At 39.5% G+C, this 144,179-nt stretch overlaps 1 protein-coding gene and 1 pseudogene across 1 annotated transcript; both read right to left on the bottom strand.

Annotated features, from left to right (window-relative positions):
- Positions 1-5,388: 5,388 nt before the first annotated feature.
- On the bottom strand, positions 5,389-58,051 carry HAO1 (hydroxyacid oxidase 1). Its single transcript, XM_081560346.1, has 8 exons — positions 57,915-58,051; positions 51,157-51,308; positions 33,367-33,622; positions 24,664-24,839; positions 15,628-15,719; positions 7,727-7,885; positions 7,542-7,611; positions 5,389-5,623 (listed from the first exon to the last, which is right to left on the bottom strand). Exons 1-8 carry the CDS (start codon positions 58,049-58,051, stop codon positions 5,553-5,555), a joined length of 1,113 nt encoding a protein of 370 aa, XP_081416472.1. The 3' UTR covers positions 5,389-5,552.
- Positions 58,052-87,888: 29,837 nt separating this feature from the next.
- LOC145532237 (thioredoxin-related transmembrane protein 4-like) lies at positions 87,889-108,348 on the bottom strand (annotated as a pseudogene).
- Positions 108,349-144,179: the final 35,831 nt, after the last annotated feature.

Consider the following 144,179-nt stretch of genomic DNA (forward strand, 5'->3'; position numbering starts at 1 on the left):
TCCCGGCCGTCTTTCTGTGGTTCAGCAACAACCTTTCAGTTTCACATGACTAGTTACTCAGATCTTCAGGATTCTAGTCCAGTACATTGGGATGGGTTGGTTTTGACCTTCAACTAGTGAGGTTAGTAATAAAACTCTAATACATAATGTGAAGCATATTACTATAAACTACTCTATCAATAAGATCCCCACACTGTTAGATTTTGACTATAATGAAAAATGAATCAACTTGAAAGGTAGATGATCTAACCAGAGAACATAAGCAGGAAACTGAGCCAGAACCTTTTCCCCAATGAGGCTGAATCAAATGAACAAATAAATATATTGAGCACTTGAATTTCACCCATTGTATTGGCATCATTCAAGGTAACACAGTTCTTGGTTTTCAGAAGATCCTGGAAAATTTTCAGATGAACCTATGTGCATTAACTGAAGTGATATTCAGAAAAATATCAATAGAAATAGAAACAGATAACTGGGTAAAAATAAGCATTTCTTATTTCTCCCAAACAATTCTTAGGAAACAAGATACTGACTACTTAAGTAAGCATTGGATAAGGACAGGAAACTGTATCTTTTTAAATAGATTTCCCATCACATAAACATAAAATAATACCCTCTATCATTTGTGTTAACATTTGTATCACCTAAAATAAACTCTCATCCTGATGTTCTTCTATAACTGGTATGTGACAAAGCACACATTGAAGCAAATAAGAGTTCAGAAAGCATTCTTTATCTTTATGTTAAAAGAAGCCTTCAGATTTTCCTAAACAGACAAACTTTATTTTGTTGCTATGCAACAGATGTGCAATACAGTCCTTTGGACAATAAATAAATTATGAATTTTACAATGAAATGTCTTTTCTCCCTGTTTGAGAACAAGCCACCACTTCCTTTCATGCTATACTAATCCACCACAGCTCTCTAAAGCTGTTTCACAAACGCTAATGTTTTGGCAAGATAAACAAATGAATGAATAGCACAGCAATGACACAGACGCAGCTTGCAGACAGCACGCTAAGAAGCATCAATACTACTTGATTCATTCTTACAGGTCTGGGATCCTGCGCTCCCTAAGCCTGGTAGAGAGAAGGAAGTTTATTTCACACCCACGTTCTTCTAAATAGCAGAATATAAGTGAGTTTAACAAAAAAAGATTTTGATGAGTTCTGTTAGCAGACACCCATCACTGCTACATGTATCAAGCATGTTCTGTGTGGGGAAATGAGAGTGATTTTACCCATGAGGGAAACATCTGTGAGGCCAAGATGTCACAGGTGTTGAGAACCCATGACTCATGCACCAGACTGGTCACATCATGTTTAACATGACCTGCTCCATGTTTAAACTGTTAAATATTTGCCAACTCTTAAAACTCTTTACATAATAATGTGGATGTCTAGCTTTCCTTGAAAAATAAGAAAATAACACTGAACTTGCATTTTCACTAAAACTGGTGGGAATCAGCTTCCAGCAGAAAAAAACTGCAAACAACCCAGTGAATCAATAAACTGTGGTACATTCATGCATTGGGTTACTATAGAGCAATAAACAGAAAGGATTATTGATATACTCAACAACATGAATGGACTTCACGTACAAAACCAAAAACGGTAGTACATACTATTTGGTCCCAGTTATATGAAGTTCAAGAACAGCTAGAATTAACCAATGGTGATGGAAGCAGCGTAAGTTTACTTCTGGTAGAGGGAGTGGTTTGGGGACAATGGACAACTTCCAAATCTTGATCTGGGTGGTGGTGGTCACATGGGTGTGTGTGTAAAATGTATCCACCTGTGACAAATTTGGGCACTTAACACACATCACTACAAGTACTTTGTGCCTCCATATGAAATAAATTTTAACAAGAAGAATCAATTGGCTGAAGAAAAGGTGGCCTTTTTAGATAGGTTGTCATCCACCCATACCCAACAGTTGAGTCATTACATGATCTGCTTGGCAAATTGGACTTGATGCTTCTTACTCAAGACAACACCAGTGATGCCTTGAAGAGCAGTATCTGCCTCACCTAGGAGTGTGTTAGAAATACAGAACCTACCCCAGACCTCCTGAATCAAAATCTATAGACATGATCCCAGCAATCTGTTTTAACAAGCCCTCCTGGCATGCTATAGTTCATGGGGTTGCAAAGAGTCAGACATGACTGAGTGACTAAGACATACACACACACACACATACACACACATACATACACACACACACATACACACACACGCACGCACACCAGGTGATTATAATACACTCTCCAGCTTGAGAAGCACTTCTCTAGGGTACCATATACATTAAACACACAAGAAAAGCAGATTGGCCTATATTAAACTATTCATTCCCTATTATCCCTTCTCTGGAATATTACTCAGCCATTAAAAAGAATACATTTGAATCAGTTCTAATGAGGTGGATGAAACTGGAGCCTATTATACAAAGTGAAGTAAGCCAGAAAGAAAAACACCAATACAGTATACTAACACATATATATGGTATTTAGTCAATTAGTAAAGATAACCCTGTATGCGAGACATCAAAAGAGACACAGATAAATAGAACAGTATTATGGACTCTATGGGAGAGGGTGAGGGCGGGATGATATGGGAGAATGGCATGGAAGCATGTAAATTATCATATGTGAAACGAATCGCCAGTCCAGGTTCAATGCATGATACAGGGTGCTCGGGGCTGGTGCATTGGGATGACCCAGAGGGATGGGATGGGGAGGGGTGTGGGAGGGGGGTTCTGGAAGGGGAACACATGTATACCCAAGGTGGATTCATGTCAATGTATGGCAAAACAAATAAATAATAATAATAATAATAAAGAAACTCAGGAACAGAAAGATCAGTTGTCTTCCTTAAACAACTTCTTTCAAGCTCAAGTGAGAAAATCCCCAGAAGTGGATATGCAACAAACACCCCCTTTTCCTGTGTCAGACATCACACACCTTTGGTTTTAGCACTGTTAAAACAGGATTGGAGACACTCAAGACAACGCAAAAACAACTTTGTATCTTTCTGATTATGGAAACAACACACATCATAAAACATTCAGTCCTATCACAACTCTGAAGAAAAAATGGGGATCTATGTTCAAGGAGGTAGCGTGCTCTGGGGGTCATAAAAGTGTCTAGAAATTCACAAATTAAGACCATTCATCCCCATTTTCATAAGACTCACTTGAAACACCATGTGTGGATCTTCATTTGCTGAGATAGTTATCAAGTTTTTAGCAACCTACTATGATGTAGGTTTCCCAAGGTGGGTCAGTAGCAAAGAGTCCACCTGCAATGCAGGAGATGCAATTTCAATCCCTGGGTCAGGAAGATGGCAACCCACTCCAGTATTCTTGCCTGGAAATCTCATGGACAGAGGAATTTTGTGGGCTACAGTCCGCGTGGTCACAAAAAGTCGGACATGACTTGACAACTAAATAACAACAGCAACAAACCATGACGAGGCCAAAGTGGGCATTCTTTGCCTACAGCAAAGACACTTTCAAATCAGTTGGTGGGATCAAAGAGGTGCTTATTATAGATCTATCAGTTTATTAACACTAACTGGAAACACAAAACAGTTATGTGATATGACAGTCAAATTTTTTCTTGGTATCTGGAGAATAACTTAAGGCATAATTTTTATCACATTAAATGACTCATTTTTTACCTTGTATTATTTATTTATTTGGCTGCATCATATGATATTGGGGAATCTTAGTTCCCTGACCAGGGTCTAACCTGGGCCCCCTGCAGTGGAAGCACAGAGTCGTAACCACTGGGCCACCAGGGAAGTCCCTAAATGATTCTTTTTTATCAGGCCCAGATGTAATTTCAAAAAGAAAAATCTATGTTTGTGTACATCAGAGTATTTATGAATACTCTAGCATTTAAAGGGAAAGAGAGAAGGAAGGAAGAAGAGAGAAGGACAGAATGACAGAGAGAGAGGGAGAAAGAAAGAGACAAAAAGAGATCTGAGAATAAAACATTATAATAAAACAACAAAATATAGCATCACTATCATATATTAAGGTAGTGATTCTCTCAATTGTTCCATTCAATACTTCACAGTAAATGAATAACCAGGGAGATGGTGAAAAGAAATTTCAAACTCTCTTTGGTTACCAACTTCACCTACAATCTGTCAAAAATCTGGCTAGGGAATAAATGTGAAGTTCATATGACCAGGGCTTCAAGGACAGGCAACCAGTGCAGTCACACAGGACTCCATGCTCCAAAGGGGAACTTGTGTTTGAGTTTAATGTTCTTACTGACTTAAAATTCGTAATAATCTTATCTTTGAGTGTGTGTAAAGGATCAGGAGATCATGGAACACGTGCTGCAGCCTGGGAGCCTAGAATGATGCACTGTCCTTCCTCCAACCCATCTACCCCCTCCTACCTTCCCAAGTCCCTTGAGTGAGTCCTTGACTGCTGGCTCATCCACCCCCAAAGACAGCATCACCGTCAACCCCCTTCAGGTCCTGGGCACAGAGGAGTCAGGACAGATCACAGGGCAGTGTTCAGGCACCCATGAGGATTCCCCTGCCCAAGGAAACATGACATTAAATAAAAAGAAAAGATTCCATGACAGGTTCAGAGAAAAACCTTGGAAGAAAGCCTTTTTCCTGCTTTTTTGAACAGGGGGCTCACATCTTCACTTGGCATGGCCTTCATAAATCATGAAGCTGGCCTTACATGTGACTGTGAGTGGGGAAGAAGCAAACTAATGAAGGAGAATGAGGTGTAAGAGAATGAACGAGTATGCACAGGAGGAACAGAGAGGTATTTGGGTTCTGAGATTAAAACAGTTGAATTCCATATTTGTTACACATGGGCCAGATAGCTTCTTTTCAGAAAATGCTTTATTTCTCTCTGATTAAGAAGCAGTCTGAAAAGAAAAGAAGCAGTCTATATCATAAAATACTCAGATACATTCAGATACTGAAGATGTGAAAGAAAATCTACATTCAAAGAAGTCACATAGCCCAGAGTGTTAAAAAGTATCTAGAAAATCACTTTTCTCCCAGTTCTATCAAGCTATCTCCTCAGTGTTATGAATCCAAATCTCCTGTTTCTCCAGGCACATCCAGCCTTCTAAAGTTGCCCTTAGACTTTAAGAACACAGTTTTAGGGGTATCCAAATATAGTGAAGGTTTATAAACAGAGAAATCATTATCTTTTGACCTCTGCACTAGCTACCTCCAATTTTACCCAGGAATATCTTTTGTCTGTAGCACGTGAGGCTGCCAGGGGATGACGTTGTCTAAAACCATTTTCAATGTTTACTTTTTAACAGTTAATATATTTCCAGGATGCAAGTCCATTTCTTTCTAAAAGGTTCCTAGGACACTCATTGAAAAGTCAAAAGCAATGAGCTTAAAATAGCAAGGGATTGCTATTTTGCTGGAGAAGAATGACACCCTTTGTATCGAAGTGGGGAATTACAGGCTGTGGTCACTCTCTGCACAGTGTCTCTTTGTCAAGTAACACATGCCAAAAAAAAAAAAAAAAAAATACAGATGGGAAAATATTGTGCACTGTCAGATCTTGGAAACAGCCAAAGGATTTTTCCTCACCAATGTCTTGTCGATGACTTTCACATTCTGGCACCCTGAAAAAATAACGCATACATTTAATATGAAATGAATGCAATAATAATCAGGCAGGTAATCGTTTTCCCAAGGAATGTAAAACTTGACAAATGTAAGGTTTATGATTCAAGGTAAGCTTGCCAAATCTTATGTGGCATGAGACCATTTTTATTACCTAAACAGTCCTTAACACAAAATGACTGGCACATATTTTTATTAACACAAAGAGTATATTCTTTTCTGCCGCATTTAATACAGAGTCAGTGGCTAAAAGTTCTCTTTTAGGATATGTCTGTAGCAAATTAAAAGGCAGAGTGAGGATTCAAAGAATGGCATTCTTCTCAGGGATGCTGTGTCTCCCCAGCCTCAGCTCAGAAGTGCATAGACCACTGAGCTCTGGAATTCTATCTTTGGGGATGGTCTGAGTGATACAGATCACAGAAAAGGAAGCCCTTGCTACCTTCAAAAGTGGGGAAGGGGATGATTGACTCAAGATGATTCTTTGCATCTACAGGTCCATTCTGAGTCAAATTCAAAACAGTCACTAGGAATAATGATTATTTATTTGTTCATTCATTCAGCAAATATTTATTATTTACATGCTGTGCTCTAATCTAGACACTAAAGATACTGCAGTGAAGACAACAAAGATCCCTGCCTCGTGGTTCTTAACATTCCAGAGAGGAAACAGACAATGCATAATGTGTGTCATTTAAGAAAAATAATGTGATAGATAATCTACAGAAGGTGTTAGGTGCCATGGAAAATAATGAAATTAGAAGGTGTTAGCTGCTATGGAAAAAAATGAAACAGTAACAAAGAAAAAAAAGGGAAGTTGGGTGAGCGGAAGACAAATTGCCATTTTAAACATGGTGGTCAACATAGGATCCTATGAGACAGTAAGATGTAAAAGCGTGACTTGAAGGACACGGGGGAGTTTGCCACATAGATTTTTGGGGAAAGAGCATCCAGCCAGGAGGAAGAGCAAGGCTAAAGCCTTTAGACTGAAACATGCCTGTTGTCATCAGGGATCGGCAAGAAGGCAAATAAGGCCTGGGTGGACATATTTGTCACTCAAATATGGCCTGAGTAACAGTGGGAGGAGCTGAAGTCAGAGAGGTGACAGAGGTCAAACCACATAGAACCTCATAGACCATCATGAAGACTTTGGTATTTATTCTGAATAAACTGGGAGCAATTGAAATGTGCTGATATGCTCCAAGTTAATGTCTAAAAGGATAGTTCTGATGCTGTGATCAGAATAAACTGGAACAGAGAAGGAAGACAGGATAGACAGGCTGACTCAAAATACCCAACGAAAGAGACAACAACAGAAAGGATACACAAGGAAACCATATCCAAGAAGAAGGGAGATGATGTAGGTTCCAATCAGGTTTTTTTTACAGAAAGCACTTCTGTGGATGGATGTGAGGCTATGAGAGAGAAAAGGAGTCAAGAGTGACTTAAGACTTAAGATCTGAGCAAGTGAGACAAAGGTATTAACATGAACTGAGACTGAAAAATCTGCAGGTAGAGCAGAGTTATTGTAGAAATTTAGCAGCTTAGTCTTGGACAGGTAGATTTTGAGATGCCACATAGACATCTAGGTGGAACTGGTGGCTAGCCCATTAGATTCATTGTTCATGTGTTAAGAGAGGAGAAAGAATATGATGTAGCATTACCCTTAAGGCAGTAATAAGACTTGCCAAAGCATCTCAGAAAAGACTGTCCAAGCAGAGGCTAAGTGACCACTACAGACAGACATGCTGTGGAGTTCTCCCTTCAGAGAGCTGTCTGCACTATTAGCCAACTTTATATTTAATTACACTCCAAATGGTTCCATCCCCTTCTCCCCCAAATTCACTTTTTTCCACCAAGGAGCCTGGCCTAAAGAAACCCAGAAGAAATGAAATAGTAAATGATAACATCAAGTCTTACCACTCAGAGCCATGGCCAACCAGAATTCCTCCTTCAGTATTTCAAGGACACCCTGAACACCTTTCTCTCCCTAAGCAAGAAGAAGACACAGATCTTTTGAGTAAGTCTGTATGACAGGTTTCATGAATTTATTTCACAGTTGAGTCACTCTGTTTTATATATTTATTGCTTTGTCCTCCAATTACCTGGGAAGCCAAGCCCCAAATGATCGGTCTCCCCACAAACACAGCCTTGGCTCCCAGGGCCAGAGCTTTCAGAACGTCAGTTCCCTTCCGCACACCGCCATCCAGGAAGACCTCCACCTTCCCTTCCACAGCCTCCACTATTTCTGGCAGAGCATCAATCTGTGGAGAGAAGAGGTCAGTGAAGTGATACTGTGCATGTTGAATTGTTCCCCAGCTCAACTTCCACAGGCCACCAACCATCCAACTAGCACTGAGAGTAGGAAAGGCTAGGCTTAGAATCAACAGCAAAATCCTTCTCTCCTAAAATAGAAGAAATACAAATGCTAGCAACCAAAAACCAGCTAAATTTGGAACTGAGTGGCTTATTTTTCTGTCGAAGTTCAAGATTATTTTTTTATTCCTGATGTGTGTACATGCATGCTAAGTCGCTTCAGTCCTGTCCGACTCTGTGCGATCCTATGGACTATAGTCTGCCAGGCTCCTCTGTCCCTAGGATTCTCCAGGCAAGAATAGGGGAGTGGGTTGCCATGCCCTTCTCTTGGGGATCTTCCCAACTCAGGGATTGAACCCGTGTCTCTTGTCTCCTGCAATGGTAGGCAGGAGACATAATGGTAGGTAGATGGCACTAATACCACCTGGGAAGCCCTTAATCCTGATATTCAGATTCAAATATCATGATCCATATATATATATATATACATATACATATACATATACATATATATATATACACACACACAATTAAAAAAACAAAATCAGCTTAAAAGACACAGGGCTACTCTTTATTAAATACATAAATATAAATGAAATATCTTCTTCATATAAGTTATTCTGAACATTAATGTACTCATTGAAAATCAATTGTTAAAATTCATACTCAGACTGTGGTAGAAGCAATGGTATATAAAAATGTAAACACTATCAGTCACAAAAAAAACTTAGTCTCTGATTTTCCCTCCCAAAATATGAGAATATATATAATATAGCAAATATATATAATAATATAGCAAACATCCAGTTATACATTAGAGAATTCTCCCTGAAAATACTTTTTCTTGCTTTTAAGGAAAATGACCACATGCACTTTGAAGATCCTCATCTTGATTAGCAGTTGATGATAGCTTATTATATCAGCTCTAGAGAATATAAGATCCTCATTGAGGTCCATCTGCTAGACTGTATGATTGTCCGTAATTCTTCACACCACTCTGAACCCACTATTTTTCCAAGGTCACTTGGCAGTGTTTCCTAGTTTTAAAAAAACAAAACACAGTGCACTTATCACTCCTTGACAGTAGGCCTTGGCCTTGCAACCTACTTTGCCCAATGACATGTGGACAGAGGTGGTAGAGTGCCATTTCTAGGCATGGGCCTTGAAAGACCTCATACATTTCAGCTGTCTCTTGCAGCTGTGCCATTTGCAATGCGAGGAAACTAGCCCCTCCAACCCCGCCACAGAGCTGAGACCCCGGAAAAGGAGAGTTGTTCCATCCAAGCCCAGCTGGACCTGAAACAGCCACCCAGCCAGAACCAAATCTAGGTCAGCAGACCCCCAGTTGACAAAAAGTTTCATGGGAATAATGATGTAAATCACTGAGTTTGGAATCTTTCGTTTTTTAGCATCATGTGGTAATAGCTCATAAAGTTGGTTAATAGCCAATATATAGATAGTAACTGACACAATTGGCTACTTTGGTGTAAATCTTTGCATCTGAGGGTGGAAACAGTTCTCATAGTGACCTACTATAGTGACCATAGTGACCATAGTAGGTCAAAATTTGCAGAAATTATCCATACATATCCCCAAGCACTTAAATATAAAATGAAATCCATACATTCAAGTGCAGTTTTTCTAGAAATAATTGTGTTGAAATCACTCAAAAACTTTCCTACTTCTCCCCCAAAATTTGAGAGGCTCAATGTAAAAAGTGTTTTATGTAAAAAACTGAAGACCAAACCCAACTACAGATTTGGAGGAAGTGAAGGCAACAGTTGGAGCACAGCCCCCTAAATGTTTGGCAAGTAATGTGATTTTCCTCTTTTCCTTTTGGCTTTTCTGCCTGGCCAAACACGCTTTGGATCCATTTACATATGTCCCTTTACCTATACATAGTCCTCCTTTTAGAGTCAGGCAAGTTACATCAACATATAAATGCTACAATTTCCAAGTGATGATGCAAGCTATAATTAAGTATATTTCCCCATTTGAAACCAAAACCAAAGAAAAATATTAGCTAGTTTCAGTTCAATACACGTTTTCAAAGTCACGCAAATCAAGTCTTTTAGGATATTTCCAATGCCCAACCTGGCCTAAAAAATAAACTAATAAGGATACTTAAAGTGTGAATCCTGGGTTATAAAATGAAGCCTAGATTTGTGTTTTCCTGTTCATGGACAAGGAAGTTCTATCCATCACAGAGCATTTCTATCCTCCCTTTCTTCTTCTTGGAGCTGCAGTTTTACTGTATATATTATGCAGAATAATTCTGACCAGAGCAGATAGAATAAGTAAATATAGTGAACAAGTCCACTATTTTACGACTTTTCTGTTTCTTTCTTTTCAGCTTGCTACACATCTAAAAGACCATTCATGTCAGCTTTTCTTTTCTTAGTGGTTCCTTAGACAACTAATTGCGGGCTTAGCTCCAGCAGAGTTAATCTACAGGAAAATACAGTAAGATTCCAATGTACTACTGTTCACTCATCCATCCATTCACTGATTTATCAAACATTTTATTGATGACTTGGCAGATTCCAGGCACCATGCCAGGCAGTTTATGGAATCCAAAAAGGATCCCACAGGGACCTGACTCTGGAAGAGCCCCCCTCTTTCCTGTTCCTGCTCAAGGTCCTCCCTGTCCACAAAACTTCCACTCACAAGGTGCTTCCATCTTTCTACCTTCTTAAAGCACCCAGTCCTACACTCATGATTTCTGACATTTTAGGCATAAAATGCTTTCAAGGTTCCAAACCAGAACAGTTGAGCACAAACAAGCAGATAAAGCCAGAGGTGCTTTAGTTAACAATGAAGAAGACAGATTCCAGGCCACTGCCCACAAGTCCTCCTCCAACTCTCTAGCCACCATGCTTCAGGCAGCCCTGGCTGGAGGTGGTGGTGTGAGTTCTAATAAGTAGTATGAGTTCTACTAAGCATATTTAGAAAACCCCCTGGTCCACACAGGTCTGGCTGACTGTTTGCAATCGCAGAAATGGCTGCAGCCATCTCCCACCCTATCTTCATTTCCTTGCAGTGCAACATTTCTGCTCCTCCCATCACGAGGGAGAAATGAAGTCAGAAAAGTATTTCCTCACCCCTTGAATCTGAAGTGGCCATGTGATTAGCTTCCACAGAAAAAGAAAGAAGTGACAGTGTGCCTGTTCTAAGCATAGAGCTCAAGAGGCTTAGGTATTTCCACTTGCTCCCTGGGAAACCCAGTGCCTTGTGAGACCCAGCCCACCCATGGTCTAGATGTGAGAGACAATGCAGAGCCATCCCTGCTGAGGTCATCCTACGCCAGCCTGCCCTAGTAGACCCAGCAGCTGACCACAGACATGTATGAGTGAGCCCAGCCAGGAACACAAAACCTCTCTGTGGATCTCAGATCAAATGGACAACTCACAAAGTTATGACATGAATCAATGGCTATTGAATTTTAACCAGTAGATTTCAGAGTGGTTTGTTACACAGCAAAAGCTAACTGATAAATCAAATGGTTCTCAAATGTAGAATATAATGAATCCTTTTCAGGAGAAAAAATGAAATTTCTGATGTCATAGAATATACCCAAGGACTCAATTTGAGAAACACTGATTTAACAACCCAAAGTTTTTTTTATGAAAATGTTTTACAGTTGAAAATTTTCACTAGAAAAGAATGTCATATTTTTAAGTTTAAGGGCTTCCCTGGTGGTCAGTTGGTAAAGAATCCACCTGCATGTGGGAGACCTGGGCTCGATCCCTGGATTGGGAAGATTCCCTGGAGGAGGGCATGGCAACCCACTCCAGTATACTTGCCTGGAGAATCCCCATGGACAGAGGAGCCTTTGTGGGCTACAGTACATGGGGTCGCAAAGAGTCAAACACGAATGAGTGACTAAGCATAAGATTGGATCCAGTTAGCATCAGAAAAAATTTTTTTCATAAAAAAGTGAAAAAAAAGCTCCTAGGGTTCAAAGACTCCACAAAATCTGTCTTTAGACCCCAGTTTGAGATGATCTAGTATTGTGGATTTTGGAAATATAGTGATTCTGCCGTATCATTCTCTAATTACTTCAGAACTAGTCTTTGCCACATTATTACCTTCAGAGTAAGGATCTTAATGTGAACTTATTTTTTTAAGGCAGATGTTAAATTATTTATAAAAGCATACCCTGCTGAATTATCAAAGTTCTTAGAAGGAAATATGTTATTCTTTTCTTTTATTGGAGTATAGCTGTTTTACAATGTTGTGTTAGTTTCTGCTATACAGCAAAGTGAATCAGCTATGTGTTTACATATATCCCTTCTTTTTTGGATTTCCTTCCCATTTAGGTGACCACAGAGCATTGAGTAGAGTCCCCTGTGCTATACAGTCAGTTCTAATTAGTTATCTATTTTTTATATAATAGTGTATATATGTCAATCCCAAACTCCCAGTACATCCCACCCTCCCTCCCACCTTGGTAGCAGTATGTTTGTTCTCTATGTCTGTGTCTCTACTTCTGCTTTGCAAAAAATGTGAACTTATTTTTAAACTCTTTGCGGCAGCAGGCCATGGTTCTCAATCGCACTGTATTACTGTGGACTGCAGTCAAACTCCTGATCTGGGACTCTTAGTGGTAAGTATTTCTCCACACAAGAAAACTCTGTGATTTATAGAAATGCAGAAATCATACAATCCAGACATTTAATTTTTGCAACCAACACAACATTAAGCAGAGACTCAGGCTGAAAAGTGTGAGCAACATGCTCACCCAGCGCTCACCCCTCTAGAGGCAAGGAAAGGACTTGAACCCAAGACTCTGGGTTCATTTCAATGCTCTTGCAGTAAAATCACACTGCCTCTTTGGCTCTGAGTTATGATGTCACAGAATGTGCAGGAAAGTAAGTCCTTCTGTGTATCTACTGAGAAGTTGTATATCACAGCCTCCTCCAAGTCTTTTGCCAAACGCCTGAAAAACCAGCACACTGAGAGAAAAACACCTTCACTATAAACTTAATCCTGCTTCACATTTCTCTCATCATCATGCACCTTGAATTTGCTCTAAAGTAGGAGGCAAACTCAAGCAAGTATCTCCTCTCAGGCACACATCATGCAAAGGGAAGGGTCATTGTTTATCTTAAAACAGTCTCTGAGACCACAACTCAAAAAGCCCTTTTAGATAAGTTTCCATATCCCCTCAGCCAGAAGGAAATAAACCACACCATTCAGATATTTTTCCCTTAGAATCTAGTTAGATTTGATTTCAGTAGATTTAGATTTTATTTTTAGAAAACAAACTTAATTTGGCCCGCCCACTAAGTCCACGTCTTGATACACAAGAGAGGCATATATCAGCGGAAAAGCCTTGAACTGTGACCAACTTCTCCTGCCTGCCCAGAGGAGCTCTTCACTCTCCACTACAGGCAATGTTTAATATCACCTAAAAAGATGGGGCTTTATAAGTAATGCTAAATTGGAAAGAGCTGACAACTTCCAGTTTTATGATTTTAATTACTGATTCTGTGCAAAGACTTGATTTGTTCCTACCATTAGCCCATTAGTGCTTCAAGAAAAACTCCTGAGTGCAAATGCACGTGCCCAGTAGCCCCCGGCCTCATTCAATCTGCCCTAAGACCTGCACAACATCCATGGATTTAGCTAAATCAACCTGTTAGCTTAATGAAACAGTAATCCACTATGACTTGACAAAATTATTTGAATAAATTCAAATGTTTGCCCCAACTAAAACCGTCCCATAATAACTATGACTAAATGGTTCTGACAAAAGGGGGAAATGGATATGATGATCCAGCTCAGAAATGATGAACTAAAGAGTCTATCCACATTACTTCATAGATACATATTTATTTAAGTTTTATTACATGATGTTAGCTTACTTTGCCTATGATAAATGAGATTATGGAATACTAAAATTTAAAGGCACCAAAGAAACAATCTAATTAAATTTTTTTAACTTTAAAAGATGAAAAAGCTGAGATTTGGAGGGGCTATCCCTCTGCCCCATAGCAGGTCAGACCCTTCTCTCTTTCCTTGGCTCTCATAATTATCCAGGCCACCTCATGGTCTTTGTGCTCCCCATCATGCCACAGCTCAATTTGTGGTACTTGTTGCTGCTAAATCAAGGTTTTTCTATTGCATATCTAATAACTCATAATATTTAACATTCAAAGACCCCCCTTCCTGACTTGTCCAAGGAGGCATATTTCTCAGGCTCCCAACACCCACCAGATACTGCAAACAAAATGGATTCCTTGGTATTTCCCAAGCATATCTCAGTCTTTCCCATTCCACTTTTACTCTCACACTAGTGAAAGCAGGGGTCCATATGGGAACAAAGCAGAGGTGAAAGGCAGCTGCAATCCCACTACCTCATCTAAAGAAATCCTGGACATATTATCACAGTGAAGAGCATATAAGGGACCCCCACGCCACCCCACCTACAGCGTTTGGCCTTCATTCTAGATCAGGGATCCATGAAGTACACCCCTGGATATATGTCTGTCTCCATGACTTTCGACCCATTTCTAGGCTCCCCAATCGTTTATCGTAAAGTCAACCCTTGGCTGGGCCCTTCGCTCTTGGCCTTAGGAGTCAATTGCTCACTTTTACTGTTTTAACTCTATCCCACACCATTCCAGCCATTTAGTTTACTTTTATATCTGGATTCTGACTCTGATTTGTCTGGCACAGGATATATAGTGCATATAAATTCACACTGGATCTCCTCAGTAGCTGTCAAAAATATCAGTGCTTCAGTTTCCCTGGTCCCACAAGATTCTAATGGATGGATTCAGGGTGCAGACCGGGAATTAGGATTCTTTAAAGTTCCCAAGAGATTCCAATGTGCAGCCAAGGTAGTTCAAGCTCCAACAGAGAGGCTTGTTTGCAGGAAACCTCTCCCGGGCCACAGGATTTCTGCCTCCTTTCCCCACCTGCCTTCACTCTGCAGTTCTTCAACCCCCACCGCCAAGAAACTCATGGGATAATCTCTTCTTTCCTACTCCAATTTACAATATTCCTCTTAGTATATCTATAAATATAGGAATAATCCCTGCTTACAAATGGCTACTTACTTAACACAGACAACTTTTATAAGTTTACAAACAAAGAGAATAATAATCTAATTTAGGTAGATGCCCATGTGCTCATGCACACGCTGAGTCACTAAGTCATGTCCGACTCTTTGCGACCCCCTGGACTGAAGCCCACCAGCCTCCTCTGTCCATGGGATTTTCCAGGCAAGAATACTGGAGTGGGTTGCCATTTCCTTCTCCAGGGGATCTTCCTAACCCAAGGATTGAACCCACATCTCCTGCATTGGCAGACAGATTCTTTACCACTGAGCCACCAGGGAAGCCCAATTTATGTAGTTGTGTGTGTGTGTGTGTGTGTGTGCGCGCGTGCACGCTGAGTTGTGTCTGACATTTTGCAACCCCACGGGCTTTAGCTTGCCAGGCTCTTCTGTCCACGGGATTTTCCAGGCAAGAATACTGAGTGGGTTGCCATTTCCTACTTCAAGGGATCTTCCAGACTCAGGGATCAAAGCACTAAACTTAAAATCTGAGATCTTACATATATTCCTACATATTCTATCTTGATTATTCATACAAAAATATATACACAAAGAGGGGTAGTCACAGAGATGGTCAAAACTGAGATAGAAATGGGAATTCCAATTGAGGCATTTGCCAAAACTCACAGTGGCTGGCACCCCATCAAGCTGTCGAGCCCCATGATTTGACACCAAGATCCCATCCAAACCATGTTTAACTGCCGTCTTGGCATCATCACCTAGAAAGAGTAATACAACCACGTATGGAAAAGGCAACTTAATAAAAGGCTTGAATTTTGAGGTCAAAGCATTCCCATCAAAGGGGGCCCAATCTGATACATATGGATCTTGCTCAGAAACTTCAGCACAGACATAGATCCAAGGGTTAAATCTAGAATTATATTGATGATTTCTTTGGCCAAAAAAGATTAACATTTGAAACAGCTTAACGATGAAATAAAACTATCAATAGATGGTAAATTGACATGCAGTTAAAATATATTTATCCTCATAAGGAAATACCTTTGCCAAGTTTTTCTTATTAGTAACAAGATTAAATTATTTAACATTCAACATAATTACTCCTCCACAGTTTGGATAACATAAAAGAACATATAAGTAGCAAGCAGTTTATGTGTAACAGGTGATGAACAAGTCTATTTCAAAAATATTCTTTAATACAAAGCTTTAACTTTAGTGATCATTTTAAGTAATAGTGTTCTATAATTAAATGTATTTTGTCCATTGAAGTATATAAAATATAATATTCAAATGATTTGCTACATCTTAACCATTCTTTAAAATATATTGATTTTTGAAAATGTGGTTTTAAATTAGACAAACATACTCTGAAGTCAATTTCAAATCTTTTAAAAATATTTTACATCTTTAAACTATTATTTTCAGCATTCTCCCAATAAAAACTATTTGCTAACAGAATCATGAAAAGAACACTGCTTCTCAAGTTTAACACTCAAAAATAGCCCAAGGTTGTAGTAAAATCAGATTGTGAAAACTTAGCAGATAGATACAGAACATTGCTTATATTTATAAATTCAGCAATGGAGATCAAGGGCAGATCTAACTAAGGATAATTTAAAAAAGAGATTCATAGGAGAATTTTTAATTTGGATTATTTGAAAATTTTATTCTATATCACCATTTTCCAAACGGTGTTTCATGGAATACTAATTTTTAAATATTCCCACTTTTCAAAATAAAGCTAAAAATATTTTTCTTCTAAAATTGTAGGCATATGAAAATGTTAAACCCATGTGGCATAGACAATGTTTACATCCTTTAAAATTCATAGGTTGAAGTTTTAACCCTCAATGTGATGCAATTTGGAGATGAATACTTAGAGAAGTAATAAGGGTTAGATGAGGTCCCAGGTAGTGCTAGTGATAAAGGTCATGAGGGTAAGGCCCTCATCATGGTGTTAGTGCCCTTACAAGATTACACCAGAGAGCTTGCTCCTCTCCCTCTTCATGCACACAAGGGAGAGGCCTTGTGGGCACACAGCGTCAAGGTGACCTCTGCAACTCAAGGGAAGAGCCTTCACAAAAACTAGCCATGCTGGCAACATTATCTCAGACTTCCAGCCTTCAGAAGAATGAGAAAATAAATTTCTGCTTTAAAACACTCACTCTCTCAGGCTATTACATTTTCTTATGGCAACTTGAGCCAACTAAGACATTGTGTCTTCATGATATTATTATTACTAGCAGAGAATGGAGAAGGCAATGGCAACCCACTCCAGTACTCTTGCCTGGAAAATCCCATGGACAGAGGAGCCTGGTGGGCTGCCATCTATGGGGTCGCACAGAGTCGGACACGACTGAAGCGACTTAGCAGCAGTAGCAGCAGCAGCAGCAGCAGCAGCAGCAGAGAATAGTATATATAAGGAATATATACTATATAGTGTGCATGCTAAGTCGCTTCAGTTGTGTCTGACTCTTTGCGACCCTATGAACTGTGGCCTGTCGGGTTCCTCTGTCCATTGGATTCTCCAGGCAAGATACTGGAGTGGGTTTCCATGCCCTTCTCCAGGGGATAATTCCGACCCAGGGATAGAACCCACGTCTGTCTCATCTAACATGCATTGGCAGGCTGGTTATTTACCACTAGTACCACATGAGAAGTCCATATACTATATTATATATATATATATATATATATATATATATGTTAGGCTTCACAGATGATGCTAGTGGTAAAGAACCCTCCTACCAATGCTGGAGACATAAAGAGACGTGAGTGCTATAGAAGAAATATCTAGTGTGTGAGTGATGTCCTTCAGTTCAGTTCAATTCAGTTGCTCAGGCATGTCCGATTCTTTATGAACCCATGGACTGCAGCATGCCAAGCCTCCCTGTCCATCACCAACTCCTAGAGCTTGCTCAAACTCATGTCCATCAAGTGGTGATGCCATACAGCCATCTCACCCCCTGTTATCCCCTTCTCTTCCTGCCTTCATTTTTCCCAGTATCAGGGTCTTTTCCAACGAGTCAGTTCTTCACATCAGGTGGCCAAAGTATTAGAGCTTCAGCTTCAGCATCAGTTCTTCCAATGAATATTCAGGGTTGATTTCCTTGAGGATTGACTGGTTTGATCTCCTTGCAGTCCAAGGGACTCTCAAGAGTCTTCTCCAACACCACAGCTCTAAAGCATCAATTCTTCAGTGCTCAGCTTTCTTTATGGTCCAACTCTCACCTCCATACATGAATACCAGAAAAACCATGGCTTTGACTAGATGGACTTTGTCAGCAAAGTAATGTCTCTGTGTATTAAGTAATGTCTATGATTTTTAATACACTGTCTAGGTTCGTCATAGCTTTTCTTCCAAGGAGCAAGCATCTTAATTTCACAGCCACAGTCACCATCTGTGGTGATTTTGGAGTCCAAGAAAGTAAAGTCTCTCACTGTTTCCATTGCTTCCCCATCTATTTGCCATAAAGTGATGGGACCAGAAGCCATGGTCTTAGTTATCTCAGTGTTGAGTTTTAAGCCAGCCTTTTCACTTTCTTCTTTCATTTCATCAAGAGGTTCTTCAGTTCCTCTTCACTTTCTGCAGTAAGGGTGGTGTCATCTGCATATCTGAGGTTATTGATATTTCTCCCAGCTTGTGCTTCATCCATCCTGGCATTTTGCATGATATAGTGTGCATAGAAGTTAAATAAGCAGGGTGACAATATACAACCTTGATGTATTCTTTTCCCAATTTGGAACCAGTCTGTTGTGCCAAGTCTGATTCTAACTGTTGCTTCTTGACCTGCATACAGATTTCTCAGGAGGCAGGTAAGGTGGTCTGGTATTTCCATCTCTTTAAGAATTTTCCACAGTTTGTTGTGATCCACACAGTCAAAGGCTTTGGGGTAGTCAATAAAGTAGAAGTAGATGTTTTTCTGGAACTCTCTTGCTTTTTCGATGATCCAATGGATGTTGGCAATTTGATCTCTGGTCCCTCTGTCTTTTCTAAATCCAGCTTGAACATCTGGAAGTTCTCAGTTCAAATACTGTTGAAGACTGGCTTGGAGAATTTTGAGCATTACTTTGCTAGCGTGTGAGATGAGTGCAATTGTGCGGTAGTTTGAACATTCTTCAGCATTGCCTTTCTTTGGGATTGGAATGAAAACTGACATTTTCCAGTCCTGTGGCCACTGTTGAGTTTTCCAAATTTGCTGGCATATTGAGTGCAGCACTTTCACAGCATCATCTTCTAGGATTTGAAATAACTCAACTAGAATTCCATCACTTCCACTAGCTTTGTTCGTAGTGATGCTTCCTAAGGCCCACTTGACTTTGGACTCCAGGATATCTGGCTCTAGGTACATGATCACACCATCATGGTTATCTGGGTCGTGAAGATCTTTTTTGTACAGTTCTTCTGGGTATTCCTGCCACCTTTTCTTAGTATCTTCTGCTTCTGTTAGGTCCATACCATTTCTGTCCTGTATTGCACCCATCTTCACGTGAAATGTTCCCTTGGTATCTCTAATTTTCCTGAAGCTCTTATCATTTGGATATTGGACATTTTAAACAGTCTTCAAGCCTCTCCCTCATTTAATCATATTTAATGATTAAAAATAATTTACTCATTTCTATTTGTCACTTTGTTTTACATTTTGGGAAATATCCTTGACCCTCTTCTTCAGTTAACCAGTAATTTTATTTTTAATTCCAGAAATCATGTTTTTAATATTTGGGAGCTCTTTTTAATGTTCCCATTTTCTTTTCACAGCATACTCTTCTTATTTAGGCATATTTTCAATCCCTCTGATTCTATCCTTTGGAATCTTTAAAGTTCTTTTCTTACTTTATCTCTTTCCTCTGCCATCAGCTTTTCTGTAGATGTACCATGGTCTTTATGTTTTGGAATTTCTGAAATGCCTTGTGATGCTAAAGGTGGAGTCTACCCTGGGCTGAAACACAGACCCCTGGGAGACCCCGAGGCCCCCAGCTCCTCACCACCCTGCACCCCTCCAAGGCACCAGCAAGAGGCAGAGACCAGTCCCCTGGACACTCTAGGACCCCAGCAGAACTTACCCATCTTCAGCGGAGTCTCCCCTGGGCTAGTGGGTGAGTGTCACAAAAAGAACTCCAGTGATTCCTCTGGCTTTCAGCTTCCACTTCTCATCCCTCATCTCTGTCACACTTGCACTCTAGACACTAGAACCCTTCAGGTACCCTATGATATGACTTGCTCCTGCCTTCAGGGTTCTCACAAAGTCTATCTACAGGGGCAGTTTTCTTTTCATTCTCCTGCTGTCAGTATGCTCCCTTTACATTTTGTTTCTTTCATAAATGTCTTGAAGTTTCTTTGCTGTTTGTGCCTTCCTTTCCTTTGCTGTCATAAGTGTTATGCATTCTTGGATTTCTGTACTTTAATTTCTGTAGGGTCTTAAATTTGATAAAAGGGTACATATGTGCTCAATCTATCATTTTGAACTAGAAGCCCAATATGCTATCACACTATCATTTAAAACATGTTTAGGAAATGGTTCTCTAAAGACACAGACTTGTATGCTATCCAGGAGAACTTTCTATGATGATGGAAATGTTCTACATCTGTGTGGTTCCATACAGTAACACAAATAGCCATAGTGTAATAGATTCTTGAGAGTCCCTTGGACTGCAAGGAGATCCAACCAGTCCATCCTAAAGGAGATCAGTCCTGGGTGTTCATCGGAAGGACTGATGTTGAAGCTGAAACTCCAATACTCTGGCCACCTCATGCGAAGAGTTGACTCACTGGAAAAGACCCTGATGCTGGGAAGGATTGGGGGCAGGAGGAGAAGGGGACGACAGAGGATGAGATGGTTGGATGGCATCACCGACTCGATGGACATGGGTTTGGGCAAACTCCGGGAGTTGATGATGGACAGGGAGGCCTGGCATGCTGCAATTCATGGGGTTGCAAAGAGTCGGACACAACTGAGCGACTGAACTGAACTGAACTGAACTGAAGTGTGGCAGTGTAAGTGAGAAACTGAATTTTACTTTTGTTTAATTTTAATTTACTTGAATAGCCACACTTGGCTAGTGACTGCCATACTGGCTAACTGAGTTTTAATGTTTGCATGAGTTTACCCACTCTAATAAAGAGATGTACCATGGTATTTTTTTTATGTCTAGATGTATCAATATCTATAAGTAACCTTAACAAACAATGTAAAATGTAATTGGAATTGCTCTGGTTATCTAATTGCATGTGTGAGACCAAACATAAAAATCAAAAGTTAAAAAATTAAAATATTTGAAATATATTTCATGAACCTCATGATTGAAGATATATGTAATCCTCTGATTTATAATGCAAATACTTGCCACCAGGCAGTTATAACCTGTGTTTTAAGATATTGAATACTGTCAATAAACTGATCCTACACAGTATGCAAAAGAGCTTAACCCCTTAGGCTTGGTAGAAAGACCACCTAGATTTGAATCCCATATATGCTACATGCTTGCCATGTAAGTGGCAAATTACTTAACTTGTTTGGTACATCAGTGTACTAAACCACAGAATGGAGATAAAGATTCAAATATGATTGGTTTGTGGATTAAACGAGTTGAATGAGCTCTTAGAAAGCACCTTACACGTGTTGAGCACTCAGATAAATATGATTATTATTATTTTCAGCTGATGGTGCAGGGAATATTGACTAAGAATATGAGTAGGTAGAGGAAGATTTATTTGCTGGATACTTTTGGCAAGTCTGTTTAAGTTTTGTTTTATAAGAATAAATTTTCATCCTAGTGAGGATTATGATTATTATGAGCTTTTCATTTTGAAGGAAGTGCTATTTAAGTCTTAGTTTGTTGTCTTCTATCATCTCAAATGGTTTTCTGTGTTCTGCCAGGCAGGGAGAAATCACTGAATGGCTTGCTCAGAAGACGGGATCATGAGTATGTAGGGAAAAAATGAAAGTAATCATTTATGACCATATATGAATCCCTTTCCTTAGTTGTTTATGTAAGCTTGTTCACATTTTATTTTAACCCAGAGAGAAAAACAATGTTTTCTTAACAAGAGAGTCAAAGTGATCACAGCAAATGTTAATGAATCTTGGATATTTTCATTAACCTCTAGAGTTTACTGGTATGACATTCCACATTTGCTGATTTGCCAGTTAAAACACAACAGTCAATAGTGAGTAGCACTGTTTGCTATCTTATTAATATATTATTTCCATATTTAATCTTAAGTACCAAGGTAACTACTCAAGATTTAGGGTAGTATTATCTTCTATCTATTGTCAAGTCCTTGGACTATAGACATATAGCAGGACTCTATGCTATTTCAGCAGGAGCTTAGTAACTAAATCCTAGCTTCATGGCAGCAGTTTTGAACACAATTCAGGAACACTGAGTGAATATTCTTTGAGAATGTCTTTAGAAACTATAGATAGGGTAATAATGAGTTAAAGAAGTTTCTGAGAAGCCAAAAACCACTAGAGAAGTGAGATAGCCTAGTTTTAAATTTTTTAATTAGAAAAAAAGTTCGAAAAAGCACATGCCTTTGTTTATAATGCCATTTGTTAGCGTGAGTTCTGAGGAAAACCTAACCCTGTCTCGAGTACATGTTTGGAGTTTGTGTTGAGGTTTCCAAAGACAGAGTTTAACCACAGCAAGAGATTGCATCTTGCTGTCTTATTTGCATTCATTAGAATGCAATCCTTAAAACGGTGGTAAGGGGGGATGTTTCATTGAGATCTTCTCAGTTGCCTGTGATTTCATGTTCCTACAAACATAATCTGTACCTTTCTGATAAAAGGAAAATGAAAAAAGATAGATGACTCTTAGTCAATCCATGTAACTTCTGGATCTGTGAAATAATGAGACCTGGATTTCCCAGAATTGGCCTTACCACTCCCGCCTCCCCTCCACCCAGACTGAACCTATGCACCACTTAATGTAGCTGTTGTCATAGTGATGATCCTTGTTTGTTAAATAAATGAAGTAAATAGTTACAGAGAAGCTAGACAATGTAAACTGCACATGCACAAATAAGTTATTTCCTTTCAAATGCCAAATGCCCAGTCTCTCCTTCTCTTGTTTTTGAGCTCTCTCTAATTATAGACATTCATGCAGTTTTCCCTAAGTATTTTACTCAGTAAACATTCAGGCTGTCTACTGAGTGAAAAATACATAACATATGGATAAGAAAGAAAAAAGAGAAGTAATGGTGGTGGTAGTGGTCCTTGGTGTAACGGCCACAGAATGATGTTCTTGAAGTCAAAACATTTTTCAACATAACATGTGATAGTAAAGTCTCATTCAATAGATTCACATCATATCCTAGAGGACAAAGTTGTAGAAAATTAGGTATATTGGGAATCCAAAATTGAAAAGTTGGTTAAAAATTAAATTGGTGATTTTACGCCAACCGCTGTGGGCCTTCTGTGATGAGAGTGATTAAATACTTTAAACAGCATTTTTAAAATAATTTTTAATTATTTTTAAATGTTTTAAATACTTTTTAAATAATATTCTAAATCAATTACACCCTTTCAGTTTCCTTACTGACACTACTGTGAAGTGAAAGTGAAAGGAGCTCAATCATGTCCAACCCTTTGTGACCCCAAGGACAATACAGTATTCCAAGGACAATACAGTCCATGGAATTCTCCAGGCCGGAATACTGGAGTGGGTAGCCGTTCCCTTCTGCAGAGGATCTTCTCAACCCAGGAACTGAACCTAGGACTCCCACGTTGCAGGTGGATTTTCACCATCTGAGCTACCAGGAAAGCCCAAGAATACTGAAGTGGGTAGCCCAGCTTCACTAGGCCCATTCTGTTACTCACATTAGCTTATTTTTGTGTCCGTACTATTAAATAATGTCAGGGGCATTCCCAGAGCTTTATAAATAAGGGCCATGGTACTCATACATATTCAAGTAAAACCAATGAACAAGTTTTGATTCTAAGTCATAGTTAACCCTGAGATAAGTTAGTAGAATCTCTCATCACAGAGCCCCTTACTTAAACATTTCCATTTGAAATAATAATAATGTTTGGGGCAGTTATCTACATAACAATATTAAATGTTTTCAAAGGCAAGAAAATGTTTTTGTGGGTGACCACATTCACATTCCAAATTATTACATTCATTAGTACCTTCCTGTGGGATTTGCATACATGTGGATACTGGGGAATTTGTCAAGTTTGTTAACAACCATGGCTTGATATTTGAAGATTTTAACGTTCTAGTCCACCATTCTTTAAAGAGAGGTGATATGGGATTCCACCCTCAAAAAATCAGTTCTAGTCATTGGTACTGGGAGGGAACAGGAGAAAAATACAAAGGGCTCTTAAACATATCTGGCTGTCATATCTTCCTTGGGACTTCTTATTGATCTGAGAGCAGTTGTTGGCAGCTTTCAGCCAAAGCAACAAACTCAAGACCTTCTACCTAGGTTTAGCCAAGCTCTATGATTCAATGGCATCCAAAATAAGGCAATCCCACTACTTTAGAAAAAGTAACTTTTTACTTCATAAGAGCCCTATTCTCCTTCAGAAGGAAGAAATATTTAGTCATTAATGTCAAATGGGAGAACTGAGAGATGAATTTATATTTCCATATTAATTATTTGGAAATAATTGATTATTTTCCCTTAAAATATCATGGTCACATCCAGAAAGAATCATAAAATCGGAATGAACTCAAGTAGAGAAATAAACAAACCTCTCAAAATGCCTTTTGCAACAATGGGCAGAGATGTCAGTCTTCTCAGCCATTTAATATCCTCCCAGCTGATAGATGGATCTATTGCTTTAGCCACATATGCAGCAAGTCCACTTTTGTCTCCAAAATTTTCCTTAGGAGAAAATGCTAAATCACTGGTTTCAAAATTTTTCATTCTGAAATAAAGAGATACATAAAATGAGAAACTTCCCAAATTAGAAGTATCTTTACAATGACTCATTCAATGAAAAAAAAAGAAGGGTACCCTTTTCAAATCAATTGACTATTCGCTCTCCAGGTTGATCACATTTACGTTTTCATGTTTTGATGAAGGAGTCCAGGCTAAATATGACAACTTAGTAGACTAAATTGGTCACTTAAAGTTTATTTTACATATTATAATGTAAGATTTTTATATAAATTTATATAACTTTTTATATAAATAAGTCAGATTAAAGGATAAAACTTTGGCCAAGTTCAAATATCTCTACCTTTTTAAGCCAGTCTGTGAATATAAACAATCAATTTGATGCTATTTTCAAATGCAATGCATACTAATCATAAGATCAACATTTGCATGGTGCATCACAATTTACAATGGGCATTCATATACCCACAATATTTTTAAAACTTTTGGAAAATAAAATTCACACTCTATAATTCCTATTTTATACAGAAAATAAAACCAGAATTGTAGAACAAGATGCCCCCATGTATTAACTAAGGCAGCATTTGGGTTTCAAACTGGTCTCGACTCATTTTTTTTTTTAAGAATTTTTTTTCTGTGTGGATCATTTTCAAGTCTTTCTATTTCAAGCTTTGGTTTCTTGGCTGTGAGGCATGTGGGATCTCAGCTCCCCAAAGAAGGATCGAACCTGTACCCCCTGCATTGGAAGTGAAGTCTTAACCACTGGACCAACAGGAAACTCTCAGTGTCTCTTGACTCCTAATTACATTCTCTTCACTCAGATCTCAACTGCACTCTGCCAATTACATTAGACTTCAGAAATCTTTCAAAGTCCTTGTGGAAAATTCTAGAGGAGATTGAAAATGCAGTATTACCACCTTCTGTCTGTGGTCACTGTAAACTCTTTTCCTTGTCTTGCTGCTACCATGGTGGTGGTGGTGGTGGTGCTGGTGGGCATAGGGAGAAGGGGAAAGTGGTTCCCAGCAGATGAGCTGCCCGCTCTTGCTTTTTTCCTCCTCTATTTACTTGCTTTTTCTGTCTTCTGACTCAGAACCCCCAATCTTCTAGACAATCCTGACCAGGATATGAGTTTTCCAATTATCAAGACCTTCCTTACTTTGCCTGAGGTGTGATGGTTAGTTTTGTCAGTTTGACTGGGCTAAGGGATGCTTAGGTAGCTGGTAAAACATTACTTCTGGGTATGTCCATAAGGATGTTTCTAGATGAGATTAGCATTTATATCAGTAAATTGAGAAGAGACTGGGCAGGCATCTTCTAATCTGTGGAGGTCCCAAATAGGACAAAAATGTGGAAGAAGAATAAGTTCATTGTCTCTGCTTGAGCAGGGACATCCATTGTCTCCTACCCTTCACATTGGAGCTATTGGTTGTCAAACCTTCAGGTTTTGACCAAGACTTACACTATGGGCTCCCAGTTTGGGGGCCTTTCAGACTCAGCCTGGGACTTATACCATCAGCTCCCCCCATTCTTAGGCCTTCAGGTTTGGGTTGAAACTACTCAGTCTTTCCTGGACCTACTCCTACAACCTGGGCCTCCAGCTTGTAGATAATAGATTGTGGGATTTGTCAGCCTCCTTAATTGTGTGAGCACATCCCTTATAGTAAATATCTCTATAGATATAGCTATAGATACAGATATTTAGATATGGACATCCTATTTGTTCTGTTTCTCTGGAGAACCGGACTAATACATATGACTTTTTCTTGCTCCTGGGGCCTGAGTCACCCTCAACATAGCAGACTCAACTTGTCAAGGATGTTGGTGTACACGTACCCCAGCTCCTTCAACCCTGGGCAGATTAACTCTGAGATAGATTCTACAAGATCTCCCAGAGTTTCCCAGCAGGATTAAGATTCAGTTGCCCATAGCTGTGACTGTCTTTGTAACATGCCAATTGATGACCACCTCCCCTCCCTTATACCTCTTCCCCACTCCTCTACCAATATTCCTACCATCTTCTAGAGGAACTACTTTTACTTAAATCAGTGGTTCACACTCTTCTCCTAAAGAAACAGAAACAGACACAACCCCACTGAGTTGCTCCCTTCACTTATGTCTAATTTTGTTAACTCAGCTTAGAACAGTATTTCTCTAACTCATCTAGAAGACACTGGTGCTGGCTTATTCTACACCTGAAGTCTTTTCTCTTAGTCTAATATCCCGATATCTTGACCAGATTTTGGAAGTTCTCCAAGCTAGGGACAAAGTCTTTTCTGCCTGCGCCTCTGACCACTGATTGGATGGATGGCCTTCTGAATACACACTGGCACCACCCATGTGACTTAGCTGCCTGAAATCAGCTTAGCAGACCCAAATCCAACTGCCAACTTCATTTCTCTAAAAGGCTGACTTTGAATGACTCTAACCCAGACTCACCTTGCTCTTCTGCACATTATGAATTACTCTGCTAGCCAGTCTCTTCTTTGTGTAAAAGTGAAAGCTATATATGGATCTCTGGCTTAGTCATCAGTCTTTATTCCTTTCCACTGGCTCTGACATTGAAAATAGAAAGTATCTTGGAGCCAAGGCTATAACAATTTTTATATAAACTTAGAAGTACAGAGGTACACAATTTTTACAAAACTAGGGCTTCCCTGGTAGCTGAGTGGTAAAGAATCTGCCTGCCAGTGTAGGAAACACAGGAGACTTGGGTTCAATCCCTGAGTCAGGAAGATTGCCTGGAGGAGGAAATGGCAACCTACTCTAGTATTCTTGCCTGGAAAATTCCATGGACAGAGGAGCCTGGTGAGCTATAGTTCATGGGATTGCAGAGTCGGACATGACTGACCAACTGAGCAATGAGGTTTAATGCCTTTAGCATGCTTATAAATAGCTGGTTGTGTAGCGTAGGCAGCATCTATTATCATAAGGCCATGGACAATCACATCCCATGTAACTGTCTTCAACCACTGGCAAAGTTTTCTCAATAAGGATTGACTATGACTCAGGTGGCCACTAAAGACCACAGAAAATCCCAAATCCATGAAAGTCATATTTGTATCCATTATTTGCTGAGGTTTGGTTTAGATTATAGCTGAAATACTCTGAGCTTCTTTTTTTAATCAAACCACTTAAGGTTTTATATTTTACCACAGATTTTGGCCTTCTGCGGTCATCCTAACTTGAATTAAGCTAACCTAGTCAATAAACATACCCTTATTATTGGAGGCCTATCCATTACTTAGAAATGATATTAAGTGATATTAAATTTCAAACTTTTAAGTAATATTGTTAATAAGAAAAAGGTCCTGTCTGTCCATGCCATAGCAAAACCAGAGGGGAAAAAAGAATAATATCTGTACGTGTATATTCTCTGCATAGCACCCCACCCCCATCCCAAACAAGCTACAGTGTTTCAGCAGGGGTGGGGTGAAAGGGTGAAAGGGATAGGAAAAAACAGAAACATGGATAAAATTATATAAATAACTGTTGTTATTCTTGGATGGCTAAACGCAGATCAACACTTGAATGAATGTTGCCTTACAGAAATTTCAGGGCACAATGAAGCCTTGTTGTTACTCTTAAACGTTGTTCAAAGCCAGAAGCCAAGAAAAAGTTTTCAGATATCTTGACAGAGACCCACGATGGAGTGTTTTAACCATGGCTCCAAAGGAAACCTCCATGAATGCTATTTTTATTAGAATTATGACATATACACAAAAAACACTTAAGGCAGCTTCTGATAACCAAAGTATTTCATTTCATAAGGAAGGAAAAGGGCAACATCAAAATAATAACAAGATTACTTGGGACTTAATTCTCTGAATCCCAATCTGTTTAATGACCCACAGGCAAGGGATAGGATTTCTTTTTTGTAAAGGATTCATTGTGCCTTGAAAGGCCCCCTAAATATACTTTTTAATCTAATATAAAAATGATTTTAGTTTTTAGTAAGTTAGCATCATAAAAATGTAACAACTACTAAGGAAAGTTAACATTATTAAATAACCAATAGTTATGTCAGTAATGATGACTATTATTGAGATATCACATGACATTAAAGATAATGTCATATGTCTCCACTGTGGGAAACACATTACAAAATAATAACCAGTAGAACACATAATATCAGTATAACATGAGAGACATTCAAAATACATAATAGATATTGGTACATGGAACAGCAACATTTAATACTGTGATTAGGAAAACATTTCTATTTATTGCATAGCCCTGCTAACTTTTTCTTCCATGTGGCTGGGTATTTGAAAGAAACGTTCAGGACAAGGATTTAAAGTATGAGCTCAAACCCTTATTCAAATTCTTATTAGTATTGTTTTATTGGGTAAATCTGTTATGATCTAGTACATTTTTATTCAACATTACTTACTGAGCACCTACTATGTGCCAGTGTTTTAGTAAAATGATCAAAAATACTGGCTACCTAGGTTGACATTCTAGCTAGGGGAGTCAGAAAATAAACAAGAAACATAATCAATAGGTAATTTATGGAGCCTGTTAGAACATAAGTACTATACAAAATAAAGAAAAAAGGAGAGCAGAATAAGAGGGATGTGAGCTGGTAGAGGCTTTACTTGAAAGTTTAAATATGGTAATTGGATGTGGCCCCACTGAGAAGCTATCTTGTAGAGGAAATTGGCAGAGCTGTGTCATTGTATCTGTTTCCTGTTGCTGCTATAACAAGCACAACCCTAGAGGCTTTAAAGTGACACAAATTTATTATATTACAGTTCTAGAGGTCAGAAGTTCAAACTGTCTCATTGGACTAAACTCAAGGGGTCAATAGGGCTATTTCCCTTCCAGAGGTTCTAGGGGAGAATCTCTTTCCTTGGCTTTTCCAGCTTCTAGAAACTATTTATATTTCCCTGTTTCCAGATGCTATCACTCCAACTTCTGTTTCTCTCATCGCATCTCTTTCTCTGACTGACCATCCTGCATGCCTCTTATAAGGAGCCTTTTCATTACATTAAGCCTCCTATCATAATCCAGGATAATCATCTCATCTCAAGGTCCTTCACTTAATCACACCTACAAAGTTCATTTTTCCATGTAAAAAGTAACATATTCACAGGTTCCAAAGTTCAGAACATAGCATCTTTGGAAGGTTATTATCCTGCTTAATATTATGTGACTTAACATTGTAACTGTTTTCCTAACCAAATAATTTAGAGGCTATCTGCCACGTACAAAGTCCTCCTTCACAAATCGTTTTCTCTCCTCTAGACTCCCAACCCAAGGTCCCCACACTTATTGTATCTCTATTCTGGTCTCTACCATTCATCTTTATTTTGGTTTCCCAATATAAAGACATGTAGCTTCATCCCTGATGTCAAAATGTAATGGAAGTGAAGTTAGTTTGCATTGATTTGGGGGAAGAATGTTACAGGTAGAGGGAAGAGTCAGTTCTGAGGCTCTAAGGTGCAGGTGTGGCTGGCACCCTGAAAGAACAGGAGGAGGCAGGAGATGCTGGGAAGAGGGAATGAAGATGAGAATGCTGGCAATGAGGTCAGAGAAGGGGATGCCTCACCCGCCACTTTTATCCCCAGAAACCTGGGAAGACAGCTGTTTGTGTGCTGTTCTCTGGCTGTTGTGATGACTACTTCATTTCGGGGCCTAAGGAAGCACGTCCCAGGGCAAATCATCAAAAGGGTAGGTGTCATGATTTACCTTGACCTTAGTCAATGATTGGAAATTTCTTTTAACTGCCTTAGTGCTGCCCCAAAGAGCCAAATTTTAACCCAGGGTAAACAAGCCACCCCCGTGTGGTGTGGAGATGGACTCGGGTCCCTGACTCAGCGCCTCAGGAGCCCATCTGGTGAACCGGCTTCAATCCTCGCCTCTTCCGGGAGCGGATGAGAATTCGCCCTACTCCCCCTCAGCCTCAGGGACCTCCGCGCTGCTCATCATGCGCACATCCGTGTGTTTTGCATATGGACCAGGCAGAAATTACCAAACTCCTGAACTCTGGCTGGTCCCAGAAGCCAAGAGTCAGAACCCGCCCCCTTCTCTCCAGGCAGAGGAAGCCACGAGGGCTGGAAGGAGCCGCTGCTTTACAGACTCATTCTCCTCTGGATTTCCTGCCTCTCTCGCCTGCCAAACCTCATTCTGAACAGCCCGGCTTCACCTTCTATGAGTCAGGTCAATTGCGGAAAGAAACCTGATTTCATATCAGGCTGTAACAGATGAGCTTTTGGGCAGCACGTGCCCTCCAGCGGAAGCCAGGGCCTCCCGCCGTTCCCTCTGCCTTCACTGCTGAATGTGGGCCCCAGGGCGCTGCACCCACCCCCACCCACCGAAGCACACAGGGACAAACAGCGTCAGTGTGCGCTCTGAGGGCCAGGGCACCGGCAAGGGGTGTTTCCTGTGTTCCCCGTAGCCTAGATGTGTGTCTCATTATTTGATCATCTTCAGAAGGAAGATGTGACAAGCTGGGGAGCCGTGGCCACTCCTCTGCACGCTGACAGCTGAAAAGGGCCTTTGTCTGCTGGTCCCTCACGTCATCTGGGCAGGAGCCCGGGAGGAAAGATGGGTGGGGGGCGGTGAAGAACAGCAGCCTTCCCGCTCCTGGCTGAGTGGCCCTGGCACCCAAAGGAGTAAGAGATACGGGCCAGAATTAACACGGGTGTCATCCCCCATCTAAGTAGATACCACGTGAAACCTGTTTTGTTATCCAGAGCCAGAAACTGCTTCCTAAGCTTAAAGAACAAACCCACTGTATTATTTATTGTTGTTGTCGCTAGTAGTAGTAGTAGTAGAAGAGAAGGAAAAGAAATAGCAAATTCCTATTCAAATGGTCAAAGGGAAACAATGAGGAACATTTCCTGTCAGAAGCGTAAATACTGGGAAATGACATTTTAGAACGTCTAAAAACTAAGGTAATCAAAAGAGAGAAATAATGTGAATTCATATCAAGAATTAATATAGATTAATAAGATTTCATATTAAGGACATTTGAAACCATCTACTTTCTGATGAATTTGGCAAGAAGTAGAAATACGTCAAGGATTTTTGTTTTTGTTCTCTTAGAAAGACAGAGTGCTTGGGTAACTCCATGTCTGGGATGTGTGGAGCAGGGTGATTGATGGCTGTTGGGGGAACACTTCCTCATTCTGCCATTGGGCCATTGAGGATATTATATACAGAAATAAATCCTAAACCTACCTGGAATTATCACAGAGATAACATCACACAGCTCATTTATATATGGTTAAACAGCAAGATTTTATGCACAGTAGCTTATACTTGAATAGGTATACACACAGAAGAGCTATATGACAGTTACGTGACACACAAGACTATGAACTTACATGATGGTTGGAAGACATTCCATTCTCTAATACACTTGGAATTCCTGGCTCTCAACAGTCTTCTTGTCCTTATGTGGAATGCTGATTTGATTTTGAATCTTTTAGATTTTGGATCTTTTAGAAGGATTAACTTTATATGTAGACAGAATAAGCAATAGTCCAGTGAAGTGAGGTCTAGGATTCCAAAAAGTCATCCCTCATTTCTTGTACTCTGGTGGACGCTTTGAAATCCCATCATCAAAATGTCCTCCATTAAAACTAAGATTTTGGTTTGGTCAAATAGTTTTAGCCTTAAATCTATCGGTCAAATACTGGTATGAAAAACATAAGGGCAGATTTTGGTAGGAACTAGAGAAGGTAAAAACAAAGGGGAGGAGAGATTTGTAGCTCTATCTTTTTCAGTAAACTCCACTGAGTGTCTAGTTTTGCCTCAAGATGATTCTAATCTTTTACAGGGAAAAGGACTATAATTCCCTGTTGATGGATGGGCTGAATGGCCTGATAAAACCATCACAGTTCAGTCTTAGATTCCCAGATATGTACATTGTTTTTGCTGAGATGAATGAGTGAGTGAATGGATGAAAGAATGGATGAACCAGTAAATAAACTGGTGAATCTTGAACCATGGGTGAACCACAACAAAAGAGATATATTACTGAAAGAAGTAGGAGATGAGGCAGCAAATATGTGACTTCTTTTGTCACCATTCTTTTAGCTTTCTTCAATCTTCCCTGCCAGAGTTGTTCCAAATACAATTAAAAATAAAATTAAAAGGGTGCTTTTTATTTCAACAGGCAAAGAAATATGGTATTAGGATCACAATAGCCAGCTGTTGCTTAAGCTAAATTAAGTATCTTCTATCTATATGGCAATTCATCCTACTCAAAGCCCTTAATACACTCTGAGACATAGATTTTTTTACTTTTACAAGTATATGGCAAATCCTGTCTCTGTTCTTATAGCTCAAGTATGCAACACTCACATAAGGTGTGTGATTTGCTGAGGATTATATGGATATTTGACAATGACACCATCTCTAGAACCCAGACCTCATCATTCCTAGACACAATCTCATACAGCCATACTTTGGGACCAACATTTTGTGAAGATCTAATTCCCCGGAGCACCCAAGTGGAAACGAGAAAGCCTTTGGAACTGGATCATGACAAGAGCAAAGAGAAATAGAAAATAAGTTCAGGGGCCCAGTGATCAAAGAGCCAAGGTTACCTGAGTTGGGGTGGCATCTTGAACCTATTACGCACGTCATCAAAGCGGTTGCCCAGGTAAGGTGTGTCCACCGTCACAAATATGGCCTTGTAGCCCGTTCGCTCAGCCCTCTGCACAAGCTGCTTGGTGACCTCACGGTCCTTGTAGATGTACAGCTGCAGCCAGCGAATCGCCTCGGGACCAGCTTCTGCCACTTCTTCAATTGAGGAGGTGGCCCAGGAACTCAGCATCATGCCAGTTCCCAGTGACCTGCAGGCTGAGGAAAGAAAGAGAAGATCAAGACCAGCTTGGCATTTTCCCTACTCCAGTCTTCAAGTTGTGGTTCATGGGATAAAGACATCTACAAAGGCAATTTAGAAATAAAAAGTTGCATCTTTAAAAACTTAGAAACATGCTTTCCTTTCCACACTCTGTGAACAGATATGAAGACAAAATTGACCCAAATGGCCAAAGATGTGCTATATGTAAGGATGAAAAAATTAGAAGCAACTTGAATCTCCAACCCTAAGGAAATAGAAAAATGGTAGTTCATAAATAAAATGAAAGATACACATTCATGAAAAGTAATTTTTGTAGTAGTTAATTTTATGTGTCAGCTTGGCTAGGCAATGGTTCCCAGATATTTGCTCAAATGTGTCCCGATGTTGCTGTGAAGATTTTGTGTTGTTGTTAAGAGATTAGCATTTAAATCAGTAGACTTTACATAAAGCAGATTACTCTCCATAGTGTGAATGGGCCTCATCCATTCAATTGAAGGCCTTGAGAAAAAGACTGACCTTTCTGGAGGAAGAGGGAATTCTGTCAGCAGACTGCCTTCATGTTCAAATACCAACTCAGCTTTCCTGGGGTCTCCAGTGTGCCAGCTCTAGATTTTGGACTTACCAGTTTATACATTTGTGTGAGCCGATTCCTTGAATCTCTCTCTCTCTCTCTCCATTTCTTTATTTCTCTGTTTCTCTCTTGTCTCTCTCTCACAGTCCCTCTCTCACTCCTCCCCCCTTCTCTTTCAGTTACAAGGAATGACATTTGCAGACTCAGAAAGTTTATCAAGGTATATTAAGAAACCAGAGAATTCCCTGGTGGTTCAGGACTCTACCCTCTCACTGCAGAAGCCTGGTTTCAAGTCCTGATCAGGGACCCAAGTTCCATGCAGCATGACCCACCCTCCTCTCCCCCACCCAAAAAAAAATAGGAGAAGAAAGAAAAAATCTCCAAAATAACATGTATACCATGATTTATACAAAGTGATTAGTGGTGTATGAACCTAAACAAACTAATTGTTAATAATAGGTGAGGGTGGGAGAGTTTATTTTTTCTTCCTTTATAATCTTTTAAATTTTAGCTTTAAAAATCTGTTAAAAATGCATTTGCCATTTGCATTGTCTTTTAAAATTTTATACAGTTCATATGTTAGACACCTCAAACAGACATCAGTCACCTCACAAGCTTTTAAACAAGATATCAAACAATGAGCAAATAAGTGAAAAATTAGAATCATCTAACCTATTGTCTTAGAGAACTTGAAAGAACATGAGTGACAGGCTTTTTCCAAAAATAGGTAGTAAATTGGGGTCAGCTTTAGTGGAGGACAAACTGATACAATGTCTGTATGCCAAATGCCAAAAGATAAATAGTAAATATATAAAACTGACTACTTGACCCTGGTTCATTTGACTTACCTTGGAGCTGCCATCCATCAAATGTGAGTGAAAGTCATCCAAGTGACACAGGGAAATGATAAGAATCAAGTGACATGCTGTTTACAAAGCTGCTCTGAGAGGTTAAAAAGCTTTCATGCCTTTCAAACTTCAGCAGGCAGACAAATCCCCTAGAGTATTTGTGAAAACACAAATTGTGAAAAACACCCCAGAGTTTCTGATTCAGTCAGGCAGAGATGGGGCCCAGGAACTTGCCTTTCTAACCAGCTCCCAGGTGGTACCAATGCTGCCAGTCCCTGGACCACTCTTTGACATTCAAACAGCATCATCATGTAAGCTGGAAGGGTGCATCTTTACTCTCAGACTAAGGTGATGTTTGAAATAGTTAGTGACCAGTAGAACAAAGATTGTGACCAATTACAAGAGATGCACGTGCAGTAAGTGCCAGGCATTAACCACTGGTTTCCAAATTTCCATGCCTTCCCAAGTGTATAGAAAACCTGTTCACTTGGTTGTCATGGCCTTAAGGATTGGGGGAGTACATTTGTTCATACTGATAACAAGGGAGTCTTCTGGGCATCTGGGAATTCTAGAAAAATCATTGCCTTGGGGGGTGGTCAGACACTGGGTTCTCTGTGTGACCTTACTTAGGCCACCTCCTCTTTACTCTAAGTTAACCTGGTAGTAAAATGGATTTTGTTTTTGATAAGTGTTACCTTTTCCAATGCCTTCGAAGATGTTTTTCATCCCTGTTCTTCAGGTCACAGGTCAGATAAAGAAGACTTAAACTGAAGATTATATTATCTATGGATCATTAATTTGTTTCCTCCAAGTGTTCTTTTGAGAATTTCTCTCTCAAGGACTCATAATTAGAAAAATATTGTCCAACAAACCACATTTTAAGTAAACAATTATAAGTAATGATATGTATAAATATCTTATTTTCATTAAGAGTTGTAAATATGGAAAATAGATCCAGGTCATCCACTATTGTTTGGAGCAAACACCAGAGGACAACGATTGCTCGGATTAGAATCCCCTAACCGTCAATTTCCCATAAAGAAATATGTCCTGAAGAGGATGTGGCCTAAGTAAGGTCACACAGAGAACCCAGTGTCTGACCATTCCCCCAAGGCAATGATTTTTCTAGAATTCCCAGATGCCCAGAAGACTCCCTTGTTATCAGTATGAACAAATGTACTCCCCCAATCCTTAGGGCCATGACAACCAAGTGAACAGGTTTTCTATACACTTGGGAAGGCATGGAAATTTGGAAACCAGTGGTTAATGCCTGGCACTTACTGGACGTGCATCTGTTGAAATTGGTCACAATCTTTGCTCTACTGGTCGCTAACTATTTCAAATATCACCTTAGTCTGAGAGTAAAGATGCACCCTTCCAGCTTACATTGTTCTGAGGGGGACAAAAAGTACAAGGTTTTTAATTTTATAAATGACTGAGCATAGATTTTGTTGAAAAATTCTGATTTGAGTTATCCTAGTCTAGTGCCAAGAACAGAAAAGTTTTTGAAGCCCATTTCCCCCCTATTTATTTTCCACAATGAAACTCTCACCTGCTCTCACAGGAGCAAGTGTCAGATTTCATTTTACAAAGGGCAGGGGTCAACTTTCATGGGCCCCCATTCCTAACGTGTCGTGGAGAATGAAGACTCCAAAGCATGTTGCCTTTTCCCAATTCCTGGCAAAATGGTGATGTTACAAAAAGGCAAGACCTGTCTCTTGCCCATGAGAAGGTCCCCAGCATTGATCCAAGTCCGAACATCTTGGCTTTCATGATAGTCAACGTGTCCTAGAGAAAGCATACCCAGGAAGCTACAGCATTAAGTAAACACTGATCCCATATGACTCTATTTCCTTATTTCCACCCACTCTTGTTTTATCATCCCTGAGATAGAACTTCAAGGATAGACATATAAACTCTTAATGTTCTAGGTATATTCAGACTTTGTTTATATTTGATATCTCTTTCTCTTCTTTATTTAGAGGAAAGAGTCATCAAGTCACTGCTATTAAAAAATACATAACCCCCCCAACACACACACTACTAAAGAGACACTAGTAAGGTTTTAGATATTGAAACATCAAAGATAAAACCCTATAAATGACCTAAATGATAATGCCGATCTCTCCTATCTCTCAAGCAGTGGTAATGAATCCGCCTGCCAATGCAGGAGATGCAAGTGATGTGGGTTTGATCCCTGGCTCAGGAAGATCCCCTGGAGTAGGAAATGGCAACCCATTTCAGTATTCTTGCCTGGAAAATTCCATAGATAGAGGAGTCTGGCAGGCTACAGTCTAAAGTGTCTCAAAGATTCGGACACGACTGAGCAACTGAGCGCGCGCAGACACACACACACACACACACACACACACACGAGTCAGAGGCCTGGGCTGCACTCTCAGACTTGCCATCTATGAGGCAACTGTAAAGATTTCAACTGTAAAGATTCTTCAACCACAGCTGCTCCCCCACCCACTTCACCACATCGTAGTATTGCTAGATGGTCCATTGAGATGATATTTATGAATGTTTTCTGATAAACTCTAAAGCTAAGCAATTGTAAAGGGTTAAGTGAGAGAATGCATAACATTATTTGGGAAAGAAGTTCTAGATAACTTTTTAAATTTTTAGAATTTTGTCAAGCACCTGGAGTTCTCATTATTCATAATCCTCTCAACATACAGCTTTCCTCTGCAATGGTTTTTTTTATTTTTTCATTTGTTTTTTGGCAGCACCTTCCAGCATGTGGGATCTTAGTTCCCCACAAGGGATCAAACCAGTGCCCTCTACACTGGGAGTGCAAAGTCTTAACCACTGGACCACCAGAGAAGGCCCTCTCTACAATGGTACTGATTGTTGATCAAGACATTCCTTCTTCCTTACAAATATAGTATCAGATTCTCACTTCCTGAAGCAAGGGAGCACTTAAGGAAGAGAGGAACCTTCTCCAGGCCAAGAAACTCCAGGCTATGGCTGATACAGGGATATCAAAGGAGGAAATTCCTACATTTCCAGGGTGTGATCTTTTGGTAAATTCAGTGGCAAGACAAAAGCAAATAATCTAGGAGGTACAACAAAAATATGCCATTCTCCACTCCCCATGGCTGCCCTTCATCTGTCTACAGATTTCCATGAAGAGAACCATGAAGAAGATATTAGTGGCTATAGCATTCACTAAGCCCAGCCATCAAGCAGTAATTTCTGAAAGCAAACGTTTCAGATTTTCCCTACACTCTTTAGTTTCTCTCCTCTTTTACAACTTTAACCGTGATAATATGGAAATCATGAGATCAATTCTATCAGCTCTAACCCCTCCCCCAACATCAAAGTGGGCTATGGGCTAGTGGAAAATATTGGTGCATTGTGTTTAATAGAACAAAAATTATCCTTAGACCTATCCAAATAGTTCTTCATTAGAATTAAATCACATGCCCTACTGTGGGGAAATGCTACATGGGTTACAATAATCTGGCAAGTTAATTCTGCCTACCCAAATTCAATATAATTAACTCAGTGTCCTACACTATGAAATCTGTAAACAACTACTGAGATTTATATCAGTTCATATTATATATGAATGCAGCCACCTCTGGGCTTGAAACAAAGGCTAAAACCGATGTTCAATGATTTGGCTTGGGCTAGAACAGGTAAATAGCTTTGCAAAACACACAAGTTGGCAAAATCCTCCCTATGGCTGAGAAATGCAATTGTAGTTCTAGGTTTGGCCAGGGTTTCACTTTACATCAAGCCTTAAAGAAAACATTTATTTCTAATCCAAGTAATCTGAATGTGGAGGCAAGAGGATAGGAGGGCTATTGTGACCTTAAATCTCAGGGGATGCTAAATCTGCCTGTTTCAGTTCTTTAAATAAAGACTACTTTGTACACATCTCCCATGCATCTAGAGTCTGCTTCTCAGTTCCTGCTCCTTGCAGGCAATCATCACGGAAACAGAGGCTCTCAGAAGGTCTTGGAGGGCCTTCAGATGGAAACAATATTTGAGCTACACCCAACACTACTTCATCTTTGGGGATTTAAGCTATGCCTTTGGCTGGAAACCACCAGGAACTTTCATTCCAGCCTCTGTCCAGTGCTTTTCAAGCTTCAACATGCACAGGAATTACATGTGAATGTTGATAAAATTCAGATTTTGACCCAAGTGGTCTGGGATATGACCTAAGATTCTGTGTTTCCAACAAGCTTTCTAGTAATGCTGACATTTGTTTTGCAGACTATACTTTAAGAATAATGAAATGGATATCTTGTTTCACTACGACTCATGCAAGTTGATTGGATATATCTAATGGCCTGAATAAAGCTAGGACCTTATGGGAAACAAGAGGGAGAAACTGACCAGGAGTTGCAGAGTGGGTAGGGGCTGGCTTGTGTCTTGTCAATTGCCAGCCACGTCCTGATGAATGTGTTTCTCTTCTCCATTGTTAGTCCTCTGTAGAGGGGCACAGGTAACTTTGCACCATTTTCTTATTCATTCATCTCTTAGTAAGATTTAAAGTCAAGGAACTAAACTGCACTACAGCAACAACCTCTTGGGCTTCCCTGGTGGCTCAGTGGTAAAGAATCTACCTGCCAATGCAGGAGACACGGGTTCGATCCCTGGGTTGGGAAGATCCCCTGGAGAAAGAAATGGCAACTTGCTCCTGTATGCTTGCCTGGGAAATCCCATGGACAGAGGAGCCTGGCAGACTACAGACCATGGGGTCACAAAAAAGTTGGACATGATTTAGTGACTAAACAACAACCCCTCAGCACACTTAGCCATTATCAGAGGTATTTTATAACCTTGCTTATAGAGAATTTGCCAGCTTCCTAGATTTCAGATTCAAAGAAAAAGCAAGCAACAAAATAAAAATAAAGTGACAGAAGATGAGAAGGAAAAGAGGTTTCTCAAAGATAAGAAGGCACAATTTGCCAATTATGGAATAGTTCTCGATGTTTAATGTCAGGGCAGACAATTGTTCGGTCACTAAGTCCTGTCCGACCCTGAGACCCCACGGACTGCAGCACGCTAAACTTCCCTGTCCTTCACGATCTCCCAGAGTTTGCTCAAACTCATTATATGTGAATTACATATATAAATAAGATGTCAAACCATCAAATGAAACTAAAGTTTATCATTCTAGGCTTGACAAGGATACATTTGAGAATGATGTTTATTCACTACCACCAAAACAACAATGTAAGCTATTAGTTTTCAATGGGAATTGATGTCTGTTATGTGGGACATTAACTCATGTGGAATAAACCAGAGCAGAACAATTAAGTAATGTGCTACTTTGGGTACAAATTATTTCTTTGAAAATAACCCTCCTTTATGGGAAAGGTGAGTTAAGCTTCCAAAATTATGTGTTTAAAGGAAAAGGGGTAATATTACGAAAGGGCAAAAAGGGGCTTTTTTAGGTGCATTTGATTAAAATGCTACTGCAAAACTTAGTCACCAAGACAGCTGTGCTGAAAATTTTGTTGAGAAAACCCATTTTGTCCTCTGCACAGGAAGTCATTACGCAATGGGGAAAATATGTGATGATCATGTACCAAGCAGTTGTGTGGTTCTAAACTCAGGGTCTGACACACTGAAATGTTTGCATAAACATGCACCATACTAGCCATTGAGGGGGTCAGAGTTTCTTTGCCTAGGAAGCTATTATTACACAGATTTGTTAAAGACACAATTAAAATTATTGTCTCAATGTCGAAAGCTATCATTTGGATTATTCAGGAAAAGAATGTTCTAAAGTCAGTCATCTAAGGGAAGAAAAAAACTTCTGCTATAATTATGTGTGAAATACTTAGAAGTGGTCAAAAACATTCATTTGCAATTTAGAAAATTTAACCAATTTAAAGCCTGCCCCAAAAGGCCAAGAATCCAGTGTTTTCATGATGGTCCATGGTCTGAATTTGGAACAATATAACACTGAGTGGTCATAATGTCGCTATACACCAAGAACTCTTCTTCATTGTACGGAAATATTTTCGGAACAATTCTTCCCAATGACATCTTAGCCCACCCTTCTTTGTTCCTACTTCATCTCTGGGGCAGCACTCTGCAATAGACAAAAACATTAGTTTTACTGTAATGATTCCTAGGTTATAATTCTTTCATTTTTATTGAGTCTCCAGGCCTTGTCATAGCTGGCAGCTGGCATGAAGACCACACCACAGTGAGATGCCTTTTAATGATGGGTTCAAGGAGTATCAGATTTACACATGGTGACTTCAATCAACCTCCCTCAATTTAACACCCTGAGTGTTGGAATCTATAGGTGAGCCTTTGACTTCTAGCTGTCACACTTTGATATCATCCAGAGCACTAATAGTTTGAGAAGTAGCAATCTCATGCTCTCAAGAAAGCTGCTCAGTTCTGGTGCAAAATACTAAAAATTGTTTCATTTGATGTTGGTCTTTAATACAGCTGAAGTCTAATCTTTTAACAGCTGTTTTAGATGAATGAAGTTTCTCTCATCGAAAAGTAATTTCAACACTGAACCTATCACTTTTTGAATAATTTTATATATGAATTATACATTTATATATGTGCAGATATATAAGATGCCCATAATCATTACTATATATGTATGTAAAGCTTCCCAGGTGATACTAGTGGTAAAGAACCCACCTGCCAATGCAGGAGACTATAAGAGACATAAGAGACACATGTTCGATCCCTGAGTTGGGACAATCCCCTGGAGTAGGAAATGGTATCCCACTCCAGTATCTTTGCCTGGAGAATCCCATGGACAAAAGAGACTAGCAGGCTACAGTCCATGGGGTCGTACAGAATTGGACATGACAGAAGTGACTTAGCAATACAACATGTATATATGTGTATGTATATGTCATGTGTATGAGTGTATGTACAGAAAGAGCATGTTTACTGACTTTTGATCATTTTAAATAATCAGAATATCCAAAATATACAGTAGTCATTAAATAGGTTGAAAATAAAGGCAAGAAAAGGTATGAATTGATGTTTTATACTACAACGATGCAAAGAGGTATCCCCTTCCAAATTTTTAACTGATGTAATTTGGACGAAGTTTTAGTGAATTATCCATTCTCCTTTATTCCTCCTTACTTTTGTTTCTTCTTAGTAAAAGTAGATACAGTAATGGCTGAAGACAAATCATTGGATCAGACGCTAGAGTGAAACAGATCTAGGTTCAATCCCCATCTTAACCACCGACCAATACTGGTCAAGGGTGTCCTTCACTAGTGTAAAATGAGGAGAATGATAAATGATAATGATCACACAGGTCTATTGTGAGGATTAATGATAGGCATGTGAAGTTCAAGTACCTGGTATATAAAAGGTACTCACTTCAGAAATAGTGAAAGTTTCATTTAAAGTAAATCTGGTGCTTTTCCTGGATTTAGTTAAAATTAAAACTTATGGTGGTATTTTCCTCATATATATACATGGTCACCTAGTACAACACATAAATATATAAATCAATAAAGCTTTCAAAAATACATCGTTTGGACCTGGAGCAAAGGAAATGACAATTTTTCTTGCTGAATGGTCTTTCACTCAGTGTTAAGGTTGATCACTTAATCTCGGAAAATCCAGAAAATTCAACAGCTAAATCTCTCACCTATACCCTAATTCAGCTCTTTGGGGCCTTTGTGTCACTCTGCAATCTGTTCCACCTGCACCTTAATAGGTGGTCAAGTCACAACTGAGTCCCAAAACTTCACTTTGGAATGTTCTGCCCTTTTAGGCTCAAAAAGAAAGTGTTTAGATTTAATGGTTTTATGGCCCATCAAATCCTGTGTGGTAGCCTCTAATTGCATCCAGGGGTAAGAATTTCTTTTTAAAATCTTTTTTTTTTTTTGGACAGTTTAATAAGAATTTACTAATATGCTGAGCATTCCTGGAACGCATTAGGTAGGTTTTAATTTTTCTCTATTTGAGGTCCCAGCACTCCCTCATGTGGTATTTGTTCACATAACAAGTCAGATGCAAAAGCACAAGTAAATATTTAATCTCTTTTTTTCTTTCATTATTATTTCCCATGATTAAACAGAGCAAAAGAGCTAATGTACCTCCATGGGGAATGAAATAAAATTTTACTACATCCACTGTGCATAAAACCAGAGAGATTTTCACAGTGTTATAGTAAACATTTTATTAATTGGTTCTCTGAGAAATCAGATATACTCTACTTATTTTCCAAGATGGATATTTAACCTAATGAGACCACTTCCTTTATGTGCTACTACCATTTGTATTTATTATTTCTATTTGTTTCAATATATTAATAGTTTGGAGGAATGATTTTGTATTCATCCCTGAGGCTTATATGAAGAATAAAACTTAAAAATTAAAACCCAATCTAATAAAGTTTCAAACAGATATGCCATTATAAGTAGGGGCATTTATATGACTACTTAAATATTATTGCTTGCTTGCTTAGTTGTTCAGTCATGTCTGACTTTTTGCAACCCTTCAGGCTGTAGGCCATCAGGCTTTTTCAGGCAAGAATATTGGAGTGGGTTGCTATTTCCTCCTCCAGGGGATCTTCTCCACCCAGGGATCGAACCCACATCTCCTGTTTCTCCTGCCTTGCAGGCAGATTCTTTACCCACTGAGCCACTGGGGAAGCTCCTTAAATGTTATAATAATTATCAATTGTTAAAATGTTGACATCCACTGCAATAACATCTTATTCATAACACTGTGCATGGCAAACTGCTTTCAACTGAATGTTCCCTGGTTATTCCTTCCATCTTGCGTGTGTGTGTGCTAAGTCACTTCAGTTGTGTCTGACTCTGCAACCCTATGGACTGTAGCCAGCCAGGGACTATAGCCTGCCAGCCTCCTCTGTCCATGGGATTCTCTAGGCGAGAATACTGAAGTGGGTTGCCATTCTCTTCTCCAGCCAGGGGATCTTCCCAACCCAGGGATCGAACCCTCGTCTCTTATGTCTCCTGCCTTGGCAGGCTGGTTCTTTACCACTAGCACCACCTGGGAAGCCCCCCTTCCATCTTAAAAGAATTTTAATTTTTGTTTGTTTAAAATTTAAGCACCTTTATTCATGCTCCTGAATTTTGCACAAGGTTCCTATTTCCTAATAAGTTTCATATCCTGCGGCTTATTCCATACTCTCAAAACTAAAGGGATAAAACTGTAAAAACATAGAACATTTGCAGTTAATATTCTGAGACTATATAACATACAGTTTGCTGTAGAGTCTTACTGCAATTAGACTGATATGACATTTGGTAATATCAGTAACTGGCCAGAGTATTATAGACACCATTGTGTATTGTGATTAATAATCTTGAACCAGGCATTTAATCTCTTCAAGCCTCAGTTTCCACATCCACGGGTGTTGTATAAAGGGCTTTGGGCTACACATTTTAAGACAGCATTAGGGGGTAGATGAGTTAAAAATTCAAATTACCTGGCACATATTAATTGCTAAATAAATGTTGGCTATCATAATTTTCCACAAGACTTCGAAATATCACTTTTTAAATTTATATAAGTGTTTTTTAAACACCTATTTGTTTTCAGCAAGATCCAGAGATAAATACGTATCTGATCAGTCTTCTCCAAACCAAGAAGACAGCTTTGAGAAATAAAAATCCAGTGTAGACAGATATTCACTCCACAGTCTCTATCCTCCAGAGCTGGCATAGAGTTGAAAGTAAGCGGGCTGGGAAGAGGTTTCAGAAATGTAAGGAAGGGCAGGTCTCTACTTTGGTCTCTCTTTTTGTATTTGATGACATTTTAAAAATCGAACAAAACAATTTATTTATATGCTGAAAAAATTGTAAAGATCATCTATTTCTGTTGGGAGTTTTCTACTTTTGAATACTTTTTCTTTGTTTCTGTCTTAGCAACAGAACCCTTTCTTTGAAGGGCTACTCTTTTGAATCCCACTAAGTAACAAAAGTAGCTGTGTGCTCAGTGACACACTTAACTTCCCTGAGATACTTGGAAACAACTCCAGCTCCTTGGGACACCGGAAATAAACCACTGCTCTTGCATAAGCAGCTCACTTTATCAGTGCAGAAGCGTAATCATAGAGAGTGAAAATGACCCGCCTCAAGGAGCGAAACTAGTTAGTGGTGAATTTCCACATAAATCAGATGCCCCAGCCTGGCAGCCCAGGGGACAGTTGTAGCCCACAAAAGTATTTGCTTTGGCCCACACATTGTTGCCCCAAACAGTGTTTTAAAGAATTTTGATTTATTTGCCAACATTTAAAAACCAGGAGATTGCACATAAAAATCAAGGTTTCTGGCTTCTCTTAAAAAAATTTTTTTGAAGATTTGGCAACCCCACATCCCCATTCCCATAGGGCATCAGTTAGCTGGAGGCAAGATGGGGCTACCCTCCTTCCATGGAATATGCAGTCTAGGCATGGTACCCTCTCTACCACTGAGCTTGCATTGTTGTTTTCTCAACTTCATCTCTCCTTGCACATGTACATTACCAACCTGGCCCTAAAAGCCATTTTTTGAGGTTTCTGCATAAAACTTAAAATAAAAAATTAAGCAAAGTAAAAAGAGCATTCTTTACTTCCACTAAGATATAAATGGAGTGTAATTTTCTGATGTGTGGAATGTATGGAAGAGAAATATTTTAGGGACTTGGAATCTCAGGGGCAAATAAAAATTGAGCCTCACTTCAGGAAGCTTTTCCCAACATTTATCTCATGTGATTCTCACAAGAATCTCTAGAGGTAAGATCTCTTATTTAAGCAGGGTTGCCAGCTATAGCAAATAAACATAGGATACCCTATTACAAATGAATTTTTATCTGAAATGCAACTATAACTAGCTCTCTGTATTTTATTTGGCAACCCTCTACTCATTGCCATTTTGAAAAGAAAGAAAGTGTAGCTCCATTGGTCACTCTACAATCACAGAGTCATGTAAAAACAGAGAGCTCTGTTCTTGGGTTTAGCTGATACTGGGGACATGTCCCACAGTGGTAAGGAGAAAGACCAAAGGATCCCTGAAGCAGGGCTCCATGAAGAAGCCTGCAGAACCAAGTAGGACAGTGAGACCCTGGCACCATGACAACTTTCAGAACTTTCTAGCTGCTCATTCTAATTATTCAGGCCAGACCATTCCCTGGGGATTTGAATATCCTTCGAAGGAAATGGCAACCCACTCCAGTACTCTTGCCTAGAGAATCCTGTGGATAGAGGAGCCTGGTAGGCTGCTGTCCATAGGGTCGCACAGAGTTGGGCACAACTGAAGCGACTTAGCATGCATGCATGCATTGGAGAACGAAATGGCAACCCACTCCAGTGTTCTTGCCTGGAAAATCCCAGAGACAGAGGAGCCTGGTGGGCTGCCGTCTATGGAGTCGCACAGAGTCAGACACGACTGAAGCAACTTAGCAGCAGCAGCGGCACTTACTCTTACTGACCAAGCTAGAGGGACCCCTTTCTTCAGAAAGGGCTGCTAACCTATTCTCCAAACTAGGCTTCAATTTCTCCTGCTAGCTAGGGACCAAGACCCTGGAAACAAAAAAAGCTACATTAAGGGTCAGATAATCAGGAGGGTGAGAAAAAAAGTCCTTCACAACAACATCCATAGATTTCATAATCTCCCCAAGGATCACGCTAGCTTGAGAGTATTTCCATATTTGGAAACAATAGAGTAAATCAAATATTAGCTGCATAATTCCATGTTGATTTTCTCAGTTTTGAGAGAAGGAAAAAAATCTCTACCAAATACAAGCATCCCTCCACTTTTCAAGTGCCTGTGGTTGTATTAATATTCAGTTAGCCACTGTCTTGGTTTGCACTCTTCCAGAAGCTGACGATGAGACAGTACTATGAGCCTAAGACTTTTATTTGGGAATGATCACAAGCTGAGCTGAAGGAATGGGAAAGTGAAAGAGGAAAGGGAGGCAGCCAAAGAGGGGTGTGATATTGGGCAGGTGACTTCTGAAGGCAACTGGGGCCCAGTCTTACTGGGGAAACCCTGGGTGGTAGGATGAGAAAATGCTTTGGTGACCCTGATCAAAGAGAGCTGGAGTATTTTTCCACCAGCCTGAAGGATGCCCTTCCACTCACCAACTTCCAAACACCACCCCCATCAGCTCCTGTTGCCAGAGAAAACATTAGGCAAAAAGTTGCATGTTCTGATAGAAATGGGAAGTGACAAGGGAATATATGATGAGCACCAATAGCATCTGTTCCAGACACACATTCTTTCCTTCTGAATAATCTGTCCATCCCACAACCAACACGTACCAACTAAGGTGCCCTTTTTTTTTAAGAGCTGATCACCACCAGTTTGGAGGATTAATAGCCATATTAAATAGACCATCAATCCATAGACTGTGAAAGGGACATAGAAGAAAACCTTAAGAATGTTGAAATCCTTGAGGGATGATTCTACTACAAATCTGGAATATAAACTGTCATGTCACTAGCCTGACAAGAACCTGTTCAGGATGTTAGCTTCTTGAAGCCAGTGTGTATAACCTTTCATCGCGAATTCCTCTGTGTTCTCAGTGTCACTACATCATCTTTGCTCTGCCTGTTCTGCCTTATCCTAATGTCTATCAAATGTTTCACTCTCCTGCATTCTCCTGGGGTAGGCATAGGCTGCTTTGCCTGCACCTAAAGTGGCACATTAATTCCCTTTTACCTTTAGGGCTTCCCTGGTAGCTCAGCTGGTAAAGAATCTACCTGCAATGTAGGAGACCTGGGTTTCAATCCCTGGGTTGGGAAGATCCCCTGGAGAAGGGAGCAGCTACCCACTCCAGTATTCTGGCCAGGAGAACTCCATAGACTATATAGTCTATGGGGTCACAAAGAACTAGACACGACTGAGCGACTTTCACTTTCACTTCACTTTCAGGGAATTGTGATTTACAGATAAATGGGCTTCCCCTCATAACACTTAATGGGATTTTCTGGAAATTAAAAGCAACACAAGGTGGCTAAGAGCCCAAACTGTGGAGCCAGACTGCCTAGGTCTGAATCCTATCTGTATCGTTTATAACTTCACACAATTGTGTGACCCTCGGCTTCTGCTGTGAGCTTCATTTTCTCATGTATACAATGGGCCTAATAATAGTACCTACCTCTTTGGGCTGTTTGGAGGATGTGATGCTTTAATACTTGTAATGCGTTTAGAAAAGTGCCTGGAGCATGGTAATAAGTGCTTGATAAATAAATCTAAAGGGGTATGACTCCAATAGGCCTTTAATAATGCCTCAGAGTTAGTGCTGGCAGGAAATAGTGTTAGATAAAACACTCGTGCCTAGGCTGTCAAAGTAGTTTCTAAGTAAGCTTTCTTCTCATTTTTCTTCCCACCTTACTCCCAGCAAAAAGAAGGAGTAGTGACCTTGGAATCATCAGAAGTGAGTTGGAGAGTAAGTCCTATTAATCACTAACTATGAAAACCTGCTCTGTATGGAACCAGCTCTTCACCTATCGGGGACAGTGACACCTGTCAAATAGCAAATATAGTGATTTATGTAAAAATAATTTGCAGCTTCAGGGTGTTTTATCAATTCAATAAGCTTTGCTTATTGCCTTCTTCACTTCCCTCCATTCTCATCCGTTCTCTCCATGGTTCCTTCTCCAGTTTTCTCTCTTGTTTTAAATTTAGCTTTTATTGCACTCTTCTAATTCAAAGAAAATTCTATACATGTGGACCAAAAATAAGGTTATAGAGTCACATCTGATTCTATAGTCAAAATATCCATACTCTACAAGTAAAAATTTGTAAAATGTGGTCTACATTCTTGGTCCTCAAAAATAAATATATTCTAGGACCTTACTATTGTTTATAACTGCTTTTTAAAAATTCTTATACTGTAACATATTTCTATGCCAGTCAACTCTTCCTTTCATATAATTTTAAAATGTTTACCCCATTCTTTATGCATCCTATTTTTTTTTTTGCAACCAATCTCTAATTCTGGGACATTTGAGTGATTTTCCTAACTTTTTTCTTATTAAAAAATAACAGGAATGGGACTTCCCCTGTGGTCCAGTGGCCAAGATTCCACACTTCCAATGTAGGGGGCCTGGTCTTCATCCTTGGTAAGGGAATTAGATCCCACATTGCAATTGCATTGCAAATCTGCATTGCATCAAAAGATCCCTCATGCCTCAACTAAGGCCTGACACGGCCAAATAGGCAAATACTTAAAAAATAATAATAACAGGCATAAAAATTCCTGAAAAAATGTCATTCCTCAAAACCATAAGTATTTCTTTGGAATTCCTAGAGGAAATTTATAGCATCACATGGAATTGGTATTTTTAAAGCTTTGATACACAGTGCCAAATTATTTTCTAGAAAGATTATTCCACTTTATACTCCTCCTACCAGTATTTAACAATGCACATTTTCAACATGCATATAACCTCATCCCACTATCTAATCTTAAAATAATATAATTTGATATTCAGAAAACAAAATTTTATAATTTACATTTATTTGATAATTATGGGTATGATAAAAAATTGTATATTTAATATGTTTATTGGCCATTTTTATGTCTCCATTTGTGAATGTCCTACTTGAATTTTTTCATTTACATCTTTTCCTCCATTTGGGGGTTAGATGTTATTTTATTATTCAAACATAAAGCTTTTTACTAGGAAAGACATTAACCTTTTGCAGTCTCATATTTTTTCAATTCTTTTTGGTTAACCATTTGTTTTAGTCTTTTATAAAAATTTGAGAGTGTGGAAATTTCCATTTTTGTGTGTGTGTTGACTTGTTTGCTTTTGTTTTACTGTTAGTGGTCTATGACATGCTTGGGAAGTTCTCTCTTATCCAAACTTTGAGTAGACCAATACCATTTCTCCTTTTTTTCCCTTCTCTCTCTCCATATTTCAGGATTACTGTAGACAAATGGTTGGGGCTCCAAGGGTCACTTGTCTGTGTGGTCCTAAAATTAAAGACCTAAATCTTCCCAGCACAATCTCACTGTGTCAGGCTGATATTCAAAGCAGTAGTTTGTGGAAGACATTTCAAGGAGGAAAGTGAATTCACAAGATCCTTATTTCTTAGAATTAAAATGCTTTAAAAATAGTATTTAGTTCCTGCTCTTTGGTCCTGAATTTTCTGCCTTCCTTGGTTTAGTCACTAAGTCGTGTCTGATCCTTGCGACCCCATGGACTGTAGCCCACCAGGCTCCTCTGCCCATGGGATTCTCTAGGCAAGAATATTGGAGTGGGTTGCCATTTCCTTCTCCTGCCTGCCTTCCTTAGCACAAAACAAAAAATCAGATAAAATTTGTTACCAACTTTTATACCTGCTTCTGAAGCAGAATGTGGGGAGATTTATCACTGCACACACCCTTTCAAATATCCATAGTTGCTAGCAGACTGGGAAGTTGACAAATTACCACTAATTAGGAATTTCCGCACTTCACATTTGAATTTCTCATTATTCCCTCCCAAGGCAGTTGAAAACGCTCTATTTTGGGGAATACAACCCATCCATAAACAAACTATGGCAGCAAACACAACCAACCAAGTCACAGTATTTGCTCTTTGACAGTGAGAATCATGTGGGTTTAGGGGAAGCAAAAAGAGCTCTGAAAATCAGGTAGATGTGAAGTTGAGTCCATATCTGTACTGCCTAGTTGTGTCACCATGTGTGAGTCCCTTTCTCAGACCTCGATTTTTTAAGATGTTGATATTAACACTCACAATATGAATAAAAGTCAGTGAGCCACTACTCCATGCCAGGTACTTTGTATGTGAAAACTCAGTTAATCCTTACAGTAATCCAGGGAGGTAGGTATTATTTTTATCCCGATTTTGCAGCTAATAAAACTGAAGCACAAAGCTATCTTGCTAAAGTAATACATCTAGAAGGTAGAAGAGCAGGACATGCAAGAACAAGCATTTCTATGTCAGCTGAAGGAAATGGCAACCCACTCCAGGGCTTGCCTGGAAAATCTCATGGACACAGGAGCCTGGTGGGCTGCAGTCCATGGGGTCACCAAGAGTTGAGCACGACTGAGCGAATTACAATGAGCTTAACTATTGTGAGCATAAAAATATCCAGGGAAGTGTTTGCTTGATGCATACAGAGAAGACAGTTACTAAATGTTAGTTTGTTTCTGTCCCTTTGAGTGAGAACCTTCTTCCTACCTCGCACCGTTGCAAGCTCCCCATCCACGTGAGCCATGCATTGCATGGCAGTGGCCCCAACGCAGATTGGCATGCTGACTTTTTGTCCTAAAACAGAAGTGGACAGGTCTATTTCAGCAACGTTCCGGAGCATCCTTGGATATAGCTTCCACCTAGAATTTGGGGTGGGGGGTGGAGAAAGGTTTTAGAATTTCAAAAGCATCTCCTTTTTCTAGGAGATATTCTTGTATTTTTCCCAGCAAGCAAATTACTTCACAAAGCTCAAGGAAATTGGGCAATTTTAATGCTTGTTAAGATGGAAAGTTATCAATAAGATTAATAATAAACTTCTCAAGTTATTGTTCTTAGTCAAGTACAATTAACAAAGCATAGACTTCGCCCATTTGAGTCTACAGCCTTTTGCTCTTTGAGAAATGCATTTGCATATCCAGACAATCAAGATCTAGAAGAGTTCAACCATCCTGAAAAATCGCCCCATTTCCTTTTGCAGTGAAACTCTCCCTCAACCAATCCCCCAACATCCTCTGATCATTTTTTTGTTCCTATAGTTTTACTTTGCAAGAATATCATAAAAATGGAATCATATATAGTTAGTCCTGAAATTACATATAATTGATCCTTGAACAAGCAGGGCTAGTGGGGTGGGTCAGTCCTTTACACAGTGGAAAATCTGTGTATAACTTTACAGTTGGATCCTCCAGATCTCTGGTTTCACATCCACAGATTCAAGCAATTGCAGGTCATGTACTACCTTTTCAGTAAAAAAAAAAAAATCCATGTATATGTGCACCTGCTAAGTTCAAATCCATATTCAAAGGTCAACTCTAGTATATGGCAATTTGAGTCAGGCTTGGGATGTGGCTCAGCTGGTTAAGACTCTGCCTGCAATATGGGAGACCTGGGTTCAGTTCCTAGGTTGGAAAGATCCCCTGGAGAAGGGAACAGCTACCCATCCTAGTATTCTGGCCTGGAGAATCCCATGGACCGTCGTATAGTCCATGGGGTGGCAAAGAGTCAGACATGACTGAGTGACTTTCACTTTCACTTTCTTTAACTTAGCCTAATACTTTTGAGATTCATCTATGTTGTTGCAAGGATCAATAATTGTCCTTTTCACTTGATGAGTAGTATTCCATTGTAAAAATGTAGCACAGTTTACCCATTCTCAAGATAAGACACATTTGGAATCTTTCAACTTGGGGTGATAATAAATAATGCCACCATAAGCATTCACTGAAAGGTTTCTGTATGAAATAGCTTTCATTTCACTTCTTCCGAGCCATTTTGAAGACAGTATAGAATGGCATAGGGATTAGATTAGAGTTTATGAAGATATCCTATGTCTACTTCAACTATTCTTTTTTCTTACAGACAGTAGAATTACCTCAGGCAATTACTTGTAAAATTATGATGTGGTTTCTTCAAAATCCTTGATCTGAATTCTATATCCAGTGAAGTATGATGATAAGGGAAGGTGGGGTTTTTTAGTTTAATTGAGCATTTTGCCAAAAAATGTTATTTGCCAGAGACTGGAATTTTTTTACTTAAAGAATTTTTGACCCCTGACCATTATCTTAAATTACTTTTTCTGCAGTTCTTTTGTGTAGCAACGCAAGTTACTAACAAACCAAGAAACAAACTAGTAAACTTTACAGGAAAACTAGTTCTCTTTTCTCGCTGCAAAATTTATATCTCCTGTTTGTTCAGGATTATTTTCTCCTCATTAGTAATTGATTAAAACTGAAGAAAATATAGCCCCAGTTTCTCATGAGCACTAAGGCAATAAACCTGTGAATACACATGCATATACACCTAACTAGCACTCACCTTTCAGGACTTAGATTTAATTCTGCTTCCAGATAGATCAAGACTTTTCATTAATACAGTGAAGTGTGATTTAGTAACAGAGTCACCAAAATAAATGGAACCTCCCAAGACTTAATTGAAGCCTACTTCCTCCAGCGGAAGAAGAAATTCTGCCTTAATGTCGCTTTGAGGAATAGCTAAGGGTCTGTAATATAATCCTTCCTCACATAATAAAGTAAAAACATCCAATCCCTGCAAAACATAATAAAGAAGTTTAACGGTGATTTCTCTGCAATTCCTTTGAACAACATAATTGTCTTGATTTTCTGTCACACCACATGCTCTGCTGCTGGAAGTCTTTTCTTCTCAACTGACCCTCACAGCATGATTCTTTGATCTCCATTCTGAATGGGGAGATGCAGAAGCCTTGAAGAGAGTTTTTACTACCAGTCATCTCTAAGTGTATTATTAGAATGGGAGAAAAAGATTTAATAGCAGCTGTTGGAGTGCTGGCCTTGGAAGGCATTAATATTTACTTAGAGCTGAGAAAACAATGGAAGCTTTTATGAAGAGAGCACAGAGCTGCAGGGCATCGGCTGTGTGTGTGTTTGTGGTCAGAAGGAACCTTTTCAGATATCCAGTTCCAGGCAAGGCTCAACCCTTTCCTCTACAGGCAGCAATTTTATGCTTGTCCACGAGGTGGCGAAGTCACTTTAATAACTGCGTTCTTGCTTCCCACACACATAATTTCCTGCCCTGAGGATCACATTACAGAGGCATCAACCAACGGCACAAAATGCAATTCCTAGACCAAATTAGATGAAATCAATGGCATGGAAAATGTATGCTCTCTAAAAATCCTTCACATTTTGAAATGTTCCAAAGAGCAATTACAACTAACCTTGTCAGGTAATTCCAACAGTTTTGCAAGCCCCACCCGATCTCATCCCCAATTTAAGTTATTTTTTCAAAATCTTACGTAAAACTAGCTTACTACAACCTTGGACTCTGCTTTTATGGGACTTCCACTTTGGAAAAAAATATGAAAATTGACAAAACAATTGACCCAACTGAATAATAAACATTTTTCAAAGGTTTCTTAAATGAGGTGGTGCAAAAGTGGAAATCAAGGCCCAACAAGGGCCTCAATTTTATGTTATCATAAATCAGGTCCCCAAGAGGAAGTACATTGATGAAGGAAGAAACCCACTCATCACCCAGCTTTGAAGTTCTGTGCTGTTATTGAGTCCCACCAACTCAACACAGTGAATTAATGATTTACAAGTACTGTAAGATGATCATGTCTTCCCAAATCAGTGGAAAAGAATTTGCCTGCCAGTGCAGGACACTCAGATTCAATCCCTGGGTCAGAAAGATCCCCTGGAGGAGGAAATGGCAACCCACTCCAGTATTTTTCCTTGGAAAATTCCGTGGACAGAGGTGCCTAGTGGGCTAAGGTCCATGGTGTCGTACAAGAGTCCAACACGACTTAGCAACTAAGCAATAAAAATGATGATCATATTGCATCTTAATTTCTCCACATGAATTACTTATTCTAAGCTTTAAAAACTCATAACATATATATACATACATAAACTGTGCATATATATATATAAAATATGCTACAAGTTTTAAAATCGTATTTGTCACCATGCATTTCTCAATATTGAGAGATCTTTAAAACATTTAACCGGAATATTGATATTTCTGAGGTACCTGGTAAAGGAAGAAGGAATTTAAGTCTGAAGAAAACACAGCCTGGTAAATATTATATTTAAACAGTCAAGCCATTTTCAGAGTGTCTCCATATGTAGATAAGTTTCAGAAGGCCCATGAATCTCCTGAAATGTGTGTGTGTGTATGTGCGCACGCGTGTGTGTAGTTTGTCACACGTGTCTGGATAAAAAAGCCACAGCTTTGAGGTCCAAAGTGGGGAGAGTGAGAGATTTCCAGGGGAGAGGGAGGGAGATGAAATGATGAGGAGGGAAAAGGGGGAGAAGGTGACAGATCTGAAATGAGATCTCTTGCCATGTGACTTTTCAAAAAATGAGACAATTAACCGCTTTTCATAATGCAAGAGAAAAATCAGCTTGCTTACCTATGGAACCAAGTAGCTGAATGATTCTGTGACATTTACACCTATGAAAACACTAACAATGACCCTGGTGAATGTATATTGCTCCTCAAATATTTAAGAGAGGGAATGATGTCACTTTTACCATCTGTTATTTGAAAAAATACATGCAATTTTCAGTGCCACTAAGTGCATTAGGGACGATGAGCTTCCTTTACTAATATCACATGACTTATAAACACCCAAACTGGAGAATCATATTCCACCAGATAATTTCACAAGAAGCCACAAAATGTGTGCAGACCATGGTTGAGAAAGATAATGTGTTTCTCACATTATAACCCAGGTTAATGTGTAAGAGAATCTAAGAACTATCCTTTTGAAAATTAACTCCAATCAGGTCAGAACACACAAAATCTAACAAGCTGACATTTTTCATTGTTCCTGTCATAATTGCAATAGAAAACTCTGTTCTTTGGCAGTTCTATTTGACTTTATTTGTCCTTTTTTATGTGGGAAGCAGACACAATCTTATTACAGCCTCAAGTCTTACCCAAAAATATCTCCAAGCAACTGCTTTGTCACCTAACTGGTCTGTGTCCCCAGAACCCCAAAACGTGGTTGTCAGAGCTGGGTGCAGAGATAAAAGGTGTCATTGGGCATTCACACCATTTGCTATACCCCTGGGATAGGGAGGTTATAAATTTCACAACTGTCTTTAAAATACTCTGTCGTGTGTCACAGTGGGTTATCTGAAGTTTGCTTGATTTGTCATCTTCATTTGAATAGAATGAGAGCTTTCAGAATGATTGCCTTCATCCCATCAAGCCAAAGCCACTACCTGGCAAAACATCTATTTTACCTCCACGTGATCAGCTTTATGATACCGAGTAAGGACTGAAAGATCATCCAGCAAGTTACACAACAAAAAAGGATTGGAGATGCTAGACAGGCAATGTGTGTTGTAACAAAAACTCCTCAGGTGGTTGATAATAATCCTCTATCCTCCAGGAAAAAAAAAAAAAAAGTCGATTAGTACGTTTTCCCCTCCTTTAAAGCTGAACAAAAGAATGATCAAGGTTCATGGAAAAGGTGGCATTTAAAATTCCTTCTCATTATCTGTGTCCTGTCCCTAAGTTACTCACTCAATACTTAGGCTGAGTAGGCTGGGAATACCCACTGCTGGGGATACCTGTGTAATTCACAGAAGCTGTGAGGTGCTTTTTCAGGCCACACAGAAGTCACCACAGTCTTCTGTGTCTCACAAGGTTTCTAGAATTTCTAGGGTTGAAGAGGTGTCTGGTTTGCTACACCCCTTTGCTCCATCTTGAAGATGTCCATTGGGCCAATAGTTTTGGGTCCCTTTTGCACCAGTTCAACCACTAGCATTATGGAGGCCAAAGGTCAATGTGCATCCCTTGAAATGTAAGCTCCACTGGGCAAGAACTTTCTTCACCTGGCTCACTCTATCCTCAACATGTAGTGCCAAATCGAACCCACTGAGATACTTAATGTGTGAGGTAATTAACCAGGCAGCATGTGGTGAAGGGTGTTAAAGGGTGAGGAAGGCTGTGCAAAAATGGACTTGAGTCCCTTGAGCACTGTGCCCTGATGGACACCAACTCCATTATCCTCCCAAGGCCCTGAGATTTCCTCGGTTAAAATTACCTATTTGGGTTTAAGTGTTGCTTTCAGGAAACTACTAATAGGTAAAGGACATCACTTGCGAACAGAGTTGAGATGAGCCCAAGTAGGGGCAATTTCTGAGAACAGAAAACATTGAAGGATCTGAAAGATCCCATAGCAGTTGGATAAAATCATCAGAAGTTTAAGCAGCTCCACTCTTTGCCAACTTTTCCCTTGCCATGGCTCCCTAGAGTTTATTAAATCTCATTTTTGTCCCAGAAAAGATCTGAGACAAAGTCAAAGCTTGAAGGAGTTTGGGGAAGCTTCCCCTGCCTTTCACCCCACTCTCAGGCTCCTATACTGATTTGTAGGTGATTTGGTGCTGTTTGTTGGGAACCACCATGGTTAGAATGATTTCACTTCTCCTAATAAACACATAGAAAAATGAGCTTGAGTGATTTTGCTCTAGGCTAAAGCAGAAATCAGGAAGAAAGGCAGATTTTTTCACCTGGATACTTTTTGTCTTTTTTGTTTATCACCATCCATGAGTGCCCACAACATTTACTGGCGTCACTAAAGGTGCATGAGCCTCATATACTGTAGTGTATTGAGGGCTCCCCTCCCCTGCTCCAGCAAATAAACCATTTCCTAACTGCATAAGCTGTGACATCCACCATCTTGGGCTTTGAAATATGAAAGTCAGCGGAAAACTAATTTGGGAAGAGAGATTAAGCCCTTTGGAGGAGACATGAAACCACAAAGTGAAAGATTAATGCCATATAGACAAACTGGAATCTAAAGTGAAAATTTGGAAAACAGTAATCAAAATGAATGATAATGGAAAACCAGTATGATGGGAACATTTGAGGCAACCATCTGATCTGGTTTGCCCAGATAAGACAGTTATCTCCTGTTTAATACTAACAGTTTCCTACACCATAAATTAAACTGTCAGAGAAAAAGAAAATGGAGTCATCAGAATTTATCACCATTTTTATGCACAGCTGAATGAATTATCCACATAATTCCAAGTGAGGAAATTTAGGGTTAGCTTTTTTCAAGATCCCCAGGCTTGGAATATTTTCAAACAAGTTTAAAGCCCAATATTTCTCACAGCCCCATGAATTTCCCCTCTCTACTAAACATAATACCTAGACAAATAAGTCCATACCATCATTATTAAAACTGAAAGATTTACTTTGATGAAATATCTTTGTATATTTTTAAAACATGATTTTAAAAATATTCTTACCTGGAAAATGCTGCAATATTATCAGCCAAGGTCTCCTGATCATTTGCCCCAGATTTATAATAGTCATATATAGACTTTTGAAGTACAGATTTAGCATGTTGTTCATAATCACTGATGCACACAAGCCGAGAGAACATTTTCCTGGGCTATTGCAAACCCTGGGATGTTTTTCCCTCCTGTGTTGCTTTCTACATTCTGACAATTCTGTTATTAGTCATTTATTAACAGACTTTTACCAAAGTTCAGATTTAGTTCTCTGTTGCTTACATGAATTAAGTGAGCAAACACATGCTTAGACTTTGAAATTTTATTTGCAGCTGTCTGCCAAAGAACAGGTAGTACATCTAAGCCTCAAGAAATTGGGTTAAGGGGGCAGCAAGAGGGAATTAGGTGTCTGTCACATTAAAAAGGCAGGAGAATGAGTAAAAATTAAAAACCTAGAGTAGTACTTGCCTAAAACTGCTCTTGGCTCAATTCTGCTGAAGGCTGTTTCTTCCCCACTGCATGTGTCTTTGCTATTTAACTGGTACCCAGAATTTGCTACACACTCATTTTCATTCCATATTTGGATCATGCACATAAATAAAAAAGAGCTTATGAAATGAATGGGGCATATGTTACCAGAACGGGGACTCCTTCCAGGGCCTGAGAGTGGGAAACACTTGGAAATGAATTGTCTAAAGAGACACATGTACTGACAACGCAAAAGACTTTATTGGGAAGGAGTGCCTGGGCAGAGAGCAGCAGGGTAAGGAAACAGGAGATCCGCTCTGCTACGTGGTTCACAGTCTCAGATTTAATGGTGATGGAGTTAGCTTTCCAGATAGTCTCTGGCTTTTGCTTGTACCCATATTTGGTCTGACTCAGGATCCTTCCAGGCTTTCCCAGGTGGCTCAGTGGTAAAGAATCTGCCTGCAATGCACGAGACTTGAAGGAGACACAGGTTTGATCCCTGGGTCGGGTAGATGCCCTAGAGAAGGAAATGGCAACCCATTCCAATATTCTTGCCTGGAGAACTCCATGGACAGAAGACGCTGGCAGGCTACAGTCCATGGGGTCACAAAGAGTCAGACACAACTAAGCAACTAAACAACAACAAGGGTACTTCCTTGTGTACTTGCAAATCTGGATTCCAGCACAAGGTTTCTGGGAGTTTGGCAGGACATATTATGGATGGGCATCTCCTCCTTCTTTTTGGCCCCTTGTAGATTCTCCAGGTTAGTTTTCTGCAACAGCACCATTTTCCTTATCGGGACCTCCTGCTGAGACAACTCACTCAAATCATTATTATTGTGCTTGGTCAAGGCGGTCAACAGTTCCCTAGCACATCAGTAAATATAGGGTGTCTACACAACAAGAAACTTAGCTGATCATAAAATTTTGGCTTTAACAAGAAACATTAAGGCCAAATTTACAGCTGATTCTTAGAGTCTTATCTTCCTCTGGAGAAGATGCAGGGAAGTGCCAGTCCAAAAGACCTTGTGATTTTAATCTAAAATTTCATTCAGTCATGGAAAAAACACCTGGGGAAGATTTGCATTAGAAAGGCATAACTCAGAAAGCAATGGCTTTGACATGAGTCAGATCTGTTTTTCAATTTGGGAGGCCCCACTTAAAGTTGCTCACCTGTGCCCAGCAGCTGAATTTCAACTGCCAATACCTATAGGAGCATATTCTCTTGAACTTGGAATCTGCTGCTCCATCCACATGTCATGCTAAAGTACTTTGGAATCAATGCCCCCTGGAGGGCTTAAATTGCAACCCCATGGACTGTAGCAAAGGAGTTGGTACATGAATACCAAATCCCTCACTCCTCTGGCATTTAACTCATAGATGTGTGTTCTATGGTGCACGCTTCAGTTACCCACATGTCTTATTTGGTTGCTAACCAACCCTGTGTTACCTGCCTTCTCTTCCAATTTCCCCAACCCCTTAATTTAATCAAAGAGCTTTATGCTGCTAGACTATACATATGTACATAGACTGGTTCCAAATAGGAAAAGGAGTACGTCAAGGCTGTATATTGTCACCCTGTTTATTTAACTTATATGCAGAATACATCATGAGAAACACTCGGCTGGAAGAAACACAAGCGGGAATCAAGATTGCCAGGAGAAATATCAATAACCTCAGATATACAGATGACACCACCCTTATGGCAGAAAGTGAAGAGGAACTAAAAAGCCTCTTGATGAAAGTGAAAGAGGAGAGTAAAAAAATTGGCTTAAAGCTCAACATTCAGAAAACGAAAATCATGGCATCTGGTCCCATCACTTCATGGCAAATAGATGGGGAAACAGTGGAAACAGTGCCAGACTTTAATTTTGGGGGCTCCAAAATCACTGCAGATGGTGACTGCAGCCATGAAATTAAAAGACACTTACTCCTTGGAAGGAAAATTATGACCAACCTAGATAGCATATTAAAAAGCAGAGACATAACTTGGCCAACAAAGGTCCATCTAATCAAGGCTATGGTTTTTCCAGTGGTCATGTATGGATGTGAGAGTTGGACTGTGAAGAAAGCTGAGCGCCAAAGAATTGATGCTTTTGAAATGTGGTGTTGGAGAAGACTCTTGAGAGTCCCTTGGACTGCAAGGAGATCCAACCAGTCCATCTTAAAGGAGATCAGTCCTGGGTGTTCATTGGAAGGACTGATGTTGAAGCTGAAACTCCAATACTTTGGCCAGCTCATCCTAAGAGTTGACTCATTGGAAAAGACTCTGATGCTGGGAAGGATTGGGGGCAGGAGGAGAGGGGGACGACAGAGGATGAGATGGCTGGATGGCATCACCGACTCGATGGACATGAGTTTGGGTAAACTCCAGGAGTTGGTGATGGACAGCGAGGCCTGGCTTGCTGCAGTTCATGGGGTCGAAAAGAGTCGGACACAACTGAGCAACTGAACTGAACTGAACTGATACATAGATTTATCCCCAAAGTTCACAAATGCTTACTTTTGGCTTTGGTTCAGTATTTATTATACTATATAACACATAATTGTATATAATTCCTTAGGTAGGAATTAATTTAGTTTTTAAATAACTAACCAATTGTCTCACCATCATTTATTGACTAGCCCATCTCTCCATTCACTTAATCATATTCTTTAAGACAGAATTCATACTATGCGTATACCACTAGCACCTAAAATTGTTCTTTTGATTAACAGAAAACAAACTTTATTCCACAATATTGCTACTGCTACAAGTGAAGATACCCCAAGGCTAATGATGAAAGCAGATGCATAATAAGGGCTGGAAATTATGCTCTCTGTAAGCCGTGTGCTGAAGGATAAGCCAACAAGCTCCAGAATGGGCTATTCTTAAAACACAGTTGTACTCGGAAACAGTGAGCCAGAGGAGACTGGCTAGTAGTGAGATGTCAGCTCTCTGATTTTAGAGATTAATAATCAGAACTGAAATGCCCTTAAACAGAGTGAAAGTGAAAGTTAGTAGCACAGTCGTGTCCAACTCTGCGATACCATGAACTGCAGCCTGTCTCGCTCCTCTGTCCATGGAATTCTCCAGGCAAGAGTACTGGAGTGGACTGCCATTTCCTTCTCCAGGGGATCTTCCCAACCCAGAGATCAAACCCAGGTCTCCTGAATTACAGGCAGATTCTTTACCAACTGAGCTACTAGGGAAGCCCCTTAAACAGTGTACTTTTATTTAAATTATAGGCTTCCCTGGTGGCTCAGACGGTAAAGCATCTGCCTACAATGTGGGAGACCCGGGTTCGATTCCTGGGTTGGGAAGATCCTCTGGAGAAGGAAATGGCAACCCACTCCAGTACTCTTGCCTGGAAAATCCCATGGACGGAGGAGCCTGGTAGGTACAATCTCTGGGGTCACAAAGAGTTGGACATGACTGAGCGACTTCACTTTCTTGTACTAAGAGGAAAAGCTGAGGATGTTTAAAACAAGACAGTTTCTTCAAGTAGATAATTTGAACCAAACAGGAATGATAGCTCAGTCTAAAATATGATGCTAAAAGAAAATTGCTGCACTTGGATGCACATCCTGGAATAGAGTCTTATTTTGCAGTGCCTTGTCTAAGCACATGAGACAGAGATGCATATAGTCTTCCTACGTGTGTTTATCTGATTATTTGATTATCTTATGAATGTTATAGATGAATATTAATAGCACGTTCCTTATAAATGAGTCCCAACAACTAAAGGCTAAAAGACATATCTAGGTACATGTCAAATGAAAAACTCCTGTGAACATATTTGAAAACTAGAAAGTTGTTGGCGCTGATGGCTTTTGGAAACTGCTAAAATAAAAGAATGTTTTTGTGAGAAATATGTGTGGACACCATGCAAATTTATTTAAAGCAAATGATCTTGAGAAAGGAGTAGACTGAATGAATCTCCATCTCTCCTCTCTATTTTTGTGGCTAGTGGTAATAGTGATAGATTTTTTTAAAAAAGAATAGTGGCTCATTTTTTTTTAAGAACTGTAAAATGCTTTTTTATATTTTATTGCTTCAACTCAAAAATGATACTCAACTCAATATTTCTGAAATATTCATTGTGATAAGTAAAGGTAGTTGCCCATTCACAAAGGATAGCATAGGATGGAAAAAAAATGTTTAACTTCTATCTTATTACAAATGAGGGAATAGTTTGGCAGGAATGGCATTTCTTTCATCTGTTTAGGGACCAGTTGTAGTGAATAGTTCACTGCAAGTTTTCAGGCCAACACCTGTTTTAGTTGTGAGATGATTGATTCTTGGTTTTTAAAAATTTTAATGGAAAGCATGCATTTAGCCAACTTTAGGCTTTGCAAGCTACAATAATATAGTCTCTGATTTTCACTGTAAATACATCTGCTTAACATATCATACTGATATGTAATGTAATCATATATTCTTATGCATAATATATTATCTTGATATATATTATCATGTAAAACTGCTGATCAAAAATTATAAATATCTTAGGCTAAGGCAAAATTAGAAAACAATATTACTTATAAAAGACAATTTTTTGTGGTGGTCACTTCTTTAAAATATTGGTTCCAAGTGTAATGAGGAGAGATGGAAATAATAAATGAAGCCCCTTATTTTGTTCATCACCCAAACATTATTATTGACTATATTCTCCACTCTATATTTCATCCTTATGACTCATTTATTTTGTAAATGGAAGTTTGTACCTCTTGATTTCTTTCACCTGTTTCCCTCATCTGCTTCACCTCCTCTCTCTTCTGGCAACCAATATTTGTTCTTTTTTTTTTTTTTTTTTTCCCTAAGAGAAAAACATTTTATTTTATTTTATTTATTTATTTATTTTTATAAATTTATTTATTTTAGTTGGGGGCTAATTACTTTACAATATTGTAATAGTTTTTGCCATACATTGACATGAATCAGCCATGGGTTTACATGTGTTCCCCTTCCTGGACCCCCCACCCACCTCCCTCCCCATCCCATCCCTCTGGGTCATCCCATTGCCCCGGCCCTGAGCCCTTGTCTCATGCATCGAACATGGAATGGTGTTCTGTTTCACATATGATAATATACATGTTTCAATGCTATTCTCCCAGAACGTCCCACCCTCACCTTCTCCCTCAGAGTCCATAAAATTGTTCTATGCATCTGTGTCTCTTATTCTGTCTCGCATATAGGGTTATCGTTACCATCTTTCAAATTCCATATATATGCATTAGTATACTGTATTGTTGTTTTTCTTTCTGGCTTACTTCACTCTGTATAATGGAGCAACCTAGATGTCCATCAGCAGGCGAATGGATAAGGAAGCTGTGGTACATATACACAATGGAATATTACTCAGCCATTAAAAAGATACATTTGAATCGGTTCTACTGAGATGGATGAAACCAATATTTGTTCTTGGTATCTATGACCCTTTTTTTGTTTTACGTTTGTTCCTTGTTTTGCATCTCAGGTTTCACATGTCCCAAGTTAAAGCAAGGTTCTTTTTAGATCCATCCATGTTGTTGCAAATGGCAACATTTCACTATATTTATGGCTGAGTAATTATGTGCATATATCCCATCTTCTTTACCATTAGTCTATCCATTGGTAGTTAGATTGAGCCCATATCTTCCCTGTTGTAAATAATGCTGCAGTGAACATAGATGTTCGTGTATCTTTTCAAATTTGCATTTTCATTCTCTTCAGCTAAGTACCCAGCAGTGGCATTGCTGGCTCTCATGGTAGTTTCATTTTTAATTTTTTGAGAAACTTCCATTTACTGTGCTAAGTTGCTTAAGTCATGTCTGACTCTTTGCAACCTTATGGACTGTAGCCCGCTAGGCTCCTCTGTCCATGGGATTCTCCTGGCAAGAATACAGGAGTGGGTTTCTGTGCCCTCCTCCAGGGGATCTTCCTGACCCAGGAATCAAACCTGCATCTCTAAAGTCTCCTGCATTGGCATGAAGGCCCTTTACCACTAGTGCCACCTGGGAAGCCCAAGAAACTTCCATACTGTTTTCCAATTTACATTCTCATCAACAGTGCATGAGGGCTCCCTTTTCTCCACATTCTCACAAACAGTTGTTATTTATTGTCTTTTTGACGATAACCATCCTGACAAGTGCGAAGAGATATCTCATTTTGGTTTTGATTTGCATTTCCCTGATGATTAGTGATGTAGAGTATCTTTTCATGTGCCTGTTAGCCATCTGTATGTCAGCTTTGAGGGAAAAAAAAGGTTTTTTAGATCTTCTGCCCTTTTTTAATAGAGTTGTTTGGGGAGATTTTTGTGTGTGTGTTTAAATGTAAGAGTTACATGTGTATTTGGAAATCAAACTCCTTATCAGATATGTCATTTGCTTATACCTTTTCCCATTCAATGAGTGACCTTTTTATTTAGTTGATATTTTTCCTAGCTGTACAAAAGCTTTTTAGTTTGATGTAGTTTCTTTTGTTTATTTTTGCTTTTGTTCTCCTTGCTTGGGGAGACATAGCCAAGAAAACATTGCTAAGACTTATGTCAGGGAGTATACTGACAATATTTTCTACTAGAAATTTTATGGTTTCAAGTCTTATATTTAAGTCTTAAATCTATTTTGAGGATTTTTTTTTTAATATGAGAGAGTAGTCCAGTTTGATTCTTTTGCATGCAGATATCCAGGTTTCCCCAACACCATTTACTGAAGAGGCTCCTTTTCTCCATTGTATATTCCTGCCTCTTCTGTTGTAGATTAATTGACCAAATAAATGTCATGATTTTTATTTCTGTGTTGTTTGTAACTTTTCCTTTTTCATTTCTGATTTTATTTTCTTGGTTCATCTGTCTTTTTTTCTTGATGATTCTGGCTAAACATGGCAAGACAGAAAGTGCCAAGGATTCTGAGTTCTGAGCCTGGCTTCTGAGGCTTGCAAAGCGACCCTACCAACTCTAAACAACCAGCCCCTACCAACTTCTTTCATATAATTCAGCATAACCCTTTATTCTATCAATATTGAAGATTTTTTTTAATATTTAGGATATGTTTCATTAGCATCCAAACATAGCTCCTTATTGGCCCAGAACTCAGTTCATTGGAATGCCCAGGAAAGGATTTAATAAGGTAATAAGATATATAACATATTATATATACACATATTCACACATATGCTACATATGTACATATAATATTTTGTATTTATACAGATATATGAAATTATAGTTATAATTACCTGATAATTAAATGTAATCTAATACAAAGTCTAATGAATAGAGATTATTAGAATTCATTGAGATTGGTCTCACTGAGTACAATTCCAGAAGCTTTCACTAAAATATTTGTTCTGGCTGTTTTGGTTTTTTCTCTATAAATTTTTTTGGGATGAAGATAAGGGTGTGTATGTTGTGTATGTTCTGTAATTCTGATACTGATGATTGAAAAAAATCCCATAAGAAAATTCTGTTTTGGGTCTTACCAACTGAAAATTTCCAACCTATTCAAACACGATCAATGAGGGAGGACAGAAACTATTGATAGGAGAATATTCATAGTGCCTAACTATACTTTCTGATGCCACAAGAGTAGAATGATTGATTCCTCTCCAGTTTCCTTATAAACTGCTATTTTTAACCCAGATGCCCCCAAACTGGAGAACCTTGTAGTTTCTTAGATTGGAAACAGAGAAAATATGTAATCAACCACAGAACCAGTCACTCTGCTTGCTGAAATCTCAACAGAAGAAACCTTCTGCTCTGTACAAGAAAATAGATAAAGAACATACATTCTGATTCTGAACCTCAGCACCCAGGCGGACATTACCCCTCACTGTTGAGGCATAGTAGTACTGATGCAATTTTTGGCCTGAGTGAGAGCTCTTGTCTCTTAATGAACCCTTCTGGCAATTATCAGACTCAAAGAAAGTCTCTTTCAGCCTATTAAAGGAGACTTTTACTATCCCAGCTCTCTCCCCAATAGTAAACAACAACAGAATGTTCTCCAGGTTCTACGCGTGCTACTTACTCAGTTGCTCAGTTGTGTCTGACTCTTTGCGAAATGGACTACAGCCTTCCAGGCTCCTGTCCATGGAATTCTCCAGGCAAGAAAAGAATACTGGAGTGGGTTGCCATTTCCTCCTCCAGGGGATTTTCCTGACCCAGAGATTGAACACCCCCCCAACCCCGTCTCCTGTGTCTCCTGCATTGGCAGATTAGTTATCACTGCGCCACCTGCGTTACCTCCTGCAAATAACCTCTTTATAATCAGGAAAACGAAGGCTGCTTTCAGTTACTGTGTAGCACCTGAGTGAATTCTACCAGTCAGCTCATTACAGAAAATAAAAGCAGAAGATTTTTTTAGGTGTTCAATAGTTCACATCTCTGTCAAGCCCCAATGATGGGCAGCCTCTTGAGTAAAAAGACAAGTCACAATAGTTTTTTCATGGCTGGCCTTCTCTCTAAGTTAGAATGAGATAATGTAATGAAACCTTGTAGTCCACTTCTTTTCTAACCCGTGCTTTACCCACTGTGAACTAACTCCTAAAAGTTGAATGCATGTGTGTTTAAGAAGCCAATTGTTTGCAGGCCTTGTCTGACAGAGAGAAAAATAGCAAAAAACAATTGGAATTGTTGAAATAAACATGATGAATTTGCATCAGAATGACAATTGGAGAAATCCATCTTAACCTTCTTCACATCAATTGGCTTTCAAAAACTGTCCCCTTTGAATTCTCAGGTCACTTCTGAAAATAATAATAAATTAGCCTCTGATGTTTTTCCACAAGTCCTCAGCCCATCCTCTCTACCTTTGTCTTCTCTTAGTACCCACATTCATCTCTTTATTTCAGTTAGAGAATATTGAGATCCTGGTCAGCTTCATAATTCTCAGGTTTTTTAACTTAATAGGGTTTTTCAGAAATCATGTGGATATGGATCATACAAATTAGTCTGCCCCTTCAACTTTCAGTACAAGGAAAGTGTCTGTTAAAGAGATTTCAGTATTGATAGACATCAACATTTTCCGGAAAGGAGATGGCATCATTTTCAATGTTCAGCAAACAAAATTTTTCAAAGAATAGCCAGATTCAAAAAGCACAGGAAATATAAAATGATGCACTTAAAATTATGGTGATGTGGGCATTGTGGCCAGTATTTCTTAGCAGAAATAGAATGTGTTTTTTGTTTGCTTGTTTGTTTTTTAATTTTCAAGTCTGGAGTCACTACCTGCTGCTCCAAAAATCAATGTCTGATAATATTAAATAATTCCTGCCGACAGAGGATATGTAAGCTCTCAAAGTGTTTGGATACATATAAAAAGAGCAGTACCTGGAACTCAAGTTCAGTTAAAGAGACACAAAAGCTATTTAGTAATCTGCCTTTTTATATTTCCCATGATCAGCACACTCACAGAAAGGCAGCAGATTCTAAAGTCAATTCCCAAAGTGGATTCCATGGATCACTAATAGATATACTTTGATAGAAATTTATGTGGAAAAAATATGTGCTTCAATGAAAAATTATGAATCTCTAGATGACAGTTTTCCAGGTTATCTGATTATAGTCTCTCACTGTCCTTGAACTATTTTTCAACTATATAGGTTGTAAACAACTGAAGGAAATGTAAAATTATTCTTGACTATAGATAAGCAAATTCAGTCCTGTCCATAGAAAATCAATAAACTTCCCTTTCCATCTTGTAGAAACACCAGTATTACTTCCATTTGCACCTTCATCTCATGCTCCTTACTGTGGCCTCACATGAAGGAAAGAGAGAATGGAACTTATTCTGGTATCTCTTCATCTTATACAGACAACCTATCTACAGCACCGTCTATCAGATTGGTGCTCCACCCTTATGACTTCATCTAATCTTATCACCTTACAGGCTTTATCTCCAAATACATTAAGGGCTATGGCTTCAACATAAGAGTTTTTTTTGGGGGGGAGCACAATTAATCAGTCCATTTTTGTTGTTGTTTAACTGCTAAGTGTCTGACTCTTTGTGACCCCATGGACTACAGCATGCCAGGCTTCCCTGTCCTTCTCTTATCTCCCAGAGTTAGTTCAAATTCATGTCCACTGAGTCACTGATGCTATCCAACCATCTCACCCTCCACCGCCCTCTACTCCTAACAGCTCATTTCAGTCACTCAGTCATGTCCTATTCTTTGTGACCCCATGGACTGCAGCACACCAGGCTTCCCTGTCCATCACCAACTCCCAGAGCTTTCTCAAACTCATGTCCATCCTACCAGTAGCTTAATCTAGAAATTTCATCTTTCATATATCATTCACCCAGGTGCTCAGGCCAAAACCTAGGAAACATTACTAATTATTCTCTTTCCCTTTGACCTCCATATCCAATCCAGTAGCAATTTCTGTTGACTTAATATTAAGTTATATCCCAATTCTCATCACTCGTCAACACCTGTATTTCAATCACTATGGTCAAAGTCACGATCCTCACTCACTTGAACTGGTTATCACAAGATGAACTTTAAAACTTAAGTCAGATCATGTCTCTCCTTTGTTTTCAACCGTTCAATGACTTGTCATCACACTTTTAATAAAATCTTTACTTCTTACCAGGTGGCCTTTCAAGATGTTACATAATCTGCCCTTCCCATCACATACACTCTATGCTTTGTCTACAACAATTCTCCCCTTATTTTTGCTTGAAGGTATCAAACTTATTCTGGTTTCAGAGACTTTATCATTGTTCTTTCTTCTCCAAGAAACTCTTAGATTTTTCTATAGCTTGGTCCTTATTCAAAAAAACAGTTCAAATGGCACTTTGTCACAGAGGGCTCCTTTGACACCCCTACTGCATCCTCCTTCCCTAACCCTGCCTCTTATCCTACTTTATTTTCTTCATGTAACTCATGAAAATCTGAAATTAAATCTTTCACCATTTTCTAAAAAGTACTGGTGTAATGTAAACTCCTTGAAGTAACAGGTTCATCTCTCTTTTTCATGCTGAATCTCCAATGTCCAGAGCTGAGTGTATCTAATAGTAGCAGTTCCCAACTTTTTGGCACCAGGGACCAGTTTCGTGGAAGACAGTTTTTCCATGGAGTAGAAACAGGACAATGGTTTTGGGATGACTCAAGCACATTATATTTATTGTGCACTTTGTTTATAATCCAATGCTGCTGCTGATCTGACAAGAGGTACTGCTCCACAGCCCAGAGGCTGGGGACCCTTTCCTTATGAGATGCTGTGGTAGGCTCAATAACTTCCTCCCTCCTCCAATAAAATGTGGAATAAAGGTGTCCACATTTTATTCTCTGGAACCTGTGAATATACTACTTCAAACAGCAAAGGGACTTTACAAATGTGATTAAATTAAGGATCTTAAAAAGGAGGAGATTATAATGGATTATCTGGGTGAGTCCTAAGTGTAATCACAAAGGATTTTATGAGAAGTTAATAGGGGAGAAGGTGGTGTGGTGAAGACAAAAGTAGAGATCAGAGTTATATGTTCAGTTCAGTCACTCAGTCTTGTCCAACTCTTTGCCACCCCATGGACTATATAGTCCATGGAATTCTCCAGGCCAGAATACTGGAAAGGGCAGCCTTTCTCTTCTCCAGGGGATCTTCCCAACCTAGGGATCGAACCCAGATCTCCCTCATTGAAGGCAGATTCTTTACCAGCAGACCCACAAGGGAAGCCCAAAAATACTGAAGTGGGTAGCCTATCTCTTTTCCAGCAGATCTTCCCAACCCAGGAATCAAACCGGGGTTTCCTGAATTGCAGGTGGATTCTTTACCAACTGAGCTGTCAGGGAAGCCCTTTCCATCATCAACTCCCGGAGCTTGCTCAAACTCAAGTCCATTGAGTCTTTGATGCCATTCAGCTATCTCATCCTCTGTTGTCCCCTTCTCCTCCTGCCTTCAATCTTTCCCAGCACAGGGCCTTTTCCAACGAGTCCATTCTTCTCAGCAGGTGGCCAAAGTAGTGGAGCTTCAGCTTCAGTATCAGTCATTCCAATGAATATTCAGGACTGATTTCCGTTAAGATTGACTGGTTGAATCTTCTTGCAATCCAAGGGACTCACAAGAGTATTCTCCAATACCACAGTTCTAAAGCATCAATTCTTCGGTGCTCAGCTTTCTTTATGGTCCAACTCTCACATCCATACATGACTCCTGGAAAAACCATAGCTTTGACAAGACGGACCTTTGGGGGCAAAGTAATGTCTCTGCTTTTTAATATGCTAAGTTAGTCTCAGCTTTTCTTCCAAGGAGCAAGCGTCTTTTAATTTCATGGCTGCAGTCACCATCTGCAGTGATTTTGGAGCCCAAGAAAATAAAATCTGTCATTGTTTCCATTGTTTCCCCATCTATTTGCCATGAAGTGATGGGACCAGATGCCATGATCTTTGGCCAGGAGCCAAAGAATGCTGGCAGATTCTTGAAGCTGGATGAAGCAAGCAAAGAGATTCTCTCCTGAAGTCTCCAGATGGAAACAGTCCTGCATCTTGATGTCAGCCCCATGGGACCCATTTTGAGCTTCTGATTCCCGGAACTGTAAGAAAATGTGTTTGTATTGTTTTAAGCTCACACAATTGTAGGAATTTGTTATAGCAGTAATAGGAAACTAACGTAGATAGATTTAACAGATATTTGCTTAATGAATAAATTGCTTATAGAGGCAGTATAATCAATGAGAACACAAGCTATAAAATAAGACTTCTTGAGTTCGAATCTAACCTGTTAGATTAATAAGATAGTACATACAAAGCACTAGATATAGTCACTCAGTAAATGCCAATTGTTTAAATATCATTGTAGTTTTAGTCCAAAAATAAGTCCTAGCCTTGTATTCCTTCTCCGTGGTTGTATATTAAAATCATTCAAAGAGGTTTAAAATACTCATGGATTTCTCCCAAAGACAGGATCAGGTACCTGATGTACAGAGCCCCTTATTCATAAATTATTAAGTATTTTGAAACAGCAACAGTGCAGCATTTAAACCAAGCTTTCGGCCCTTCTAAGTACGGGTCCCTGTACCACTGCACAAGTTGCATCCCCATGCAACCTACCTCATGCAAAGATTCTGAAAATTGTTCTAGGGTGGTGTTCTAGATTATTATCCATAATATTATCTGTAATATTTAGAGCATCCCTAAAACAGCCTATTGTTAAGACAAAGCTGAGGTTATCACCCACTGTGGTCAGGCAGAGAGGCGAGAACTGCCTCGCCAGTCCAAAAACATCTGGAAAGGGAGAGGTAAAATTGTGATATTGGTTGAAATTTGAAAATCTCCTTTAAGGTTTTTTTCTTTTTGCTTGTTTGTTTTGCTTTTTTCACATGGGAGGGAAGACTTGGTTAGGACTAGCTAAGAATCAGGAAACAAGAGTTTAGGATCAGCAAACACAGTTAGCCAAAAAGACTTGTAAACTACATTTGATACCCTCTAGTGACAAGTCTGATGGAGCTTTTAGAATGTTTCTGGAAATAACCTATTATAAAGTTACCTGTAAGTTTTAAAAGTTCTGGGCAAGTGTTTCTAGGTAAAGTTAAATTGATGAAACAACAGAATAATACAATAATGCTAATATAGAAAATAAGTTGTGCAGACAGTCTGGATTCTCCCCTAGAAGTGTTAAATCATTGGCATAGCATCACACAAGTAGGCTAGAAACTGAGTCAGGCTAAAAACTGAAGTTTCTGATTCTGAAAATAGTACTTATACCACCTCACAGGCTGGTTCTACAGAACAATGGGATATAACTAGAACCTCTCAAGGTACTCTAAGAATTCACACAAAACATATTTTCTAGACAGTATCCACAATAGGTATTAAACTTGCAGAAAATTGTAAAAGAGTAAAATATAATTGGATTTTATAACAGAAAAACTCAAACTATTAATTTTTCATCCTTAAAAAGATAATAGTTTCAAATCTAAAGGTAAATTATGACAACAGTTTTGCAAATTTTAAATTCCTTATGCCACATATGTAATATATCTGTGAATCTTCTACTTAAGTTTGTTTCCAAGAAGAGTTGGTTCAGAAATCAGATTTGAGAAGACTTCACAAATTATTTCATGACTGTTACTGTAAATTGAAACATATCTCAGTATTTTGGTCTGAGTGTTTTATTTTTTTCAAATGATGCCACAATTCATGTTTTAGAAACTTTTACCAGAAATCCCCATCTTTCTGGGTTCACTGAGTTACATCAAGAGTCTACTGAATTTTACCTAAACTAGGTGAGTGGTTTTTCTGAAAAATCTGCCCATATTTTTGAAACTTTCATGATAAATTCTAATTTCCTGTTTGTATTAGCTATTTTTCCAAAAAGAACTACTTAATGATGCTCTTTTTTTTAATGGACAGACTGTGTTCTTGAGTTGTCTAAGTTATAATGCTAAGAGAAATATAACCCTCTGACAAGAGTTTTACATATAAAATTAAATTCCATATGGAAAAGCAAACAAACAGTATTAGCCATTGCACATGTTTTGTTGGGAACTTATAGTGGTGCTGTGGAAGGAAGGAAGAAGGAAAATTCTTCCTAGCTGAGCAGCAGATGTGAGACTTTCTTTTTCTACACACACAAGGCTCATTTACTTCCAATCAAACAGGAAACTCTGACTGGAATTAATATCACTAACTTGGGAACTCATTGTAACATCTTTCAGTCAGATGTGAAATTTCCTATAAGTAATGTTGGGGAAAGAAGCACAATTGTTTTGTTTCTAATTTTAGGCTGAAGACTCGAAGTGTTGACAGAGACAAAATAGAAATAGGGAGAGAGGTGATAGTCAAAAATATGGTCCAAAGAAGCAACAAATTTTATTGGAAGAATTTATTGTTATTTCTTTGTAATGTGACAGGGATGATATATTAATTTGTAAGTATTTGATGTTTCCCCTGAGGAAGCAATAGCATAGCTGTCTCTCATTTCTTCCTTTGTCCTTCTTCTACCCCATAGACTTTATTACATATATTCAGAGCAGTCATAGAGGGGGCAAAAAAAAAAATTAAAGATAAAAAGTTTTTGAAAGAAAAAGAGGAGGTTTGTTTATAAAAGCAGGAGAAAGTGGGACATGAAAGAAAGTGGAAAAATCAAGAGCTTATGCAGAAAGAGTCTAGGATAATATTGTAGGGAAAAGAAGAGAGCATGAAAATTAGGAGGAGGTTGAAGGGTAGCCCATGCACCTACATATGAGAGGGTAGAAGAAGAAAAAATATGAGGTGGAGCTTTGGAGAAATGTTACTGCGGAATGAATTGGACTCTCCTTAGTACTTAGTATTCTCTTTTAGACCTTCTAGAATAAACACCAAAAACAGACGTCCTTTTCAACATAGGGGACTGGAATGCAAAAGAAGGAAGTCAAGAGATACCCAGAATAACAGGCAAGGATGGCCTGGGAGTACAAAATGAATCAGGGCAAAGGCTAGCGGAGTTTTGCCAAGAGAATGCACTGGTCATAGCACTCTCTTCCAACAACACAAGAGAAGACTCAGCACATGGACATCACTAGATGGTCAGTACCAATATCAGACTGATTATATTCTTTGCAGCCAAACATGGAGAAGCTCTATACAATCAGCAAAAACAAGACTGGGAGTTGACTGAGGCTCACATCATGAACTCCTTATTGCCAAATTCAGACTCAAATTGAAAGAAGCAGGGAAAACCACTAGACCATTCAGTTATGACCTAAATCAAATTCCTTACAATTATATAGTGGAAGTGACAAATAGATTCAAGGATTAGATTTGATAGACAGAGTGCCTCAAGAACTGTGGACACAAGTTCAGAACATTGTACAGGAGGTGGTGATCAAAAACATCCCCAAGAAAAAGAAATCCAAGAAGGCAAAATGGTTGTCTGAGGAGGCCTTACAAATAGCTGAGAAAAGAAAAAAAGCTAAAGGCAAAGGAGGAAAGAAACGATATGCTCATTTGAATACGGAGTTCCAAAGAATATAAAGGAGACATAAGAAAGCCTTCGTAAGTGGTCAATGAAAGAAATAGAGAAAAACAATAGAATGGGAAAGACTAGAGATCTCTTCAAGAAAATTAGAGATACCAAGGGAAACTTTCATGCAAAGATGGGCACAATAAGGACAAAAATGGTATGGACCTAACAGAAGCAGAAGATATCAAAAAGAGATGGTAGGAATACACAGAAGAACTATACAAAAAAGATCTCAATGACCCAGATAACTACACAAAAAAGATCTCAGTTACCCAGATAACAAATGAAGATGTGATCACTCACCTAGAGCCTGGCATCATGCATTCCATAGGGTCACAAAAAGTTGGACACAACTAAGTGACTAAACTGAACTAGTACTTTTCCAGAGATGAAGTTAATCATTTACGTTTCTGGTTCCTAGGTTGAGCTGTGTTGGCTGCTGGAAAGACTGAACCACTACGTTTAGATGGTTACACTTTGGAAGTGAATTGCCAAATCTTTGGATTTGTGATGTGACATCCAACTGTGCTTTTGAATTAAATTATCACCTGCAGCTTCCTGGTGGCTCAGATGGTAAAGAATCCAACTGCCAATGTAGAAGACACAGGATTCTATCCCTGGGTCAGGAAGATCCCCTGGAGAAGGAAAAGGTAACTCACACCCATATTCTTGCCTTGGAAATCCCATGGATAGAGGAGTCTGGCAGGTTACAGCCCATGGGGTGGCAAAGACTTGTACACAACTGAGTGAGTAACAACACAATAACAACATATCACCTGAGTCAACAGTACATTTTGATACAGAGGTCAGACTCTTGAACAATGAAATAAAGTGAGAACTAAGGAGTATGTTCTTGAAATAATTCTAGAAAGCCAGAGCAAAGTGGTTGAGGCTTTGCTGAAATGGAAATTGTAAGGAAGGGGAAGAAGGAAAAGCAGTTCCAATTTGGAAATCAGAATTATGAAGCAAATATAATGAGTTAAATCAAGACTGTCTTTAAAAGAAAAGCTTCTCTTGTGAAATTACAAAATGAGCATTAGTTTAAAGACAGCATCAATGACCATCTAACTTTTTAATAAATTATATTCCTTCCACAACAGAGAAGAAGGCCTATGTCAGTCCTGCTTGGAGCAGGTGAAAGCTGCTACCCTACTCACTGGTGGTGAACAGATTTATTCTGGGGGATCTGGCTGCTGCTGCAGAATTCAACTTCAGACTTTTGAGCCACTGGAACAAAATAATTACTCCCAGAAACTTGAGAAATCTGTGGGAAATACCATGCCAAGGAAGGGTCAAATAAAAAACATCGAGTTGTAATTTGATGATTCTACTAAAATGATGCAAATATGCACAGACACAGAAACAGTGGGATGCTATAGCATCTGACATCTGACACCAGGGCTGACTTAGGAAGTCAAAGCTATAAAAGCTGCAATTAATGCTTTGAATGGTCTTGAGAGGCTATGCCCACAAGTGGCAGAAAGCATGTCCAAGGTGGCCCATCTGCAAGGGGTGATGGAATGAGGCTTGGCAAACCTTCTGGTTGGAGAAATTAGGTGAGGGAGCCACAATCTGTTGATTTTAATCTTGAAGCAAGAACTTCATGAATCCTCACTACTGGTGAAGGAGACTTAGGCTGAGGAGGATAAAGATTGCATATTAACAGCCTGTAGGATCACCTAGTGGGGCTCATGCCAGAGGCCTGGAGCAGAAGTAGGGAACTGAAAGTTCCTATCCAGAAGGGATACTCACTCTCATTGAAATCTTCTCAGTTCAGCTCACTTCAGTCGCTCATTCGTGTCTGACTCTTTGTGACCCCATGAACCGTAGCATGCCAGGCCTCCCTGTCCATCACCAACTCCCAGAGTTTACCCAAACTCGTGTCCATTGAGTCGGTGATGCCATCCAACCATCTCATGCTCTGTCATCCCCTTCTCTTCCTGCCCTCAATCTTTCCCAGCATCAGGGTCTTTTCAAATGAGTCAGCTCTTCACATCAGGTGGCCAAAGTAATGGAGTTTCAGCTTCAACATCAGTCCTTCCAATGAACACCCAGGACTGATCTCATTTAGGTTGGACTGGTTGGATCTCCTTGCAGTCCAAGGGACTCTCAAGAGTCTTCTCCAACATCACAGTTCAAAAGCATCAATTCTTCGGCACTCAGCTTTCTTTATAGTCCAACTCTCACATCCACACACGACTACTGGAAAAACCGTTTTGTTGTCAACCTTTGTTGACAAAGTAATGTCTCTGCTTTTTAATATGCTGTCTAGGGTTGTCATAACTTTCCTTCCAAGGAGTAAGCGTCTTTTAATTTCATGGCTGCAATCACCATCAGCAGTGATTTTGGAGCCCCCCAAAATAAAGTCAGGCACTGTTTCCACTGTTTCCCCATCAATTTGTCATGAAGTGATGGGACCGGATGCCATGATCTTAGTTTTCTGAATGTTGAGCTTTAAGCCAACTTTTTCACTGTCCTCTATCACTTTCATCAAGAGGCTCTTTAGTTCTTCTTCACTTTCTGCCATAAGTGTGGTTGTCATCTGCATATCTGAGGTTACTGATATTTCTCCTGGCAACCCTGATTCCAGCTTGTGCTTCTTCCAGCCCAGCATTTCTCATGATGTACTCTGCATATAAGTTAAATAAGCAGGGTGACAATATACAGCCTTGACGTACTCCTTTTCCTATTTGGAACCAGTCTGTTGTTCCATGTCCAGTTCTAACTGTTGCTTCCTGACCTGCATACAGGTTTCTCAAGAAGCAGGTCAGGTGGTCTGGTATTCCCATCTCTTGAAGAATTTTCCTCAGTTTATTGTGATCCATACAGTCAAAGACTTTGGCATAGTCAATTAAGCAGAAATAGATGTTTTTGTGAAATCTTCTCGGGGAAGCATAAATAGGGCCCAAATCCCAATCAGGATCCCCAAAGACAGCTCTTCTCACAGGTTGGGCACTAATATGCTTCCAGTGCGATAGTTTTTGACAAGAGGAGACTAGAAAGAAGCCAGCAGGGGTGAGTCCATGCAGGGCTTACCCTCCGCCTGTGTGGTTGGACCTGGAAGACAGGTATGGCCTCTGTCCCCATCTGCCATGGAGAAGAGGGGCATCCAGTGGGGCCTCTACCTCAAGGAGGTTTGTCAGATGAATGATATTTCCTTATTTGAAGAATGGAGACTGGAACAGAGGGTTTGAGATTCTCTGGGAAGGCAGGGGGATTAGTTACTCAATCTGATATGTCTCTAGAAATTCCATTAGCAAGTTTTTCCATTCTCTGCCTCCAGTGACGAATGTTGGCAGAAGCTGTTGAGTTTGATAGTGTCTCCCGACAGAGACCCCTAACAGGGATTTTGATCTTCCTGGAATTATCTAGGGAAGTTGGGGGCAGCAGATGGAAAGTGTAATCAGCACAATTTCTTTTGACACATGTCCTTTCATAGCCTCTCTCCCACATCCCCTCTCAATCAAGCAAAATTCTGGCAATGTCATTTTGGTATTTATAACTTTCCTGGACTAATTGGCCTAATTGTACAGTGAAAGAAACTTAGGAGCTGAGATGGGGTATCTCTATCAGAAAGGATCTGTAGAGAAAGGGTCTTTCTCCAGAAAGGTTAAGATTGGAGAGGTGGTAGGTGACAGGAAAATGGAGGTGGAGTGAGATTGATTAATGCTCACTCTTTGGGGATACTAGAGAGCATTATTCAGGGATAGACTAGCGATTAAAAGGAGGGAATAGTGCTGGCTTGGAGGAGGGGATTGATCACTTTGGACTAAAAGGGGCAGAAAAGGAAAGGAATATAAGGAAATCAGAGTTTACTTTTGATTGCTAGATCTTGGTCCTTTGAATGCAATAATCCACAGAGACAGAAGATTTATTTAGATCATGGAATTCTACCTCACAGCAAAGTGAAAAATGCAAGAGAGTCCACCATTCAACTTAAGAACTCAGTCATTACCAATTTCTTCCTCCAAGAATTTGCATTTGCTTCTAGGTCATGGCATTCTGTTTGCAGGAACTGGATAAACCAAGGCTGTGCCTACTTCTGGTTCGTCTTCATTTCCACTGTGAGTCCTTTCAGAGGTCCAGCCCAAACCAAGCGGTTTCACAGGCCATCCTGTCCTTAGCTAGTCTCTGACTCCTCAGAGAGACAAAGCTCTCAGAAAGATCACTCAGCTTCTCAACACACTCACCATCTCCTCTTCTAGAAATAGCAAATGTCTTCAGTAGAAAGCTGCCCCTAACACCAGATCACATTCTTGACTTTTCTGTATCCCCTAGATCCTGACCTGGTAATCCTTCGTTATCTTATAAACTCAGATGCTCTTAAGTAAGATGTGTGTGCATGTATGTAAAAATGTATCTTACTATCTTAACATTTACATACATATAAGAAGGGAATATTCATTGGAAGGACTGATGCTGAAGCTGGAGCTCCATTACTTTGGCCACCTGATGTGAAGAACTGACTCATTGGAAAAGACCCTGATGCTGGGAAAGATTGAAGGCAGGAGGAGAAGGGGACGACAGAGGATGAAATGGTTGGATGGCATCACCGACTTGATGGACATGAGTTTGAGCAAGCTCTGTGAGTTGGTGATGGACAGGGAAGCCTGGTGTGCTGCAGTCCACGGGGTCTCAAAGAGTTGGGTACAACTGAGTGACTGGACTGAACTGAAGAAGAGAATGGCTACCCACTCCATTATTCTTGCCTGGAGAATTCCATGAACAGAGTAGCCTGACAGGCTACAGTCCTTGGGATCGCAAAGAGTCGGATACGACCAAGCAATTAGCACTTTCATATGTACATATATGCATGTATGTATACGTATATATGTTTATATACATTTATATATATATATATGTGTGTGTGTGTGTATATATATATATATATATATATATATATAAAGCAGCTTTTCTAGTTGTCCTCATTAGGAGGGTTGGTTAGAATTGTCTAGAATGTCATTAATGTATGTGGATGTCCCTTAATATACCCACTGTAAAGATGAAGCACAGAGAAGTTAGATAACTTGCTCAAGTACAAATCATGGCAAATGGTAAACCTGGGATTCACCCCAGGAATCCCTGCTCCAGTATCTGTTTTCTCAAGCATCTGCTTCCTGCAGGGGTGAAATACATTATACATTGCTTTTTGGTGACATAAGAACAAATCTTGGAAAATCATGAGGAATATATTGCTGGCATTCATTCCAATATTTCTACCAAAGATTACTATAGTAGTAAAGTAATTCAGGAATATATCATAATCAGAAGATAACATGGGCCAGCCAAGAACTAGAAATACTCTACCTGTCTGTTAACAGAAGAATAAATAATGTGTTGTATATTCATAAAATGAAATACTACATACCAATAAAGAGGATTGAACTGCTGATACATGCAGCATAGATGAATCTAAAGTACATTATTCTAAGGGGGAAAAAGTGCCCTCTTCTCTTGTGTTTTAAAAGTTTAAAGTTTTTATCTGATATTACCTCAAGGATTAGGGCAAATATAATCCTGCTGTCTGATGAATAGTTTCCTTATGTATTTTGTAATTTTGAATTGTGAATTAATCTTTAAGTGGGCTTTCTTTATGGGGATTTTTATGCCAGTCAACAATATTTTCAAGAGTACTTAGTTTTGTGCTTCCTTTAACTAGTATACCCTCCTGCCCCATTCACATTTTTATGAGAATTTTTTGATTGGGGGCCTTTTGAGACTATGAAGCTTATGTAAGTTCAAACTTAGATTTGTAAAAGTCAGGCCTGTGGTTATGATTTCCCAAAGAAGACTACTGTTATCAACACACAGGTCAGGCCAAGACAGATAAGCTTTCCCCATGTGCTAGTGAGTAGGTTTTTTGTTTCACTGAGTGTATAATTGGGAATTTTATAGTTTTGGTTCCAATTTCCCAACTTGGTATAGTCAAGACCTTGTATCCTATAGCTATGTGGCCAAAAAACCACACACCCTCTGGTTACCTCAGGCCACAGCTTCCAACACTAACATCACCCCCACAACCACCACCCCTGCTAGGGCAGTCCCAGTACCAGGTCATGTTTATTTACTTCATGATTTTTGACCCCTGTGAATTTTTCCTTCTCTTGTGGTTAACTTTGCCTTTAAAAAAGATGTCAGCTACAGTTTAGCCAACATTTCTAGTTTTTTGGTGGGAGAGTTTTCAGATTTTCTGTTCCCTCAATGTTGTTTATCAAATAAGTTTTAGAAATGCTAAACTTGCCTCTCCCTTGGAGATTTTTTTCTTCTTTTTCCTTGGTGATTTACATCATTAGCCTGCTAAAAGACAACAATTTAAATTTAACCCTTTTTGGAACAATATATGCTAAAACATCTCTTGTTGTGGGTTTGCCCCTGAATCACTATGTTGTTTGCATATTATGAATGAGGCAGTTTCCCTTATGAAAAAACTCATGAAGAGTCATGGGCTTAACTGTTTCTTCAAGTCACTGCTTTACCATGTCAGGATTGTGTTGTATTCACAGGATGGAGGTGGGTAGGGAAGTTGCTTTCTCTTATAGCACGAAAGCAGTTATGCACTTTTAAAAGAAATGTCAATAGTTTAAAAGCATAGAAGAAAAGAAATCACCCTATTTTATGCCATTTAATGGACAATTTGACTCTGTTAGGAGGTAACTCTTTTCCAGAGTCGGTGGAATAAAGGCTCTGAAGGAGGGTCAAAGGACCTGATGCTACAGTTATGGCTTTGCCCACAGGTGCTTCCCATATGCAGGAGTCAAGGATGTGAAAAGTCTTAGAATACTCTGTACAATATGTTTATTAGTCAAAATGGCTTAAAGCCAATGGCTAATCCATAACTTGCTGGTTTCTAATGCTATTTATTAGATCAAGACTCATGCTCAGAATTTATTGAAAGGAGAACTAGAGATTGAAGGACAATTCCATAGAGTGACACTCTGTAAATTTTGTAAACTTGGGAGGTTGTCCCTCTGAGTCTGGGCCTTATCCTATGAACTCTACCAAAGTAACTAATTCAAATTTTAAGAATTATATGCCCTACCAGGGACAATAGAACACAAAGAATTCTGATGGTATAGAATTTTCCAAAGTATAATTTTTAAGGTTAATATGATAAATTGGGTGTCTATCAACTAGAAACCCACTTAGGGAGATTTATAAATTCCTGATTAGATAAAAAAAATGTAGAAATGGGAGGAAAAACTCATGCAAATATTAATAAGAAACTGTTCCTCTCTCATTCCCTTAAAAAAGGAAAATGAAGTCCAGAATCCCTCTGAATGCTCATCAAAGAACCTCCCATTGAGATAAATGTTAATCCTGTTTTTCACTATTTACTGCTTAAAGATTGCTCGTGTTCATCAGAGGGGTTCCGAGCCCATTTCTGCCTTAGAAACCCCTAATCTTTCCCTCCTGGTCACACATACCATCCAAACCCTCCTCCTGGACAAGATTCCTTTCTTATAAATGACATAGCATCTCTTAACTCTTCTGTTCTTATCACACTCACTTATGTCCATCTCTCCAAACATGAAATCTATGAGCACACAACACTAACAGTCTGAAAACTCTGGTACCTTGAAGACCAATGATAGAAATGTTCAGAAGGAAGACAGACAGCCCTGGGCCTGCAGGTGTTCTTCCCTCTCATGCGACGTGACACTCATACCACGAACATTCTCAGGAGTTTACCTTTCGTGAGGCACAAGGGTTACAGACGTGTAAGATGAAGTCACTGTGGCAGAGATGCTAGCTCTCAACCCTCCTTTTTCTTAGGCACATGACAACACAGCCAGCGCCCTTGTAGGTTGGGTGTGACCTCTCCCAGAACTTGTGAACAGAAGGGACTCAGCCCAGTTCTGACACACCCCTGGAGCACTGCCCGTGCTCTCACCTCCCCAGTGACTGGGACGGAGTGAACACAGCTGCCTCAGAAGCCACACATTACACAGCCGCAGCCTCCCTTAACCTGGGTCACGCACAGGAAAACCTGCATGAAGCAGGCTCTCTGCTGTCTGGGATGCCTGACCTCAGTGAAACAATAATAAAATTCTTGTTCTGAAAGCCCCTGAGATTTGGGAGTCTGTTAACACAGCCTAGACTAGCCTAATCGTATTCTAAGTCTCAAGAGGGTCACATGTCCTAAGAAGATATGTCCTATTATTGTGGAATAGTTTCCAAAGAACCTCCAAGATTGAAGCAAAGTGAGGGATCGCTCTTTGCACCACAGTGTTATTGGCTTCAAAAGCTACAGGTTTTGCTCCCACCAAGGATGCATGACCAAGTTCAAGTTGGTCTAGATACCACATAATGGATGGTCTTCCATTAGCATGCTGAGCCAGTTTCTCCAAGGACTTGGTGGTATGGAAGTTTAATCATTTTGTTCTTACTACACATGTCCCTAATATCTTTCAAAAGTGAAAAATACTATATCCATTATTTCAGTCTCTGAGGGAGTTTGTCCTTTGTGCTTTTCTACTGCTATGCTGACAGGAAGGGTAAGGTGCAGGCAGAGTCTTCTGCGTGCCCTTGGAGACCAGGTCAACTCACAGTGTCTTGGAGGGATAGAAGCATCCCTTGCCATCTGCTCCAGCCCTGGTCACCTCCAGAGCTAGGGACAGAGGGGATCTGAGGGCAGTGAGTTTCCATAGGCAACACAACAACTGCGATGAGGAGAAAGTCTGGGATCTTTGCACTCATTCTTGAGTTTTTGTGAACTTCCCAGAGCAGCTAAAGCAAGAGTTTGGGATTTATCAAGTCAAGGAGAAGGAGGAAGAAGAGGAAGAAAGGGAGACAATGAACAGACAGGATGAAGGATGGACACAGAAAAATTATTTTTTAACAAAGTAATATTTTAGTGTGGAGATTCCTCAAAAAACTAGAAATAGAACTGCCATATGACCCAACAATCCCACTGCTGGGCATACACATTGAGGAAACCAGACCTGAAAGAGACACGTGTACCCCAAAGTTCATTGCAGCACTGTTTATAATAGCCAGGACATGGAAGCAGCCTAGATGCCCATCAGCAGACGAATGGATAAGGAAGCTGTGGTACATATACACAATGAAATATTACTCAGCCATTAAAAAGAATACATTTGAATCAGTTCTAATGAGGTGGATGAAACTGGAGCCTATTATACAGAGTGAAGTAAGCCAGAAAGAAAAACACCAATACGGTATACTAACACATATATATGGTATTTAGTTAATCGGTAAAGATAACCCTGTATGCATGACATCAAAAGAGACACAGATAAATAGAACAGTGTTATGGACTCTATGAGAGAGGGCGAGGGCGGGATGATATGGGAGAATGGCACTGAAGCATGTAAATTATCATATGTGAAATGAATTGCCAGTCCAGGTTCAATGCATGATACAGGGTGCTCGGGGCTGGTGCACTGGGATGACCCAGAGGGATGGGATGAGGAGGGAGGTGGGAGGGGGGTTCAGAATGGGGAACACATGTACACCCGTGGTGGATTCATGTCAATGTACGGCAAAACAAATACAATATTGTAAAGTTAAAAAAATAGATAGATAAACTAATTAAAAAAAAACAAAGTAATATTTTTCACTGCCTAGGCAAATGAATTCTGTGAAATTATTATATGAAAAACAGTACACTGTTTTGTTTTTACTTAGTTATCACCATCATTAGATTTTGATGCAAGTGGAAATTTACAATAAAATGAAAACAAATAGCTTCAAGCATCACATACAATTCTATGATAAGGTGATTTGTAATTCAGACAATGTACTGCTTGAGGCTCACATCTTGATTTCCACTCCAGTTGCTGGTGATGCTATTTAAGGAAGCAGAAAATACACAGATGAAGAGAAAATTAACTGTCACTAGGCTGAAAAATTAAGACCATTATAAGAATATAAATAACAAATTTATAATGTATTGCAATACAAATAAACAGTATTTTTAGTATAAAAGCTGCATTTGCATTGTTTAATAACAAATATGATTAAAATACATCAGAAACATGTTAAAGTTGTATGAGTCACATATATACAGTGTCACAGTTCACACGAAGGTTCACTGAGAATAAGCCATCTGAAGGCCATGTGTCCTGATCTAAAACTATCAAAGGCCTTTCAAGCTAACTTCCTGGTTCAGGAAAGATGCTCAAAAAGCTGCCCCATCTAGGTCCATCTGACTTGACTCCATGTTTGGTTTTCAAAATAAGCTATAATCTTCTAAAGGGGATCATAACGTAGACTGATGTAAACAGATACTAAACAAGAAGGAATTTTTCTATTGGCATAGAAGATTTACGTGAATACTTTCCCAAATATTATATTTGAAAGGATGGGTAAACCACACTTCTATAATACTGGCAGAAATAACACTTTAGCACTGAGAAGAAGGACATAGCAAAACTACTAATGCACATTAGTAAAAGCACCAGTCACCCCCTTCCTTTTCCTATTTCAAACCAATTTAAGGTTTTAGGCTAAAATCTCAAGTACGTCTTATCATTTCTACTCTTTTGGACTCTCTAATGTTTGCCATTCTGTAAAACATGCTCCACTCTTAAAGGACTTGGTAATAAAATGTCACATGCCAAGTATTTGCCTTAAAAGACACTTTTATCATCTACCCAAATTATACATACCCAAATCATGGAGAAACATCACAGCTATCATCAAGGATTTGGGCCATAAAAGAGTCAAAATTTGGCTTTCTCCAGTGTCAGTGTCAGCCTGGCCAAAACTTGCTTGCTTTTTATCACAGTAGTTATTTTGGATTTCTTCTTGTAGTCAGAGAGGACTGTGACTAACAGGGATCTTGTGCCAAGGTCAAGCTACAGGTGTGTACGCATGGGTGCCAGGCCCTGTGAGCTGAATGAACCGGCCTCTTATCCCATTCACACTTACAGTTTAAAGGGCAAGAAAGGTGGACTGCCTATATGTTGCTTCAGGATGAGATCTCTAAGCAAGCTGGGGTCATTCACCAAGAGATGAATAATAAAAGGAAGAAATCAAGGAAACAGTAATTGAAGGTTTCAAACTTTCCCTCTAATCAGTGAATAGGCACTCCTCTCTCACTTCTCACATAGAAAGCACTGCCCCCATTGCCAAATGAATAGTTTTATTTAATTTACCTAACTTTGATATCTATAAGTAAATAACCTATATTGTAACACAGGGAGACATGATAATTCTTTTTATTTTTTGAATCAAAATCATCTCCATGCACTTGACTTCTAGATTAAATATATTACCTATAGGAAAAATCTATCAAATCTTATTGAAATGTTAATATAATTTTAAATTATTTGGGGCTGATATTTTCCTTTAGTTTTATATTCAGGAAGTACTGAAAATAAACCTAAAGGCTGCAAGTAGAAAGAAATTAAATTAGATTGTGTACATCTTTCACTAGAACATTAAAAATAAACAGTAAAATCAGTTCCCATAGCCAGATACTTCAACTTTTAATGGATCTGCATCTCCAGACTGTTTCCTCCTCTTCCTCTAATTTTTTTAAAGTATTGCTGAGAAGAAAATATATTTTTCTTATTATATAATAAAATATAATCTGGAATCCAACTGAGAATGGCATTACATTTATAAAAAGCCAAAGTAGATTTTATTCTTTCATTCCATCCCCTTTAGTAAAATACTCCATTAAAAAAAAAAAAAGATTATTTCAACATGGAGGAGATTGGAGGAAGTATTATACAGAAAAGCCAAACTATGAAAACTTTTTGATTCCATACCATTGAACTTGAATTCAACGATCTTTGAAAATTTTGTTTCAGCTGATTAGAAAAGAAACAGAATCCAGTGCCAGGAGGGCAGGTTCAGCTTGGCTCTGCTCCAGAAAGGCATCCTGATATCAGGGAGATGGAGCTGCCTCCCTGGAGGCACCACTAGAATGGATGCTTTGGGGGAGGAGGTGTCAAGCCCCAGATGGTGGGAGGAGCTGGAAGTGAGCACAAGCCAAGGTTTTCCCAGCCTGTCAATTCTGTGATGGCCTCAAACTTGAGGTCGTGTTGCTGTCTAAATAGGAAAACTATTGGCAACTCTTAACGTCACCACATTGGTGGATGAGACTGACAGGTCACTAAGTTGGAAAGATTAAAAATAACCAACTCTGAAAACTGGATTCTGTCAGAATAAAAACTCCCTTCGTGTGAGGCTTGCAACAGGCTCATTCAGCCACGCTAGGGTAGAGTTTCAGAACCTCCCCCTCCTCCAGTGAGTCCATGTTCAAAGTTAACACAAGGTAAGGGTTATCTAAACAGTAGATAGGAGTGTACTGCATATTTCTTTTTAAAGATGACAGACCTTTTTGAATTCCATAAACCTGTACTACTTATTATTCCATCTGGACTCAAGGGGAGTAGGATCAGCTTTAGACATCTTTCATAAGCTTGGAATCTAATATTATGAATTTATTCTAAGACACAAATCAGATAGATGGATGGATTTTTTGAAAGACATTGGGCCCCCTGGGTACTTTTAGCAGACTAAGTATTGAGAGATTTACAGGAATAAAATTCTTTACAAGATTAAGGAAGAAGGAAATGAAACCAAATCTTTCATTTCTAGATATACACTTTCATTAGTTCTTTCACCAAAAGCACATCACTGAAGGAAAACCAGAAACGGTTTTTCAGTTATTATTAAAGTGGTTCAAGAGCCAGGGAACCCCTTGAGACAGAAACAAAACAACACAGTATTCAAGTTTTCTTCATAAGACTACCTTGTACTAGCAAGACTTAGGAGACTTCTGGCTTCAAAAAGAGTATTGCTAAAGGAGCTATTAAAAAAAAAAAAAAGACTACTTGTTGGCTAAAAACAACAACCAAAATCTCTCCTGTAAAACCCCTACTTCCTTTTGAATCTCCAAAGGTTATATACAACATTTTGTTTGAGACGCTTGGCAGTCATGGCTTCATGTGCTGTGGTGCTTGATTATCTAAACACTTAAGGCAGAATAAATGCAGCTGATTTCAAGCTGACTGCTGTCTGAGTCCTCTCACTGAGGAAGTATTGTGAAGAGTGTGGGGAGCCCACAGGCCCATGGTGGGAAAACTGGAAGTGTTAAAGGTAAGAAATAAAACACAACAAGGGAGATTTAGAGTTAGGAACATTTTCAAGCTTTTTTCTACAATAATCTCCAAGGCCCTCTGAACTTCTATCTCTAAAGAGTAGACCTGTATTATGGTGCCTGATGTTTCTCACAGCTTGACAAAAATAAATACTCAATACAAGTGGAAGAAAGATGCCTGCCAAATTCTGAGGGTGCTCAGTTTGCCCTGCTTTCACTTTAGGGGCCTGCAGCCTTGTCTGTGTCGTGAACAGTGCTCATGATGCTGGGGACCACTTCCTCTGGTTAAAATTCTGTAGCCTGGAGCAAACAACTGTGTGCTCATCCCCAGTCCCAAACAGACCCTATCATCATGTTTGTTTTTCTGTATCCTGATTGTCATGCCTGAAAGATTCTCCTTAACATACATGAGGCTTAATGCCAGGAGACTACATTATTATTAACAGAAGCTTGCTCATTCAAAAAGAAAATAAGAATTTGGTTTAAACTGCAGACAGAGGGGGAAGCTAACATATTCTTTTGGTCTGTATTCTTGGGAACACTGTCCTCAGGCCGATGGCCCCCTCTCAGCATGCTGACTTCTGCGCTGCCTCAATGAGTCTTCCACCACCTCTGCACCAGCGGGATGGGGCTACTGGGGTGCCATCTTCCATCTCACCAGCTCCTCCATCCTCCTGGGCCTCCCTCAGGGTCCCGTGGTCACGGGTATCACTCTTCTCCTCATCCACACCAGCAGCCGAGCTGAACTCCTCATCCTCCTCTGCATCCTTCTCATAACCAAGGTCCTCTTTCTCATCCTCGTCATCTACAAGGCTGTCCTTGTTTTCTTCTCCATTTGAACTTTCCCTCCTCTACATCCTGCAACTGTTCAGTTATACGAACCTCTTCTGACCTGAGATTCTGCTCTGTGGAAGAAAGAGAGGGAAACATTGTCTCAGTAAACAATGGGCATTCACAAATGCTTTCACCAGCATGTGGAATCTAAAAAGATAAAACAAATGAATGAATATTATAAAACAGAAACAGACTCATACAGAGAACAAATTAGTGGTTACCAACTGGGAGGGGCAAGAGAGGAGAAGGGGATCAGAGGTACAATCTACTGCAGACAAAGGGGAAAGCTAACACATTCTTTTGATATATTCTATAGGTATAAAATCTACAAGATACAAGGATGTAATATACAGCATAGGGGTATAACCAACATTTTATAATAACTAAAAATGGAGTATAATCTATAAAAATATCGAATCAACCCTATTGTACACCTGAAAGTAATATAATGTTTGACATCAACTATACTTCAATTTTAAAAAGGTCATTCAGCAGTCGAGTGCATTTAGCTTTGAAATGAAATGATGGGGCATAGGATGGCTTTCTCCATCTTGAAACTATGTTATCACACAGGACAGATCTCTGGATAGTATCCTAGCCCCACCCAGAGCATCTCCACCTCTCTCTGGAGACTCGCCAACCATGCTGACTTTGGCAGAGCCCAGGGGCATGGAGGGCAAAGGTTCTTTGTGCTCTGTATTATGCACCTTGTAGAATGCTCAGTGAAACACTCACTGGTCATGGTGATTGGTTCCAACTGTGACTTAAGCAGAGCCAATTGGAGTACTTTCCAGGAATTTTTGGCCAGAGTGAGGAGGAAAAGCTTTCTCTCTTTCTACAGGGATTGTTAAACTGATAAAATGTGAGTTGGGGCTGTTGAAATCCACCAAATCAACTTCATGGAGACAGAAACCTATCACCCTTGGGCTGAGCATGAAACCAGAACATCCTTGGATTTTTCAGTTTTGTAAGCTAATAGTTTTCCCTTTTTCCCATAAGTTACTTTAAACTGGGATTCTGTTACTTTTAAGAATTCTAAGGAACATAACATAGTTTATAATTATATATGGAAGTCTGAAAGCCTTCAAAACTTCAAGAATTGAAAAGAAATATAAGCTTACTAAACTCTCACATAAAATTCAACAAATACAAAGTCTCATGAGTCTTCAAAGGGACTTCCCTGGCGGTCCAATGGTTAAGACTCTGTGCTTCCACTTCAAGGAGCGCAGGTACAATCCTGGTCAGGAAACTAAGATCCCACAGGCCACAAGCAGGGCCAAAAAAACAGTCTTTCTGCAAACAATAGGAATAAAAGCGAGGAAATCCAGGGGTGTTTGGTCCCAGAAACAGTGTGAAGTAGTGAAAGGATTTGGGAGGGCTGCTTTTAAAGGGTTCAGGGCCATTACTGGTACACAAGAGAAACTCAGTGACTGTCACTTCCCCGCCATCCTTGCTCATCCCAGTTTGAATGAAGGAAAATGTGTCAACTGATTAATGAAGGGCATACAATTCAAGGGAAAAAGTAATTTCCAAAATGAATGTTCCCAAATTTAAGAGAGGAGGTAAACGAATGCTTGCTCAAATCTATCTAGAGGACACATTTCAAGGAATTTGGTGGTGGTGATGGTTTGGTCACCAGCAAACCAAGGGGAAACTCACTATGAGCACAGAAGGGCATACCACAGACTTCCAAAGATACTCTACCTCATAAATTTGTCATACTTACCTGAACGTTCAGAATAATTCCTTGGAAGTGGCAAATAGAAACATTCTGATACTACTACCAAGACCTAGAGGGAAAACAGTGATTTTACAGTGAGTGAATGGGACATTTATTACCAAACAATCTTAAGTTTAAGACTTGCTCCTATAACCAGATATTCGTAGACAAACACAGAGCAATTGGTCAAAAGTCCTCAAAAAACAAGACAAGGATATAATTAAGAATTTTCTATTTATGTGATATAATGTAGGAAATCACTATTAATTTAGAAGAGAGGTAACAAAGTCAAATGTATACACATAGCCCTCTTAAAATAGATAAATTAAGCACAGACATTATAAGAAAACAGACATTATCAGTCAAGTCTGAAGTGATCTTTTAAAAAACTCTCCTATGACAAATGATACCACTCTAATGGCAGAAAGCAAAGATGAACTAAAGCGCTTCTTGATGAGGGTGAAGGAGGAGAGTAAAAAAGCTGGCTTTAAACTCAGTACTCAAAAAACTAAGATCATGGCATCTGGTCCTATCACTCCATAGCAAGTAGAAGGGGAAAGGTGGAAGCAGTGACAGACATCCTCTTCCTGGGCTTTAAAATCACTGAAGATGGTGACTGATGCCATGAAATTAGAAGACAATTACTTCTTGGAAGGAAAGCTATGACAAACGTAGACAATGTGTTAAAAAACAAAGACACCACTTTGCCAACAAAGGTCCATATAATCAAGGCTATAGTCTTTCCAGTAGTCATGTACCAATGTGAAAGCTAGACAGTAAAGAAGGCAGAGCACCAAAGAATGGATGCTTTCAAATTGTGGTGCTGGAAAAGACTCGAGAGCCCTTTGGAAAGCAAGGAGATCAAACCAGTCAATCTTAAAGAAAATCAACCCTGAATATTCATTGGAAGGACTGATGCTGAAGCTGAAGCTCCAATACTTTGGCCACCTGATGTGAACAGCTGACTCATTGGAAAAGACACTGATGCTGGAAAGACTGAAGGCAGAAGGAGAAAAGGGCAACAGAGGATGAGATGGTTGGATAGCATCACTGATTCATTGGACATGAACTTGGGCAAACTCTGAGAGATGGTGAGGGACAGGGAAGCCTGGCGTGCTGCAGTCCCTGGGGTCACTTAGAGTCGGACATGACTTGGTGACTGAACAACAACAACAATAACATTGACAATAAAACTAGTCTGTATATGGGTTGTCCCTCACCAGTGGGAAACCCCTGATTATGTGGAAGAATATTTCATGATATAGAATTACTAAGAGTGCCACAAGAAGTTAACAGAGGGACAAACTGTGAGAAAACACAACAACGATGTGAACTAAATCTTATTTTAAACAGTGATTGGCTGGCCTCACCTCCAACCTTGATTGCAGCATTGACTCACTTTCTACTTACTATAAATATGCTGTTTCCCTTGATAAACTACACACTTCCTAGAGGCAGGTTCATTCCAGTCCATGTTCCACACCTGGACTATGGGCTGCGGCAATGATGGGATGACATGTGAAACAGGAATGAGTCAGTTGGAGCCCCTGGCTCTCTACACTCTCACATTTCCTCCCTACAGCAGCGCACAGCACAGGGAGACCAGCACAGGAGGAAGCCGCCCATTGAGGAGAGCTTCACAGGTCCTCTTGTACCAAGCTGACTCCTGGGCTTCACCTACACTGTGAACAATTGCCAAATATTTAAAACAGGAATAGTACTTCATAAATTTAAAGGGGTTAAAAATTTTTAAACTCCAAAGTCATGGCCCTTTGATTCAATTTCATAAACATCAAATGAGTAACTCACCTTGATTATTACCACCTGTATATTCATTTATTACTTAATATTCAGTTCGTTACATTTAAGATATCATGTTAACATCTGGGGGGGGGAAGGGCTCAGGAGGAGATTAAAAAGGAAGTTTAATTATAAAACAATATGGAACAGGGAACTCATAGAAGAATGAAAAAGCTCTTTAATAGATTCTTAAGAGATACAGAAATGACAACCAGGTATGGGGGTGGGAAGGATCGAGAACGACCGGTGAAAGAGGTGGCCTTTAGGGCCCTGGACCTGGTCAGGAGAGGACAGGCAACACTAGTGGTCTGACTCTTGTAAGCAACACAAAATTGGACCACAGAGGCTCTTAGATCCTGTTGTTGTTCAGTCACTCAGCGACCCCATGGACTGCAGCACAGACTGCATGGACCCCGTGGATTTCCCTGGGGTTTGCTCAAACTCATGTCCATCGAGTCGGTGATGCCATCCAACCATCTCACCCTCTGTCACCGCTTTCTCCTTCTGCCTTCAATCTTTCCCAACATAAGGGTCTTTTCCAATGACTCTTTGCATCAGGTGGCCAAAGTATTGGAGCTTGGATCCAGAGAAATGCCTAAATGCCAGGCAGAGGACTCGCACATGCAGGGCAATGGGATACACAAGGCACTGTGGGTTGGAGAGGAACAAGCTTCAAGCCGTTAATTAATGTGAACAACAAAGAGGAGTAAGTGTCTTTTAATTTCATGGCTGCAGTCACCATCTGCAATGATTTTGGAGTCCATTGTTTCCCCATATTTTGCCATGAGTCTGTTACTGCTTTGAAATGATTATTTCCTTAAATAACGCTCTCTTCCCAACTTCTTAGGAAGGAACAGCATCACTTGGTCACTTGAATAGTCTAGAATCAACTCTCTTCTTCAGATCAAGTCTCTAATAACCTTCCTACACTGATAATTTCACTCAGTTTCCAAATAAACTTAGGGCTTATGCAGACCTGACATTTTAGACTTAAAGTCAACCTCAAAAATAAAATTATAAAACACTTTATGCTGAGAAGAGTTTTCAATGGTCTTCCAATAGGCCCATACTCAACTACATCCACCGTAACTCCATCTCAGAATCTGCCAGGATCTCATACTCTTCCCCCTACAGAAGCCACACAGTCACGCAGCTCCAAAGTAGATAGCAGTTGGGAGAAGTACATTGATATCCACAAAGTTATATCCAAAGTCAAATCATTTTAGGCCAGAGGACTAAGGACACATTAATTAGCAATAAGATTAATACAGCAGAATGGAACATACCCAGGACTAATGAATAACATTCTGTCCCTACCCATGAAGCTAATATCAGCAATCAAATGACAAATACAAACCATAACATGAGGTAAGCATGCTCTTGGCAAAATAAAATCAAGCCTTCTTGGCACCTTGAAATATGACTTTGTAGTACCAAGTTATGACTTGCTGTAAAGGTGACTGCTAACATTTTCTTAAAGATGATGCAAAAGAGCTGAAATACATTACAAACTGTGAGGACAGACTTCAAGACAATCTTACATAAAGGGTTGTCCTTCTAGAAATTTTTCAGTTCAGTTCAGTCGCTCAGTCGTGTCCAACTCTTTGCTACCCCATGGACTGCAGCACATTATTATATGCAGAGTACATCATGAGAAACTCTGGGCTGGATGAAGAACAAGTTGGAATCAAGATTGCCAGGAGAAATATCAATAACCTCAGATATGCAGATGACACCACCCTTATGGCAGAAAGTGAAGAAGAACTAAAGAGCCTCTTGAAGAAAGTGAAAGAGGAGACTGAAAAAGTTGCCTTAAAGCTCAACATTCAGAAAACTAAGATCATGGCATCTGGGCCCATCACTTCATGGCAAATAGATGGGGAAACAGTGGAAACAGTGGCTGATTATATTTTCTTGGACTCCAAAATCACTGCAGATGGTGACTGCAGCCATGAAATTAAAAGACACTTACTCCTTGGAAGGAAAATTATGACCAACCTAGACAGCATATTAAAAAGCAGAGACATTACTTTGCCAACAAAGTCCATCTAGTCAAGACTATGGTTTTTCCAGTAGTCATGTATGGATGTGAGAGTTGGACTATAAAAAAAGCTGAGTGCTGAAGAACTAATGTTTTTGAACTGTGGTGTTGGAGAAGACTCTTGAGAGTCCCTTGGACTTCAAGGAGATCCAACTAGTCTATCCTAAAGGAGATCAGTCCTGTTCATTGGACGGACTGATGTTGAAGCTGAAATTTCAATACTTTGGCCACCTAATGTGAAGTGCTGACTGATCTGAAAAGACCCTGATGTTGGGAAAGATTGAAGGAAGAAGAAGAAGGGTATGACAGAGAATGAGATGATTGGATGGCATCACCAACTCAATGGACATGAGTTTGGGTGAACTCCGGGAGTCGGTGATGGACAGGGAGACCTGGCGTGCTCCAGTCCAGCTTGTGCTTCATCCAGTCCAGCATTTCTCGTGATGTACTCTGCATATAAGCTAAATAAGCAGGGTGACAGTATATAGCCTTGACGTACTCCTTGCCTGATTTGGAACCAGTCTGTTGTTCCATTTCCAGTTCTAGAAATTTTTAGTGATCAATTATTCCTATCATACAGTGTTTAAGAGCTAAGTGACTAGTATATAGTATAATAACTTCTATGAACTTCTTAGAATTTAAAGTTCAAATTGATCAAGAGTAGGTAAAGAGAAAGATTTCAAAAATATATATATAATCAGGGATAAAACATACCAAAACATTTACAGTAGCCCAAATAGTAAAGTATAAATGTATTATTCCAACCCCAATCTAAAACTCTAGGAAGAAAGTGTACAGATACCTAATGAAAAGGAATTTTCAAACCAAAGAAGACATAGTGATGTGGCTTGCATCTCATTTCTACACATAATAATGATTGTGATTTTTTTTTTATCCACATTATCTTACAAAATCCACCTTGGGAAAACTAGAGTGTATGTATAAGAAGCTGGGCACATTTAAAGGTTCAATTTGAGCATACAAACAGGAAAAATCATCTTGTTTACCCAAGGAACAAATTCACAGGTTTGGCCTTATCACCGCGGTGTTCTAATCAAGTAGGCAATGTGTGACTTCACAGGTGAATCAGTTGTCAACTATCAATTCAAATTCAGTCTCTATTTCTCTCTTCAACACTGCTTATATTTTGGGTAGCACATATCTTCAGAATATTTAAGGGGGAGGATAGGGTGATAATAATTTAATGAATTTTCCATTATATCTCAAGTTTCCATTGAAAGCAGTATCATACAAGCAAATGTTATTTAACCACTTAGATTACACACAAAATGATGTTTGTTTATATGCTTTTTCTTTCTTGGCTGCTTTCTAGTTTTGCATGAAACTAAATGGCTTTAAAGACAAAATAAAAGAAAAGAGAGATTCACATTATCTCTTACCAGACCCATGAAAAGGCCAAAAATCAAGGTGGCTGTGATAAAAAAAGACATAAGAATGCCAAGCAGAAACTCCAAGGGTCACTGTGAAATAGTTGTGAAGATGCTGTACCTTCAGAAAAAAGTAAAAATATATTTTTTTATTTATAATGAGAACTAAAAATGTTTGAATCTGCCTCTTTATCACTTTACTCAAGTCTACAATTGTTTCCACTTATGAGCTCCCACAAAGATCATCAAGCAGATTATGCATCTATACTATTTTTCAAGAACAAGTCAAATTTTACAACATTGAGAATCTGAAAGTAATAATCAAGATCATATCTAGTAAGAGTTATACTTCCTTGAAGTTCATGACCAAACAGAATTCTGGTAGGATTGTTTATCTAGTCCCTTTGTCCATCATGAGATTTTTTTTTTTGGTCATTATCCCCAAATAATTTATATACCTTAATTTTTAATCTTAATATGGTATCCATGAAAAATTAAACTTCTTGGACCTTTATCAATTTTTCAGTAGAACTAAATTACTGCTTATGAAACATCAACCATTTAAATATCTCCATACTTCCTTTTTCTAATCAGATTCTCACTGCTCTACATTCACCATCCTTTACAACTTTCCTAATCACCATAAAACCTAAATGTAATAATAGAAGACATTTTCCAGTTAATTCATTATGAGCAAGTAAGATATCATCAGTCTTTGAAAAAAGTGCACATCCCTTCTTGTTTACTGTCCCCTGGGACTCTATTTGATGCCAAACACTAAATACAATCTGAGTTAGAAATATTACATGCTAACTCATACAGGAATTACAGATATGGACCTTCTTGTGTGGAATCAAAGCCCATTTAGACATGGACTTGCAGGAGCCACGTTGCCTCATTATGTCTTTGTGATTATCTATTTTAGACCCTTTCAGCTTCAAAAACATTCACTAAAAAGCCATAGTTTTATGATTTTTTATATTTATAGATAATTTTATCTACAAAATTACTGGGCACAGGATGAAATGGCTCTAAGCTAAATGCCACCAGCAAACAGAAATAATGACTGAATGGCTTGCCTAGAGCTGATGAAGTTGATGAAAACTAGTCCAAGGTTCTGTTTTAATATTTCTCAAAACTGAAGGTACTCAAGTATCCCCCATTGGTTTCTCAGTTTGTAACTTTCAATACAATTAAATAATATATTTGATTCTGGCTCAATTTAGAATAATAAGCAAAAGAGTTTGTTAACTGATCTAGAACAATCTGAGATCACTTCTCTCTAATTGTTTGCTCAACAGTAAAGATACATTTTAAGACTCCTCAAGTTTTTAAATATTGACATATGTAATCAAAGTGTTCAATAAATATTTATTGAATAAAGAAAATATACTAGAAAATCTTTAAACTGTTCGCAGGAAATGACACAACTCCTGACTTATGAAACAGTTGATGGCTCTGGTCATTGTTCTGTCTTCAGTCAGGGCAACTATTTAAGAATAAGCTAGTCCTCTGCAGCCCAAGAAGGCAAAAGAGGTATTTAGGATACAAAAGGTTGTTTCGTTCAAACTCTGTTTAGTGGAAGTTTTAAAATGCATTGTATATTGGAAATTTGGCGTATTGAGCGTGATCTATTTATGCTTGTCTTGATTTTTCAATGTCATCATAAAAATTAAACTCTAAAATGTGCCAAAGAAGTAGAAGATGTGGAAAATCAGTATGCCTTGTGCTGACCCATGGACATATGAATTCTGTAACTTGCTTTGTAAGTAGTATCACCCCATATAGTTGGAATAAATAACACATCTAGTTCTAAGTCCTTCCACCCTTTTGCAAAATAAATAATGTAAGAAACCCTCAAGAAATTTTCTAAGTTATTTTTCTAGAATTCAGTAAACTATGTGCCTTTGAATCACTGCATTCTGAGTCATATTCTTAGTGCATTCAAAAACATCCTCTTTTTTTATTGTAAAGTAATTAGCCCCCAACTAAAATAAATAAATTTATTAAAAAAAATAAAAATAAAAATAAAAAAACCATCCTCTTACAAGTTGTACTTTGATTTTCTTGTATTGACTTACTCCTTAAAGGATTTAGTTGAACTTCTTAGAGAAACGCTGCCATCTTGTGGTCTTTTTAGGTGATTATTACTAAAGCCTCATTAATCAAGTTGTGTTTTCACAACTGCACCCACAAATCTTTATCTGTTTACTTTGAGTCCACAATGGTTTCAGAGTACCTTTAAAACTATTAGGGTTCCTGGTACTAGGTAGATGAAGTTAGCTGTATACATGTTTTCAAGTAATAGCTGATTAAAATTGATCTAGTTCAATTTTAGATTTCTATGTTTCTGTTTCTTTAATTGCCAGGCAAAGTAACAATTTTCACTTGTGGAAAATACTGACCTGATTTCAATATAACTTGCTGATCACAAGGAAGCATCATATTATTTCCTTAAAATGTAAGAAAATGTCACCTGCTGGACCCAATACCTTATATTATACTTTTGTAAAAGTGACTGAATTAGAGATAATTTTTAGTTATTAACAGAATTGAGTAAGAGGACTAGATGAGAACACTGTTACAGCAGAAAAAAGGAGGACATTCCAACCAGTGGTCAGATGGATTAGAGGAATGGAAGCAGGCCAGAGGCGTCCAAGTTTCAGAGGTGGAGCTTCTTATAAGACTCATTCAGAACACAACAAAAAGTTTGAATGTTGAAAAAAAAATAATTCCAGGTGTGCACTAACCAAAAAGAAAAAATTATGGTTTTAATATTAGACAAAATGACCTTGTAGAACGTAAATGTAATTCCTATGTGTCAAATTCTAGAATTTCTTATAAAATTAAACTTTTGTTCTTTTTAAAAATATCTGGAAAGTATATATATATATAGCGTACTTCTCAATCACTAATAAGAAAATATTAATTGGTTATTCAGAGATAGATCATGTTCTATTCTTCAAATGGCCTCTTCTCTGTAGTCCAATGCATTCACACAGAATCCATCCATGCTGTCCAAGGCTGTGCCCTGTGCCAACAGAAATAAAACATCAACTCTTGGCCTTGATGTGCTTCAAATGTCACACACTGAAATCATTTGCATGACATATGAAAAAAAAAAAGGTAACTACTTGTTTATCAGCCAAGCTACAAAAGGTTTAAGCGATTATCTATTTTATTTTATTTTTCCTGGTACTGTCTTTGAGAATAAAACTACTTTATAACAATTTGTGAAGGCCACAATCAACTTCCATCTAATCTCTTCTTAACCTTCTTGACCTGCAGTTATAATAGATTCTGTGCTAAGCTCTTAAAGATTCCTGACACCTATTACAATTATCCTGTTGGTGTAGACATTATATGGCTATAAGGTTTTCAGACAGCTATCAGAATATATGACTCCACGGACCTTTAATGTCAAAATATTACAACAGTACAATAGGAAGAATCCTTACTCTCAGTTCCTAGTTTGCAATTCAAAATTCTCAACCTTGGGATAAACTTCTCAACAATATTAAGAAAATATCAGAAGAAAACCAAACGAAACTCAAGCTATCTGGAAAGAGGAAAAACACTAGTTGTTGTTTAATATGATATACAAATGTCAAAAAAAGACAGTTAACAGAATTTAAACAAAAAATGCTAAGTCCAAGTCACCAATATACTTTCAGTTGTTAAAGAAAAGGAATAAAAAGTAGGTACAGCTCACAAAGCAGAAAATATAGTACAACTGAAAAACTTAGACACAAAAACTTGTTCTTAAATTTCCCTAAAGATATATTAATATGCACAAAAAGAGAGTTTTCATGAGATCTTTGAATAATAAGTTCTAAATATGACAAATGACCTATAATCATTACTTAGAAAAGACAAAAAGAGTGTCTTTACACAGCTCTAAAACTGCAGGGAAACATGTTTTTTCTGAACGTGGGAATTTGGACCCGATAGTAAAAGCCCTGTTTTCCTCCTGTGAAAGCAGGATATTTACAGCCTCAAACCTTCCAGAAAAACACACTGGTTCTATTTCTTTTCATCACAGCATTTTTGGTCAAGTATCTGAGTTTTCAGAAAGAAACAGCCTGCTTGCCATTTCTTGCTGGGAAGTCATCTGACAGTACAGTTTCTCCTAGTCAGTGTAACAACAGGTATGGGAGTCAACACTCACAGAAAACTCTTCCCTAACCTATTTTCTCATGAAATGGTAGTGTGTCTTACATGTGTCTTTACATAGCTGTGAAACTTCAGGGAAACATGGTTTTGTGAACCTGGGAACTGGATCCTGATGGTAAAAATAGACCTTTCCTCCTGTGAAAGCTGAAAAGTTGCCGCCTCAAACCTGCCAGAAAAACACACTGATTCATTTTTCTCTTTGTTTTCAACAACAGCTTTGGCCAACTATTTGAGTTTTCTGAAAGAAAGAGGCTGCTTGTCACTGCTTGCTGGGAAGTCATCTGATATTACAATTTTACCTTATCAGGATAACAACAAGTATGGTAGACAATAATCATAAAACATACTCCCCTGACATCTCTTCACATGGAACGGTCCAGTGTGTCCTAGGAGTGTTTTACACAGCTCTGAAACTGCAGGAGAACATTTTTTTTGAACCTGTGAATTGGGGCCTAATGGCAAAATTAGTATATTCCCCTGTGAAACCTGGATAGTTGTAGCCTCAAATCTACCAGAAAAACACGTTGATTCATTTTTCTCTTCATTACAACAGCATTAGTCAAGTATTTGAGTTTTCTGAAAGAAATAGGCTGCTTGCATCTACTTTCTTGGAAGTTGTCTAACAGTGCAGTTTCACCTATTCAGAGTAACAACAATTATGGCAGTCAAAATGCCCAGAATACTCTCTCGTGAACTCTTTTCTCACGGAATCTTAATGTGTGTCCTATGTGTGTATTTACAGAGTTACACCTGGGTTCTGGGGTCTGATGGTAAAAGCAGTATTTTCCTCCTGTGAAAGCTAGATAATTTCAGCCTCAAACCTGCTGGAAAAACAGCCTGGTTCATTTTTTTCTTCATTACAACAAGTTTGTTCACTTTTCTGAGTTCTCTGAAAGAAATAATCTACTTGCCATTTCTTTTTGGGAAGTCTCTGACAGTATGGATTCACCTCGTCAGGGTAACAATAGTTATGGCACTAAACACTCACACTTTCCCCTGATCTTACCTAGGAAACTGTGCAGTTTCACCTAATCAGGGTAACAACCGGTATAGCAGTCAACACTCAAAAAAACTCACCCATGACCACTTTTCTCATGGAATGGTACACTGAGTCCTAGGAGTTTCTTTACACAGCTCTGAAACTACAGAGGTACGTACTTTTGTGAACATGGGAAATGGGCCTAAATGGCAAAAGCAGTATTTTTCCCTCTGTGCAAAATGGATAGCTGCAGCCTCAAACCTGCCAGAAAAACAGCCTGGCATTTTTTTCACTTCATGACAACAATAACTTTGGTCAAATATTTGAGTTATCTGAAGTATGTTGCTTGCCACCTCTAGTAGGAAGTCGTCTGACAGTACAGTTTCACCTAATTGGGTACAAGAATTATGGCAGTCAACACTCACAGAACCCTCTCCCCTGATCTCTTTTCTCATGGAATGGTACAGTATGTCCCAGGTGTATCTATACACAAGGGAAGCAAGTTTTGTGAACCTGGGAACTAGGACCTGAAGGTAAAAGCAGTATTTTCCCCCTTGAAACGTGGATCATTGCAGCCTCAAACTTGCCAGGAAAACACTCTGGTTCATTTCTCTCTTCATTAAAACAACTCTGGTCATGTATTTGAGTTTTCTGAAAGTAAGGCTGCTAGCCGTTTCTTTCTTGGAAGTCATCTGACAGTACAGTTTTTCACCTAATCAGGGCAACAACAGTTATAGCAATCAACAATCACAGAACACTTTCTCTTGACTTTTATCTCATGAAATGGTACAGTGTATTCTAGGAGTGTCTTTGTGCAGCTCTGATACTGCTGGGAAACATGTTTTGTGAACCTGGAAACTGGTGACTGATGGTAAAAGCAGTATTTTCCTCATGTGAAATCTGGATAGTTGCTTCATCAAACCTTCCAGGAAAACACCCTGGTTCATTTTTCTCTTCGTCAGAACAACTTTGGTCAAGTATCTGAGTTTTCTAAAAGAAACAGGCTGCTTGCCTCTACTTCCTGAGAAGACATCTGAAAGTACAGTTTCACCTGATCAGGATAAAAACAGTTATGGGAGTCAACATTCACAGAACATTCTTCCTTGTTACTTTTCTCATGGAATGGTACAATGTGTCCTAGGTGTGTATTTATTCAGTTCTAAAGCTGTAGGGAAACGTGTTTTTGTAAACCTGAGTTTTGGGGCCTGATGTCAAAAACAGGATTTTCCCCCTGTGAAAGCCAGATAGTTGCAGCCTAAAACCTGCCAGAAAAGCACACTGGTTCATTTATCTCTTCCTTACAACAACTTTGGTCATGTATTTGAGTTTTATGAAAGAAACAGGCTGCTTGCCTCTTCTTGCATGGAAGTCATCTGGCAGTACAGTTTTGCCTACTCAGGGTAACCACAGGTATGGCAGAAAACACTCACAGAACATTCTCCCTTGACACCTTTTCTCATGGAATGGTACAGTGTGTCCTGGGTCTGCATTTACACAGCTCTGAGACTGCAGGGACACGTGTTTTATGAACCTGACAATTGGGGCCTGATGGAAAAAACAATATTTTCCCCTGGGAAAAATGGAGAGATACAGCCTCAAACCTGCCAGAGAAACACCCTCATTCATTTTTCTCTTTATTAAACAACAACTTCAGTAAAGTACTTGAGTTTTCTGAAACAAGCAGGCTGCTTGTGATTTCTTCCAGGGAAGTCATCTGTATAGTTTTCCTTAATCGGGGTAACAAAAATTATAGAGGTCAACACTCACAGAACACTCTCCCCTGATCGCTTTTCTAATAGAATGATACAGTATGTCCTAAGTGTGTCTTTAAACAGCTTTGAAATGGCAATTAAACATGTTTTTGTGAACCTGGAAACTAAGGCATGATGGTAAGAGCAGTATTTTCCCCTGTGAGAGCTCAATAGTTGTAGCCTGCCAGAAAAGCACACTGACTCATTTTCTCTTCATTCCAACCACAAATTTGATCAAGTATTTGAGTTTTCTGAAAGAAACGGTCTGCTTGCCCCTTACCGCTGGGAAGTCATCTGGCGGTACATTTTCTTCTAAGCTGGGTAACAGGTATGGTAGTCAACAATCAAAGAACACTCTCCCTTGATCACTTTTCTAATGGAACGGTACAGTGTTTCCTATGTGTGTATTTACATAGCTCTGAAACTGCAGGGTAACATGTTTTCGTGAACATGGATATTGGGGCCTGATTGCAAAAGCAGTATTTTACCCCTGTGAAAGCTGGACAGTTTCAGCCTCAAACTTGCCAGAAAAACACACTGGTTCATTTTTCTCTTCATTACAACAAAAGCTTTGTCAAGTATTTGAGTTTTCTAAAAGAAACTGGCTACTTGCCATTTCCTACTGGGAAGCCATCTGCTGGATAGTGCAACCTCAAGCCTACCAGAAAAACACACTGGTTCCCTTTTCTCCCCGTTAGAACAACTGCTTTGTGCAAGTGTTTGTCCTTTCTGAAGGAAACTGCCTGTTTGCCACTTCCTGCTGAAGTCACCTGAGAATACAGTTCCACCTAATCTGGGTAACAACAGTTGGGCAGACAACAGTCACAGAACACTCTCCCCTGACCTTTTTTCTCACGGAATGGTATGGTGTGTCCTAGGTTTGTCTTTACACAGCTCTGAAACTGCAGCAAAACATGCTTTTGTGAACCTGGGAATTCGGACTTGACAGTAAAAGCAGTATTTCCCCCTGTGAAACCTGGAGAGATGCAGCCTCAAACCTGCTAGAAGAACACAATGGTCATTTTTCTCTTCATTAAAGCAGCAGCTTTGATCAAGTATTTGAGTTTTCGGAAAGAAGCAGTCTACTTGTCACTTCCGGCTGGAAATTTCTCTGACAGTACAGATTCACCTAATCAGTGTAACAACTGGTATGGCAGTCCACACTCACTGAACACTCTGCCCTGACCTCTTTTCTCATGGAATGGTATAGTGTGTCCTAGGTGTGTCTTTACACAGTTCTGAAACTGCAGCCTCAAACCTGCCAGAAAAACACACTAGTTTACTTATCTCTTCATAGAAACAACAACTTTGGTCAAGTATTTGAGTTTTTTGAAAGAAACATGCTGCTTTCCACTTCTTTGTTGGGAAGTCATCTCTTATACTACAATGTCACCTAAACAAGGTAACAATAGGTATGGCAGTCAACACTCACAGTGCACTCTCTCTTGACCTCGTTTTCATGGAATGGGGCAGTGTGTCCTAGCATTGTCTTTACAAACCACTGAAACAGCAGGAGAACACGTTTTTGTGATCCTAGGTATTGGGACCTGGTGGCAAAAGAAGTATTTTCCCTTTGAGAAAGCTGGATACTTGCAGCCACAAAACTGCCAGGAAAATAACTTGGTTCGTTATTCTCTTCATAACATCAATAACTTTGTTCCAATACTTCAGTTTTCTGAAAGAAACTGACCGTTTCTCATACATGAACCATGAACTTCCAGATGTTCAAGCTGGTTTTAGAAAAGGCAGAGGAACCAGAGATCAAATCACCAATATCCACTGGATCATCGAAAAAACAAGAGAGTTCCAGAAAAACATCTATTTCTGCTTTATTGACTATGCCAAAGCCTTTGACTGTGTGGATCACAATAAACTGTGGAAAATTCTGAAAGAGATGGGAATACCAGACCATCTGACCTGTCTCTTGAGAAACCTGTATGCAGGTCAGGAAGCAACAGTTAGAACTGGACATGGAACAACAGACTGGTTCCAAATAGGAAAAGGAGTCCATCAAGGCTGTATATTGTCACCCTGCTTATTTAACTTATATGCAGAGTACATCATGAGAAACGCTGAGCTGGAAGAAACACAAGCCGGAATCAAGATTTCCGGGAGAAATATCAATAACCTCAGATATGCGGATGACACCACCTTTATGGCAGAGAGTGAAGAAGAACTAAAAAGCTTCTTGATGAAGGTGAAGGAGGAGAGTGAAAAAGTTGGCTTAAAGCTCAACGTTCAGAAAACTAAGATCATGGCATCTGGTCCCATCACTCCACGGGAAATAGATGGGGAAACAGTGGAAACAGTGTCAGACTTTATTTTTTTGGGCTCCAGAATCACTGCTGATGGTGACTGCAGCCATGAAATTAAAAGACACTTACTCCTTGGAAGGAAGGTTATGGCCAACCTAGATAGCATATTTAAAAGCAGAGACATTACTTTGCCAACAAAAGTCCATCTAGTCAAGGCTATGGTTTTTCCAGTGGTCATGTATGGGTGTGAGAGTTGGACGGTGAAGAAAGCTGAGCACCAAAGAATTGATGCTTTTGAACTGTGGTGTTGGAGAAGACTCTTGAGAGTGCCTTGGACTGCAAGGAGATCCAATCAATCCATCCTAATAGAGATCAATCCTGGGTGTTCATTGGAAGGTCTGATGTTGAAGCTGAAACTCCAATACTTTGGCCACCTCATGCGAGGGGTTGACTCATTGGAAAAGACCCTAATGCTGGATAGGATTGGGGGCGGGAGGAGAAGGGGACGACAGAGGATGAGATGGTTGGATGGCATCACCAACTCGATGAACATGGGTTTGGGTAGACTCCGGGATTTGGTGATGGACAGGGAGGCCTGGCGTGCTGCAGTTCATGGGGTCGCAGAGAGTCAGACACGACTGAGCGACTGAACTGAACTGAACTGATACTGCAATCATCCAGTTTCTAAAGGTGGAAAGTATAGCTTTTACCATAAAAGCCAAATTCCAGGTTCGCAAAAGCATGTTTCCTGGCTCGTTCAGAGTTGGGTAAAAACACACCTATGACACACCATTCCATCCATGAGAAAGATGTCAGTGGAGAATGTTCTGTGAGTGTTGACTGTCTTACATGTTCTTACTTGTATGAGGGGAAACTACTGTCAGATGACTTCCCAGCAAGAAGTCAGAAGCATCATTTTTATTTCAGCAAACTCAAAATCATGACCAAAGCTGTTGTTGTAATGAAGAGAAAAATGAACCAATGTGTTATTCTGGCAAGTTTAAGTCTGAAACTCACCAGTTTTCACTCAGGAAAATACTTTTTTGTCATCAGGTCCCAATTCCCAGGTTCACAAAAACATGTTTCCCAGCAGTTTCAGAGCTGTGTAAAAACACTCCCATGGCACATTGTACCATCCCATTAGAAAAGATGTCAGGGAGGAGTGTTCTGTGATTGTTGACTACCATACCAATTGTCACTCTGGTTAGGTGAAACTGTACTTTCAGATGACTTACCAGCAGAAAGTGGCAAGCAGCCTGTTGCTTTCAGAAAACTCAAAAACTTTACCAAAAACTGTTGTTAGAATGAGGAGAAAAACTAACCAGTGTGTTTTTCTGGCAGGTTTGATGGTGGAACTATCCAGCTTTCGCTATGGGAAAAAAACTTCCTTTGCTATCAGGCCCAATGCCAAGGCTCACAAAAACATGTTTCTCTGCATTTTCGGAGTTTGTAAAGATACACCTAGGAAACACTGTATCATTCCATGATAAAAGGGGTCAGGGGACAGTGTTCTTTGAAACTTGACTCTCATACCTGTTGTTACCTTGATTAAGTGAAACAGCACTGTCAAATGACTTTCCAGCAAGAAGTGTCAAGCAGCCTGTTACTTTTAGAAAGCTCAAAGACTTGACCAAAACTGCTGTTGTAAATAAGAGAAAAATGAACCAGTGGGGTTTTCTGGCAGGTTTGTGTTCTTATTCTGTCACTCAGTCGTGTCTGACACTTGTGACCCCATGAACTGCAGCATGCCGTGTTTCCCTGTCCTTCACTATCTCCTGGTGCTTGCTCAAAGTCATGTCCATTGAGTTGGTGATGCCATCCAACCATCTCATCCTCTGTCATCCCCTTCTCTTCCTGCCTTTAATCTTTCCCACCATCTGGGTCTTTTCTAATATGTCAGCTCTTCACATCAGGTGGCCAACATAATGGAGCTTTAGATTCAGCATCAGTCCTTCCAATGAATATTCAGGATTGCTTTCTTTTAGGATTGACTGGTTGTATCTCCTTGCTGTCCAAGGGACTTTCAAGAGTCTTCTCCAACACCACAGTTCAAAAGCATCAATTCTTCAGCACTCAGCTTTCTTTATAGTCCAACTCTCACATCCATACATGACTACTGGAAAAACCATAGCCTTGACTAGACGGACGTTTGTTGGCAAAGTAATGTCTCTGCCTTTTAACATGCTGTCTAGGTTGATCATAGCTTTTCTTCCAAGGAGCAAGTGTCTTTTAATTTCATGGCTGCAGCCACCATCTGCAAGCCCAAGAAAATAAAGTCTGTCACTGTTTCCATTGTTTCCCCATCTATTTGGCATGAAATGATGAGACCGAATGCCATGATCTTAGTTTTCTGAATGTTGAGCTTTTAGGCAACTTTTTCACTCTTCTCTTTCACTTTCATCAAGAAGTTCTTTAGTTCTTCTTCACTTTCTGCCATAAGGGTGGTGTCATCTGCATATCTGAAGTTATTGATATTTCTCCCAGCAATCTTGATTCCAGCTTGTGCTTTCTCCAGCCCAACATTTCTCATGATGTACTGTGCATATAAGTTATATAAGCAGGGTGACAATATACAGCCCTGACATACTCCTTTTCCTATTTGGAACCAGTCTGTAGTTCCATGTCCAGTTCTAACTGTTGCTTCCTGATCTGCATACAGATTTCTCAAGAGGCAGGTCAGATGGTCTGGTATTCCCATCTCTTTCAGAATTTTCCAGTTTATTGTGATCCACACAGTCAAAGGCTTTGGCATAGTCAATGAAGCAGAAATAGATGTTTTTCTGGAACTCTCTTGCTTTTTTGATGATCCACCGGATGTTGGCAATTTGATCTCTGGTTCCTCTGTCTTTTCTAAAAGCAGCTTGAACATCTGGAAGTTCACGGTTCATGTATTGCTGAAGCCTGGCTTGGAGAATTTTGAGCATTACTTTACTAGCATGTGAGATGAGTGCAATTGTGCGGTCTTTCGAGTATTCTTTGGCATTGCCTTTCTTTGGGATTGGAACAAAAACTGACCTTTTCCAGTCCTGTGGCCACTGCTGAGTTTTCCAAATTTGCTGGCATATTGAGTGCAGCACTTTCACAGCTTCATCTTTGAGGATTTGAAATAGCTCAACTGGAATTCCATCACCTCCACTAGCCTTGTTCGTAGTGATGCTTTCTAAGGCCCACTGGACTTCACTCAGCCACAAAAAAATGAAATATGGCCATTTGAGCATCATGGATGAACCTAAAATTTATATACTTAGTGAAGTAAGTCAGACAAACACAAATACTATATGATGCCACTTACACAAAAAATCTAAAAAAGAATACAAATGAATCTATATGTAAAACATGCTCACAGACATAGAAAACAAATTCACAGTTATGAAAAGGAAGAGGTAAGGGAGAAGGCCAAATTAGGAGCATGGTATTAACAGATATAAACTACCATAGATAAAATATATAAGCAGCAAGGATTTAGTGTATATTACAGGGAACTACATTCAATATCTTATAATAACCTATAAAGGAATGTAGTCACAAAAAAAAATGAAATTACTATACTGTGTACCTGAAACTAACACAATATTGTAAATCAAATATACTTCAATTTTCTTTAAAAAAAAAAAAAGCTTTATCTTGGCAACACACACACAAACTCAAGTCAAGGCCAGTTGCAAGAATCAGTCTTTATGATCACAGAGCAGGCAAGCCCCTCTAAGTGAATAGCCAGAAAATATTATTATATTCATGTTCTTCTCACAAGCAAAGTGAATGTTTGCATTCTGAATGCTTCTTCTTTCAAGAAGAAAAAGGGCACACATAAGCTGTATGTGGAATCATAAGCCATAACTATGAGAGGACACCTGAAATCAGACAGTGAGGCTCCCTGGACTCGTTTGAGATGGTTGATATTGCTGCCCAATCTATTATATCAGAGGTACCAAGGTGGAGCCTTCCTCAGCCCCTTCACCTTCACCCTTTTGATGGAGTCTCTGTGCACATCATTATCACCTTGGTTAGTTTCACCATCTTCTTTCTCTTCATAATGACTAACCTCATAACCAATGACATCAGTCATCTTCATTCCACTCAACATTGAAGGTCAGCTCAGTATCTCCTCCTCTGGGCAAATCTCCCAGCCTATCTTTTCAGCTTCAGCTGGTTGCTCCCTCCTCATGCATCTCCTCCACCAGGCTGTGAGCTTCTCAAGCACTGAACTGATTTTCAATCTTTGTCTCCCCAGCACCTAGCAAGTGAAGCTCGTGAGTTTTCAAAATTCACTCAAAAAAATAAAGATTAAGAAGACATTTCAACCACATGGAGCTTAGTTCAGTCTCCAACCTCCTCCTACCCTCTACACGACTCTATGTGAGCCCACCCCTTTTTCCCTGTGCCCCTCAATACAGCTGTGGTTCTCAAATGACTGTACTCGTGTGCTTGCTTCTGTACCTTCCCACCCCCAGCAAGAGGCCAGTTCACGGTATAGCCCATCTGGAATATTGAGTAAGAGGCATTTGAGAATAAACATCAGCAAGGGTTGATAGGAGACTGCATGTAGAAATTGGAGATGAATGGGGAGCCAAGTAACCAGAAGGCTGCCACTGACACAGATGGTACAGTCAAAAAGAGACTTGAGGAGAGGATAGGGGAACAGGTGAGTTCAACTGAGGACAAGTTGACTTTAGGAGGTTAGCAGTGCTCAGGGGGATATTTCCAATAGGTCAATGGAACTATAAAACAAGTACTCCAAATTCCTGAAGGCACTAGAAGCTTAGAGATAAAAGGACTCTCCTCCTAGAGCCCTGGAGGAAAATGAGGCCCTGCTGACAACTTGATTTCCTACTTTTGGCCTCCTAAACTTTGAGAAAATAAATTTCTGTTGTTGAAAAAGTCATTCGCCCCAAGAAAAGTAGTATGCCCAGAGTTGGGCATGTAGAATTCAGTAGCCATATTAAGATGAGAACTGAGGACATACAACATTATCCTTTTGAGGATTCCAAAGACAAGAGAGTAGGCAAAGAAAAGCATCAGGACCAAGACTAAGTTTTGAAAACATCATCGTATATGGGGGCAGGACATGGAGATGAAGACCCAAGGAATAAGTCAATATAGTGCCTGTCGCGTTAGAAGCTGAAGCAAAATGAAAAATCAGTAATACTGATATTATTTATTCAAAATGTTTACATTTTATTCATCATGGGTTTTGTATTGTAATTTTTAAAAAATATTTCTTATCTTGAGAGGCATGATAGAATACAACAGTCCAGCAAGAAAAGGAGACCTACAGCCACTGAGCCCCGTGGCCAGAGCCCACACATTGAGTCCCACCAGCATGGATGCAAACCCTGGCTCTGACGTCTCTTAGGTGCATGATCTTAGGTACATGATCTCAAGTTAGTCACTTCACTCCCCTAAATTTGGTGTCCTCACCTGAAAAATAACACCCTCTTGGCAGTTGTCACAGTGCCTGCCTTAAAAATTTGTTCCCAAGGATTTCAGATTGGGAGGAGGAAAATGAAGAAGCTGGACAAAGAGGAGATGACAGTAGAAATGAAGAGCCAGGAGGGAGAGGAGAAATGGTACAGCCAGGAAATCAGGTTCTGTCCTCTCCACATATGATGGAGGAACAGACTCACACAGAATTGGGACATTCCATCCACTGTTCACATTTTATGTATTGCTTTACACTCTATTTTTTAATATCTGTGACTTCCTTCCATTTGTATGGGGAATGAAGAATCAAAATCTTTCCTCCCATCAGATGGGAAAGGCCCAGTGCCCAGAGTGGACTGAATCCTAGCCACTATCAAACCCAGTCCATTCTCCTGCCTCTGTCTTCTGGAAGCATTCTCACAGTCCCTTTGATTAGTGCCCTCACGGTGACGACATATAGCCAACCTAGTGTGGGTCCAGGAGTACCGGGGAGAGGCCAGGTGAGGGAGGGGGGATCTGCCATTATTTCCTTCCCTACCATCTGTTTTCAGAAGCTTGTAACTCCCCACTATGCTTTTCCCTGGTGGAAAATGACCATGTTTGGTGTCTCCCCAAAGGAGAATCTCTATGGAAAGTTTGAGAAAGATCCCCTCTGGCTGGGAATGTGAAAAAAAGCCTGTGCCTTTCCCATTTGGAGAAAAAAAGGAAAGAACATACTTGAGATGTGGTTATTTTTGTCTCTGTTTCAGAAGGAGCTGACTTGGATAGTGCTACTTGGCCTGCATCCCCACCTCTTTGTTGGGAAAGGCAGAGGGAAAAGTGATGCAGACCCCAGAATGTTTATCTCTGTTCTCAAGAAATTTTTCTCTTTCAGTAGATGTGTTGTTGTTGTTGTTTTAGCCTCTAAGTTGCATCCTACTCTTTTGTGACCCCATGGACTGTAGCCCACCAGGGTTCTCTGTGCATGGGATTTTCCAGCCAAGAATACTGGAGTGGGTGCCATTTCCTCCTGCAGGAGATCTTCCCAATCCGGGGATAAAACCTGTGTCTCTTGCATTGCAGGCAGATTCTTTACCACTGAGCCACCAGGGAAGCCTTTTAGTAGATATAGCCTACAAATAATAGAGTGCATAAATCTCAAGAATCTTATCTCTACAGCTTGATGGATTGTTACATACGTAGATAACCATGTAACTACTGCCCAGTTCAAGATACCTCAGAAGGCTCCTTGTGCCTTTCCCAGACAATTCTCATCCATGAAACCTAATCAGTTAGTTTTGCCTGTTCTTATATTTCATATAAATGGAATCCTACAATATGTATGCATGACATCTTGTTTCATTCACTCAATATAATGCCTATGATGTTCATTCATGTGGTCACTTTTTGTATTAGTTTGCTAGGGCCGCCAAAGTACCACAGGCTGGGTGGTTTAAAGAACAGAAATTTATTTTCTCACTGTTCTGAAGGCTAGAAGTCTTAGATCAAAATATCAGCAGGGTTGGTTTCTTCTGAGGCCTCTCTCCTTGGCTTGTGGATGACTGTGTTCTCTCTGTCTTCACATGGTCTTTCCTCTGTGGTTGTCAGTGTCTCAATTTCCTCTTCTTAGAAGAACACCAGTTATTTGGGATCAGGGACCAACCAAATGACATCATTTCAATTTAATTGCCTCTTTAAAGATTCCATCTCCAAATACAGTCATATGAGGTACTGGAGGTTAAATTTCAACATGTGAATTTGAGGAATGGTACACAACTCGTACCATGATACTGGTTTGTTCTTTTCTATTGCCAAATTTTACTTCATTGTGTAATTCTGCCACAATTTATATATTCATAAATACATAACAATTAACAACTAACATCTGAATTATTTCCAACTTGAGACTATTACAAGCTATTAACATCTCTAGTACATGTTCTTGCCTGAAAAATCCCATGGACAGAGGAGCCTGGTGGGCTACAGTCTAAAGGGTGGCAAAGAGTTGGACACGACTGAGCAACTAAGCACACACATAGGAGGCTTCTCAGGCAGACTCCTCAAAACAGAGTCATCACCCTAAAGGTTATGAATTCAGGACAGACCCATCACTCCCCACTTTCTTCCTGCACTCTGACTGCCCTAGTGCTGGAAATTCCTGCAGAAAATTACTCCCCTGAGTTTCAATCTTGTCTTTCCTAATGTCTTCAAACTTCTGAAAACTGTCTCAACCTGAAGAGAACAAGAAGATAATCATGACTTATCCAGGACCCCAAATACAAGTCTGGGTCCTCAGAACCAGCAGCACAGGGGCATATTTGGAAAATAAATAAAGCAAATCTTTATCTTATTCTTTAGACCAAAAGCAAATTTTAAGTATAAAAAAGTAACTATGAAAGTATTAGAAGGAAAAAATGGTAAATATATTTATAATCCTAGAGTGCAATGTCCTTTCTAAACAAGATAAAAACCCAGGCACCATAAAGGAAATGATTGATACATATGACTACACAAAAATTTAAATTGTTTGAGGGAAAAGTACCATGAAAGTCAAAAGATGAACAACAAAGAGGGGTAAAATTTGCAACACATTTGTCAAAGAGCTATTTTGCTGAATTTAGCACAAAAAAAGTTATACAAATCAGAAAGGTCCTAACAACTCCATAGAAAAAAATAGAGAAAAGGGTAAAAACAGGAGGCTACAAAAGAAGAAATGCAGATGTCCAATATACATGAGAAAAAGTGCTCTGCCTTAATCATAAGTAAGTAAATGCAAATTAAGACATTAAGATACCTTTCTAAATCTAATTGTGTTATCAGGAATACAAACTTTTAACAGGTGTCATTTGATGAGATTTGGGGAAAACAGGCATATATAAACATGTGCGCTATTAGTGGGTGTGAAAATTGACAATTTGGCCACACCATCAAACATTACAACTTGTATAGCATTTGATCCAGCAATTTCACTGTTAGCAAATTAGCTTTCAGATATACTGTCAAAAGTGATCAATACATATGTTCATTACAGCTCTACTTTACAGAAGCAAAAAATGAACTGAAAGCAATCTAAATCTCAGCCAATTGAGAAAATGGGCAATAAATTGTAGTATATCTATTTTAATGCAATATTATACCTATGAAAGAAGAGAATTAGGCAGAACTGGATGTAATGATATAAATAAATTTCCAAGATACATTAAGTGATGGATGTAATGTAAATGTTTAATGTCTCTTCCTTCATAGAACTGGGAACTCCCCTCAGGTCCCAAGTAAGTTGCTTTCTCCAAGATGCTGACTTACAGGTGAGTTCTACCTAGCCCAAGCTACTGAGTAGTATGCCATGCTAGAGAAATGAGTCATCCCACAAAATACCCCAAATCAGAGCAAGATCTGATTTCTTGCAAAGCTCTTACACTTCCTAGCAAGTCTATACCTTCCTAGCAAAGTATTCAGTTTCCTCATTTGTCAAATGAGGCAAATGGATCCATAATCTCAAAGGCCCCTTCCAGGTCTGTAAGGCAACTGACTGAAACAAATGTTCTCCCTCTACCACAGCTTCTGTGGAATTCACTCTCAGAGATTCTAGGGATCTAATACACCTGGATTCAAATCCCAGCTCCCCCCTTACAAGGTCTGTGACCTTGGGAAAATTATTTACCCCCTTTGAATTCATTTCCTCATTTAAATAACAGAAAAAGTAACACTTTGTAGGAGAGGAAGCTCATCAAGTTTCCACTCCAGCTAAACATACTCTTTCTGGGGTTCCAAGTGGCCTCCATGTTGCCAAATCAATTGGGCATTCCATTGTCTTTATCTTGCCTCTTTGTGACATCTGACAGTATCTCTTACAGCCTCCTCAATCTCTTTGAAGTTCTTGCCTCTCCTTCTTTGACCCCAGCCTCTCCTATTTTCTCCCCCTTCCCCAGCCACTGTTTCTCACTCTTTCTTGTGGGATTTTCTTCATCATATGTCAGTGTTTTTAAGTACATAAAAAGATGTTCAACCTCACTCACAACAAAAGGAATGCAAACTAAAATGAGATCATTTTTCACCCATCAGATTAACAAAATATGAAGAGTTTGGTAACAGTCTGTGGGCAATGGTGTAGGGAAATAGGCACTCTTGTGCACTGGAGAAGCATAATTTGTAAGCCCCTTTGGAGGGCAGTTTGAACCAATCAAAATTTTAAATGTATAAGAGGATCTAACCCAGCAATTCCAGTTATAAGATTTTGTAATAGAGAAAGGGGCTTCCCTGATAGCTCAGTTGTTAAAGAATCCACCTGCAATACAGGAGACCCCAGGTCAATTCCTGGATCAGGAAGGTCCACTGGTGAAGGGGTAGGCTACCCACTCTAGTATTCTTGGGCTTCCCTGTGGCTCAGCTGGTAAAGAATCTGCCTGCAATGCAGGAGACCTGGTTTTGATCCCTGGGTTGGGAAGATCCCCTGAAGAAGGGAAAAGCTACCACTATTCTGGCCTGGAGAATTCCATGGGCTGTATAGTCCATGGAGTCACAAACAGTCAGACACGACTAAATGTATAAGAGGATCTAACCCAGCAATTCCATTTTTAAGATTTTTATACTGGAGAAAAAATCTACTAGATATATTCCCAATACCCATTCTTTACTACAGAACCTAATTTTGTTGTCATAGCAACAAGTCAAACTAAAGGACATTTCCCACCTTCCCTTAAGATAGGGATGGTTATTTGATGCAGGTCTGACCCATGAGATATAAGCAAAAAAGTTTTGGAAGGCTTCCAGAAAGTCTCCTTAAAAGAATAACAGACTCAGCTGATGATGCACCCTTCTCACCTATGTTGTCTCCCTTCCTTTCTCCTTCCTGGAATGTGTATGTGATAGCTTGATTTGGAGCAGCTGTCTTCTAACCATAAGGGAAAGGACCTGGAGAATTTGCTGTAATGTTATTGAGACACTAAATGTAGTAGACACTGAAGAGATCAAGAAGTAGAAAGAATACATGGGAAAACTGTACAAAAAAAAAAGATCTAAATGAACCAGATTACTACAGTGGTGTGGTCAGCCACCCAGGGCAAGACATTCTGGAGGGTGAAGTCAAGTGGGTCTTAGAAAGCACTGCTGTTAATAAAGCTAGTGGATGTGATGGAATTCCAGTAGAACTATTCAAAATCCTAAAGGATGATGCCATCAAGGTGTTGCATTCAATATGTCAGCAAATCTGGAAGACCCAGCAGTGATCACAGGACTGGAAAAGGTTAATCCTCATCCCAGTTCCCAAGAAGGGTGGTACTAAAGAATGAGATAACCATCAGACAATTGCATTCATCTCCCATGCTAGTAAGGTCATACTTAAAATTTTGCATGCTAGGCTTCAGCATTATCCAAAATAAGACCTTCCAGATGTCCAAGTTGGGTTTAAAAGGGGAAGAGAAACCCAGAGATCAAATTGCCAACATTCTCTGAATCATAGAGAATGCAACGGAATTCCAGAAAAACATCTACCTCTGTTTTATTGACTACACAAAAGCCTTTGTGGATCATAATAAACTGTTGAAAGCTCTTAAAGAGATGGGAATGCCAGAAAATCTTATCTGTCTCCTGAGAAACCTGTATGCAGTGGTGTGGTCAGCCACTGACCACAGTTTGAACCTGTATGGAACAACTGATTGGTTCAAGATTGAGAAAGGAGCACAACAGGGCTGTCTGCTGTCGTTCTGATTGTTTAAGCTATATGCTGACCACATCATGAGAAATGCTGGTCTGGATGAGTTACAAACGGGAATCAAGATAGAGAGAAACATCAACACCTCAGATATGCGGATGATACCAATGTAATGGGAGAAGGTGAAAAGGAATTAAAGAGCCTCTTGATGAGGGTTAAGGAAGAGAGTTAAAGAGCTGGCTTAAAACTAAATATTAAAAAAAACTAAGATCATGGCATCCTGCCCCATTACCTCACGGCAAAAAGAGGGGGGAAAATTGGAAGTAGTGACAAATTTCCTCTTATTGGGCTCTAAAATCACTGTGAATGATGACTTCAGCCATGAAATCAGAAGACATTTGCTTCTTGGCAGGAAAGTTACGATAAACCTAGACAGTGTGTTGAAAAGCAGAGGCTTTACTCTGCTGACAAAGGTCCATGTAGTCTTCCCAGAGGTCACATATGGTTGTGAGAGCTGGACTGCAAAGAAGGCAAAGCACCAAAGAATTGATGCCTTCAAACTGTGGCGCTGGAGAAGGTTCCTGAGAGCCCCTTGGAGAGCAAGGAGATCAAACCAGTCAATCTTAAGGGAAATCAACCCTGAATAATAAATATTTGGAAAGACTGATGCTGAAGCTGAAACTCCAGTATTTTGGTCATCTGATGATTTGGTCAGCTGATATTTGATCATTAGCCAACTCACTGGAAAAGTCCCTGATACTGGGAAAGATTGAGGGCAAAAGGAGAAGAGGATGTGAGAGGATGAGATGGTTGGATGGCATCACTGATACAATAGACATGAACTTGGGCAAACTTGGAGACAGTGAAGGGCAGGGAGGCCTGGCGTGCTGTAGTCCATGGGATCACAAAGAACTGGACTTGACTGGGTGACTGAACAACAACAACAACCCAATGTCAGCATTTGCCTACCTTAGATTTCTCAAGGCATGAGAAAAAATATTTTTATATTATTTAAATCACTTTGTGCTTCCCTTATGGCTCAAATGGTAAAGAATTTGCTGCAATGCAGGAGACCCAAGCTCAACCCTGAGTCAAGAAGATCCCCTGGAGAAGGGAATGGCTAAGTTTCTCTTACATTCAACCAAAATTAATCCTAAACTTTGTTTGTATAAACAAGGATATTTAGGCTGTATTGCTTATATAGTAAAAGTCTGGAAACATACTGAATTCCCACTTGTAAGGAACTGGTTAATTAAATTATGGTATATGCATATGATGGAATATTATACAATTCTTTAAAAGAATGAGGTAGATTTTTGATGTGAAGAACTGACTCATTAGAAAAAACCCCAATCCTGGGAAAGATTGAAAGCAGGAGGGGAAGGGGATGATAGAGGATGAGATGGTTGGATGGTATCACCATCACGATGGACACGAGTTTGAGCAAGCTCCAGGAGTTGGTAATGGGCAGGGAAGCCTGGTGTGCTGCAGTGCATGAGGTCACAAAGAGTTGGACACCACTGAGCGACTGAACTGAGGAATGATCTCCAAGATATTTCAGTTCAGTTCAGTCGCTCAGTCATGTCCGACTCTTGGCAACCCCATGGACTGCAGCACGCCAGGCCTCCCTGTCCATCACCAACTCCCGGAGCTTACTCAAACTCCTGTCCATCAAGTCAGTGATGCCATCCAACCATCTCATCCTCTGTCATCCTCTCTCCTCCCGCTTTCAATCTTTCCCAGCATCAGGGTCTTTTCCAATGAGTCAGTTCTTCACATCAAGTGGCCAAATTATTGAAGTTTCAGCTTCAGCATCAGTCCTTCCAATGAATATTCAGGACTGATTTCCTTTAGGATGGACTGGTTGGATCTCCTTTCAGTCCAAGGGACTCTCAAGAGTCTTCTCCAACACCATAATTCAAAAGATATTTTTGGTATTTAGTTAAGCTTTTTTTTTTTTTTTTTTGGTGATATAGAATTCTATTATTTTTCTGTTGACCAACCATGATACAATGGTATTAAAGTAAGAGTTACAAAATCACATAGTGAAAGATGTTTATCTTTCTTTCAATCAATAGCCAGACAAAACATAGAAGATAATTACAATTGCAAACCCTAATCAGAACATAATTAACCTAAAAATATAAAATAATTACATACAATTTGAGGGGTCATGCAGAGTGATGTGGTAAGTAGAAGTGCATACATACACATGTTTTCATCCAGCCAGCCAGTCTATGTCTTTTGGTTGGTGCATTTAATCCATTTACATTTATGGTAAGTCAATATGTATGATTCTATTACTGTTTTCCTAATTGTTTTGGGTTTATTTTCTGTAGGTCTTTTCTTTCTCTAGTGTTTTCTGCCAAGAGAAGTTTGTTTAGCATATGCTGTAAAGCTGGTTTGGTGGTGCTGAATTCTCTTAACTTGCTTGTCTGGAAAGCTTTTGATTCCTCTATCAAATCTGAATGAGAGTCTTGCTGGGTAGAGTATTCTTGGTTGTAGGTTTTTCCTTTTCATCATTTTAAATATATCATGCCATTCCCTTTTGTTTTGTGAGTTTCTGTTGAGAAATCAGCTGGTAGACTGATTGGAGTTTCCTTGTATGTTATTTGTCATTTTTCCCTTGTTGCTTTTAGTATTTTATCTTTGTTTTTAATTTTTGTGAGTTCGATTATTATGTGTCTTGGTGTGTTCCTCCTTGGGTTTATCCTGCCTGAACTCTCGGTGCTTCCTGGACTTGGTTGACTGTTTCCTTTTCCATGTTAGGGAATTTTTCAGCTATTAACTCTTCAAATATTTTCTCAGATCCTTTCTCTCTCTCTTCTCCTTCTGGTACCCCTATAATGTGAATGTTGGTGCATTTAATGTTGTCCCAGAGGTCTAAAAGAAGGTTGTCTTCATTTTTTTCATTCTTTTTCTATATCCTGTTCTGTGGCACTGATTTCCACCATTCTGTCCTCGAGATCATTTATTCATTCTTCTACCTCAGTTATTCAGCTATTTATTCCTTCTAGTGTATTATTCATCTCTGTTTGTTTGTTCTCTAGTTCTCGTAGGTCTTTCATAAACATTTCTTGCATCTTCTCCATTGTTTTCCTGAGATCCTGGATCATCTTCACCTAAAACAACTGGAAAAAGAAGAACAAACAAATCCCAAAATTAGCAGAAGGAAAGAAATCATAAACATCGGAGCAGAAATAAATGAAAAAAATAGTAAAGATTAATAAAACTAAAACTGTTTCTTTGAGAAGATAGAATTGACAAACCTTTAGCCAGATTCATCCATAAAAAAAGAGAGAAGAATCAAATCAACAAAATTAGAAATGAAAAAGGAGAGATTACAACAGGCAATGCAGAAATACAAAAGATTATAAATGACTATTATGAACAACTATATAGTAATAAAATGGATAACCTGAAAGAAATAGACAGATTTTTAGAAAAATTCAACCTTCCAAGACTAAACCAGGAAGAAATAGAAATTATGAACAACCCAATTATAAGCACTGAAATCGAAACTGTGATCAAAAATCACCCCAAAAATGAAAGCTCAGCACCAAATGTCTTCAGAGGTAAATTCTATCAGACATTTAGAGAAGAGCTAGTTGCTATCCTTCTAAAACTCTTTCAAAAAATTGCAGAGGAAGGAACATTTCCAACCTAATTCTAGGAGGCCACCATCATCCTGATACCAAAAGCAGACTAAGACAACACACAAAAAAGAAAACTACAGGCCAATATCACTGATGAGCATAGATGCAAAAATCTTCAACAAAATTCTAGCAAACATAATTCAACAACACATTAAAAAGTTCATACACCATGATCAAGTCAGGTTTATTCCAGAAATACAAGGATTCTTCAATATACACAAATCAATCAATGTGATACACCATATTAACAAACTGAAAGATAAAACCATATGATAATCTCAACAGATGCAGAAAAAAACCTTTGACAAAATTCAGCACCCATTTATGATTAAAGCTCTTCAAAAAAATTGGCATAGAAGGAACCTAACTCAACATAATAAAGGCCATATATGATAAGCCCACAGCAAATATTATTCTCAATGGTGAAAAATTGAAAGCATTCCTCTTAAGATCAGGAACAAGACAAGGGTGTCCACTCTCACTATTATTATTTAATATAGTTTTGGAAGTCCTAGCTGTGGCAATCAGAGAAGAAAAAGAAATAAAAGAAATCCAGATGAGAAAAGAAGAAAACTCTCACTGTTTGCAGATGACATGATACTATACATAGAAAAACCAAAAGAAACTATTAGAAAATTACTAGAGCTAATCAATGAATTTAGCAAAGTCATGGGATACAAAATCAATACACAGAAATCACTTGTATTTCTATACACTAACAATGAAAAATCAGAAAGAGAAATTAAGGAGTCAATCCCATTCACCACTGCAACTAAAGGAGCAAAATATATAGGACTAAAACTACCTAAGGAGACAAAAGGCCTGTATACAGAAAATTATAAGACACTGATGAAAGAAATCAAAGACAACATAAACAGGTGAAGAGATATTCCATGTTCCTGAGTAGGAAGAGTCAATATTGTGAAAATGACTATACTACCAAATGCAATCTACAGATTCAATGCAATCCCTATCAAATTACCAATAGCATTTTTCACGGTACTAGAACAAAAAATTTCACAATTCATATGGAAACACAAAAGACCCCAAATAGCCAAAACAGTCTTGAGAAAGAAGAATGGAGCTGGAAGAATCAACCTTTCCTGACTTCAGATGATACAACAAAACTGCAATCATCAAGACTGTATGGTACTGGCACAAAGCCAGAAATACATACCAATGGAACAAGATAGAAAGCCCAGAAATAAACCCACACACCTATGGATAGCTTATTTTTGACAAAGGAGGCAAGAGTATACAATGGGACAAAGATAGCTTCTTCAATAAGCTGTGCTGGGAAAACTGGACAGTTATGTGTAAGAGAATTAAATTAGAACACTTTCTAACACCATACTCAAAGATAAACTCAAAATGGATGAAAGAGCTAAATGTAAGACCAGAAACTATAAAACTCTTAGAGGAAAACATAAGCAGAACACTCAATGACATAAATCAAAGCAAGATCCTCTGTGACCTACCTCCTAGAATAATGGAAATAAAAACAAAAATAAACAAGTGGAACCTAATTAAACTTAAAATCTTTTGCACAGCAAAGAAAACTATAAACAAGGTAAAAAGACAACCCTCAGAATGGGAGAAAATAATAGCAAAGGAAATAACTGACAAGGATTAATTTCCAAAATATACAAGCAACTCATACAATACCAGAAAAAAACAAACAACCCTCTCAAAAAGTGGGAAAAAGGCCTAAACAGACATTTCTCCAAAGAAGACATACAAATGGCTAACAAACATGAAAAGATGCTCAACATCACTCATTATTAGAGAAATGCAAATCAAAACTGCAATGAGATACCACCTCATACCTCTTAGAATGGCCATCAACAAAGTCTACAAACAATAAATGCTGGAGAGGGTGTGGAGAAAAGGGAATACTCTTGCATTGTTGGTGGAAATGTAAATTGATACAGACACTATGGAAGATGGCATGGAGATTCCTTGAAAAACTAGGAATAAACCCACCATATGATGCAGCAATCCCACTCCTAGGCATATACCCTGAGGAGCCCAAGATTGAAAAAAAGACACATGTACCCCAATGTTCATTGCAGGACTATTTATGATAGCCAGAACACGGAAGCAACCTAGATGTACATTGACAGGTGAATGGATAAAGAAGCTGTGGTACATGTATACAATGGAATATTACTCAGCCATAAAAGGGAACACATTTGAGTCAGTTCTAATGAAGTGGATGAACTAGAGCATTCATACAGAATGAAGTAAGTCAGAAAGAGAAAGATAAATATTGTATACTGACATATATATATGGAATCTAGAAAGATGGTACCAATTAATTTATTTGCAGGGCAACAATAGAGAAACAGACAGAGAGAACAGACTTATGGACACAGGGAGAGGTGAAGAGAAGGTGAGATGTATGGAGAGAGTGACATGGAAACTTACATTACCATATGTCAAATAGATAGCCAATGGAAATCTGCTGTTTGTCTCAGGGAACTCAAACAGGGGCTCTGTATAAATCTAGAGGGGTGGGATGGAAAGAGAGATGGGAAGGAGGTTCAAGAGGGAGGAGACATATGTATATTTGTGGCTGATTCATATTGATGTTTGATAGAAAACAAAAAAATTCTGTAAAGCAATTATCCATTAATTTCAAAATACATTAATTTTTTTAAAAAGGCCCTATGACCATTCAGTATGAGGGGAATTTCCCATTAGTGTCTTCACTTCAGGACTCTCAGAGTGAACTCTTAGAGGAATGGGCCATGTTTCATTGACTTATCCCTGCTGCCTAGAAAAGTACCTAATATATAGAAGGGTCTCAGTAAATGTTTGTTGAATGACCACATAAATACATGAATGAACAAATGAGTGAGTACTTGCTGAAATAAAATGAGTTGTGTGTAAAGTACCTTATACTATGCCAGGTATATAGCTGCCCCTCAAATTTACTTTTGTGCTTCTTCCACTCTCCTGTGAATCAATTTCCCCTGCTTTTTTCTAGTCCATGGGTACAAGTGGGATCCTTTTGGCAGAAAGGATGCATACGCTGCCAGTGCTTGGTCCACCTGTTCTTGAAGGACACTTCCTCTCACTTTACTTGCTAAGTGATTCTGAGAGGCCCCAGAGGGTCTTACAAACTGACCCATTGGCTACTTTCACCACATTACATTTGCCAAGTATTTCCTTTTTTGCTCTAGCCTCTCCTCCAGGACCCATTATGCAATCAGGACCCTCCAGAGCCACTTTCTCCAGGGCTCACAGAATAATATCAGTGACCCTGGTCAGGCTGCTGTCTCAATGCTCCTTAGCTTATACTCACAGCCCCTCACGCCACCAGGCTTCAGAAGTGAGGGGTACACCAGATCACACTGCCCTCTCCATCCTGCCTTCCCTGCTCCCCCAAGCAAACCCCTTCCTCCCACACCTACTGTGGGGCTCCCTGATAGTCCCTGGCCCTTCCCAACCCCTAGGCTCCAGGCAGCCCCTTTCCTTTCTTCCTTTCTCAGACTTGGGAACCCACCTAAACTTCTTTAAGTGCATGTCTGCCTCTCAGGCTTGGCCTTGGCTCTGGGGTCCTGATTGCATAGCTGGGAGCTGGATCCCTACAGCTACCAGGATACCATAACAGATATAATTTATTCCCATCATGCTTCCCTCTAAATGTGAACTATGACCAAAAAGGCACGGGAGGAGGGGACTAGGGGGAGAGTAAGGGAAGTAGAAGAGAGAAATGAGAAAGCACAAGAACAAGATGCCTTTTTCAGTTGCTTCTCCCATTCTGTCAGGGGCTTATTCCAAAAGATGCTTTAACTGGTCAAACTATGTGTTTTTCACTGAAAGAAAATGCCACAAATGACATATAATTTGCATCTGGCAGAGCAAGGCAGGGGGAGAAGGACTTTGCCTTTGTCAGGACCTTCAAAACAGAATTAAGGTGGGATAAGGAGGGCCCGGAACCCCCATGACCCTCAGGGGACAAGAACACATCCCTGGGAGAGCCATGGAGCCTGTGTCCTGCATCAGGCCAAAGTGGTCAATACTGTGTGCCCTCACTTCCCAGTGCCCACATGGTGGCTGCGCTCTAAGCATGTGAGAATGGCTAGGTGGGGTTATCTGCAGCCCAGGAGCACTGGGGCCATGAGCAGGGGAGGCCAGGAGGACTTTCCATCCCATAAGCAAAGGAGGCATCCAGAGGCCTAAACAGGTGGCACAGACAGGAGCAGCAACCTCTCTCCTGCCCACATTTGCCCCTTCTTCTATCTCACTCCACCCTCAACAGCATTTCATTTAGACAGTGCTGTGAAGTACTTCCAAACAGGGAAGAGGCTTCCCGTCTACTAGGAGATAAAAGAGACAAAAGATGTCAAAGTGACAAAAAGGTAATCAATTGAGTGTGTGTCACAAACTTGGGACCAACCCCTCAATGGTGAATTTCAGAAGCTCACAGATAAACTTACCCCCTCAGAAAAACCTGCGCCTACTAAGGCCAGGAGTGCCACCGTGAGAGTTCCATCCCACCAACTCAAGATCTGAAAAACCTGTCAGAAGGGCTTATCAGTTCCCTAGAAGGGGAGTAGGGAATGATCATGAGGACACTGGACATTGATGACAAGGATAGCAGGAAGGGGAGAAGGGGAGCAAGAAGATGGGTGGGTAAAAGGTGGGGGAAAGAAAGCCCCAAAGTAGAAAGGAGAAGTTGGGGCCACACACACCCCAAAACGATCAAGCTTCTCAAAAGGTCACAGAAGCCCAGGGTCAGGGTGGAGCTGAGCAGTCAAGAAGACCTTCCTGGATGAGGCAGGATTTGAGGAGTCCTAAAATGAAAGGGACAACTTAGGCCAAGGTGAGAGGGAGCACTGTTCCAAGAATGTTCCTGTAAAAGCAAATGCATTTTACCTGAGAAGACAGAGATGTGGTGAGGTGTCTTCTGGCAAGCAGTTTTTTTACATCCGTGAGCAAAGAAAACTGGATCCCAGGAAGGAGGAGGTGAGGCAGGGGTGGACCAGGGAAAGGAGAGACCAGAGAGATGAAACCAGGGCAAGTGAGCCTGGGCCAGAGGAGCAGAAATGTGCCCAGAGGCCAATGTGAGCTGTTAAAAAGGTTGACATGAGACAGCAAGGAGCCCTGAAGGGATCCTAAAGACCAAGTGTGCCACATGGCACCAGCCCTTAGATATAAGCAAAGTGCCCTGCAGGCTTGTTAATGCGCCCTTGTGCCTTCAGTCCCTTGCAAGTCCTAGGACTCGCTCAGATCTCATCAGGGTTTCAGTCTCAGGCTGGCATTCAATTCCATGATGTTTACTTCCCTCTTCAGAACCTGATTCCCTAAACCCTATCTGGGCCTACCCAAGAAACTGTTCAAAAGTCTCCATCCCAGCCTCTTGGCATATAGGCCCCACCCTCTTCCAACAACACAAGAGAAGACTCTACACGTGGACATCACCAGATGGTCAACACCGAAATCAGATTGATTATATTCTTTGCAGCCAGAGATGGAGAAGCTCTATACAGTCAGCAAAAACAAGACCAGGAGCAGACTGTGGCTCAGATCATGAACTGCTTATTGCCAAATTCAGACTTAAATTGAAGAAAGTAGGGAAAGCCACAAGTGCATTCAGGTATGACCTAGATCAAATCCCTTATGAGCATACAGTAGAAGTGACAAATAGATTTAAGGGACTAGATCTGATAGACAGAGTGCCTGATGAACTATGGACAGAGGTTCGTAACATTGTACAGGAGAAAGGGATCAAGACAATCCCCATGGAAAAGAAATGCAAAAAAGCGAAATGGCTGTCTCAGGAGGCCTTACAGATAGCTGGGAAGAGAAGAGAAGTGAAAAGCAAAGGAGAAAAGGAAAGACATTCCCATCTGAATGCAGAGTTCCAAAGAATAGCAAGGAGAGATAAGAAAGCCTTCCTCAGTGATCAGTGCAAAGAAATAGAGGAAAACAACAGATTGGGAAACACTAGAGATCTCTTCAAGAAAATTAGAGATACCAAAGGAACATTTCATGCAAAGATAGGCTCGATAAAGGACAGAAATGGTATGGACCTAACAGAAGCAGAAGAAATTAAGAAGAGGTGGCAAGAATACACAGAAGAACTGTACGAAAAAGACCTTCATGACCCAGATAATCATGATGGTGTGATCACTCACCTAGAGCCAGACATCCTGGAATGTGAAGCCAAGTGGGCTTTAGAAAGCATCACTACGAACAAAGCTAGTGGAGGTGATGGAATTCCAGTTGAGCTATTTCAAATCCTGAAAGATGATGCTGTGAAAGTGCTGCACTCGATACGCCAGCAAATTTGGAAAACTCAGCAGTGGCCACAGGACTGGAAAAGGTCAGTTTTCGTTCCAATCCCAAAGAAAGGCAATGCCAAAGAATGCTCAAACTACCGCACAATTGCACCCATCTCACATGCTAGTAAAGTAATGCTCAAAATTCTGCAAGCCAGGCTTCAGCAATATGTGAACCGTGAACTTCCAGATGTTCAAGCTTGTTTTAGAAAAGGCAGAGGAACCAAAATCAGTGCTGATGGTGATTGCAGCCATGAAATTAAAAGACACTTACTCCTTGGAAGGAAGGTTATGGCCAACCTAGATAGCATATTTAAAAGCAGAGACATTACTTTGCCAACAAAAGTCCGTCTAGTCAAGGCTATGATTTTTCCAGTGGTCATGTATGGATGTGAATGTTGGACAGTGAAGAAAGCTGAGCACCGCAGAATTGATGCTCTTGAACTGTGGTGTTGGAGAAGACTCTTGAGAGCCCCTTGAACTGCAAGGAGATACAATCAATCCATCCTAAAGGAGATCAATCCTGGGTGTTCATTGGAAGGACTGATGTTGAAGCTGAAACTCCAATACTTTGGCCACCTCATGAGAAGAGTTGACTCATTGGAAAAGACCCTAATGCTGGGTAGGATTGGGGGCAAGAGGAGAAGGGGACGACAGAGGATGTGATGGTTGGATGGCATCACTGACTCAATGGACATGGGTTTGGGTAGACTCTGGGAGTTGGTGATGGACAGAGAGGCCTGGCGTGCTGCAATTCATGGGGTCGCAAAGAGTCGGACATGACTGAGGGACTGAACTGAACTGAACTGAACTGAGGCACTTTTTCTCCTTCTCTCTCTCTCTCCAATTCTGTCTCAATGTGAAGAGAGCCCAGGACAAGGAGTCTAGGTCTGATCAGGGCTGGAGACAAGCCAGCTCTCATTTCTGGGCCTCTATGTCCTCCATCAGGAAAATGGGAGCCATATCACCAGCCCTGCCTACATCACAGGGCACTTTAGGATAGAACAAAGTAAATACAGACAAGAAAACTCTTTGGAAACTTTCAAATGGTGTGAAGGTTTATTATGATTTTTATTCACGTCTGATTTTGCCGCCTCTGTGGAGCCCAGCTCAAGTTCGTGCCTGTGCAATGCCAAAACAACCAGTCAAATCCCATTAGAAAGTCACTCAGTTGAGTGGGGAAAAATGCAGACACCTCTGTCACATGCTATCAAAAAAAAAAATAAAAATAAAGCCACCAGAAAATCACTGGTGTTTTTGAAAATGTGCAGTGGATTGATTGTTCTAGGTACTATTTTTTAGTTTTTCTAAGGCTTTACCTCCTGTGAACCAAAAAAAAAAAAGACAATGGAAAAAGATCAAGCCCCTGGATTGTTTCCCGAGGATGAGGACAGCTTCAAGATGTCAGGCTTAGGGAAAGAAAGGGAGACAGAAATTCATGCATGGGAGAGTCTCTGTGTCACTCTGACCCCCTCACTCATGACAGGTCTTGGGCCAATGGGTTACCTTCTGTTGGTAAAATAACCTTCTCCAGTTGAGAAGGGACTTTGGAAGGTATCCAGATAGGTTAGGGAGAAAGAAGGAGTTATCTGGACAATTAGCCAAACCCACAAAGGCTGAAGGAGCCCTGGCTCTGACTCAAGGGGCTGGCACCCAAGAGATGGAGACCAGGGTAGAAAAGGTTGGCATCTGAGGGAAGAGAAGATTCTGAGATATGATGTTTTTAAAACATCATTGTCCCAAGAGGGTTCCTTCAGAGGAACAAGTAACTCAAGCCAGTTGGTTTTGCTCCATATAAGCAGTTCTCCTAAATGTTTGCTGAGAGAAAAGATGGAATCTAATTTTTTAAGACGAGCATTGGCAGTCATCCGTAAGTTTTATTTATGCAGGTCTCCCCAGCACAGCATTCTCCTCAGGAGGTATTCACCTCTAAGAGAACGTTTCTGGATGAAAACGGGGATATATATGAGTGAAAAAATGTCATATCTTGAATTTAATTCTATCAGTTAACAAGTCCTTCCTGGGCATCCATACATTCCTAATTCCTTGTTAGAGGTAGGTGGAAGATAGGGGAGGAAAAAGAGAGGAGGAGTGTCCAGGAGAATAAGACCAGAAGGCATGAAAAAAGATAACCAAAGACTATGCCATAGGGTGGTACGAGTTGAGTCAAGTATGGGCTAAAGCTATCCACAGGTACAAAGTAGGTCTTGAGATAATATTTGAAAAAGAGATTTTTGTGAAACATGAACTATCTGTATACAAATATAGACAGATGATAGATACACAGATGGTAGGTAGATAGATTAAATAGATAGATAGGTGTTCATTAGGACAGATGATAGATACACAGATGGTAGGTAGATAGATTAAATAGATAGATAGGTGTTCATTAGCACACTGTTTGAAGTGAAACTTGAAGGATGATCAACATAGTAGATGCTGTCAGGGTTCTACATATACCCCCTTTGAAACACCCATTTCCTTTACTACCACTTGCCAGCACCTGCAGCTCCAGGCAGAACTCTGCTGGAACTCTTCCTGCATGAATAGAGGACAGGTTACAAGCAACAGGGAACTAACACCCATCTCCAGCAGCCACACCATTGACTGATGAGAATAGATATATAGACACCCACTTCCCTTACCTAACTAATGGGATAATAATGAGGTCACTGTTCTTCACAGTCACCCAAAGCTGCCCAAGAGAATTAAGCCCCAAATGCCAGTGGTAACTGGTTTGATAACTCACATTTACTGGTTTCCTTCCCATCTCTGTCTCACTTCTCCATTCAACCAATGTTTTCTAGGTTCAACTTTTAAATAAATTACTTGTACTCAAATCTTTGTCTCAGGGTCTACTTCTTGGGGAACTAAAATTGAAACTCTACATGTATTTTTATCATCCTTTTAAGTTTAATTTCATTTTTATCCTATTTAATCCTACAACAGCCTAAGGAAGTAGAATTATTCTCATTTTTCAGACGATGGAACTGAGACAATGTAAGTTGATAATGACCTGAAGCTCATATAAGTAACTGACAATTTACTGGGCTGTGTTTAATGTCCAACTGACTGACTCTTGGTCTGATACTCTCTCCACCAACCCCACTGCTTCTGGTCATTCTCATCTCTAAATATACTCTGCACAATAATGTAGCCCTAGAGTTCATGATGGCAGTGTCCTTGCAGGAATGGAGTATGGAATAATACATTTTCTAAGACTTTGCATAACTACACTATAAATAATACATTCCTGTTACCTTTTTATATGAACAGTAACAATGGAGCCAAGAATTCTTGGGTCACAATCCTGGAACTCTGCTCCTAAGTAATTTTCAAAGTAGTGGGAATTATCTATGGATATTAATGGAGGCATAACATTTGTTAACAGGAAATATAGATGGATAAACAAAGATAAACCATTTATTTTTCACTAAATTACTGGGCTTTGTAAATTTCAAAAGGAAGTATATAGTTTCTAGCATTTCTCAAGCATGTATCTTTCTTTCAGAACATACCCATCACAGCCTCCCAAGACAAAGATAGATTTAACATTCTCTTAAGAAATGATACTGTAGCATTTACCTCACTTTCTTTATCAGGGAGAAGTCTGAGTCTAGACTGAACTTCTATTCTCAATATGTATGATATATGAAATCTTCACCAAGATGCATTAAAATATTTGGCCCTTTATTGTTATTTTTTATTGAAGCAAAATTCAATTGTTTTAATTTTCATCATTTCTCATCCCAGAAAAATATTATTTATGTCTTTGATTATTGATCTCATTTCATTTTTGTGATTGGCTTCATGCTGTATCTTCAAAATTGTCATTCTCTCTCATCAATTTCATCTCTTTGAGCTCTTGCCTGGCATTCTAGGAGATTTTCTTAAATTGCCCTCTCCATCACTTTTTATTTTCTACAGTGTCATGTGGGTTCTTTACTATTTTCAAAGCATACTTTAACTCTGCTATTGAGCTTTTGTCTTGCTTGAATAGGTAATACACAAATAGGATGCAAAATTGAAAAGGGGAAAAGGAAAACAGTGAAAAGTAGGTCTTCCTTCCAATCCTGTCCCTGACACATTTCTCTCCATAGAGGTAAACACTGTTATCAGTTTTTTAAATCCTTCTAGAGATAATCTATATATAAGCTATACACACACACACATCTATCTATATATTTCTTTATGTTTTAGTGGTGAATCCCTATACTATTGGGGGTGGTAATAGGTATGACAAATAAGTATATTTTCTAAACTTTTCCAGCCTCGTGTATCAGTTATTACAGTTGTGGATGCAAAAAAAACAGATAATTCAAAGTAGCAAATAACTATTACTATTTTCCACAACAGAATGGCAGCTTCAGGGCTTGTTGACTCAGCAGCCCACACAAGTCATCAAGAGCCCAGATTCCTTCCATCTTTTTGTTCTTCCAGGTCCAAAAAATTATATTGTTAATACGAGTATTTGTGGTCCCATGATGACTACAGGAGTTCCAAGCATTATACCAAAAACAATAATTTCTAGAAGTGAAAAAGTAGCTATTATGTGTTTTTTATTAAGAATTAGAAAATAATTCCCAGAAGATATCCTTTTGCTTTCCATTAGACAGAACTTCATCTCGTCCTTATACCTAAACCAAACGTTAGGTACAAAAATAGGATTTTTGTGATGGCTTTAACCAGTTATGACCCACTTCTCAGAGCTATGGAAGGAACAAATACAAGGCTTGAAGACAGAGAACTAAACCATCTCAAGGCTCTTTCAGAAAGGCAGAATGGAATGGGGGAAAGTACAATGAGGAATGGATGTTGGATAGGAAGTCAACCATGTCTCACTAACATACATTCTTTTTTTTCATTCTTAATAAAATTATTTAATTCTTTATATAGTTTCCTTATACTCAGGTTAATAAATCATTAGTTATTTATATAAGGCACATGCACATTTGTTGGTAATTAGATAGAAAATGTATTAGGTTTTCTCATTTTATTTAGCTTTTTAAAATTTATTTACTTTAAATTGAAGGATTTTTAATTGCTTTACAGTGTTGTGTTGGTGTCTGCCCTACATCAGTACGAATCAGCCATATCTAGAGATACGTCCTTTCCCTCTTGAACCTCCCTCCCACCTCCCACCCCATTCCACCCCTCTAGGTTGTCACAGAGTACTACACTCAGCTCCCTGTGTTATACAGCAACTTCCCATTAGCTATCTATTTTACAAGTGGTAATGTATATATTTCAGTGCTACTCTCTCAATTCTTCCCACCCTCTCTTTCCCCTGCTGTGTCCACAAGTCTGTTTTCTATGTCTGCATCTCTATTCCCGTCCTGCAAATAGGTTCATCAGTACCATTTTTCCAGATTCCATATATATGTGTTAATATGCAGTATTTGTTTTTTTCTTTCTGACTTACTTCACTCTGTATAACAGGCTCTGGATTCATCCACCTCACTAGAACTGACTTAAATCCTTTTCTTTTATGGCTGAGTAATATTCCATTTTATATATGTGCCGCACTTCTTTATCCATTTATCTGTCAATGAACATTTAGGTTGCTTCCATGTTCTATTGTAAATAATGCTGCAGTGAAGATTGGAGTACATGTGTCTTTTAGAATTGTGGTTTTCTCAAGGTTTATTTCCAGTAGTAAGATTGCTGGGTTATATAGCAGTTTTATTCCTAGTTTGTAAAGAAATCTCCATACTGTTCTCCATAGTGGCTGCATCAATGTACATCCCCACCAGTAGTGCAAGAGGGTTCCCTTTTCTCCACACCCTCTCCAGCATTTATTGTTTGTAGGGTTTTTGATGATGGCCATTCTTAATCATATCAATTACCAACATAAAAACTCCCAAATCCTCAGCTAATGCCTCTCTGCACATACTTTTGTGATGCAAACCACCACCTCTCTCTGCCCTCCTAAACACACTGACTGTGCCCTCCCATTCTATGACAAGCACTCCTGTACCACAAAACTCCTCTCAGGACATTCCACTCACTTCTTGCTTTAACCTAGCTGCCCCCGAGGACACTACTTCTCTGAGGCCCTCTCTAGGGGTTATATGTTTCATTTTTCACATCCCCAGAATCTTAGACTTGGATATTTCCTATGGACTGTTTGTGTCCCTTACCTCCAAATTTCAGTGTTAAGTTTTAATTCCCACTGTGATATTATTAGAACGTGAGGCCTTTGGAGGCAATTAGGTCATGAGAAAAGAGCTCTCTTGAATGGGATTAGTGCCTTTATAAGAAGCGACATAAAACAACTTGCTTGTTTCCTTCCTTTCTTTTCCCCACAATGTGAATATATGAGAAGATGGTCATCTGCAAACCAGGAAGAGGACATTTACCAGCTCAGTTCAGGTGCTCAGGCATGTCCGACTCTTCACAACCCCGTGGAGCACAGCACGCCAGGCCTCCCTGTCCATCACCAACTCCTGGAATTTACCCAAACTCATGTCCATTGAGTCAGTGATGCAATCCAACGATCGCATCTTCTGTCATCCCCTTCTCCTCTTGCCTTCAATCTTTCCCAGCATCAGAGTCTTTTCACAAGAATCAGCTCTTGCATCAGGTGGCCAAAGTATTGAAGTTTCAGCTTCAACATCAGTCCTTCCAACGAACACTCAGGACTGATCTACTTTAGGATGGACTGGTTGAATCTCCTTGCAGTCCAAGGGACTCTCAAGAGTCTTCTCCAACACCACAGTTCAAAAGCATCAATTCTTCGGTGCTCAGCTTTCTTTATAGTCCAACTCTCACATCCATACATGACTACCGGAAAAACATTTGCCAGACACCAGATCTGTTGGCACCTTGATCTTGGACTTGTCCAGAACTATAGGAAATAAATGTTTGTTGTAACCAGTCTTTGGTAATTTGTTATATACAGCAGCCCAAAATAACTGACAGTAGTCCTCTTGCTTCTGGAACCTGGTCTCCCCAATGGCCTATTGAAACTCCAGACCCATTGAGATTCATGTCATATGGCATTGCCACCCTTTCCTGCTTCTCATAGCTGCCATCCATCAACTTTTGTAGTCACTCTTCCCATTTGCTTACAATTACAGCACCTAATGACAGTCTTTCTCTCATTTCCAGTTCTTGTGATTTCAACATCCGCAACTATGACTCCACTCAAAACCCTGGTCTTAACTGTAACAATTCCTTTTCTACTCATCAACTATTCCTAAGTCACACTCTAGACTGAAGTGACTGAGCGACTGCTCAGTTGCTTTAGCCATATCCAACTCTTTGTGACCCCAAGAAACATAGCCCACCAGGCTCCTCTGCCCACGGGATTTTCCCCGCAAGAATACTGGGGAGGATTACCATGCCCTCCTCCAGGGTATCTTCCTGACCCAGTGATCAAGCCCACATCTCCTATATCTCCTGCATTGCAGGCAGATTCTTTACTGTTGAGGCACAGAGAAGCTCCCAACTCTAGACTTTGGCATCACACAAATAATTTCTGATAACTACTTATCTTTTAAAAGCTCTCTTATTTGACAATACCTCAGAAAATTCACATATGTGAAATTTTTGATGCAGCAATCTCAATTCTAGGAACCTATTCCAATGCTGAACTAGCAAAAATATAAAAATGTGTATGAGTAAAGCTGGTCTTGGTAACATTCTTTTATACAGTGAAAGACTAGAAACAATCTGCTGCTGCTGCTAAGTTGCTTCAGTCGTGTCCAACTTTGTGCGACCCCATAAATGGCAGCCCACCAGGCTCCTCAGTCCCCGGGATTCTCCAGGCAAGAACACTGGAGTGGGTTGCCACTTCCTTCTCCAATGCATGCATGCATGCTAAGTTGCTTCAGTCATGTCCGACTCTGTGCAACCCTATAGACAGCAGCCCACCAGGCTTCTCTGTCCATGGGATTCTCTAGGAAAGAATACTGAAGTGGGTTGCCATTTCCTTCTCCAAGAAACAATCCAAATATAAAAAAATATGGAAGTGGTTAAATTAGTTACAGCTCATCTACACAATGAATTAAAATGCCACTATAAAAAGCAACAAGCAAATCTCTATATACAATTACAAAGTGATTTCCAAATACTTTACGTCCAAAAAAGAATCAAGGTATAAGACAATGTGCACAGTTTGCTGTGTATAAGAAAGGGAAGAGAAAGAAAGAGTGTACATGTATGTGTATGTGTCTAAAAAGTAGGTTCTTAGTCAGTTTGAGTTGTTGTAATACCAAAACCATAGAATAGGTGGCTTAAGGTACAAAATATGTATTTCCCATAGCTTTGGAGGCTGGAATATCCAAGATCAAGACACTGGCAAAGCTAGGGATGGTGTGAGCCCACTTCCTGATTTGTAGACAGCTGCTTTCTTGCTATATTCCCGCATGACTAAGTGAGAGAGAAGAAGCAAGCTCTTTCATGTCTCTTCTTATAAGAACACTAATCCCAATGACCTTCTAAAGTTCTGCCACCAACTATCACCACACTGGGGATTAGGGTTTTTCAATATATGAATTTTGGGGTAACAAAGCAAGAAAATAAGCCAAAAACTAATTTTAATGGCTAAAAACATGGGAAAAGAGAGAACTTGGGAAATGAACTTTTGAAATCATATAAATATTTCATTTTTAAATAAGTTATTAATTCAAAAAAATATGCATTTCTGTAAGTCAAAAGTAAACAAGCAAATGTGAATGTTCGCAGTGGCTTTAGTTATTTTTTTAGGTTATAAGATTGTAATTTTATTTTTTTATTTTAACTTTTATTTTGTGTTGGGGTATAGCCGATTAACAATGTCATGATAATTTCAGGTGAACAGTGAAGGGATTCAATCATACATGAACATGTATCCATTCCCCCCCACCAAGCTCATCTTCCATCCAGACTGCCACATAACACTGAGCAGTTTCTTGTTCTATACAGTGGGCCCTTGTTGGTTAAGAAACATAGTATTTTGATGATACAACTCTAGTAAGTTACATTCTTTTTTTTTTTTAATAAATTTATTTATTTTAGTTGGGGGCTAATTACTTTACAATATTGTAATAGTTTTTGCCATACATTGACATGAATCAGCCATGAGTAAGTTACATTCTAAACACAAAATGAACCACAAAGAAATCTTAAACTATACACAGTGATCTTTTTGTTGGCAATAAAGTTGGTGTCTTCATTTCTTACTGTTTCTCTAACAAATAACCACACATTTAATTTTTAAAACAACACAAGTGTATAATCTTCTACTTTTGGAGGTCAGAAATATGAAATGAGTCTCACTGGATTAAACTCAAGGTGTCAGCAGGTTTGTGTTCACTTCTGAAGGCTGTAGGAGAGAATCTGTTTTCTTATCTTTTCCAGTTCCCAGGGGTTGCCCATATTCCTCGGCCTTGTGGGCCCCTCCCATCTTCAAAGCCAGCAATATCCAGTCTAATTTTTCCTGCCCTCTCTCTGATTCCAACTCTTCTGCCTTCTTCATCTCCATTTAAATACTCTTGTGACTCCACTGGGCTCACTTGAATAATCCAAGATATTCTCTTTGTTTTCAGTTTTGTTGATTATTGAAGTTAATTCTCTGCAGACTTGATTTTCTCTTGCCATGTGATAAAACATATTTACAGATTCTCGGGATTAGAAATGGACATTTTTGCAGGGTCAACATCTGCCCACTAGCCCCCAAACATTCACAACCATTCCACATAAAAATATATATTCATTCCATTGCAAGGTCCCCAAAGTCCCATTCATTACAGCATCAAGTTTAAAATCTCAACTGAGTATCATTAGTTCAAAAATCTCAAATCTCACCATCTGAATCAGGTGTAGGTAAGACTTTGGCTATCATCCATCTTAGACACCATTCCTCTCCATCTGTGAGCCTATGAAACTCAAGAAACAAATTATCTGCTCCCAAACAACAGTGGTGGGACAGGCTATTTGATTCAAAGAAGAATAAGATGGAAGGAAAAAGGGAGTCACAGGTCTCAAGCAATTTCAATATCCAGCCAAGCAAATATCATTTAGAACCATGGGCAGGGAAGAGCCCTCTCTAGCTCAAGGCTCAACCCTCAGAGTCATGCTCACTTTCTTCTATGAAAGATCTCAGATTTGCAGCTGAACAGTTTTATCAGCTTGTTTCTTTCTGATAGAATTTTAGGAGTCCGGCACCTTTTTTTCATTTTGTTTTTTCTTTGTTCCATTCGAGCCAGTCTGATAGTGTTTCTGCTGGCATAAGCTCTCAAGAGCCTTGTGAATTTCCTGTGCATATCTCAAGGATTCACTCCATTAGACAAGAGGCTCCCCTACAGAAATTTCCTGAATGATCCCACCTCTATTCCTGGCTTCTGTTGAGCTGAGGGATCCACGAGTCATGCACCTTCAAGAGTCCTCTGTAAAATCAGAAACTCTGAACTTTGAGCTTTTCAAGGCACAAACAAAAGTTGCTGATCTATAGTCTTTGATTTCTCTCTAGACGGTGATTTCCTGACATTGAATCTCCTAATTTTAGCTTCTTTTGCCATCTGGATAAGGTGACAACTTCCCAAATCATTAAGTTCTGGTTCCTTTTCACTTAACAATTATTTCCTCTACCTATATCTTTCTTTAGTATTTTGCTATAAGGAGCAAAAAGAAATCAGACCACACATTTAGCACCTGGCTTGGAAACTTCAGCTAAATATCTAAATTCATCATTTACAAGTTTTGCTTTCCATGTAACTGCAGAACACAATTCAGTAAGCTTTTAGCTAATCCCCTTTCCACGGGCTTCCAATAATATGTTTCTCATTTCCATCTGAGCCCTCACCAGCAGTACTTTTAATATCCGTGTTTCTATCAACATTCTGTTCATGGAGACACTACACTGGGAAAGATGCTCAGTGTTCTTCTTACTGGCTGCAAGTAATCCTTCCTTCCAAACAACAATAGAAAAACAAAAAAACTTCTGTTCATGATGATTTATATATCCTCTAAGGCTTCCCTGGTGGCTCAGTAGTAAAGAATCCACCTGCCGATGCAGTTGACACAGGTTCAATCCCTGGGCCAGAAAGATCCCCCGGAGAAGGAAATGGCAGACTACTCCAGTATTCTTGCCTGGAAAATCATATGGACAAGAGGAGCCTGGTGGGCTACAGTCCATGGGGCTGCAAAAGAGTTGGATACAACTTAGCAACTACGCAACAAAAATGGCAGCTGAGATTTCCTCTACAGTGTTTCTCACTTTCTTCTGAGTTATCACTACAAAGCTATTAACATCCACATTTCTACTAACAATCTATTCAACAATCTAGGTTTTTTCCTAGATTAATGCTCCTAAACATTCCTCCAACCTTCAGTCACTGCCCAAATTCAAAAACCATTTTTCGATATTTGTTTCAGTAGCACCTTGCTTCAGACACAAATATATATATATATATATATGTTTGCTTCCTATTGCTACTCTAACAAATTATCACAGATTTAGTGGCTTCAAACAATGCAAATTTATAATCTTACAATTTTGGAGGTCATATGTCAAAAATTAAGCTAGGCTTCAACAGTATATGAACCGAGAATTTCCAGATATTCAAGCTGGATTTAGAAAAGACAGAGGAACCTGAAATCAAATTTCCAACATTGACTGGGTCACAGAAAAAGCAAAAGAATTACAGAAAAACATCTACATCTGCTGCATTGACTACGCTAAAGCCTTTGATTGTGTGGATCAAAACAAACTGTGGAAAATTCTTAAAGAGATGGGAATATATGGCAAAAACTACCACAACATTGTAAAGCAATTAGCTTCCAATTAAAATAAATAAATAAAACTTTCAAAAAGAGATGGGAATACCAGACCACCTTACCTGCCTCCTGCAAAACCTATATTCAGGTTAAGAAGCAAGAGTTAGGACTGGACTTGGAACAATGGACTGGTTCAAAATTGGGAAAGGAGTACGTCAAGGCTGTATATTGTCACCCTGCTTATTTAACTTATATGCAGAATACATCATGAGAAATGTGCACTGGATGAAACACAACCTGGAATCAAGATTGCTGGGAGAAATGTCAATAACCTCAGATACCCAGATACCACCACCCTTATAGCAGAAAGTGAAGAGGAACTATAGAGCCTCTGGCTAAAGGTGAAAGAGGAGAGTGGAAAAGCTGACTTAAAACTCAGCATTCAAAAAACAAAGATTATGGCATCCAGTTCCATCACTTCATGGAAAATAGAAGGGGAAACAATGAAAACAGTGACAGACTTTATTTTCTTGGGTTCCAGAGCCACTGCAGATGGTGAGTGCAGCCATGAGATTAAAAGATGCTTGCTCCTCAGAAGAAAAGTTATGACAAACCTAGACAGCCTATTAAAAAGCAGAGACATCACTTTGCCAACCAAGGTGGCCAAGATCCGTATGTACAGTCAAATCTGTGGTTTTTCCAGTAGTCATGTATGGATGCAAGTTCAGTTCAGTTCAGTTCATTCGCTCAGTCATGTCCAACTCTTTGAGACCCCATGAACCGCAGCATGCCAGGCCTCCCTGTCCACCACCAACTCCCAGAGTTGACTCAAACCCATGTCCATTGAGTCGATGATGCCATCCAACCATCTCATCCTCTGTCGTTTCCTTCTCTTGCCCTCAATCTTTCTCAGCATTAGGGTCTTTTCAAATGAGTCAGCTCTTCGCATCAGGTGGCCAAAGTGAGAGATGGATCTTAAAGAAGGCTGAGCACCGAAGAATTGATGCTTTTGAACTGTGGTGTTGGAGAAGACTCTTGAGAGTCCTTTAGATTGCAAGGAAATCAAACCAGTCAGTCTTAAAAGAAATCAATCCTGAATATTCATTGGAAGGACTGATGCTAAAGCTGAAGTTCCAATACTTTGGCCACCTAATGCAAAGTGCTGACTCACTGGAAAAGACCCTGATGCTGGGAAAGATTGAAGGCAGGAGGAGAAGGGGATGACAGAGCATGAGACAGTTGGATGGCACCTTCGATTCGATAGACCCGAGTATGAGCAAGCTCTGGGAGATGGTGAAGGACAGGGAAGCCTGAAGTGCTGCAATCCATGGGGTCACAAAGAGTTGGACACGATTGAAGACTGAATAACAACAACAAATGTCCAAAATGGACCGCACTGGAAATTAATCAGAATTTATTATTAAGAGTGTCTATTCAAAGAGAACAAGTGAATCCCATTAAGAACAGTGAACCCTGATGCAATTTAACCTACCCTTAATCCATTGCCCACTCTCCAGCTCCACAGTAGTCTTAAAAAATAACAACCCACATTCTCAGTGTAAAGTAGCTGCCTGACTGCCACCAGGAGCACAAAAGAGTTAGAGCTCTTTCAAAACTACAGTCCTAAAGAATTGTCATAATTTTAGTGGCCTGATGATTTCTTGGAAGATCTGCAGACTTGCAAGGCTGTCTGTATTTGACCTTACTCAGTGCTTTCCAAATAGGAAAAATAATTAAAGCAAAATGCTATGGTGGATAGCAGTTGGAGCAAACATTAGACTAGCCAAAAATTTTAAAAGGAAAACCTTAAGAGTGAGATATCCATGAGGACTTGGAAAATTTCTGACATATTCCTGGGAATCTAGAAGAAACTTTGCATGCAGATGGCTATGCACATGCTCAGAAGAGGCTTGAGAAGGCTCTGAACTCTCATCTCCAGCTGACTTGGAGGAACTACACAAACTAGTGAAGGCAAAAGAAGAAAGGAGGGGTATTGCCTGGCTTAGTGTTAAGTTTGTGACCTAACATGAACATATAGCCCTTTGGCAAAGACTAGGAGGGCTATCTAAGAAATTCTCCATTCATTAACTGACAACTAAGCTACCAAGCAGAGATTTCAGTAGCCACACATGACAAACAACACAGACTTTACAGAATTAGCTCAGAAAAGTCATTAAACAAACAACATCTACAACAAACAGCAACAACAGCAAACTCTGATGGGGAAGAGAGGGAAGAATCTAATTTCCAAACTTGCCATATTGTATTTTTAAATGTACAGATTTCAGCAAAAATTTAGGAAACATACAAAAAAAAAAAACTAGAATGTATGTCCCATACACAGAAAAAAAGGGCAATCAATAGAAACTGTCCCTGAGAAACCTGGATGATGAACTAACTAGACAAAGACTTTAAATCAGCTACTTTAAATAGAATGGAGTAATATTCATCTATGAACAGGAATGAAGTACTGAAATATACTGAAACATAGATGAATCTTGAAAATATTAAGCAAGGTAAAAGAGGCCAGCCACAAAAGACATATATTATTCCATTTATATGAAATGTTCAGAATAGGCAAACCTACGGAGATAAAAAGTAGATTAGTGATTGCCTAGGACTGCAGAGGGAAGTGTGAGGAAATGGCTCACACTGTGAGGGTAAGTATAACGGAGTGACTGCTTACGGGTAGGAATTTTGTTTTTGGTAGATGTGGGAGAGTAGGTAATGAAAATGTTCTAAAAATGACTTTGGTAATAATTATTCACATCTATGAATCTAATAAAAAGCCCTGAATTATATTATTTAAATGGGTGAATTGTATGGCATATGAACTACATCAATAAAGCTGTAATTTAAAAAAATAATAAAATGAGGCCTAAGCAAGAAGTGCAGCCAAATGTGATCACACAAGGGAAAATCATCCCTTCGCCAAATGCTGCTTAACCAGCTTCTTCATACTCAAAGACTCTTAAAAAATAAGAAAGTATTTATGTATTATACCTACTTTAACTTTGCTTTTGAATAAATTGATTAAAGGTGCCCACAATAACTGCTTGCTTCCATTCAGTTCAACTGGCTTAAACTGTTACATGGAATTAAAATTGAGACCAGCTAATATTGTTTATTCATTATTTCAGTAAGTATTTGCTGGACACCTAGAAATCTCATGTAACCAGGAAGCATGTGGATTGGTCAAGTTCATAGTCAAAAGAGTGGCTTCTACTTTGGATGGTCAGTGGGTCAGTCATGATGAGCGGCCCAAGCCCAGAGTGTAACCCGAGGATGAGCTGAACCACCATGCACTTGCCCTCAGGGAGCCTCGAGTCTAGTGGGAGAGACAACCATGAACTACATTACCAACGCAGGGGAGGGCTCAAAGGAAAGATGGCCATCCTGCAGGAAACCATAACCAAGGGGCCTCACTAGGACTGACAATTGAGAAGGGCCAGTTGGCCACTATGGGATAAGAATGCGTTAACATTGTATTTCTTGAGCTGGGCAATCTCTACACAGGTGTGTTTACTTTATGAAAGTTCAGCAAGTTATTTACCTATGAGCTGTTCCTTTTTCTCTATGTATGTTATACTTTAATTAAAAGCTTACGTGGCAAAATTTCATTATGTGGAGCTTTGAAGTTAAATACAGATACACAGATATCTACATCCCTGTGTGGCCCCCAGCTTCCTCTCTAGATTCAACTCATGCCCTCAATCCCCATACTCTGCTCTAAGTTCAGAATTCCAAGATTTCCCTGAGCTGAGACTTTTCTACATGCTTTTTCTTATGTCTGAAGTGCATTTGTCTGCTCTTCACAAGCTTAGTATTTCTGAAAATCCAATCTTGGATTTGAGAGAGTTGAAATGCCACTCACTCACCTATGTTTCCCAGTGCCCTCCATGATCCTGCACAGTGCCATGTGAGTGTCCATTGGCTATACAGACCTTGGACAACAAAGTGATGTCTCTGCTTTTTAATATGCTATCTAGGTTTGTCATAACTTTTCTTCTGAGGAGCTATCTTTTAAGGAGAAGGAAATGCATTAAACAACACAATGACAGGAACAAGGTCCCTATCATTCCTACCGTCTCCTCACTCCTACCAACCTGGGAGGTTTGCAGCATCATAGCATCTGGTTCTTAACACAGTGGCACAAGGGCAGCTCTGGTTTACCAGAAGATACGATTATCAAAACATCTTTGTGTGCAGATGTGATGATGCTTTACTCACACAGTAGAGAAAGACTACATGGTATAATTTTTCCCAGCCACTCTGTTATCAAAGTCAGGCCACTTCCTCCCCAACACTAGACTATACCTAAAATTATCCCCCAAATGTACCAGGTGTAACTGGGGCTATTGTTGTTGTTCACTCACTCAGTCTGGACATTTGTTCATACTGTTCAGTCTTCAACCATGTCCGACTCTTTGTGACCCCATCAACTGCAGCATTTCAGACTTCCTGTCCTTCACCATCTCCCAGAGCTTGCTCAAACTCATGTCCACTGAGTCAGTGGTGCCATCCAACCATCTTATCCTCTGTCATCCCCTTCTCCTCCTGCCTTCAATTTTTCCCAGCATCAGGGACTTTTCTAATGAGTCAGCTCTTCGCATCAGGTGGCCAAAGTATAGGAGCTTCAGCTTCAGCATCAGTCCTTTCAGTGAATATTCAAGATTGATTTCCTTTAAGACTGACTGGTTTGATCTCCTTGCAATCCAAGGGACTCTCAAGAGTCTTCTTCAACACCACAGTTCAAAAGCATCAATTCTTCAGTGCTCAGCCTTCTTTATGATACAACTGTCACATCCATGCATGACTACTGGAAAAAACATAGCTTTGACTATACAGATGGACCTTGGTTGGCAAAGTGATGTCTCTGCTTTTTTAATAGGCTGTCTAGGTTTGTCATAACTTTTCTTCTGAGGAGCAAGCATCTTTTAATCTCATGGCTACACTAACATCTGCAGTGGCTCTGGAATCCAAGAAAAAAAGTCTGTCACTCTTTTAATTGTTTCCCCATCTATTTGCCATGAAGTGATGGACCTGGATGCCATGATCTTCATTTTCTGAATGCTGAGTTTTAAATCAGCTTTTCCACTCTCCTCTTTCACCTTTAGCCAGAGGCTCTATAGTTCCTCTTCACTTTCTGCTATAAGGGTGGTGGTATCTGGGTATCTGAGGTTATTGACATTTCTCCCAGCAATCTTGATTCCAGGTTGTGCTTCATCCAGCGCACATTTCTCATGATGTACTCTGCATAGAAGTTAAATAAGCAGGGTGACAATATACAGCCTTGACGTACTCCTTTCCCAATTTGGAACCAGTCTGTTGTTCCATGTCCAGTTCTAACTGTTGCTTCCTGACCTGCATATCGGTTTCTCAAGAGGCAGATCAGGTGGTCTGGTAGTCCCATATCTTTAAGGATTTTCCACAGTTTATTGTGATCCACACAGCCAAAGGCTTTGGCATAGTCAATAAAGCAGAAACAGATGTTTTTCTGGAACTCTCTTGCCTTTTCGATGATCCAGCGGATGTTGGCAATTTGAACTCTGGTTTCTCTGGGTTTTCTAAAACCAGCTTGAACATCCGGAAGTTCACAGTTCACATACAGTTGAAGCCTGGCTTGGAGAATTTTGAGCATTACGTTGCTATGTGTGAGATGAGTGCAATTGTGTGGTAGTTTGATCATTCTTTGGCATTGCCTTTCTTTGGAATTGGAATGAAAACTGACGTTTTCCAGTCCTGTGGCCACTCCCGAGCTTTCCAAATTTGCTAGCATATTGGTGCAACACTTTCACAGAATCATCTTTTAGAATTTGAAATAGCTCAACTGAAATTCCATCACCTCCACTAGCTTTGTTCATATGATGCTTCCTAAGGTGCACCTGACTTTTCACTCCAAGATGTCTGGTTCTAGGTGAGTGATCACACAATTGTGCTTATCTGGGTCATGAAGATCTTTTTTGTATAGTTCTTCTGTGTATTGTTGCCACCTCTTCTTAATATCTTCTGCTTCTGTTAGGTCCATACCATTTCTGTTCTTTATTAGGCCCATCTTTGCATGAAATGTTCCCTCGATATCTCTAATTTTCTTGAAGAGATCTCTAGTCTTTCCCATTCTATTGTTTTCCTCTATTTCTTTGCACTGATCACTGAGGAAGGCTTTCTTATCTCTCCTTGCTATTCTTTGGAACTCTGCATTCAGACACTTATATCTTTCTTTTTCTCCTTTGCTTTTCGCTTCTCTTCTCTTCACAGCTATTTGTAAGGCCTCCTTAGACAACCATTTTGCCTTTTTGCATTTCTTTTTCTTGAGGATGGTTTTGATCACTGCCTCCTGTACAATGTTATGAACCTCTCTCCATAGCTCTTCAGACACTCTTTCAAATCTAATCCCTTGAATCTATTTGTCACTTCCACTGTATAATCATAACGGATTTGATTCAGGACATAACTGGGTGGTCTAGTGGTTTTCCCTACTTTCTTCAATATCAGTCTGAATTTGGCAATAAGGAGTTAATGATCTGAGCCACAGTCAGCTCCCAGTCTTGTTTTTGCTGACTGTATAGAGCTTCTCCATTTTTGGCTGCAAAGAATATAATCAATCTGATTTTGGTATTGATCATCTGGTGATGTCCATGTGTAGAGTCATCTCTTGTGTTGTTGGAAGAGGGTTTTTTCTATGACCAGTGTGTTCTCTTGGCAACACTCTGTTAGCCTTTGCCCTGCATCATTTTGTAGTCCAAGGCCAAATTTGCCTGTTACTCCAGTTATCTCTTGACTTCGTACTTTTGCATTCCAGGCCCTTATGATGAAAAGGAAATCTTTTGGGGGTCTTAGTTCTAGAAGGTCTTGTAGGTCTTCATAGAACCATTCAATTTCAGTTTCTTCAGCATTACTGGTTGAGGCATAGACTTGGATCACTGTGATATTGAATGGTTTGCCTTGCAAATGAACAGAGATCATTCTGTCAGTTTTGAGATTGCACCCAAGTACTGCATTTCAGACTCTTTCGTTGACTATGAGGGCTACTCCATGTCTTCTAAGGGATTCTTGCCCACGGTAGTAGATATAGCAGTCATCTGCATTAAATTCACCCACTCCAGTTCATTTCAGCTCACTGATTCCTAAAATGTCTATGTTCACTCTTGCCATCTCCTGTTTGACCACTTCTAATTTACCTTGATTCATGGTCCTAACA

Source organism: Giraffa tippelskirchi, chromosome 13, assembly GCF_054371585.1.
Source record: "Giraffa tippelskirchi isolate mGirTip1 chromosome 13, T2T-mGirTip1v1.2.pri, whole genome shotgun sequence".
Classification (NCBI taxonomy): Eukaryota; Metazoa; Chordata; class Mammalia; order Artiodactyla; family Giraffidae; genus Giraffa; species Giraffa tippelskirchi.

Bases quoted from the DNA above. Each gene is read 5' to 3' on its own strand.
- HAO1 (XM_081560346.1), bottom strand. From the start codon at position 58,051: ATGTTCTCTCGGCTTGTGTGCATCAGTGATTATGAACAACATGCTAAA. The intron at 24,840-33,366 runs GTAACCTTGGCT...TCTTTATTTCAG, and splicing joins AAGATGCCACCCCAACTCAG to AATGAAAAATTTTGAAACCA. The intron at 5,624-7,541 runs GTAAGACTTGAT...TTATTTTTTCAG, and splicing joins GTTGGCCATGGCTCTGAGTG to GGTGCCAGAATGTGAAAGTC.